General features: G+C 42.4%; 5 protein-coding genes across 9 annotated transcripts in view; 3 read left to right on the forward strand and 2 right to left on the reverse strand.

The window, feature by feature from the left end:
- The first annotated feature begins 26,271 nt into the window (after positions 1 to 26,271).
- Positions 26,272 to 28,478, forward strand: LOC115202209 (heart- and neural crest derivatives-expressed protein 2). Its single transcript, XM_029766188.1, has 2 exons — positions 26,272 to 27,395; positions 27,810 to 28,478. The coding sequence occupies exons 1-2, from the start codon at positions 26,859 to 26,861 to the stop codon at positions 27,906 to 27,908; spliced, it is 636 nt and encodes a 211-aa protein (XP_029622048.1). The 5' UTR covers positions 26,272 to 26,858; the 3' UTR covers positions 27,909 to 28,478.
- Positions 28,479 to 33,130: 4,652 nt separating this feature from the next.
- LOC115202210 (scrapie-responsive protein 1) lies at positions 33,131 to 64,200 on the forward strand. Of its 2 annotated transcripts, none has more exons than XM_029766190.1 (3): positions 33,131 to 33,344; positions 62,235 to 62,492; positions 63,188 to 64,200. In XM_029766190.1, the coding sequence occupies exons 2-3, from the start codon at positions 62,245 to 62,247 to the stop codon at positions 63,240 to 63,242; spliced, it is 303 nt and encodes a 100-aa protein (XP_029622050.1). In that variant the 5' UTR covers positions 33,131 to 33,344; positions 62,235 to 62,244; the 3' UTR covers positions 63,243 to 64,200. The 2 variants fall into 2 exon arrangements, with proteins under 2 accessions (XP_029622050.1, XP_029622049.1); XM_029766189.1 differs by lacking the exon at positions 33,131 to 33,344 and adding an exon at positions 55,569 to 55,850.
- A 4,560-nt stretch (positions 64,201 to 68,760) lies between these two features.
- On the forward strand, positions 68,761 to 71,463 carry LOC115202211 (high mobility group protein B2). Its single transcript, XM_029766191.1, has 5 exons — positions 68,761 to 68,876; positions 69,665 to 69,826; positions 69,999 to 70,150; positions 70,239 to 70,413; positions 70,527 to 71,463. The coding sequence occupies exons 2-5, from the start codon at positions 69,677 to 69,679 to the stop codon at positions 70,692 to 70,694; spliced, it is 645 nt and encodes a 214-aa protein (XP_029622051.1). The 5' UTR covers positions 68,761 to 68,876; positions 69,665 to 69,676; the 3' UTR covers positions 70,695 to 71,463.
- Positions 71,464 to 72,596: 1,133 nt separating this feature from the next.
- On the reverse strand, positions 72,597 to 103,929 carry LOC115202212 (N-acetylgalactosaminyltransferase 7). 2 transcript variants are annotated; one of them, XM_029766193.1, is made up of 12 exons: positions 103,604 to 103,929; positions 102,130 to 102,578; positions 86,607 to 86,773; positions 83,440 to 83,570; positions 83,145 to 83,224; positions 82,604 to 82,786; positions 81,273 to 81,390; positions 80,926 to 81,048; positions 80,175 to 80,393; positions 74,607 to 74,705; positions 74,389 to 74,517; positions 72,597 to 74,123 (listed from the first exon to the last, which is right to left on the reverse strand). In XM_029766193.1, the coding sequence occupies exons 1-12, from the start codon at positions 103,724 to 103,726 to the stop codon at positions 73,986 to 73,988; spliced, it is 1,959 nt and encodes a 652-aa protein (XP_029622053.1). In that variant the 5' UTR covers positions 103,727 to 103,929; the 3' UTR covers positions 72,597 to 73,985. The 2 variants fall into 2 exon arrangements, with proteins under 2 accessions (XP_029622053.1, XP_029622052.1); XM_029766192.1 differs by lacking the exon at positions 82,604 to 82,786 and adding an exon at positions 82,258 to 82,440 and having other exon boundaries at positions 103,604 to 103,928.
- A 9,931-nt stretch (positions 103,930 to 113,860) lies between these two features.
- The window catches only part of LOC115202213 (polypeptide N-acetylgalactosaminyltransferase-like 6), a 245,480-nt gene continuing 215,161 nt past the window's right edge, over positions 113,861 to 144,179 (reverse strand). For all 3 annotated transcript variants that reach the window (XM_029766197.1, XM_029766194.1, XM_029766196.1), the window contains exons 8-13: positions 142,349 to 142,466; positions 124,229 to 124,336; positions 123,753 to 123,974; positions 117,702 to 117,818; positions 116,170 to 116,319; positions 113,861 to 114,813 (exon numbers count right to left, since the gene is read on the reverse strand). In XM_029766197.1, coding sequence (XP_029622057.1) covers positions 114,640 to 114,813; positions 116,170 to 116,319; positions 117,702 to 117,818; positions 123,753 to 123,974; positions 124,229 to 124,336; positions 142,349 to 142,466 — 889 coding nt within the window. In that variant the 3' untranslated portion in view covers positions 113,861 to 114,639. The remainder of the gene's footprint in view (positions 114,814 to 116,169; positions 116,320 to 117,701; positions 117,819 to 123,752; positions 123,975 to 124,228; positions 124,337 to 142,348; positions 142,467 to 144,179) is intronic.

The raw sequence follows: 144,179 nt of genomic DNA on the forward strand, positions 1-144,179 counted from the left end.
CTCCTCTGTCACTCGACCTCTCATTCTCATTGAACTATACAGATCGCCCCCCATGGAGACTTAACTCATCTTTACTTTCAGACAATTCATTCTGCACCATTCTATCGAATGCAATTGATGTCTTTAATGAGACATATAAAACGAAATCTATCTCCCCATCTACACTTTGGGAAACACTTAAAGTTGTTCTTAAAGGCAAAATCATTTCCTATTCCTCTCTTCTCAATAAACAATGGAAAATTAAACAACAGCTGATTGACGCAATTCTGGAATTAGACCAAAAATACTCCGCCTCTCCGTCACCAGAACTTTACAAAGGAAGGCTGAGTCTTCAAACTCAGTACAATTTACTATCCACAGATAAGGCTGAGCAGCAGCTACTCCGCGCACACGCTTTTGTTTACGAACATGAAGAAAAGGCTGGTCGACTTCTAGCTCATCAACTCAAGTGCAAATCTGCCTCACAGATGATCCCTCAAATTCACACCTCGGGTGACTTAACAGTTAGTCCAACTGAAATCAATAACACCTGCAGAAAATTTGATTCAGATCTTTACATGTCAGAATCACCTGAAGACAGTTCAATTATGAATGATTTTCTTGACAATTTGGAAACTCCTACCATTAGTACAGAGAAGAGAGAGGAAATCGATCAACCTTTGCAGGTTGATCAATTAAGAGATTATTAATTAAATTACAGCAATGCAAAGTGGGAAATCCCCTGGCCCAGATGGCTACCCAATCGAATTCTACAATAAATGTTCTGCCAAATTGGCTCCCTTCCTGCTTGAAATGTTTGAAAATGCCCTGGACCAGGGTGTTTTACACCAAACCCTGACACAGGCATCGATCACACTTTTGCTAAAACCCGGCATAGATGCATCTGAGTGTGGCTCATACAGACCAATCTCACTTTTAAATGCTGATGTAAAAGTATTAGCAAAATTGCTTGCCTCTCGCATTGAATCCACTGTAACAGACATCATATCGACGGATTAGACAGGGTTTATTAAGGGCCGCCACTCCTTTTCTAATATTCAACATCTGCTTAATGCCATACACTCTCTTGCGCCTTCTGGCGTTCCTGAAGTGGTTCTCTCTTTAGATGCGGAGAAGGCATTTGACAGTGTAGAATGGGAATATTTATTCTCTGTACTGGGAAAAATTGGCTTTGGTGCAAACACAATTTCCTGGGTCTGACTGTTGTACTCATCACCCAAGGCATCAGTACTTACAAACAAACTTTGTTCACCGTATTTCCCATTATCAAGGGCCACACGCAGGGGATGTCCAATGTCACCTCTGTTATTTGCCCTGGTGATAGAACCCCTTTCTATTAAGCTAACGGCCACACCCTCAATACATGGTATCTACAGATGGGAACTGGAACACAAAGTTTCCTTGTATGCAGATTACTTGCTTTAATATATCTCAGACCCCGAAGCGTGTATCCCTGAGGTAATGGACGTACTGCATAGGTTTGGTGTGTTTTCTGGCTATAAATTGAATTTCTCAGAAAGTGAATGCTTTCCTATTAATGAATTAGCATTACAAATTCCACGGGATACTATTCCATTTCGTATGTCCAAGACTAGCTTGAAATATTTAGGGATCAATATCAATCGTACGTTGTCCTCCCTTCCTCCCTTTTCTCCCCTGATTAACAAACTTAATCATCAGAGATGGAGTATTCTCCATTATACTTTAGCTGGTAAAGTGAATCATATCAAGATTAATGTATTGCCCAGATTTCTGTACTTGTTCCAATGTCTCCCTCTTGTTTTACCAAAGTATTTTTTTCACTTCAGTGGATAAGCTTATATCTTTTTTTATGGGGAGGTGGGAATCCAAGAATGCGTAAAGCATTCCTCCAGAAAGATAGAAAACATGGAGGACTATCCCTTCCTAACTTTATGTATTATTACTGGGCAGCAAATAAACAAAAGATTGTTTACTGGCTTCACACACCAAAAACTGACTGGTGTCAAACAGAAGCCAACTCCTGTTTCTCCTCCTCTTTGTCAGCTTTAGTTATTTCCAATCTCCCTCTTTCTGCTTCGCGCTGCACATCCAATCCAATTGTTGTCAATACTTAAAAAATGTGGACTCAACTCCGTCATCATTTTAAATTCTGAGATTTCTCTATTAAAGGTCCTATATGTAATACTCACCTCTTCCTTCCATCCCAACTGGATTCAGCTTTCAGGTTGTGGCAGAGGAATGGCCTTACTAAGTTGAATGACCCTTATATAGATGACACCTCGCAATCAAACTTTATCTACCCCATTCAAGTTTATTTAGGTATTTCCAAATCCGCCAGTTTATCCGCATTCAAAGCCCAACCTTTCCAATTCTATCACCCGGATCCGATCTGGATGCCCTTTTGACAACTCCTTTTCAACTAAAATAGTTAGGCTATTACATTTTTGCTTGTATTGAAGTAACATTGTTGTATACTTTTGTTTTCTAATTTATAACTCAATGGCTTTTCCTTTCTTTGTAAATGTGTTTTGAGGAATTCTGGGGGAGGGGGAGTGGACAATAAGGGGGAAAATGTACTATGTCTTTACATGTAATCTTTCATTCACTGTGAATAAAAGTATTATGAAAAAAAATATTGCGCAGATGCGCGTAATGATTGTGACAGATGTGCGTAACGATGGACCGCCTGGTGCCCTCGAGCGCCAGACAGAGGGAGTGGGAGCAGGCGTGACACTTATAGGCTTTTTCAATGGAGGAAAGATCCAGTTTACATTAGGGACCCCCTGTACTTTGGTTAGGCAGGGATCTGGTTCTTGTAGTACTTTATCCTGTTCATTGTTTTCTTGTAGTTCTGTTATTAATATTGTTATTAGTACTGTTATTTGAGTGAATTCAGAAAAAGTGGGACACTTTTTGCATTTCTGTCTCTTGTAATCTCTTCAGACATCTATACAACATATTAGCCCAACACGTGATACATTTCTGAAATCCTCAGATGTTTCTTAGTCACACAAAATGAAATGTAATTGTCATTGGGTACAATTAGGACTATAATAATGGTGTCCCAGTTTATCTAATCTGCTGTCCCAATCTACCAAACGCAAACTGAAAATATGGTTTTGACTTAGTGAACACAAATGGGTGTCAAGCCTCCTGTCAACATAATATTAACATGGTTTTTTTTTGTGATTAGGAAACATCTTAAGGATTTCAAAAAATGTATTATGTGTTGGATTAATATGTTGGAGAGATGTCAAAAGAGGTTACAGAAGACGGAAATGCAAAAGTGTCCCACTTATTCCCTATACTAGAAGGAATGATGGTGACATATGATGGTGACATATTTTGGCATTTGCCCCTTAGCTATATAGCTAACAATAATGTGTTCAAGATGACACAGCGTCAGGTATGCAAAAACAAGCTTGATGGTTTTGTATGGTGCAACATACTTACAGATGTAGGATCTTAATTTGGTCATCCTGTTGCAGGAGAACTTTCCTGCAATGCATGGCATTTTAAACTTAATCTTTAAAAAGCCTTCTAAAGTTTGTAATTTCCACTTTTCGATTACACATTTAAGTTTCCCTTACGAAAAATGTATCAACCATTACAATTTATTTATTTTTATTTATTTCACCTTTATTTAACCAGATAGGCAAGTTGAGAACAAGTTCTCATTTACAATTGCGACCTGGCCAAGATAAAGCAAAGCAGTTCGACAACATACAACAACACAGAGTTACACATGGAGTAAACAACATACAGTCAATAATACAGTAGAAAAAAATAAGACTATATACAATGTGAGCAAATGATGTGAGATAAGGGAGGTAAAGGCAAAAAAATGCCATGGTGGCAAAGTAAATAAAGTATAGCAAGAAAAACACTGGAATGGTAGATTTGTAGTTTGAAGAAAGTTCAAAGTTCAAATCTAAATAATATGGTGCAAAGGAGCAAAATAAATAAAATAAATAAATACAGTAGGGGAAGAGGTAGTAGTTTGGGCTAAATTATAGATGGGCTATGTACAGGTGCAGTGATCTGTGAGCTGCTCTGACAGCTGGTGCTTAAAGCTAGTGAGGGAGATAAGTGTTTCCAGTTTCAGAGATTTTTGTAGTTCGTTCCAGTCATTGGCAGCAGAGAACTGGAAGGAGAGACGACCAAAGGAGGAGTTGGCTTTAGGGGTGACCAGAGAGATATACCTGCTGGAGCGCGTGCTACAGGTGGGTGCTGCTATGGTGACCAGTGAGCGGAGATAAAGGGGGACTTTACCTAGCAGGGTCTTGTAGATGACCTGGAGCCAATGTGTTTGGCGACGATTATGAAGTGAAGGCCAGCCAACGAGAGCATACAGGTCGCAGTGGTGGGTTGTATATGGGGCTTTGGTGACAAAACGGATGGCACTGTGAAAGACTGCATCCAGCTTGTTGAGTAGGGTATTGGAGGCTATTTTGTAAATGACATCGCCGAAGTCGAGGATTGGTAGGATGGTCAGTTTTACGAGGGTATGTTTGGCAGCATGAGTGAAGGATGCTTTGTTGCGAAATAGGAAGCCAATTCTAGATTTCACTTTGGATTGGAGATGATTGATGTGAGTCTGGAAGGAGAGTTTACAGTCTAACCAGACACCTAGGTATTTGTAGTTGTCCACAAATTCTAAGTTAGAACCGTCCAGAGAAGTTATGCTGGATGGGCGGGCAGGTGCAGGCAGCGATCGGTTGAAGAGCATGCATTTAGTTTTACTTGTGTTTAGGAGCAGTTGGAGACCACGGAAGGAGAGTTAAATGGCATTGAAGCTCGTCTGGAGGGTTGTTAACACAGTGTCCAAAGAAGGGCCAGAAGTATACAGAATGGTGTCGTCTGCGTAGAGGTGGATCAGAGATTCACCAGCAGCAAGAGCGACATCATTTATGTATACAGAGAAAAGAGTTGGCCCAAGAATTGAACCCTGTGGTACCCCCATAGAGACTGCCAGAAGTCCAGACAGTAGGCCCTCCGATTTGACACACTGAACTCTGTCAGAGAAGTAGTTGGTGAACCAGGCGACGCAATCGTTTGAGAAACCAAGGCTACTAAGTCTGCCGATGAGGATGTGGTGATTAACAGAGTCAAAAGCTTTGGCCAGGTCAATGAATACGGCAGCACAGTATTGTTTCTTATCGATGGCGGTTACGATGTCGTTTAGGACCTTGAGCGTGGCTGAGGTGCACCCATGACCAGCTCTGAAACCAGATTGCATAGCGGAGAGGGTGCGGTGGGATTCGAAATAGTCGGTAATCTGTTTGTTGACTTGGCTTTCGAAGACCTTAGAAAGGCAGGGTAGGATGGATATAGGTCTGTAGCAATTTGGGTCAAGAGTGTCACCTCCTTTGAAGAGGGGGATGACAGCAGCTGCTTTCCAATCTATGGGAATCTCAGACGACACGAAAGAGAGGTTGAACAGGCTAGTAATAGGGGTTGCAATAATTTCGGCAGATAATTTTAGAAAGAAAGGGTCCAGATTGTCAAGCCCAGCTGATTTGTAGGGGTCCAGATTTTGCAGCTCTTTCAGAACATCAGCTGAATGGATTTGGGAGAAGGAGAAATGGGGGAGGCTTGGGCGAGTAGCTGTGGGGGGTGCAGTGCTGTTGAATGCAGTAGGGGTAGTTAGGTGGAAAGCATGGCCAGCCGTAGAAAAATGCTTATTGAAATTCTCAATTATAGTGGGCTTATCGGTGGTGACAGAGTTTCCTATCCTCAGTGCAGTGGGCAGTTGGGAGGAGGTGTTCTTATTCTCCATGGACTTTACAATGTCCCAGAACTTTTTAGAGTTGGAGTTGCACGAAGCAAATTTCTGTTTGAAAAAGCTAGCCTTGGCGTTTCTAACTGCCTGTGTGTATTGGTTTCTAACTTCCCTAAAAAGTTGCATATCGCGGGGGCAGTTCGATGCTAATGCAGAACGCCACAGGATATTTTTGTGTTGGTTAAGGGCAGTCAGGTCTGGGGAGAACCAAGGGCTATATCTGTTCCTGGTTCTAAATTTCTTGAAAGGGGCATGCTTATTTAAGATGGAGAGGAAGGCATTTAAAAAAAATAACCAGGCATCCTCTACTGACGGGATGAGGTCAATATCCTTCCAGGATACCAGGGCCAGGTCGATTAGAAAGGCTTGCTCGTTGAAATGTTTCAGGGAGCGTTTGACAGTGATGAGTGGAGGTCGTTTGACCGCTGACCCATTACGGGTGCAGGCAATGAGGCAGTGATCGCTGAGATCTTGGTTGAAAACAGCAGAGGTGTAATTAGAGGGCACATTGGTTAGGATGATATCTATGAGGGTGCCAGTGTTTGCGGCTTTGGGGTTGTACCTGGTGGGTTCATTAATAATTTGTGTGAGATTGAGGGCATCAAGCTTGGATTGTAGAATGGCTGGGGTGTTAAGCATGTCCCAGTTTAGGTCGCCTAGTAGCACGAGCTCTGAAGATAGATGGGGGGGCAATCAGTTCACATATGGTGTCCAGAGCACAGCTAGGGGCCGAGGGGGGTCTATAGCAGGCGGCAACGGTGAGAGACTTGTTTTTGGAGAGGTGGATTTTTAAAAGTAGAAGTTCAAATTGTTTGGGTACAGACCTGGATAGCAGGACAGAACACTGCAGGCTATCTCTGCAGTAGATTGCTTCCCTTTGGTCGTTCTATCTTGTCTGAAAACGTTGTAGTTAGGGATGAAGATTTCACAGTTTTTAGTGGACTTCCTAAGCCAAGATTCAGACACAGCTAGGACATCCGGGTTGGCAGAGTGTGCTAAAGCAGTGAATAAAACAAACTTAGGGAGGAGGCTTCTAATGTTAACATGCATGAAACCAAGGCTATTACGGTTACAGAAGTCATCAAAAGAGAGCGCCTGGGGAGTAGGAGTGGAGCCAGGCACTGCAGGGCCTGGATTCACCTCTACATCCCCAGAGGAGCAGAGAAGAATAAGTATGAGGGTACGGCTAAAAGCTATAAGAATTGGTCGTCTGTGACGTCCAGAATAGAGAGAAAAAGGAGCAGGTTTCTGGGGGCGATAAAATAGCTTCAAGGTATAATGTACAGACCAAAGGTATGGTGGGATGTGAGTACAGAGGAGGTAAACAATACAATAACGTCCAGTAATTTATAATCCACATAATATTTCACATTTCCTGTTTCTGCAGGATTCCTTCCCTGCTGTAGCAAACTGGCTCAAATGAAGATGCTACATCTGTAATGACCGTAGCTAACCCACAATAGTCCTTCTCCATACGTACTAGTAGGACCTCTTATGGTAATAACATTTTGACATCACTCTATTTATTGTGTGTTTCTGAGTGTGGGAGAAAACGTGGCTAAATATTGCAAAACAATTGCAGTTAGAAGAACATAGGCGCGTTTGAAAAAAAAAAAAAAAAGCTTGGTTTATTTGTGTGGCAATAGGGTCAGTGAGGAGGCACTTTATCATTCCAATGTGTAACGATAAACAATGTAATTGTTTAACGAGAGATTTAAGCTGACGTATCCTTTATAATTCTTTGATTAGGTTATTTTGGTTAACCACCATCACTTTTGGAATATTGCCGGTCAGACCGTTTTTAAGTGGTTTGACTGCCATTAGTTCAGCCTAAAATAACTCAGTCTGCTTTTGTTTAATGGAACAATAAAAACACGTTTGTTTTCGTTTGAATCAACGAATGATTCTAACCCATAAAACTGCTTTTTAAGACGCGTTGCGTCAACTTCCTTCTTCTGTGATGACAACTCCAAAATAACTGTCCGTTTTGTTATCTTTCGAGTTCCAACATCCTGAGAACTTTTAATACTTTTCAGATGAGTTTCAAAACAAAATATATCTTAACTTTCCCCTCACAAATGATGAAGGTAACGCTTTGGATCTATTGTGCTATTCTATTGGAATAACTCGTGGAAAAGGGAATGAAGACATTTAGACATAAACACCACAAGTGTTAGGAATTTTGGACGATTCTGAAGACGAGTGGATCATAAAATAAACATCATACGCTTGTAGTTTTTGTAAACTGTGTCATAATATTAAATAGTTTCTCATAAATCATTAAGGAATGATGGATGTCTTGTTTCGTCTGTTTCTTTGTCGATCCCTTGGCTTTTGTGGGCCCTCAAATGCTATAGGAGCTTTTAAACAGCTCTGATGTCTGATATCTGATGACTGCGTTGTCTTTGTAAGTAAAGGTATTGGTTGGGAGCTTTCAGTGCAGGGCTTGAGTATTTGGATCGATGGGTTGACTACAATAGCCTACGCTGCAGTTTTCTGTAGTTTATGGTGGGTGTTTCCACTATCTTAACATAGTTTTATGTTGCACAGTTAAAATGGGAGTCTGCATCCAATCCATACAGATGTATCTGTTAACATACCTTCCCTACATTCCTTTCCGCATATGGAATCCACACCACAGGCCAAAGTATAGGCCAAAGTATATTCTTAAAGATCAGCGGTCTAAGGCATTGCGTCGCAGTGCTAGAGGCGTCACTACAGATCCGGGTTCGATCCCGGGCCGTGTCGCAGCTGGCCGCAACCGAGAGACCCATGAGGTGTCGTCCGGTTTAGGGGAGGGTTTGGCCGGCTGGGATGTCAGTCTCATCGCGCTCTAGCGACTCCTTGTGGCAGCCCGGGCGCACGCCTACTGACTTCGGTCGCCAGCTGTACAGTGTTTCCTCCGACACATTGGTGTGGCTGGCTCCCGGGTTGGGCGAGCAGTGTGTCAAGAATTATTGCGGCTTGGCGGGATGTGTTTCGGAGGATTCATGGCTCTCGACCTTCGCCTCTCCCGAGTCCATACGGGAGTTGCAGTGATGAGACAAGACTGAAACTACCAATTGGATATCATGATATTGAGGAGAAAAGGGGTAAAAGTACAAAAAAAGATATATAATAAATAAAGATATTACAATGGTTCATATTTCACCACCAATCCTTGCACAGAGCTGTTTAGCGATGAGGATTGGTGGACCTCTTGAATCGCTGGTGTCCTGGCAAGAGGAGGGCTTTACAGGAGTGAATATCAAATTCTAAAACAGCACACACACACACACACACACACACACACACGCGGACGTGCAAATGGGTGTGCAATCATTTCCCCAAACACACACACACACATTACATCAAATGTTGGAGTTGACAAGTCAGATTTGAAATAAAACACTTCTGATACTCCTCTACCAACACGTCACTAACACCTGAATCAAGTCAATGATGGTAGTTCCCACAGTCAGGTTCAACGGTTATCTACTGTATGTACAAGACATCTTATCCGTCTTCTCCTCTGACACGTTAGTTAGTTCTCGCATCACCCACACGCGTGACCTCTCATGGTTCTTCCTGACAGCTTGAAAAGTGCTGCTTTTAGGCAAGACTCCAGGACTTTGCGGGTTCAAAGGCCTGAGGAAAGAATGTTTAGAATTCGCCCAAATAATGTACTAATGGGGCGTTGTGTTGCTCCACACTCTCTGATTCATCTGTTCAAGTTACTACTCTTTCAACTGGCTTCTTTGTGATACTTGTTTCGATTCCACCATACATCATTCCAATTCTGCGTCCCCCATTAATAATCCTGAGGAAATTACGATATGATAAACCGGAATGGATTACTTTTTAATTCCCTCTGTTCTTTCTCAGATGTCAACATGAATACTCACACTTCCTCACTGCCACTTCCTCAGTGATGTTGTCTAGATGATGACTTGTACTGTACGTCGCCATTGTCCAGGGAGAGAGGACTGCTCCGTCGAAAGCCTTGTGGAAACTTTTCATCTTTAATACCATCCATCCATTGTTGGGGAGGGAGGGAGGAATGCTTAGGGAAGCACTCTTATGAGCTATGTGTTATTGATGCCGTGCCAAAGTGTATCCTGAGTACATTTACAATATATTTTTTCCGACCCCATCCCCTTGCCAAATTGCCTCTAAACGTAGAATCATTCATTAGGGGGTATGGAGGAGGTGAGGGGGAGCTTAGGGTGTCGGAGGAGCAATGCCTTTTTGAGTGTGATTTCTGTAGCGCGGTTCGCAGTGTGCGCGAAGGAACATTGTTTCATCCCTCATGGGGGTGTCACTCTCAACCTCTCATATAGACCCTTAGAGCAACACAGACACACTGTGTCCACACACCTACACACCTACACATCAACAGTGTCTTGGGAAGACCTGGAGCTTTGCCATGACTCACATTACCGTGAGGCGCTAGGCTAACTCCCTCCCAAGGCAACACTCATCGTGTTTCTGACAGATTCTGACTATTAAAGCATAGAAATAAAGTCCGGTGTGTAATTTGTTTCTTCCCAACATCACATGAAATGCCAATGGAAGTATATGGCAAATTTATAGTAAGAACACTAAAGCTGCCACAGGGTGCTTATACAAATGAAGGCCCAATCCATCATCTGAGGTGCACTAAAGGACTGCGTCCCAAATGGCAGCCTATTCCCTATTTAGTGCACTACTTTTGACCAGGGCCCATGGGAGTCTGTTCAAAAGCAGTGCACTATATAGGGAATAGGGTGCCATTTTGGACACACTCATAGAGAAGATTGCTGGGCATCAGACTGCTGCCTAATATAGAAAAGCTGTGTGTTATTCCCTTCAGGCTGACTTCAAATGGAAAGGGGACATCTCAGTTCAGTTCACATTAAATATTGCCGCTGAGAAATGATCTGGCGGCCGGCCAGCTTCTAAGAAGTGTTAACGTTGGCACTTCCACTGTGTACATTTCCAGTAAATTGTTTTAGTGTTTATTTGACGGGATATGTGCCGGAGGATTGATGGATGGGATATTCAGACATCTTCATCTTCCTCTCTCTCTTCCCCCCACCCGGCCCCATCTTACCTTTTTCAGTCATATTATTGACTCAGGGGAAAGAGGGACTTGTGTGTGTGTGTATGTGTGTGTGTCTGCCTGCGCGTGTGTGTGTGTGTTAATGCCGCACCACTTGAGGGGATGTGTGAGGCTTGGTTGTTCCCTGAATAGACCCCGTGTCATTAGGAACCAGACAGAGTGCCAAGAGCAGCTGAGGTGAGGGCAGCACTCTACCACTTTACTGACACACTCTGTCTCTCTCTCTGTCTCTCTCTCTCTCTCTGTCTCTCTCTCTGTCTCTCTCTCTCTCTGTCTCTCTCTGTCTCTCTCTGTGTCTCTCTCTGTCTCTGTCTCTCTGTCTCTCTGTCTCTCTCTGTCTCTCTGTCTCTCTCTGTCTCTCTCTCTCTCTCTCACTCTGTCTCTCTGTCTCTCTGTCTCTCTCTGTCTCTCTCTCTACACAGTGGCAGCTACTAGACCTGTGCACTAATCATTGTATGATACCAGACCTCAGACTACTGGCTTTTTCCCTATATGATTAATGATTATTGCAGATTTATGGTGCTTTGGTAAAACTTGCTGGATTTTCTCTTTTCCAGGACGGTAAACAAGCTACTGGCATGGTTTACAGTTTGAAGAAAGCGTATACAATGAGCAGAGAGAGTAGTAGTCTAGTAGCCAGGTTGTCCTGAGGGATTGACCTTAAAAACATGGTTTCCAGGTGAACAAGGTTTTTCTCAAACCTGAGGTGCTCTCTCCTCACACTCTGTCTTTTCATCACCAAGATTATGAGTCAAATGGGTTAACTAAACTGTGGTGACAAATCATGAGAGAACTAGGCTATACGGCACTTGTATTATCAGCTGCCATGTATGGCAGAGAATAGAACCTGGTCCCAACAGGTTGACTTTCTAAGACAGTAGTTGGCCTACGCTGACTATGACCTGCGATGGCTAGGCTGATTCTGCTACGACCCTCTCTTTCCTCTTTCTGTTGTCCACCTATTTACTGATGTTAACAGATGGAAAATATCGCCCTTTAAAGCAGCCAATTACCAGGGAAATACTTCACTCTCAGCCACGCACATAGAAGGCCATGGTAGATTGAATTTTCCCCTTCCAAAACATGAAGTAACAAATGGGCCATTGACGTACAACAGCTGCAACGCCACCTTTGTCTCAGATTGGATGTTATCTGTATCTATTTTTGTCGTACAGTTTGAAGTTTAATAAAGTTTTTCAATTAAATTACAATGTTTTACGCCGTGACACCTAGCGACACCTTTATCATTGATAGTAACATTATACAGTATTTAAGGTCAACATCCCAGCCATCAAGATTCCTCCCTCAAACAACAAAACAATTGGTGCTACAGCGATGGTTCCACTATTTATGACGAATTATACTACTGTTTATCCATTTAGCACTTAAGGGAAGAACTTTACAACATTTCAGCTCATCTTCCCCTTGACTTGTACAGACAAACACAACCCGGAGTAGCTAGCGTCTATGATTTTTACACTAGTGTCTGTGATCTCTGCAGACATCCCAACTTGTCTAGAAGCTAGTTTTACAAGGACGGTCTGTTTCTCCCTCAACTTCCCTAACCCCAAAGGGAGGTGGGTCTCTTCTTCCGTTCTCTCCCCCGTGCAGCCCTGAGGTTCTCACCACTGAGGAAGTCGTTTTTATGTATTGTTATCCTTTCGCTCAATCCCTCTAACACCGTTACATAACTTGGGCCGAGGTAATGTACACAATAATGGGGGAGACGGGTGTAAATCCATCAGGTGGTCGTAAATTCACGCCTGGCACGTTTGTTTGCACGGATTACACTGCTCTGGGCTGGGAGATAATGTCTGGATGGCTGGCACGTGCACATACACACACAGAACCACACAAACACACACACATAAACACACAGACGCACACATACACACACATTTAAACAGTTTATTCCATGGCCTGCAAACGCACCAGCCATGTCAGCCATTGAGCATGTTTGGAAGGCTCTGGATCGACGTGTACGACAGCGTGTTCCAGTTCCCGCCAATATCCAGCAGCTTCGCACAGCCATTGAGGGGTGGGACAACATTCCACAGGCCACAATCAACAGCCTGATCAACTCTATGCGAAGGAGATGGTTCGCGCTGCATGAGACAAATGGTGGTCACACCAGATACTGACTGGTTTTCTGATCCACGCCCCTACCTTTTTTTTAAGGTATCTGTGACAAACAGATAAATATCTGTATTCCCAGTCATGTAAAATTCATAGATTAGGGGCTAATGAATTTATTTAAATTGACAGATTTCCTTAAATTAACTGTAACTCAGTAAAATCTTTTAAATTGTTGTATGTTGCATTTATGTTTTGGTTCAGTGCATACACACACACACACACACACACGATATGCAGTGTTTTTTCACTGTGAGTTCACTCTTAATAAATTTCCTTGACCACAAACGTTTACACAATACACACATAATGGCCAAATAACAGGTTAGCAATGTCCATGGGATACCTGTGGTTTGACTAGTATCAAAGGTTTATCTCAGAGTAATTCCACTGTCTTGCTCTCAGCCCTCTGAGTAAAAGGCTGTGGTTGTGTGAACTCTGACTCACAGTGTTATTGGTCAAGGGTACACTCTTAGAAGAAAGGCTTCCAAAAGGGTTATTCGGCTATCCCCATAGGAGAACCCACTTTTTGGTTCCAGGTAGAGAAAAAGAGAGAGAGAGAGAGAGAGCGAGAGAGCGAGAAAGCAAGAAACTGTAGATTACTTTATCACTGACCTCAACCCAGAGTCTCTCAGAGCGTAACACCCATATCAGATCACAGCAAAATCACAGTCTACCTGAACAGAACAATACTCAATCATGAGGCATCAAAGCCAAAGGAACTCCATCATTATTAAGAAATGCTATAGATGGAAGGAAAGTAGTGTAGAAACCAACTAAAAAACTATTAGGCAACAACAAATTCAATGCCTTTTAGACAACGTCCTGGACAAAACATTTCACTGTAATAGTGAAGGTGTAAACTTGGCAGTAGAAAACCTAAACAGTATAAATGACCTTTCAGCTTCCCTATCAAATCAAAACATTTCAAGCAGACAACATAAGAAAATGAACAACAATGACAAATGGTTTGATGAAGAATGCAGAAACCTAAGAAAGAAATTGGGAAACCTGTCCAACCAACAACATAGAGACCCGGAAAACCTGAGTCTTCACTATGGTGAATCACTAAAACAATACAGAAATACGCTACGGAAAAAGAACGAACAGCATATCATAAATCAGCTCAATGTAATTGAAGAATCCATAGAATCTAACCACTTCTGGGAAAATTGGAAAACACTAAACAAACAACACCAAGAGTTATCTATCCAAACTGAGATCTTTTTGGTTCTATAACAAAGAACATACAGCAAAAACATATACATGATCAATTACAAATCTGAGGATCAGCTATTAAAGACTACCAGAACCCACTGGATTCTCCAATTACATTGAAAGAACTACAGGACAATGGTGTTGATGATATCCTAAATTAAATGATAAATATACAGACCACAAATTCCAATTGGCTATACTTAAACTCTTTAACATCATCCTCAGCTCTAGTATCTTCCCCAATATTTGGGACTAAGGACTGATCACCCCAATCCTCAAAAGTGGAGACAAATTTGACCCCAATAACTACCGTGGGATATGCGTCAACAGCAACCTTGGGAAAATCCTCTGCATTATCGTTAACACCAGACTTGTACATTTCCTCAGTGAAAACAATGTACTGAGCAAATGTCAAATTGTCTTTTTACCAAATTACCATACGACAGACCACGTATTGCACACCCTAATTGACAAACAAACAAACCAAACCAAAGGCAAAGTCTTCTCATGCTTTGTTGACTTCAAAAAAGCTTTGGACTCAATTTGGCATGAGGGTCTGCTATACAAATTGACGGAAAGTGGTGTTGGGGGAAAAACATACGACATTATAAAATCCATGTACACAAACATTTGTGTGGTTAAAATTGCCAAAAAACACACACATTTCTTTCAGTTTAAGCCCCACCCTCTTCAACATATATGTCAACAAATTTGCGAGGGCACTAGAACAGTCTGCAGCACCCGGCTTCACCCTACTAGAATCTGAAGTGAAATGTCTACTGTTCGCTGATGATCTGGTGTTTCTGTCCCAAATCAAGGAGGGACTACAGCAAGACCTAGATATTCTGCACAGATTCTGTCAGAACTGGGCCCTGACAGTAAATCTCAGTAAGACAAAAATAATGGTGTTCCAAAAAAGGTCCAGCTGACAGTACCACAAATACAAATTCCATCTAGACACCGTTGCCCTAGAGCCCACAACAAAACTATACATACCTCGACCTAAACATCAGTGCTCTTAGAGACAAGGCAAGAAGGGCCTTTTATGCCATCAAAAGGAACATACAATTTGACATACCAATTAGGATCTGGCTAAAAATACTTGAATCAGTTATAGAACCCATTGCCCTTTATGGTTGTGAGGTCTGGGGTCCGCTCACCAACCAAGAATTCACAAAATGGGACAAACACCAAATTGAGATTCTGCATGTAGAATTCTGCAAAAAGATCCTCTGCGTACCATGTAAAACACCAAATAATGCATGCAGAGCAGAATTAGGCCGATACCCACTAATTATCAAAATCCAGAAAAGGGCAGTTAAATTCTACTACCACCTAAAAGGAAGCGATTCCCAAACCTTCCATAACAAAGCCATCACCTACAGAGAGATGAACCTGGAGAAGAGCCCCCTAAGCAAGCTGGTCCTGGGGCTCTGTTCACAAACACAAACACACCCCACAGAGCCCCAGGACAGAAACACAATTAGACACAACCAAATCATGAGAAAACAAAAAGATAATTACTTGACACATTGGAAAGAATTAACAAAAAAAACTGAGCAAACTAGAATGTACACATTGGCAGAATACTTTACCACTGTGACCGACTGACCCAAAATTAAGGAAATCTTTGACTATGTACAGACTCAGTGAGCATAGCCTTGCTATTGAGAAATAGACCTGGCTCTCAAGAGAAGACAGGCTACGTGCACACTGGCCGCAAAATGAGGTGGAAACTGAGCTGCACTTCCTAACCTCCTGCCAAATGTATGACCATATTAGAGACACATATTTCCCTCAGATTACACAGCCCCACAAAGAATTTGAAAACAAATCCAATTTTGATAAACTCCCATATCTACTGGGTGAAATACCACAGTGTGCCATCACAGCAGCAAGATGTGTGACCTGTTGCCTCAAGAAAAGGGCAACCAGTGAAGAACAAACACCACTGTAAATACAACCCATATTTATGTTTATTTATATTCCCTTTTAATTTACTTAAACTATATGCACATCGTCACAACACTGTATATATACATAATATAACATTTGAAATGTCTTTATTCTTTTGGAACTTGTGTGAGTGTAATATTTACTGTTCACGTTTTATTGTTTATTTCACTTTTGTTTATCCATTTCACTTCCCATGCCAATAAAGCCAATAAAGAGAGAGAGAGAGAGATGTGGCAAACTTCAGCAATTCACACAGACAGTAGTGTGCAGTATGTAGGGATGATCAATGAGGTGATGGGGAGAACAGGTGCTGAGTGACAGGGGCTAAGGAAGTGATGATTACTACAGATAACTATTATGGATGAGAGAGAAGGGAGGACAGAGGAGAGGAGAAGGGAGTTGTCGAAGGAAAAGAGAGAGTTCCCAAACCAGGAGTTGTTTAATTGTATATCTTAGCAGGAGAGCGGGAGGGAGGGAGAGAGGGAGGGAGAACCGTTTTGGTTCCAGGCAGAACCCTTTTGAGTTCCATGTAGAACCCTTTGTGGAAAGGAACCAAAAGGGTTCTACCTGAAACCAAAAAGGGTTCTTCAAAGGGTTCTCCTATAGGGCTAGCCAAAGAACCATTTAGGTTTTAGATGGCACCTTTTTTTCTAAGCGTATAGGCTAGAAGAGGATAGGGGAGGTAATATGTCTTATGGGAGACCTGAGAGTAGCAGTCTGGGAGTGACTGTCTGGAGAGAGAGTGGGTCAGAGAGAGAGAGGGAGAGAAAAAGAGAGAGGGAGAAAGAGAGAGAGATGTTTAATTGTATATCTTAGCAGCAGAGAAGGGAGGAAGAGAGGAGAGGAGGAGGGTGTCTGTCTAGTCAGGTTAATGTGATGAAGCACACGCTGAGCATCTCCCCTCCCTAGGATCTCCAGAGCCTAATGGGCCTTGGCTACACTCTGGAGCCATGAAAACACCGGCCCTGTTCCATCCATCCATTCCTCCCTCCCTCCATTCCTCCATTCCACCCTCCCTCGGTGCGATCACGTTTAATATGAGGAGAAGGCTGCAGTAATTATGCATCAGATGCATTAAAAACACATCAATGAGCTGTGAAAGCCCATAATAACACACTAATGCCTGTTTGTTTTCATTCAGGGAAGAGAGAGAGAGAGAGAGGAGAGGAGGGGTTTGGAAAATATTAATTCTACACACAATGTTGGACTTTTCCGATCTCAAACCAGGACGACAAGCAGGCCCCAAGGAGGAAAATCCCAACCTGACAGATGCTTCACACACACCAGAAGTATCACACACACACACACACACACTAGTACCTACACAATGTGAATTCTCTGTGTAATATGTTCCATACATAGTGAAACAGGTTGGTATTTTAGTTGGAATAACATAAACAGTGCCAGATGAGGACACAGTGTAGTGAAACTGAAGGTAGTGGAAATCCTAATAATCCCACTGAGCCAGGTCACACTCGTACCGGATGAGAGGAGTGGACAGTGGACAATAACCAACAGGGATGGAGAGAGAGAGAGAGAGAGACTTGCTTTGGCAATGTTAACATATGTTTCCCATGCCAATAAAGCCCCTTGAATTGAATTGAATTGAATTGAGAGCGAGAGAGAGAGAGAGAGAGAGAGAGAGAGAGAGAGAGAGAGAGAGGGGGGGAGGGGAGAGAGGTAGAGAGGGAGGGGAAAGAGGGGAGAGAGGGAGGGGAAACTGAGTGTGTGTGTGTGTGTGTGTGTGTGTGTGTGTGTGTGTGTGTGTGTGTGTGTGTGTGTGTGTGTGTGTGTGTGTGTGTGTGTGTGTAGTGTGCATGAGTGGGTGGGTGATTAACAGGGTCTCAGCCAGTGACTTCTGAATTTAAAAAACCTAAAAACCGAATGGAAAACACAGAGGTCCAGCTTCGCTTGGCGTCAGTGGCATGTTGGGCCTTTAATGAGAGATTAATTGCAAACGAGGTCACCCTCCTAGTTGGTGCTTCCCATCAAGCATTTTTATTTATTTATTTATTTCACCTTTATTTAACCAGGTAGGCAAGTTGAGAACAAGTTCTCATTTACAATTGCGACCTGGCCAAGATAAAGCAAAGCAGTTCGACACATACAACAACACAGAGTTACACATGGATTAAAACAAACATACAGTCAATAATACAGTAGAAAAATAAGTCTATATACAATGTGAGCAAATGAGGTGAGATAAGGGAGGTAAAGGTAAAACAATGCCATGGTGGCAAAGTAAATACAATATAGCAAGTAAAACACTGGAATGGTAGATTTGTAGTAGAAGAAAGTGCAAAGTAGAAATAAACAATGGGGTGCAAAGGAGCAAAATAAATAAAATAAATAAATACAGTAGGGGAAGAGGTAGTTGTTTGGGCTAAATTATAGATGGGCTATGTACAGGTGCAGTGATCTGTGAGCTGCTCTGACAGCTGGTGCTTAAAGCTAGTGAGGGAGATAAGTGTTTCCAGTTTCAGAGATTTTTGTAGTTTGTTCCAGTTATTGGCAGCAGAGAACTGGAAGGAGAGACGGCCAAAGGAGGAATGGCTTTGGGGGTGACCAGAGTAATATATACCTGCTGGAGCGCGTGCTACAGGTAGGTGCTGCTATGGTGACCAGTGAGCGGAGATAAGGGGGGACTTTACCTAGCAGGGTATTGTAGATGACCTGGAGCCAGTGGGTTTGGCGACGATTATGAATGAAGGCCAGCCAACGAGAGCATACAGGTCGCAGTGGTACACTCTAATCCCGTAGCATTTCAATGAAAGTCAAACATTGAGTGAAATACGGAAATCGGTTAAATGATCTCAATGAATCTCAATGTTTGACACAACGTTTTGACTTCATTTAAATGTCATCATAAGTGCAAATCCATAACTCTGGTATTCATGTATGTAGGTACTGTCCAGTATAAATTCAGAATAAAAAGTGATTGTTTTAGGGAAAACGACTGCAGTCTATGACATGGCCAGCTAAACTAGCCTGGTCCCCGACCTCTTTGTACTGTCTTGCTAACTCCTATGGTCATTTTTGATACAACATTGATCATGGGAGTTGGCTATACAACACAAACAGGTCTGGGACCAGACTAAAGCTAAACAACCTTTCTTGTGTGTGAAATAGTATGGTACGTGAGAGAGAGAGAGCGAGAGAGAGCTCACCCCGCTTCCTTGCAACATTAGTTATGGTGAAGAAGATTGATAAGAGAGGAGATGGGGGGAACCACAACGTCAGATAGGACCAGATTTAGGTCATTGTTGGCTGTACAACATGTACATGGTGCTGATGAGTACAACTTAGCACAACCTTTTTCCTCACATGAGTCAATTTTTCCCACGCATACACACACACACACACACACACGGACGCGTGCACGCAAACACGCACACGCACACACAAACACACACACACACAGGAAGTGACTACTACAACAAAGGAAACAGGGGGTTATATTAGTATAATCAAGGCTCAACAACAAATAAAATCTACAAATAAATAGCATTTCATCCACAGTTGAACACATCCACACCTTATGTATCGATTCAAAGAAAAACGAAAAGATATTGACGAAGACTTTGAAGAGAAAGCCACCGTAGGGAAAACAGTGGTGCTGAAAGTAACTGGCCAGACGCCCCCACCAGTACAGTTAGAGTGGATGTACAAGAGGCTTCAGGTTGTTATGAGTCCAGACCAGTAATGGTACACTACTACAACACTACAAACATATGGTTCTGATTAGGACAGAACAGATTGGATTTGGAATGTCTTGCATAAACTGGTTAGTAGTATTGTGTTAGCCGGGAATCCTGAGTTATGAATCTCATTTGTCTCTCAAATGACCCCTGTGCTCGTGCAAAATGGCTGCTGTTACAGCCTGCTACCAGAAACTACAGAAGGTGAGCCTCCAGTGAGTCTGGTGTGTGTGTGTGTGTGTGTGTGTGTGTGTGTGTGTGTGTGTGTGTGTGTGTGTGTGTGTGTGTGTGTGTGTGTGTGTGTGTGTGTGTGTGTGTGTGTGTGTGTGTCAGAGGGAGACAGGAGGGGGTGAAATTGCTTTAGTGAGCAGTAATAGCACATCAACACAATAAGACAAACAGTGACTCACAGACAGTCTTAGTAAATTAGTCTTCCACAACAGTATAATGATTTTTTTTCCTTCATTTCATTTTGCTGGAGATTGATTATGGATATTGGACAAACAAAAACGAGAAACAAAGGGGGTTCTGGGTAATGGCCGTTAGCATGTGAACGTGAGCCGATAAGTTTCTACCTCGATCAGTTTGTGGGGATTACCATGTATGGGCTTGTTTGTCCGGACTTTGAAAGCAAAGAAGGATAATATCACTCATGTTGAATTTCCCCAATTCCCACACGTTGAATCTGTACTCTCCTTTTACCCTCTGTAGGGTTTCTGTAAGGTTTCTATCTCCGGCGCTTAGCGGTGGACAATGAGAAAACGCCTGGCCGCAAAGCACAGTAAGCACAGTGGATTAACTATGTGTTTGGTGTCACCGTGTCTCCCACACCTCGGGGTTACACAATGAGATAGACACCCAGAGGACGATAGGAGGGACAATGGGAGAGAGGAGGAGAGGGAGAGGGGGAAGGGGGGTGGAGGTTGGTGTGGGAGAGGTGAGGAGTACGGCTTTGAACCTGGCCCTTGGAGAGAGGGGGGGAGAGTGAGAGAAGAAAGGGGGTGGGTGATCAGAAGTGAGTGGTTATGGAAAGAAGAAGAGGAGGAAGAGGAGGAAGAGGAAGAGGAGGAAAAGAGTGGGAAAGTCTATCCAAACACTGGACAGGGAGTGTAGATAAGGGTTGAGATGGGTGGAAGAGGTGGAGAGGTACCGTAACACAACAGGCCCTGACTGAGGATCAGACAGTCCTGCCTTCTCTCTCCTCCATGGTTCTCCAGCAAGGTCTGGCCTGAGAGAGAGAGAGTAAGTTTATTTATTTTCCCTTGAGTACTTTAACTATTTGCACATAACATGACATTTGTAATGTCTTCATTATTTTGGAACTTTTGTGAGTGTAAATTTTTACTGTTCATTTGTATTGTTTATTTCACTTGTTTATTATCTAATTGACTTGCTTTGGTAATGTTAACATATATTTCCCATGCCAATAAAGCCCATAAATTAATATTAAGATTTAATTGAGAGAGAGAGAAAGAGACAGAGATAATCAGAGAGAGAGAGAGATAATCAGAGAGAGAGAGAAAATCAGAGAGACAAAGAGAGAGAGACAGAGGGAGACACAGAGAGAAACACACAGAGAGACACAGAGAGCGAGAGAGAGAGAGAGATCACCAGAGAGAGAGACATATGAGAAAGATATATGGTGGACTTCAGCAATTCACACAGACAGTAGTGTGCAGTATGTAGGGGTGATCAATGAGGTGATGGGGGAGAACAGGTGCTGAGTGACAGGGGCTAAGGAAGTGATGATTACTACAGATAACAATTATGGATGAGAGAGATACATGGAAAAGGGAGGAAGGGAGGACAGAGGAGAGAAGGGAGTTGTTGAAGGAAAAGAGAAAGTTCCCAAAACAGGTCTGACCCAATACAAGTAGTTCAACAGATATGTTTGACTTCAGTCATTGCTTATGATATTTCAACTTTTAAGGAAAAACTATGTATCATATTATGTGTACAAATGTGTGAACGAGATAGACGGATTTTGCTAAGTGTTTCATGGTAGGATCCTTTGGCTTATGGGTTGTGATCGAGTTGTGTTTTGAGTTTGACTTTGAGTTTATTGATCCTCACTCACAGATAAAACTGAGGAAATGCAGAATGAACATCATAAGAAAATGGCTAAACACTAACTTAAGTGGTTTCCAGTCACGCAATGCTACCCTAGCCATGTTCACCTCCTTGAGCTACCTGAGCAGCACTGGCCTCACTACTGACTGACTATAGCAGAGATAATGTGTTGGAGTGTGGGAGAATAGCTGCCTCTGCAGCTCTGTCTCACTATATGGATTCTACACATTCACAATATGGAGGAGAGAACTTATCGCATCCTATATACAATTTGCCATTATACATTACAAGGTGATTTTATAGATGTATTTGAGTGTTTATAGTCTTTAATCAATGTCTTTTTCAAATAAAATGTAGAACAAAAAAGAGGGATTCTATGAATGCCTATGTATGCCGTTTTGAAAGGGGTTAATTTCATTAACTTTTAGTTGAGTGGTTTGAATAAATAAAAAGGTTTTGATTTTTAGTCTTCTCAATATTATCACTGGTTCTCTGTTGAATGACTTGCTTGTTTTCCTTTGTTTTAAAATATGAATACATTAAAAGTTTATTCCTGCATTATATTGCATGTTGTCAAACGTTTGCCATGATGTGTGTGGTATTGAAAATCTTTCTAACGTTAATATTTCGACAACCACTTAACTATTATTTATGTTCTTATGTATAATTTATAATTGATTAGTAATTGCACAGTGAACACGATCCAGGCCCTGGGCATTATGAGGACAGGTAAACAATAGTTATATAACTTTGGCGTAACCAAAGATGTAAAAAAAGAAAAGACAAAACACGTATTTTAAATGGCCTAATTAATATATAATACATAGTTAATTAATTAATGTGCATTATGAAGAGGGCCTATAGTATGGCCTATAGTAAAAATACAATTCAATTTCATTTAGGTTAGCTAGCCTGCATGCGCTCAATGCCAGGGATCTCTGCATGGTCCCTCTGATGTTTCGCATCAAGCCTTTGGTTTCAATAAATGAACTTTCTCACTTCGTCCTCCTGTATATTAGACATGACAAGCATTCGCAATAACAAGCGCCAAGCATTTCAAAGCGTATTTATGGGATTTAAAAGTTGGTTCTACATTGCTGTAATTCATACGAGCAGGTGAGCTGTATTAAAATCTCGTAAAAGTCCCTTAAATCCAGCTTTTAGCCTGTTCTCTATCAGTCGACATATCGGATGATCTTAATGCTGAAATAAATTAAGTTTAGGCGGTTGTTACGCTTAGCTTCTTAGGCCTACCTGCATTAGGCTATAGCTCAGACCATTGCTGCAGTATGGGTCATGACGGAGAGAGAAAGGTGATGTGAGCTTGTTACTGGGGTCAACAACGATAACGACCAGCCCTGCTGTAAATCCAACCAACGGGACATTGCTAGATTGGGCAATTTTTGGAAATAGCCCAATGGTTCGCTAATGAGACCTCATGAGAGTTTGTATGGAGGGGAAATTGAGAAGTGCTCGCTTTTCAACCTATTTCACGTATTCTTAGGGCCTATAGGCCTATATATTGTGCATGTTGTAGGCCTATATGGGATTTTATACTAGTTGTAGGTCTTAAGTATTGTGGCCATCCAGGAATGCATTTTCGTCTGTTTGTATTTTGAGGTTGTTTTGGGATGTCAAGAAATTCTCACAAAAAATTTATATTTATTTTTCAAGGTTTATAGCCCATCCTACAAATAACTGACATATTGTATGAGTACAGGCTATCCGAATAACGTCTCAATATTTTCCTATAAAGGTTATGGGTTATTACCAAGACCTGTCTGATCTCTACATTTGTTTTGTTTGTTTTTACTGATTAATTTAGATTATCTTTGTAATGAAAATGGCTATATAAACTAAATATAGTATTATTACCATGATTAGGCAATACAGAACTATTATTCTTTTACGTCGTATTATTTTGAGATGTCTACATTTGTAGGGCTATTTCGCTTAATTGCATGGAAAAAGTGAGAGTTTTTGTTAATTGAATTTAATTGTCACGCAAATAGCACTCGCAATGACAATCCCCAATCGTCGGTTTAGTTTCCGCCGAATGTATATCACGTTCATCAAGCACTTCTCTCACGCTCAAATATTTGGCTCTGCATAACTTGTATTTATTTATACCAAATTCAGTTTCAGTTTCAAAGGAAATCAGAGAGGAGAGGAGGGGTTTGTAACAGGAGTCTGAACAAGTGACCTATAGGCTAATTATGTGTCATTAACTGGAGACTGGACGCATCTAAATGACTTAAAGAACTTCCATTCAGCCAGATGAATTACACTCCACCGCCCTACATACAACACTTAAACAAATATAAATCATGGCCCTTCTGCCTTCCTTTTTGAGTTTGGGATTTTTTTTTTCTTTTACACATTCTCTCTCCTTTTCTCTAGTCTGACACACATATCTAGGCTACACATATACACACACACACACGCACACGCACACGCGCACACGCACACACACACGTTCAACATGCGGTGTGTGGGCTGAATAAGATATGCCGAGGAATGTCCAAATAAAACAGCTCTTGTATGCCAACTCGTTTATTCTGACCCCCATATGGTCTGTAGGATTGTTCTACAGAATAAAATGGGTTTTACCTCGTAGCAAATGTAATGGTGTCTCTGTGCAATTTAGTCAGTTTCATTTACTAAGGCATCGTTAATGATGGAACACCCTTCTCCGAGTATCGAACCCTATCAAAAGACGCATTGTTCATTTTTAGGCCAATAGCCTAGACTACGTGTCAATTTCTTCTGAGTTACCATGCAATGATACACTTGGTCTTATGCCAATTGAGATTTTTCCATAAATAAATATGGGCGTGACCATCAACAACCTCGAGTCTAAATAAAGGTTCAAATCAGCCCTGAAACAAAATCAGTCGAGTATTTAAATGAATTGTTTACCTTATCAGCTATCTATGCGAAACAGGTCTACTTTGCTTTAAATTGCGTCATCGGCTGGATTCTCCCTGGTCATTGAAGCCTATCGGTTTATGTATCGGCCTATTCCAGTACTGGAGGAAGGTCCTATGAAGTGTAGGCCTAAGGTTAATCTCTCTATCATATTCACATTTGCACCAAAATAATGCTATAATGAAATAGGCATTATTTATTTGCAATGTAATGAAGAATTACAATTTAATTTCACATAGATATATAGTGTTTATGTGCTAATATAGCAAACGCAGCCAACATTCTCTAGCTAGTCAGTTGTTTCGACGGGTGAAATATATAATACAATAAAAACTAAATAAATATCAAAGCTGTGCATATCATAGAATAGTATGTTGTATTTAATATATATATATATATATATATATATATATATATATATATATATATATATATATATATATATATATATATATATATATATATATGATACATTGTGAGAATGGGCCAACATGATTCCATTACGTTTTGCCTCTCATTTTACTCTCAAAATTACTTTACGCATAGTTTGCTATCGAATTGATGGACGTTTAGCCAAATCGAGCAATAATGCATGTCAGTTAAAGCCAATATATGTCGAAAAAGGGTAGTATTTATTTCTACACAGATTAAATATGAAATTATTCTGTGTTTTGCTATTCGCGTCATTTTGTTGTTTATGTGACACAAAGTAGGATCATGCAATGGAGGTAATAATTGTTTTGCACGAGTAATATGGAATGTGACCGATAGGCCTATAATGCGCTTGGTTTATTGATAAGGTACTAGGCCTAGTTGAGACAGATAACATATAGGCTTTTAATATGAATATGAAAAAGTGTCAGATGTGAAAAGCATAGGCTACTGTGAATAATATTCCTGTTCAACGATATCGAATCGCCTTTCCCATGCGCGTACAATAAATGCATTGCTGCATTGATTACCGAAATAATCGACCCTAGTGACATATCCGACAAAATGATGTAGGCCTATTTCCTTGAAAGCTAACATCTACATCAAGACAAGACGAGTTTCATGAATAAACTAATCATGAATAAATTAATGAGTTTCATGAATAAACCTCAAATAGAAATACCTACCACTAATCATAGGCCTAGCATTCTTAAAAATAGCCTACAACAACAGCCCCTAACGTTGACATTTAAAGGCAAAAAAACGTCCATACCTCTCATTTTGTTGATGATTTTATAATTTCAATAGTCTAATTAGGCGGTGTATAGATTTTTCACAATCTTAATGTCATTAATAAAATACGTCGAGGCTGCCAATGCTTAAGAGGGGCCATTGAAATTTAGGAGCGCAAACACCCAGCAATGTAGGTTATGGCCCTCCTCCTCTAAGACGCGATTGGCTCAGAGTGGTCTTGACGACATATATTAACCCAAGTCGTTCTCAAGATGAAGCTGTGACATGGAGATCAAACGGATGAATTCTGGTTGTGTGCTCAACTGAAAGGCTGTGTATTGCGTGCAGTGCACACTATAGCAGCTGGGATTTAGAACTTTTTTGTTATCTGACGCCCTATTTCATGAATTTGGTCTGGAATCCATAAAGAGTTTGGAGGGGAAAAGCTCGACCCGAAGTGCTTGAGGACGCAGTTCATCAGGCGAAACATGCACTGTCTGTCTCCGTAATGGAAAAGAAGGAACTTTCTCACGTTGGGAATGGACAAATTGAGAAATACGTGTAAGTAGCTGACAACATTCTTCTATACTCCACACCATAGACCAGCAAAACAGAAAAAATAACGTCTAAAAACTCATGCACTGCTGAAGTTTCGTTTAGGTGTCAATATTGGACAAATATAAATAGCAGTGCTTTTCAAATGACCAACTAAACCAAGTTACTTTTTATGAGAATAGCCTATTTTCCTAAAATATTTTGGAGAACCTGACTATAATCGGAGAGCGCGAAACCGTATTCGTTTCGTGGTTCGTTAGTAGCACAGTTTTTGGTCTACTGCTGTGTCGCCATGAGTTTAGTTGGTGGATTCCCTCACCATCCGGTGATGCATCATGACGGCTACTCCTTCGCGGCAGCAGCAGCTGCGAGCCGCTGCCACGAAGAGAACCCCTACTTCCACGGTTGGCTGATAAGCCACCCGGAGATGTCTCCTCCAGACTACAGTATGGCGCCCTCGTACAGCCCCGACTACTCCACCGGGGGCCCGGCGTTAGACCACGCACACTACGGAGGTGGTATCCCCGGGGCTGGCGTCGCTGGGATCGGGATGGGACCTCGGCCGGTGAAACGGAGACCTACGGCAAACCGAAAGGAGAGGCGCAGGACTCAGAGCATCAACAGCGCCTTCTCGGAGCTCAGGGACTGCATTCCTAATGTTCCTGCGGATACTAAGCTGTCCAAAATAAAGACCCTCCGGCTGGCTACCAGTTATATCGCCTACCTCATGGACATTCTGGACAAGGACGAGCAGAACGGCGACGCAGAGGCCTTCAAAGCGGACTTCAAAAAGACAGAAGCAAAGGAGGAGAGGAGAAAGAAAGAAGTGGTAAGACAAATTCATAATTTCAGTTATGCATGCTTATGCAAACATGGAGTAGCCTCTTCCAAGGCTTGACATCAATGATCATACATTTGCTTATTATCTAGGTTTGTAGTAGCCTATGCTGTGAAACTCAATCGGCTACAACCTTAAGGCCTGTAATATCTTGACATACGCGACCATAATACTGGTTTTATGGAGACAAGGTTGCTAAATGATACCTGTTCTAAACTGGCGTTATAAAATACTGTAAATATATTATAATTTTCATAATAATTTAGTAATAACAACTTCAGGCCCCCACACCACAGTAGGCCGAATAACAGCCTTGAATGCCTGAGAGACGTGGTGATAAGTGGCATGAAAGTAGTATTTCTCGACAACAATAACATACATCTGATTTTCCCTTGTTTCCAACAGAATGACGTTTTGAAAAACACAGCGAGCAGCAATGACAAGAAAACCAAAGGAAGGACTGGTTGGCCGCAGCATGTCTGGGCTTTGGAACTCAAACAGTGAATATCCTTCTTCTCCTCTCAAAAAAAAAGACTTGAAATGATGAAAAAGTCTTCTTCTAGACTTTTATTTGTACTCTCGTTATTTAATGGAATATTTATGCGCAATTGCCGCTACGGAGAGTGGATATTTGAAGAAAAAAACATTCCATTTTTAAGAGGAGATACAACACCCTTTGGTAAGGGACTTTGTCATTGTCGGATGTTGTTGGTTGGATGTTTGTTGTTGTCCCAAGAGTAAACCAAACAGAAATATTGGACACTATGGTGTATGTGAAGTCGTTCTCAATCTATCCCTATCTTTCTATCTCCATCTATCTCTCTTTGGATATAAATATCAATGGTGTTTGGCTGATGTCGTGGTTGCAGTTCAAACAAATGTTTTATTTGAAAAAAAAGTCATGAAGTGTTATGTTGTCATTTTTGTGGTCGTATACAGTATTTGATAGTGTTTTAAACAACTGTTTAGTCCACTCAATTGCACTTCCGTCCAGAGACGTGGAATTTAAATATTTGAGATGTAAACAATGTAATTAATTCAATAAACCACTGTTTTTTTTTTAAACAAAGTCAACCACCTTGTTGCATAATTAAAGTGAAAATACGAGGCAGACTTTAAAAGGTTTATTCTATACCAAACTCATTCAATGTAAAATATCGCTTGCAAGGTATGACATATTCTTAAAAAAAACATTTGCGTCTTAATAGACAAGTAGCTCTTTCCCTCGAATAGAAAAAAAGTATTATATAGCTATGGTAAAAATGAAATCATGCATATTCTGTTTGATTATAGGTAGCCTAGGCCTCAATAATATTTCAAACTAAGGCCTATAGGCTTGCCTGGGCTCTCCCTTCCCGAGTCCTGTCAAACAGCACTCACACGATACATCCACAACAGCTCCTCAAGTAGAAACAGAAACATTCCCACGCGCAGGTGAAACGGTCTGTGTCGTGTTTGTAGCCTATTAGAACATGCGGGTTCTGACATAGGTGATCGTGTAGGAGATAAATATAGTCTAAGAAACAGCTTACAATGAAACTAAATATCTATCTGGGTGGACAGAACATTTATGTGTAGTGCGCCAGACGAATAATTACTTTGTGGTCTTTTCGGTCAGCAATAAGCTGCCATAAGGGTAAATGATATTGTTGTTTACATCAAACGTATGTTCATGGGGGCTATGACCAATTCAACAGAATCACCAAGGAAATGTATCCATGCTTCAACAACATGCAACACAGCTCATTGTTGTCATTTTCCTCCTTGATTATAGGCATCTTATTATTTATCATGACGAGTATTATGATGTATAATATTATTAGTCGGCTGTTGTTACAGACCGTTATTATCAGCCCTATCATTTAGCTGATTGCTATTACATGCTGATTCCTCATTAACAGCCCTGCTAGTGGTGTAATATTGGTACCTATAGGCTAGTATCGTTGTTGTTGTCATTCAATATCACCAGGAAGGAATAAACAAATAGACTAAGCACACTACTAGGCTGCACTATCTTGATTATAAGAATTGTAGGCCTAGTAATAGGCTAGTATAGTGGAATAATTACTCAACATTGAGACCACCGAGTTAACCACAACTGTTATATATTCAACATTAACAATGTGTATTATTTATTGCTGCTAGTGACTCCATTTTCCATGTTATAAAGTGATTCTCTATTTTAAATATTTTTCTAGTAACTGCGTAATAGCTATAAGTTACTATAATTTGATGGTCTAAGTAAAAAAAAAAAAAGCATTTCTTTAGGCTCCATGACCAACCCTTCTAAAGATGTAAACATAGTGGCAGAAATAGCATATATAGGCTTGAAATTCCATTGGTTAATTATGGCATTCCACTCCTCTCGCCCAAAACACAAGAGGACGAGACAGAGCGGAGCCGGGAAAAATGTGGATTTTGACGTTAAAAGCTGCTTGGTCCGAGGAAGGTAGATTGTCGAGGCTCGAGAGAGGGCCCAGCTATCGGATGTTCGTGTGATTGATAGCGTGCCTATCAAAATGCGGCGCTGAAGTGCCTTTTTAGGGTTGGGGGTTGAGGGCGGACGATGAAACCTGTAGCCTTTGCATAAAATCATTTTGGATATGACTAATATCCTACTTTTGATAGAAAAGAATAGCCTATTGTTCTATAAATAGGTTAGATAATTTTTTTTGAAATGCACGTCACTAATCAAACATTACAACGAAACCAAAAAAACATTACGTCTACAGCCTACTTCACTTATCAATGTGTGTCAGCTGCGCAATTATAGACTAGGCCTTCAACATAAAACGCCTGTAACATTTTGTATTTCACATGTCTATTTCACACTTTTGCCCACTGCATCACAGCATGGTAAATATTTACTAGAGAGTAGACTGGATTTAAACTGCCCTAAGAATAATCGTGACTTGTCCTTTGAATGCTTGGTTGGTGAGTAAACAGACCTCAAATAAGCTACAACAGGCCAAAGGATTCTTCACGGGAAGCTATGCAATTAAAGCGACATCTACAGCGACGTAAATCAGAAGAGGATTGGCCACGCCGAAGATTTACAGTCCATCCGATTGCATTAGATAATTGTAGCATGAAAATGGCTTGTTTCACGAGTCCGAAGTATGATCATTAGGAATAATTTGTTGTCTGTCCGTGTCAAGATGGCGTCCGAAATAGTATCAACTGGCTATCGTGATAAAGAGATGAGCTGAAACTGACCTGCTGCTGTATTATTTATAGAAGGATACAACTCATAGGCCAACTCATAGACCTATAGGCTACATACTTTGTTTTCAGCCGGTTGAGCTCACCATCCTCAAATCAGTGTAAATGCAGTAGGAAGCAATAGCCTGGTCCAATGTGCCAATCAAATGTGCTACGTTTTGATTAATCCTCTGCGCTATGCCAAAATAATATAGTTTGCAGGATGGCTGGTATGCCTAGGCCTACAATAGCAAAGCTTTTAATTTCCTTAATTGCACACTGCATACGATCAAAATGAGTGTGTATGGGCCAATACTGTTCTTTGTTCTCTTGTTTAATTCCCTCTAATAACGGCAGTGGACTGGACTTACAACATGATAGACTTCTCTAAGTGTGGAATAAGATTTTTCCCTAGTATTACAAACATCTGCGAACGATTACTTCATAAGACCCTCCTACCCAGTTTTTTTCCCCCTGCAGTCTCAACGAAGGCGGGTAGACACGTTGACGTCGGATCAGATGGTTCGAAGCTATCCTGCTGCAACACTGAACGTAATGACGCGGTGCGTTCCACTCGCAATCTGGAAAGAGGGTCAGTCTTAATTCATTTTTCTATCAAGCCCATATAGGAAAACTATGGCATCAATTAATTGACAAAGAAGTATGTCAGCATGTAGGGTTATACATGTGTTTGTATTTTAAGGAGAGACAGCCCTAGACTATTTCAATTCTGAAGATTTCTTTTTTACATTTACATTTACATTTAAGTCATTTAGCAGACGCTCTTATCTTTCTCAGAATTATAAAAGTGCAAAAGGTGCACTCAAAACAGACTGCACAAGTACTATATATTTGTATTTTATTTATTTAACCTTTATTTAACTAGGCAAGTCAGTTAAGAACAAATTCTTATTTACAATGACGGCCAACTATATGTAACCCACGTGAGTCCAAATCTTTCTATGATGAAGTCCTAGATCGCTTTCCTCTGTTCAGACGTTGCATGCATAAATCAGTGGTTGCGTGCCACATCATCGACTGACAGATTGCACTAACATATGATGTGGTTAGCTGATAGGTAAAATACCTATCCAGGCGTTGTAAGATCAGGCAGGCATCAGCAGCGCATGGGCAGAAGAACGAGCCCACTATCTACTGAGCTAATAGGCCTATGATTTGTCATGGTCCAGCACTTAAACAAAACCCTATGAAACGTTGCATCATTGTGAAAAAATATATATTCCAACAGTGCAACTTTTGATTAAAAATAAGATATGGCGCTGAAGTGGGGATATATTTAAATATAGCTGGGACAAAGATGTGATTACTGAGGGGATGGGGCACAATCAACGAATGATCTACAGGGCAAAGACCGAGTGACATATTCATGCGGACATGTTTGTTGTACACATAATGAGAGTTACTATGCATACAGCTAGAATTTGGCCACAATTAAAAAAAAAACATATGGCCACATCTTTATTGATCATTTAAAAAACACATTAAGACCAACAGAATATACTGAACAAATAAGTTGAATAATATGCCAGCACAACAATAAGAGCATTTTCCGATAATACAACCCACTGGGCACAGACATCAGTTTAACGTCTAGTTTTGATTTACATCTGTTTGAGTTGTTAGTTAACGTGAATTCAACGTGAAATCAACCAAAAAATGTCACCAGGTCATTTAGGTTAAAAGTTGGGTGAAAAAAAATACGAAAATCCCCGATGTGGATTACTTTTTTCATTTCCAATCAGTTTTCCACGGGATTCAACGTCATCAAATAGATTTTTTTTTGGTTGAAATTACAAATAACGTGGATTCAAACAGTTTTTGCCCAGTGGGGAGTTCGATGAAATCATGTTCATGTCTCAAGTTTAGTTCCATAAGACTGAGTGGCACGGGTTATCAGTGTTTTCAAAAGCATCAACTGGCACTACAAATTGACTTTCAACAATGCATCGCTGTTAAATAAATATATCAAATTTAGGCAAGATGAAGGATGCATGTCTAGGCTGCAAGTGAAAATATTACTAGGTCAAGAGAATGACTTTATTCACCATGATAATTCAACGAATGATGAGTAAAATCATGGCCTATATGCAACAACTAATGAACAAACAAACAAATATTTGTATCCTTCAGTGTGAAACAACATTGCAGAATGGTTGTTTTTGCTTCACTTTTTAGAGATCATGAAATCAGTTCTGAGTCCAGGAGCATCTCTGGACTTGTGTGACCAGAATATTCCGCGACGCTTATCTGTGTGCCATCTCCAACCATTGCGAATGGTACGTAAAATATATCCCCAAAAACAGACAACGGGCCTGACAACAATTGACCTTTATGCAAAACCTCTTATATGCCTACTTTTACGCGCAATGTTGTGCGGAAGATCAGGCCTGTGCCCTGTGTTGCTGTCAGTTGTGACAGTTCCCAGATGGGGCCTGCTACTGTATGTGAGATTGAGTTTCTCACAAAAAAAACTCCCTCTCCATCCAAACCGTCCTTAAAAACCTTCTCCAGGCACAGGTCGGTGCGCCGGCTCCCAGGACAGAGGCTATGTTGTCTTGTCGAAAAGCCCTGAGTGCTCGGCATGAAAGGAACCGCTCGGGGTCTCTGTATAACCGAGGCCATTATCAGGGGATGGGGAATCGACACGGGCTGTTGGAACACTGAGGGTATTTCTTCCTATTAGAGGTCGTGGATATAACGAACCTTATCTAATCCATGGTAAGTAGCCTAAACTACGCGGATGTCTTCATTTGTTTTGAATACATTTCAAGGGACACTTGAATTAATTGTGATATTTACCTTTTATTTTTGTTATAGAGGCTATTTCCTGTCTTGCCTACATGTGATGCACAGTTTTCAGTAACGGTGTTGATGGAAGTCAGTCAAAGTTGACTACGACGATGTAACTCCATAGTTATTGCATTGGCTACCATGTGGAGCGTTGTGCGCTTGTTTGCTCGTTGTAAGCCGCTCTGTTACCTTGTTATTATAATGCTAAGTAGGCTACACTGGAGTATCACTTTGACACGTTGTAACACTGTAATACTAATAGCCTAATAATAATCACCATCATAATAATAACCCGAATAATCAGAATAATAATAATAACAATGCATTGTCTTTATCATTATATGCGTGTTGATTATAATAAATATTCAAAAGACAAATCAGAAATGAATGGTTACTGAAATGCATGGAGTAACACAGGCCCATGTGTGTGTGCTAGCTATAGACTATATGTTGATGGTGCAGATTTTTCGACTTACACAAAATGAACAACGTTGGCATTCAATAGACTACTATAGACCTTTTTAACGTATTTTTGAGGCGGGGCGGAAGTGCACATAGAACGTGTCATTGTTTTGACAGTTGAAAAAGAGGGGTAATCTAAATGATGTGCAATGTAGGGTGGAAATATTACAAATGTGTGTTTTCACGTAGGTTCTCTTTATATATACGATATGCTACACCCATTGCTACATACACAATGTGTATTAGGCAAATGACTATCCTAAAATATCGTTCTGAAACACCCTGACTCACGCTGCATCGTCTATTCGCCTGTGGCGCGCGGCACTATGAGATCAAGTGAGAAGAGAGGAGGAGAGGCAGACCTCCCAAGTGGCTGGGGGCATGCGTGTCATTGTAGGGGACTCGGCTAACACTCCATTCATCCCGGCGAGCAGGAGGCGACTGTTCTGTTTTGTCGGTGATAAACATTTAAAACCGTTAATAGAGACCATAAATCCAGTTGGGAATGTTGCGCGCAAAAACATTGACCGGAAAATGGCTGCGTTTACACACACACACTGCAGACTACACTACCATGTACGCCTCGCGTCAACATCGTTATTCTGGCCTTGTGGATTGAACAAAATACACCTTCAAACAATACATAACCCTACCCGCGACCTTTTAACAATGTAGGTAGCGCTTATTATGGGTTTCACAATAGGCTACAGTGCAATATATTAGCCTACATTTAAACAAATATATAGGCTAGGTCTACTACTACGAATACGTTTCAGTGAGGGAACATATATATTTACATGGATTGAGAGAGTTTGACATTTAAATCTACCCAACCTCTCTGCTTGTAAAACTACTTATTCACGATTGACTGTTCACAGAGCATTTAGTAATGTAGGCCTATCATATCAAGATGTGTGTGTGTGTGTGTGTGTGTGTGTGTGTGGGTGTGTGTGTGTACCTGCGCTCAATGATGCATTTTAGAAAGGTTGCTTTGCGTAAAGTTTGTTAGGCTATGCTAAAGTTGATGTCATTTACGGGTAAAGTTGATGTCATTTAAAACAATGTGCTCGTGTTTGTCTTTCTTATAGGCTATGGCGTAATGCATTAGTGCTTCAACATTATCTGGAGTACTGTGTCTTTGTTTTAAAATGACTACATTTCAGACTTAGGTCTAATTCAATGTTCCCAGTCGGGTTTGTAAATAATTGGTGTCCAAATAATTAAGACTGGATACCGTCTATTAGCCATAATAGTTATGTTTTGTTAGCTAAACGCTGTGGATTGACACTGACTGACCTTGGCCAGATTCGAGACATTTTCTGCCATTTATTTAAGTGGAAGGCGCGTCGCCGCGGCATGATGAACCGCCGCGGTAGTAGTGTAATATTTCTTCACTGGGAAATAAACAGACCGGGGACATCCCAGACACGAGTTACGCACAGTAGTAACCTTCTAAACTAACCAATTAAAGAAAGGAATAGCCAGTGCCCGGATGCTGTTCGATAGGCCTAACCAAGGCAGCACTTGCGGCGGTGAATGTCTGGTCAATTTGGCTGGAATATAAATTCAGGCCCATATGGAATGGAAGGCGTATACAGCCTTCATCAAATCATAGTTGCTCATTTGCAAAAAGTACCCTAACTATAGGCTAACGGTTAAATATTATTCGTTCAGGTTAATGCGTTAATATTGGACAACATGATTTAACAAATCACTATATTCCAGGGTTTGTAGAATACTCTGCAAATCAGTGGCTTGATTTGCTTTATCGCGACATTGAATGCAGCATGGACGCATTATTATCCAAAATGTGGCTTTGAAGGCTACTTTGGAAGTACTTTAAAATCACAAAACAAATGTGTCATTTCGCTGTGACAACACACATCAACAATTGAATACCTAAAATGCTCATAGACCGAAATGCTCATAGTCCCAAGTTATTGAACTCTACATTTTATCATCCATAACAACCCTACAAATCAATGTCCATACATTTCACATCACTGTACTTCAAGAAACCGATACAAATCCAGCCTACAATAGAATGATATAGCCTACACCATTCACAATGTTAAACCCATTTTGAACACAAACCAATGAATAGCATAAGGTTGTAATGACGGTGCTTTAGGCACATCTTTGATAAAAGAGACGGGGACTCGTTCGTAGGACTATAGCCTACTAACTGTTCAGATTATTGCCACTTGATCCCAATATGGGAGTCTTTCAAGGAATTAAAATACAACAATAAACATGTCAAAGATGTTCTTCGGTTAATGTTTTATAGATATATTTCTAAAATGAGGACTAAAATGGAAAACGGAAATAAACATTGTTGACGCGTTTCATGCTTATTTGCATTTTTTTTATGTGACATTATAAGGCAGGCAGCATTTGTACCACTAGTATGATCCAGTTTTTAAAGTAAGCAGACAGAATGTATACGTCTAAACCTATCTGTAGCCAAAGGACTACGATTGCATTTGCAAAATCCTGTTAAATGACATGCAACATGCATGAGATAATACATCATATTGCAAATGCTTTTCAGGTCTATTTTTCTTCATTTTGGGTCCAGGGACTGAATTCCCTGGATTTTGGGTCCAGGGATTTTCTCTTGCTTGCTGTATGAGTGACGGCGAAGCAGCGGTCAAAAGACACCTAGATTATTAGGCTACCCCAAGAGGATATGATGTCATCCCTATTCGGACGAGGTTCATTGACTTCTTAAAGATGGTTCGATTACTCTTAGCAGTTATATCTTCCCGACGCAGCTGCAACAACGCAGATGTCGCTGCAGGGTTTCGCTAACAACAGAGAACAAATAATTCAAGTCCGTATTTGGCTGACAACCAATGCGCCTGGGGGTTAAAAATGAAAATGAACAAAAACCTGAACTCTTTCTGAGTAGCCTCGACAATTGATGGCAATCAATACAACTTATCATTTTGTAAACATGAATCGTGCAGCCATCACCATCGAATGCAGACAAAGGCCTCATCGGTTTGACCAGTTGAAAATATGATAGAGCGTATTATCGTACATCATACACTGTCCCTCTGTGACTAGTTCCCATGCATGGTATGTCAGTGCGTTTCTGACCGGGAGCGAGTTCAGCTATTTCCTTATCTGTCCGGTGGAAGTGGCCGGGATAACTAGGTCGAGATGACGGCATCACGCTGTGTAGGTCACAGCGTGTTTCCAGCCTGGGACGTAATAAATAAATATTTACACCCTGTGCCACCTTCCTCTGAAGATTAGGAAAGGGAATTCAGCAAAAAACGAAAGATGTCCCTTATCTTTCTCTCTAAGTGTTATGATCAGGGGCATAAAGTCTAAACATTGAATTCAAAATGCAGAATAGTTTCCTGACTGATAACATTTATTTTTAAGACCAAAAATCTGCATATCAATATAGGTTATTTTTTAGGGGCCCACATGACATTTTGCAATGCCAGACATTAAAATGTAAGGTCAATCAACTGATTCTGTTAAACGCCTAACAAAGATCTTTAAGCTTATATCAACAGAGGCCATGCTGTGTCCTCTTAAAGACATGGAAAATAAGATCTCTGTAATCTTACACCATTGTTCTGCGCCATATCTGACCTGAATGGCTACACGTCGGTGTTGTTACGCACCAGATTGTCTCCCAAAACATCAGCAATATTACATTGTTTTCATAAGACACAGCGTGGGACCATAGGCTGTGCCTCCCACGAATTCACGTGAGAAAGCGGGTGCACACGCACGCACACACACACACACACACACACACACACACACACACACACACACACACACACACACACACACACACACACACACACACACACACACACACACACACACACACACACACACACACACACACACACACACACACACACACACACACTTTCTCATTTTCTCTTTCTCTCTCTCCTGGATCATTAATGAGCATCAGGTCAGAGTGGAGCGGTGTTGTGATGGTGATGGTATAACCCCTGGATGGGTCCCTCCAGTCAGTCAGTCAGTTAGGGCCCTGTGAGGAGAAAAGAGGACGGTGCATCCGGGGCCAGGTTCCTCTGTCATCCATCATGGGCAGTAATGGAGAGTTTCTGGAGAAGTCTGTGTCTAGCCTGCGTTAAACCACAGCGATGCTAACCATCCACTTTCTACCCCCTCTCACGCCATCTCTCTCTCTCTTGCTCTCTCTCTCTCACCCTCACCCTCCCTCCCTGTCCCCACATGTGTTACTAAGCTTTCCGAAAGGGTTCACCGCATTCCCCCTATCTGGTGCAGAGACGGGGGACCCATATGCAATCTGCCATATTGAACGGGCACTAAGTTGGATCTATGAGTACCCTTTATTTTCTGTGCAGGTCAGTCCAGATCCAGTGAGAAACCAAAAAAACGACTTTCGAGGTGAGGGTACACGAACAGGCTAATGATTAATGAGCATGCGGCCCAATGAATAATTCCTTGTTTTAATTAGGCTGATGACGACGTCACTGTGTTATTTTGACTCTCTCAGAGTCCCAGAGTACTCCCATCAGCTATCACAAGCACATAGGGACCTGTCATACATCAGACAGGAAGATAATGGCCCTTTTCCCCACTGATTCATCCACCGCCATCAGAAAGTATTCATACCCCTTGACTTATTCCACATTTTGTTGTGTTACATCCTGAATTCAAAATTGATTACATTTATGTTTTGTCTCACCCATCTACACACAATACCCCATAATGACAAAGTTAAAACATGTTTACATATTTTTTGGCAAATTTATTGAAAATTAAATGCAGAAATATCTCATTTACATAAGTATTCACACCTCTGAGTCAATACATGTTAGAATCACCTTTGGCAGCGATTACAGCTGTGAGTCTTTCTGGGTACGTCTCTAAGAGCTTTGCACACCCGGATTGTACAATATTTGCCCATTATTCTTTTCAAAATTCTTTAAGCTCTGTCAAATTGGTTGATCATTGCTAGACAACCATTTTCAAGTCTTAAGTTTAAGTCAATACTGTAACTCGGCCACTCAGGAACATTCATTGTCTTCTTGGTAAGCAACTCCAGTGTAGATTTGGCCTTGTGTTTTAGGCTATTGTCCTGCTGAAACGTGCATTCATCTCCCAGTGTCTGGTGGAAAGCAGACTGATCCAGGTTTTCCTCTAGGATTTTACCTGTGCTTAGCTCCATTCTGTTTCTTTTTATCCTGAAAAACTCCCCAGTCCAGAATGATTACAAGCATACTCATATCATGATGCAGCCACCACTATGCTTGAAAATATGGGGAGTGGTACTCAGTAATGTGTTGTGTTGGATTTGCCCCAAACTGTAATGGCTACCGTAGAGAGGGGACCAAAGCGCAGCGTGTTGAGTGCTCATGATGATAATTTATTATAACTCAAAATACTGAAGCAAAATAACAAATAGAAAAACCGACAACGCACAGTTCTGTCAGGTACAGAGACTAAAAAGAAAACAACTACCCACAAAAACCAGGTGGGAAAAGGCTGCCTAAGTATGGCTCCCAATCAGAGACAACGATAGACAGCTGCCTCTGATTGGAAACTATAGCCGACCAAAACATAGAAATAAAATACACAGAATGCCCACCCCATATATCACACCCCGACCTAACTAAACAGAGAAAAACAGCTCTCTGAGGTCAGGGCGTGACAGTACCCCCCCCCCAAAGGTGCAGACTCCCGGCTGCAAACCTGAACCTATAAGGGAGGGTCCGGTTGGGCATCTACACTTGGCGGCGACTCTGGTTCGGGGCGTAGCCCACACACCGCCCGCTGATCCCCCGCTTCTGTGTTGCCGGAGGAACCAGACCGTGGATCATCGCCGGAGGCTCTGAAACACCGACCGCCGCTGAAGACTCTGGGCTGCAGGCCACCGCTGAAGACTCTGGGCTGCAGACCACCGCTGAAGACTCTGGGCTGCAGACCTCTGCTGAAGACTCGGGGCTGCAGACTGTCGCTGAAGACTCTGGGCTGCAGGCCGGATCATCTCTACGGCTCCGGGCCATGGATCATCCCTACAGGCTTCTTGCCATGGATTATCCCTACAGGCTCCGGGCCATGGATTATCACTGGAGGCTTCGTGCCATGGATCATCCCTACAGTCTCCGGGCCATGGATCATCACTGGAGGCTTCGTGCCATGGATCATCCCTTCAGGCTCCGGGCCATAGATCATCACTGGAGGTTCTGGGCTGCAGGCCGCCACTGGAGGCTCTGGGCTGCAGGCTGCCGCTGGAGGCTCTGGGCTGCAGGCCGCCGCTGGAGGCTCTGGGCTGCAGGCCGCCGCTGGAGGCTCTGGGCTGCAGGCCGCCGCTGGAGGCTCTGGGCTGCAGGCCGCCGCTGGAGACTCTGGGCTGCAGGCCGCCGCTGAAGACTCTGGGCTGCAGACCGTCTCAGGAGGTTCCGGGCTGCAGGCCCTCAGGAGGTTCCGTACTAGGGAGCGTCTCAGGAGGTTCCATACTAGGGAGCTTCTCCAACCTGCTTCCATGGCAGGGTCTTGTCCCCTGCCATTACCTCCTCCCAGGTCCAGGACGTCCTCCACTCTCTCTTCTCCCTAGCCCAGGATCCCTGCTCCTCCTGGGCACGCTGCTTGGTCCGTTGGTGGTGGGTTGGCAGTTCTGTAACGGCTGTCGTAGAGAGGGGACCAAAGCGCAGCGTGTTGAGTGCTCATGATGATAATTTATAACTCAAAATACTGAAGCAAAATAACAAATAGAAAAACCGACAATGCACAGTTCTGTCAGGTACAGAGACTAAACAGAAAACAACTACCCACAAAAACCAGGTGGGAAAAGGCTGCCTAAGTATGGCTCCCAATCAGAGACAACGATAGACAGCTGCCTCTGATTGGAAACTATACCCGGCCAAAACATAGAAATAAAATACATAGAATGCCCACCCCATATCACACTCCGATCTAACTAAACAGAGAAAAATGGCTCTCTCAGGTCAGGGCATGACACAAACAAACACTTTTTATTCCTTCTTTTCACTCTGTCATTTAGCTAAGTATTGTGGAGTAACTACAATGTTGTTGATCCGTCCTCAGATTTCTCCTATCACAGCCATTAAACTCTGTAACTGTTTTAAAGTTACCATTGGCATCGTGGTGAAATCTCTGAACGGTTTCATTCCTCTCCGGCAACTGAGTTAGGAACCATGCTCAGAGGGATATTCAATGTCTGCTTTTTTACCCATCTACCAATAGGTGCCCTTCTTTGCGAAGCATTAAAAAACCTCCCTGGTCTTTGTGGCTGAATCTGTGTTTGAAATTCACTGCTTGACTGAGGGACCTTACAATTACAGTGCCTTCAGAAAGTATTCACACCCCTTGACTTTTTCAGCCTGAATTTAAAATGTATCAAATTTGTGTCACTGGCCTACACACAATACCCCATAACTTCAATGTGGAATTATGTTTCAATAATTTTTTACTAATTCATTAAAAATTAAAAGACAAAATGTCTTGAGTCAATACGTATTCAACCCCTTTGTTATGGCAAGCCTAAATACGTTTATTGGACTAAAAAAGTCACATAATAAGTCACATGGACTCACTCTGTGTGCAACAACAGTGTATAACATGATTTTTGAATGACTACCTCATTTCTGTACCTCACACATACAATTTTCTGTAAGGTCCCTCAGTCGAGCAGTGAATTTCAAACACAGATTCATTTACAACATTGTAGGTCCTCCATAATACTAACCTAATTGACAGAGTGAAAAGAAGGAAGCCTGTACAGAACAAAAATATTCCAAAACATGCAAAGCAATTCACTTATTGTCCTGAATACAAAGTGTTATGTCTGAGGCAAATCCAATACAACACTTTACTGAGGACCACTCTCCATATTGTCAAGCATAGTGGTGGCTTCATCATGTCATGGGTATGCTTGTAATCATTAAGAACTGGGAAGTTTTACAGGATGAAAAAGAAACGGAATGGAGCTAAGCACAGGCAAAATCCAAGAGGAAAACCTGGTTCAGTCTGCTTTCAAGCAAACACCGGGAGACAAATTCACCTTTCAGCAGGACAATAGCCTAAAACATAAGGCCAAATATACACTGGAGTTGCTTGCCAAATGATATTGAATGTTCCTGAGTGGCCTATTTACTTAAATCGGCTTGAAAATCTATGGCAAGACTTGAAAATGTCTGTCTTGAAATTATCAACAACCAACTTGACAGAGCTTGAAGAATTAAAAAGTAATAATGTGCAAATATTGTACAATCCAGGTGTGCAAAGCTCTTAGAGACTTGCCCAGAAAGACTCAGCTGTAATCACTGACAAAGGTGATTCTAACATGTATTGACTCAGAGGTGTGAATACCTACATGAGATATTTCTGTGTTCCATTTTGCAAAACATTTCTAAAAACATGTTTTCACTTTGTCATTGTGGGGTATTGTGCACAGATGGGTGAGAGAAAAAAATATTTAACCCATTTTCAATTCAGGCTGTAAGACAACAAAATGAGGAATAAGTCAAGGGGTATGAATACTTCCTCAAGGCACTATATCTGTATGTGTGGGGTACAGAGATGAGGAAGTCATTCAAAAATCATGTTAAACGCTATTATTGCACACAGAGTGAGACCATGTGACTTATTATGTGACTTGTTTAGCAAATGTTTATTCCTGAACTTATTTAGGCTTGCCAAATACATTTCAGATTTTACATTTTACAAAACATCATTACACTTTGACATTATGGGATATCGTTTGTAGGTCAGTGACAAAAAAATCTAAATGTAATCAATTTTAAATTCAGGCTCTAACACAACAAAATGTGGAAAAAGTCAAGTGGTGTGAATACTTTCTGAAGGCACTGTCTAACCTATAACCCCGACCGTAATCCCCCAGCTACCAGGCATTTGACGCCAGTGCAGTAGTGAAGTCCAAACCACACAGGTTAAGCCTGTATAATGCCTCACATTAGATATTGTTCTCTTTTTACTCAGATCAAAGGAGGGCTGTGAAAGTTCTCTATGGCTCAGCCAATCACTGGTCTCATGAGTATCAGGTTTCTCTTTCATCAAATCACAGAGCTGGAAAATCCACTCGGGTCTCTCGGGCTGGCCAATGACACAGAGGCTGCTGCCAAGCTGGCCAACGGGACAGAGGCAATTTTTTTGTGAGTATGTTTCCCAGAGCCAGCTGCCTCAGCACCAGACTACACTTACTTTCCCTTATGATACATGAGATAATCATCTGGTGTAGTACTGCACTTCAGCTTTGCTTGGCCACAGTGCTGTTCAAACATGTGTGGAAACCCAGCAGAGTAGGTGTCTATTTTAACTTGTCTAGTTAATTAATGATCTCAAAGTTTGAAGAGATGGAGAACTTGAGGAATTGTTCCAAAATGCTGGGCTGCAACAAGATCTCACGGTTTAACCAATTTTGACTTCAGATTCTGACGTTAATCCACATGTATCCAAATGTTAAATATTGAAGTGGCTCCAAACATCAAATTTCGAAGTTAAGTGTTAAGGTTTGGGATAGGGTTAAAACAAAAGTGTGTGTCTTCCACTGGGATTGAACACGCTACCTTCGGATCCAGAGTCATGGGATTACCTCTACTAGTCTTGATGGTAATAGCGCTCACAGTTGCCCCTAGTGGCTGTGTTTGAAGGCATTTCCCAACATCCTCAAGACATGGACAGACGTCCAATTTCGAAGTCAATCTTGAGCGATCTAGCTGTCCAATGACGTGGCCCTGGTCCTTTCTAAGTAGTCTTTCTGTCCATGTTGTCATTTGATTTATAAGTGCTACTGATGAATTTCATTTCCACATTTCCTCTCATTTGAAACAAGTTAAGATGTTATGGTCTGTGCATGCCGTGGTTGTTCATCGATAGATTTCCTGGCAGTTGGCTTCCTTGAAATTAGGCCCATGCTATAGTACCCTAGCGTGCTGCTTGACACAAAAAGTGATTCTTTCTAAATTGAATAAAGTACAAGTTGAACTGCTAATAATATGGATAATGCCATGTAATTATACAATTTATTACAATATTTATAAAGTTGAAAGGAGATACTGTATTATGCATTGACATGATTAATACAGGTATTTGTATTACATGCCCAGATTGCAACAATAGGCCTACCATTTTAACAAATAGAAAATGCAAATGTTTTTATATACATGAATAATAGATGAATAGATACATAATTGAATGAATAAACGAGCTTAGCTACATGTTTGGTGCATCCTCACTTAAATTGAGCGGATCTTTCGCTAGAAATGATCAAACTTGAGTGTGTTTCAAGGCATAATTTATTAGCCTGAATTCTCTCATTTCGATGAGGCAATAGTTCACGTAGGACTAAATCTATAGGCTAATCAACAATATGGAAATTATGGGCTTAAAAAACATTTCATTTTGGAATCATTGTGAGTATCGGTAGCGCACTTTTGTTGATAGGCAATAGGCCGTATGGTTAGGCCTATATATTATTTCTAATTAGATCTAATATCCTCCATGAAATGAACCATAGGTATATTATGAATTAGGTTGACAATGGTTATGGTTTTATGTTTTTATTTGGGGACAGGGATGTAGACTAATCATTTTTGGAGACAAAGTTACAACTTTTAAATCAAACATCTTCGCTTGAAAAGACGATTTCATATTTTGTTTTAACATATATATAATTGAGTTTAAGATATGGACTATAGTCTACTATAATATGACGGACAACAGCAATTCGCAACATTTCTAATTTCGATAGCTAACTCCTACATGCAACTCACCACTTCTTTCCAAAATGTTTCATTTTAAGCGCGCATGGACTACGTAGCGTATTGATTTAATGAGTGGGTGGCAGATTGATCTGCAACGGAGTGGCCCCTTGTTTATTGGTCGTCTTGTCCGTAGGGCTGAGAACCTGAAGTCTCTCCCGGGTGGGCCAAATTCCAGGTGCCCTTACACTTCCACAACACCCCACTGCTTTCATTACTTGCTGCAGAATGGTTTTGATCATGTTTGCAGCTAACATAAACCCTGACCACACACCTTTGGCGCCCTTTGGGTAAAAAGAAGGGGCATTTTTAGCTGCCCGGAGAGGGAGAGGGGGGTAGAACACCAAGAAGTTGACCGGTGGTCGCTATCGCCTCAGATTGTCAGACATGAACATAACAGATTGTATTGTGTCTGCCTGCCACGTCGTATTTCATAATTCGATATCCAAATGTCATACCGAAAATATATAAAATGAGTATCCCCCTTGTGTAACAAGTTCTTAGGCGATTTAGTCTCCCGAGCTCATGAAGTCATGAAGCTCCCCACAATTAGTGCCAATTTTACACTTATGTGTAGTTGATGCATTATGCACTGGTCACACATAGGCTATAATAGGTTGCACTGGACTAATCAAAAAATTGCACAGAAAGTAAAGGAAAGGGGGATACTTAGTCAGTTGTACAAATGAATGCATTCAACTGAAATGTGTCTGCCGCATTTAACCCAACTCCTCTGAAAGTACAGAACGGTTCATCAGGTTACCCCATGCAGGACATTGCTAAAATACAGGTGACGTTAACTACCACAATAAAGGAAACACCATCATAAAGTATCACAATAGCCAGAACAGCTTCAATCGTTTTTATGCTCATCAAACCATTCAGTGACCATTCGTTTCTTGTGGATGGGGGCATTGCCATCCAATGGGGACATAGACGTGGTAGCCAAAATAAAAGGCACCTTGTTTTGGTGCAGTGACATGAAGTCATAAACATACTAGACCTCCACCCCCCCACTCCCACACACCCACACTCCCACACACCCACACCAGGTCTACTACTACTTCATCCCATAGACCAGTCAGTGCTCAACCCCCACACAGACACATCTAACCCTATCCCACCCCCATCCCCTCCCAGACAGCTGATAACCAGTGTTTTAAGATTCCTGACAATTTATCAGCAGCACTGGCCTGGTTACTGGCCAGCTCTCTTTCTCTCTCTGGCTCTCAGTTCTGAGTGCATTTAAAAGGGAGAGTTAGAGGGGAGTCTGCATGTGAAAAAACGAATGTTGGGGCGACTTGTTTTAAAAGATGAAACACTCATCTGTTGCGGGTAACTGCTCTACCACCATTTTTGATTTGATGTGTCTGCTCTGCTAGAACCCCCTCTCCCGTCTGACATCTGCCTTCTAGCTACACTTCCTTTTCACAAATCAATAACACAAAAATACATTATATGGTGTTCTATAGAGCTGGTATTACACACACCCATGCACGCATGCACTCTCTCTCTCTACCCCCCATGTTAGCTACAGTAGCCTTTGCTCTCACATCCAAATACACTCACAGCCTCATAATGAGAGGAAGTATACAGCTAAGCCCTGCTTGTAAAGGGAATCTCCTCTCTTCTGACTGTTGCAGCCATGAAGCCTCTTGCCAGACCACCAGCAACAGGTTCTTGGGTTACACCAGTAGATTACACTATCACTGGAGCTAGGGGCTCCATGTCAGCTCTGCTCAAATGGGACGGGACTATACCTGGGTTCACATATATGACAAATCTTTCAATACTTAGATCGTTTGCTTAAGCCTTTACTTTGAGAGCCAGGTGGGCTGGGTTTGCACTTTTGGGGCTTTTCTATTGGTTTTGTTGCAACAGGCAAGCTCAATAAATCACAGCTAGTTTTTTGGGATGATTTCAAATAGTATTTGAACCGATACGTTTGCGATACTCTCCCTCCCTTCAGCAGTCCTATTATAGCAGCTGTAATAAACAGGAGATGGTTTTTATGACATTGACTCCAACGTGCTGGTCCTGGGAAGACAACTTTAGATCGCCATGTCGAATAGCACCTCCTCTATTTCAACTAAGTGTACTCCTACTGTCTGTTGTGTTCGTTTTAACGTGTTTCTGAGTGGTAAATTGACCATTGAGAGAGAGCGGACTGCTCATATATTGGTCTCATATGTACTTTGGGTGTTGATATCCACATAAATCAACCAACACACACGATACACACCCAGCCGGGTGTCATATAGCGTCAACAAAGATTTGCTAGGACTTTCAAGTACACCCAAATCCTACAGCTGTGTTTGGCTACAGTTGTAAATGAAATTACTGCTCTATGAAATTTAAGAGCAATGAGTCCACTCCTGTGTTTGCTGTCACTATGGAAACCAGAGTGCCCCTGTCATAATTCATAACTCTACATTGCCATAGATTGCTGATGTATAAACTAGTTTACATACGCAATGCAACATGTAGGAAATCATCATAATCAACTGCATTTTCCGTCAATTATGTTTTGTGTAAATTAAAATGTATTGATTCTGTATTTATTTATACAATGATTTTACTCTGAAATGTAGAAGCAACATTCAAAATGATGGTCTATAGAAAAAATAAACCACACTATGTTGAGCTTTTTCAATATAATTTACACGGTTTTCCTGGCGTTGGCTGCTCAAAACTCAATAAAAGAGATCGGAACAAAAATGAAACAAAAGTCAGGAAAAGAGATGACATTTTCCAAGAAAACCACAACGACGCAACTGTCAAAGTCCTTAGAATTTAGGATTACAGTGGAACACAAATCAAATTCACTACAGCCTCTGGGAAAACTCTCTCTTTCTCTGTTACTGTTCAAGACCTCTATTTCCTCTGCTTATTTCAACTGTAAGGAAATGTGAACGGTCTCATTTCAAGGGCAGGCTCACTTGATGGAACTTGTAATATAAGTCAATGTGATATGCGACTGCTTAGGCCCTGAATAACATAAAACATATTTAGAAACCGAGGGTGAAATCTTGGAGACGTGCATATACAGGCTGTGACCCTTGATAACAGACAAGCCTGCAGTAAAAGTTACATTGATGCCTATAGAAAATGTAATATAAGTTGCAGCCATATTGTCTGACTCCACAGGACACACCTGTGGATAGGGGAAATTATTCTTATTGGAATAACATTTACTTAACCACAGACCTGGGGTGTAATTTCATTCTCCACAAAGTGCTGTGGAGTTTTTCTGATTTTTTTTATGCAGGATGAGGTATACGCAAATGTAGCTAAATACTGACCTCTTGTGGTTAAGAAATGGCTTCAATAAACACAAGCCTACTGACAAAGACGGATCTATTGGAGTTTCTGGCACTGGCAGTACAATTATTATCTTGTCATTTTTGATGGATTACATTGTATAGCACTTTTCCCAGGGTCTGAATGTATTTTTCAAAACCTATCAATAAATCAAATTTTCCATAGACAAAAACAACAATGGTCTTGCATTTCTCATTTTCTCCTCTCGCCCTCTACACTACAGCCAACCAACCAACCAGTCAGAAGAGAAACAGTCAAACTGAAGACTATGGAACCATGGAGATGGCTGCAAGACCAGCATATCACCATTCTGTCCTTAATAATCAACTCTATTATGTAGGCTACATATTGTTTGAGAAATACATTTGTGAGTTAAAGGGACAATCTGCTGTTGAAACAATTACAAAGTGGACACCCCACCTCTGTTTTAGTAAAAAAGCTGAGAGAAGGGCCTGGAGAAATGTAACCACTCTAAAATGCATAGATAGCGCAATGGATGCAAGGACTGACCACCCAAGATATCAAAATAGTTTTAAGCATGTTTTGTAGCTAAATATGTGTATACCAATACAATTTGATTTGGTTTGTTTGTTTACAGTTGTAAACAAGCTTATATTTGGGTTGTGATGGGGTACGTCAGTTGAACTAAGCTTATGAGGCATTTATAAATTATATTCTTCAAGAATCAATGGGCAATGGGTATTCGCACACCCCTTGACTTTTTAAACATTTTGTTGTGCCTTCAGAAAGTATTCACACCCCTTGACTTTTTAAACACTTTGTTGTGCCTTCAGAAAGTATTCATACCCCTTGACTTTTTAAACACTTTGTTGTGCCTTCAGAAAGTATTCATACCCCTTGACTTTTTAAATACTTTGTTGTGCCTTCAGAAAGTATTCACACACCCCTTGACTTTTTAAACATTTTGTTGTGCCTTCAGAAAGTATTCATACCCCTTGACTTTTTAAATACTTTGTTGTGCCTTCAGAAAGTATTCACACACCCCTTGACTTTTTAAACATTTTGTTGTGCCTTCAGAAAGTATTCATACCCCTTGACTTTTTACACATTTTGTTGTGTTACAAAGTGGGATTCAAATTCAAAATGAATTGCATTTTTTTGTCAACGACCTACACAAAATACTGTAACATTTGTTTAAAAAATGTATGGCAAATACAACTCTAATTTATCTTGATTAGCTAAGTATTCAACCCCCTGAGTCAATACATGTTATCATCACCTTTGACAGCTGTGTGCAATAATAATAACATGATGCAGCCACCACCATGCTTGAAAATATGAAGAGCGGTACTCAGTGATGTGTTGTTTTGGATTTGCCCCAAACATACAGTAATGCTTTGTATTCAGGACATAAAGTAACATTTCTTTGCCACATTTTTTTCCAGCAATATTACTTTAGTGTCTTATTGCAAACAGGATGCATGTTTTGGAATATTTTTATCATGTACAGGCTTCCTTCTTTCACTGTCCTTTAGCATTTAGGTTAGTATTGTGGAGTAACTACAATGTTGTTGATCCATTTCTCCTATCACAGCCATTAAACTCTGTAACTGTTTTAAAGTCACCATTGGCCTCATGGTGAAATCCTTGAGCGGTTTCTTTCCTTTCCGGCAACTGTGTTAGGAATGACGCCTGAATCTTTGTAGTGACTGGGTGTATTGATACACCATCTAAAGTGTAATTCATAACTGCCCAATGTTCAAAGGGATATTCAATGTCTGCTTATTTTTTTTACCCATCTACCAATAAGTGCCCTTCTTTGCAAACCATTGGAAAACCTCTCTAGTCTTTGTGGTTGAATCTGTGCTTAACATTTACTGCTCGACTAAGGGGCCTTACAGATAATTGTATGTGTGGGGTACAGAGATGAGGTAGTCATTTAAAAGTCATGTTAAAAACTATTATTGCACACAGAGTGAGTCCATGCAACTTATTGTGTGACTTGTTAAGCAAAGTTTAACTCCTGAACTAATTTAGGCTTGTCATAACAAAAGGGTTGAACACTTATTGACTCAAGACATTTCAGCTTTTCCTTTTTAATTAATTTGTAAACATTTCTAAAAACATAACCACTTTGAGATTATGGTGAATTGTGCGTACATCAGTGACAAAAAAATCTCAATTTAATCCATTTTAAATTCAGGGGGTGTGAATACTTTCTGAAGGCACTGTATCATTCATTTATAAATCCACAAATGGATGTACAGGTGTAGGATCTCGATTTGAGCCAGTTTGCTACAGCATGAAAATAATCCTGCAGCAACAGGAAATGTGAATTATGTGGATTATAATTAACAGACATTTTTGTTGGGGTTGATAGATTTTTCTTAGGGCAAATCAAGTCTGATATTTCTAAGTGGAAATGACTAACTTTAGAAGCCGTTTTAAATATCAAGTTTAAAGTATCCTGCTGTGCATGAATATGCTCACAACAAAATAATAATCAAATTAAGATCCTACATCTGTAGCAACTGCAGATTACCCCTAAACGTATAATGCATAATCATGCATAACGAATAATTATAGAAGGTAACAACATAATAAAGGCATTCAACTTTTACTTATCGAATATGACAAACTGTGAAGGCGCTATTGTGAAAATGTACCATAAGATGGTGCTATATCACTAACAATCACTTGAAGAGTACCAGTAGCTTCAATCAATACCATTTACACTGAACAAAAATATAAATGCAACATGTAAAGTCCTGGTCCCATGTTTCATGAGCTGAAATTAAAAATCTCTGAAATTTTCCATATGCCCAATAAGCTTATTTCTCTCAAATGTTTCTTAGCCAGGGCCACCTGCTGGGGAGCCAGGCCCAGCCAATCAGAATTAGTTTTTACCCACAAAAGGGCTTTATTACAGACATAAATACCCCCCCCCCCCCCCCCCCCCCCCCAGCAGGGCAAGAAGACAGATGTGGAGGTCTTGGCCTGGCGTGGTTATAAGTGGTCTGCAGCTGTGAGGCCGGTTGGAAGTACTGCCAAATTCTTTAAAATGACGTTGGCGGCAGCTTATGGTAGAGAAATTAACATTCAACTCTCTGGCAACAGCTCTGGTGGACATTCCTGCAGTCAGCATGCCAATTGCACACTCCCTCAAAACTTGAGACATCTGTGTCATTGTGTTGTGTGACAAAACTGCACATTTTAAAGTGGCCTTATTGTCCCCAGCACAAGGTGCACCTGTGTAATGACCATGCTGTTTAATCAGCTTCTTGGTATGCTATACCTGTCAGGTGGATGGATTATCTTGGCAAATGAGAAATGCTTACTAACAGGGATGTAAACAAATTTGTGCACACAATTTGAGAGAAATAAGCTTTTTGTGCAGATGGATAACTTCTGGGATCATTTATTTCAGCTCATAAAACATGGGACCAACACTTTACATGTTGCGTTTTATATTTTTTTTCACTATATATATATATATATTTTTTAAAGTACTTTCTTACCTCTTGCTTCTTCATGAGGGTTGAGGACTAAACTGAGCATGTGCAGTGAGTCACATGATTCTAGCTTGTTCCTGATTGGAGATATTGAGTTTTACAACTCAGTGATGCCAACTTAGCAATTGTTGCTAGATTTAGCAACTTTTCAGACTACCCTGGCAACTTCTTTTTCAAACAGCACCTAGCAACAAATTTAGCTACTTTTAAAAATGTATTTGGAACTTTTAGCAACTTTTGAAAAGTGCTCAAACGCTAAAATGCACGCATTTCCCCTCTAAATGACACAAAAACGATTTTCTCTGTCACACACTCAGTCACAACACACGTGCTTGGCTGCAAAAGTGCATTGTGAGTGAAGTCAGCAGCAGGCGCTCAGCTCGTGCACAGGCAGCAGCAGGCCAGCAGCAATTTCAGCAAATTGCAAATCATTGTTGGCTGACTGCAGCAGCAGCAGTAGTATGCGTTCGACGAGACAAACCCAATGAACATAGTTGGTCACGAATGTTTGATCTTGAACAGAACTTACAACATCAATTAACATGTCTCAATCAAAATTGTACAGTCAGAAGTACAGAAAAGAGTGGGAGACTGTACCTGAATTTAAAGGGTGGCTGAAGCCAGTAATTGGGGATGATTGTCGGGCATACTGTACGTACTGCAAATCAGATATGCTTGCAAAAATGTATCACATCAAAAAACATTGTGCTACAGCGAAGCATATAAATAAATCAAAACCGTACAACCCCACAACGCGGTCTACATTACCACAGTTGGTTAAGAAAGTGGATAACTGCAAAAGCGCAGAAGCTACTATGGCAATGGCCATTGCGGAGCATTGTTCGCTGCTAGCATGCAACCATTTAGGTATGGCTTGCAAAGCTGCCTTTTCAGATTCTGTGGCAGCAACAAACTTCCAAATGCACCGCACCAAGTGCACAGAAATGATTAGGGGAATACTGGCTCCTTATTTTCTCAAAAGGGTAACATCAGATGTGGGGGATGAGAAGTTCAGTCTCCTTTTGGATGAGTCCATTGATGTCAGTGTCTCGAAATACCTGGGTGTGGTGATTCGGTATTTCAGTGCTAAAAAAATAACCGTCGTGTCCACATTTCTCGGGCTGGTTGAATTGGAGCGGGGCGATGCCAGATCAATTGCAAAGGCGGTAGTTGAGTTTCTTGAGAAGTGTAACCTTAAAAAAGAGAATCTTCAGGGTATTGGCACTGATAATGCGTCCGTGATGACTGGGGTGCAAAATGGGGTGCACAAGATTTTAAAGGAAACATGTGCATTGCCCAATTTGGTACTCATCCGCTGTGTGTGCCATTCTTTACAATTGGCTGACAGTGCAGCATCCAAAGAAACCATCCCTAGGAGTGTTGAGTACTTAATCAGGGAAACATACAACTGGTTTTCCATTCCCCCAAAACGGCGAGAGGCGTACAAAGAAGTGTATGCCACCATCAATTGTGGCCAGAAACCCCTGCAGATCACCAAAGTGTGTGCCACACGTTGGCTATCGATTGAGCCTGCGGGAACTCGTATTTTGAGCCAGTGGGAAGAACTGAAACTCCACTTTGAGGTGACCAAGGCCAGTGAGCGTTGATACATGGCGGATGTGCTCCACGCCGTGTACATGGGCAAGACCAACTATGTCTACCTGACATTCTTGAAATCACTGTCTGACGTACAAGTTGCAGTGAAGTCATTTGGGGGAGAGCAAACAGATCCTGTCAAGCTTTTGGACAATCTGGCACACCACTTAACATCAATTTGCAGCAGAGTAGTCAATCCTATGGCAAAAATTGATGTCCTAAGGACGCCATTGATGGACATCTCAGTCCATCACCATACCTTGGGTACCTTTTCGAGAGCACGGTGTACCAACTCAGTCTTGCGCCAGAGGACGAAAAGGTCATTCAGAGACAGTGCATCAACTACATTGTTGCTTTAAGCAAGACCTTGTTCAGTTGTTAAGGAAACGCTAAAGCACAATAAAGGCACCACTGAAATGATCAAAGTAGCTGAGCTACTGGGGTATAAGCCCCAAACAATCGATAAAATTGTTTCCCAATGGAGAAACATCCATCTGTTTAGGGGGGACTCAACTGAAAATACGGTCGAGTTTTGGAGTGAAGTGAATGACTACACGGACTCTTCCGAGTCAAATCCATTTGAAGAACTGTGCAAAGCTGCACTCGCTGCCCTCTCCTTGCCACACTCAAATGCGGAGGTTGAACGGCTGTTCAGCCAAATGAGTGTAGTCAAGTCAAAGTTAAGAAATAGAATGTCACTGCACACTCTCAACTCCATACTCCTGGTGCAGTATGGACTGAAGCTGGCTGGTGATACCTGTGAAGTTCTGCAGCAGTTTGGCACCACAGCAGCATACAGCTTTAAGGCCGCTCCATTCTCTTCTGCTGGTTCCAGCTACGTGACAATGCAGTTGGACAGTGAAGATGAAGAGGATTTCCTTGCTAATCTATGATTCATCATATTTACAGTATGTATGCAAGGAGTGGACTTTCTGGAACTGGCGGAGACACACAGCTGATGGTGACAGTGTGCACTGCAGTGTCAACGAGAACAGTGGCAATATCTGGAGGAAACCATTAAGCAGCTAGCCAGCCAAGCAGCACAACAACCTGGAGAGAGCTGGAGAGAGATGCCTAGCGCACACATCATTATTTGGGTTAAGTTACTTGTTCAATAAGATAGCATATATACCTTGTTATTAGCTTGTACCTATAATTGTTGATCAGTTAGGTAGCATGTTAACTAACTACCGATACACTGCTTCAAACTATAATTGTTCAGAATGTGTAGGTTTACTAGTTAAAAATAAAATAAATAAAATGTAATTGTTCAATAATGTGTAATGTGTAAATGTTCAATAATTCAATGTGTTGTGTTTAAAAATAAAAATATCTGATCATATAAAATGTGTTGTGTTTATATTACTTTTACTAATAAAAATATGTGATAATAAACAAACAAATCTAAACTAACAAATGTCAAATCATATTTTTCGCCGAGAAGGCCAGTCAATTTGAGTAACGTTATTGTGTATTCTACGTAATGACGCAGTTTTACGTTATTATGTAATGGCGTCATCACGCAATGGCGTCATCACGCAATGACATCACAATGTAATTTAGCTACTTTTTGCAACAAATCGACCTGCCCCTAGCATCTTCCCCTGAAAATTAGTTAGCAACACTGTTACAACTATCCTGTGTTACAACCCTCCCTGTTCTCTATTGAGCTACTATAGGCCATTCAAAATATACAATTTGTCTTAATAAACTATTCTTAACATCAACCCATCTGATCCTCCAATGAAATAAGGCCCATCCATAGAAGAGCATGAAACACCCAACCGCAAAATGCCATCTTTTATTGAGTATGATATACATTCAGAGCCCCGAAAGGCCATTTCTCAGTTTTCAGTGGCTGTATAACACAAAGTAAATACCGCTTGATTTGTTTAAAGTGGAAACTGCAATGGATAAAACTGTGCTGCCGTACAATAAGAAGCAATTGATTTAACACACTAAGTAGATTATTACATTTGGCTGTGACGGTTGCTTTCACAGCCAACCAGCTCTATCAGCAGTCAGTGGAGCTCCTCTGGGTGTCAACAAGGGAAGGAGCCAAGTCAAGCCAAAGGTTACAGCTATAGAGAAACGTTCATTTCCCATCCAACTGGTTCATTTACTGCATGCATCACTTGCGTTTCATTATACCCAGACAGACACTCCATTTAAACGGTACGAGAATCCACCACATCTGATTGCAACACTCACAGCAATTCAGATGCTTTAGAGAGTTTCAGTGAAAGGCAACATTCAGAATCAGGCATTAATTCATTCGCTCTTGGATGGCTTTCTATTGAAATGCAAAATGGCTGATATACAACCAATTAAAATAAAATAAAAACACATTGAAAACACATATACTAAAAATGTAGCCTACTACTTCAAGGCTGGTAAATTGGTATTATACGTTATCCTGGATGTGAACAAACGCTGTTTGTCCGCTAGACTGTAAAACCATGATTCAGACCCAGTTCATGTACTTTTCCACAGCATATATGAACTAAATCTATCTGAGACTGAGAGGTTTGGATCACTCCCCAAATGCTGGCCTCCTCTCTTAGCCCTCTACCGTACTTGCCTGTAAGCATGGCGTTATTTTCGTGTTTGTGCAGAGTGAGGATTTAATCAATGCCCTTGGTTATTTCTCTCTCCCCTCTCCCCCCTCTCAGGAGAGAGGGGAGAGATGGTCATACTCTTAGCATGGGGTAGAGTAGGGATAAAGACTCCTCTGTTTTCTGTTTTATACTTACTAAATGTACCCAATGAAAACGGGTCAGAAGCTACTGCCGTTCCTGAGGAGAGCACTAAATAAGGTAGGGGCTAATTTAATCAGCAGATAATGTTATGTAATTGGAAATATAATAATGATGGGGAGTTATACGTAAATTAACACGAGTTATAACTCGTGGTGAATGATAAATTATTATAATTCGATGATAAAAAATAATCATTAGTTTTCGATTTCGGGTTTCGATTATTTGGGTTGAATGCTGTTACAACACATAATAAAACAATTAATAAAAGTACCATGATGGTAGTGACTGCCCATTACTGCTTATCACTTATTAACCATAATGTATTCACATTACTTTAATAACATATTTCAGTTGTTGTGTATATTTCATTTGTTTTATTTTATGATTGTATTATTTCATTCCAAGTCGTCATCTCATCCCTATAGAGCTGCTGAATATTCTGTCTGACAAAATCACTAATTTGTATCGCTTCAGAGTAAATAAGGCATACGTCTATGACTGAATAGGAACTATCAATCACTTAGATCAATGTTTTTCAGGTAGCGATACCCTGTCAAGCATCAGCTGCTCTCTAAATCCCCTCACGATCGCGCATTCTTCTGCCACTTACCGTAGCACAAGTAGATGCGCAGTGGATTATGGTCCTTGTAGTTAATTACTACAATTTATGCTCTGAAATATGTAGGATATTGTCCTGTTGGAAACTACAACTCCCTACGACATCACACAGTTCAGCCTGGATCTGACTTATCTCTCGAGAAACTGCAATTTGTGCATTGACCTCACAGAAAAAAACGAACGAAACGGAATTCAAATAATTGAACCAAAATGTCGGTTAATTGCTCAGCACTAGTTATAACTGCAATGTACAGAAGTGAAGTTTATAAGACTGCAATCATTGTACCGTGGAAATCTTTGCAATAATTGGGTTATGGTAATATAATTTAAATGCAAATAATATTGAATCTATTTAAAGCACAATGTTTAATTATTTAGTGGCATAAGTGACATAGCAAATAGGCTGTATATATCCACCCATTTTTGAAATAACAGATTAATGCAATATTTATGCCAGTATCAATATTGTTGCAAATTGAAAAATGTTATAGAGGATGTCCAACTTATGCTAGGATCAAATTCTACAATCAACAACATCCTAACACTATATGAATCAGGGTCATACTTAAAGTGTCTTCAGAAATTTTTTACATCCCTTGACTTTTTCACATTTTGTTGAGTTATGCCCTGTCAAAGTGGACTTATATATTTTTTATTTTACAAATTAATACAGTATTTAAAGTTGAAATGACTTCAGTCAAAAACTATTCAACCCCTTTGTTATGGATAACCTAAATAAGTTCAGGAGTAAGAATGTGCTTAACAAGTCACATAATAAGTTGCATGGACTCACTCAGTGTACAATAATAGTGTTTAGCAGGATTTTTGAATGACTACCTCATCTATGTAACCCATACATACAATTATCTGTAAGGTCCCTCAGTTGAGCAGATAATTTGAAACACAGATTCATCCACAAAGACCAGGAGGTTTTCCAATGCCTCGCAAAGAAGGGCACCTATTGGTAGATGGGTAAAAAAAATAAGCAGATATTGAATATCCATTTGAGCATGGTGAAGTTATTAATTACACTTTCGATAGTGTATCAATACAGTCCCTAAAAAGATACAGGTGTCCTTCCTAAGTTAGGAAACCACTCAGGGACATCACCATTAAGACAGTTACAGGGTTTAATGGCTGTATAGGAGAAGACTGAGGATGGATCAACAACATTGTAATTACTCTACAATACTAACCTAATTGACAGAGTGAAAAGAAGAAAGCTTGTACAGAATAAAATATTCCAAAACATGCATCCTGTTTGCAACAACACACTAAAGTAATACTGCAAAAAAAAAATGGCAAAGCAATTAACTTTTTGTCCTGAATACAAAGTGTTATGTTTGGGGCAAATCCAATACAACACATTACTGTGTACCACTCTCTATATTTTCAAGCATAGTGGTGGCTAATAAGTTACAAACAACGCAAATAAACTAACAAATGTCCAACCAGGTGGGAAAAAACTCTGGACCACCTTAACTCGACATAGAGACCCATACAAAGCTCTCCCTCACCCTCATTTGGCAAATCTGACCATAATTCTATCCTCCTGATTCCTGCTTACAAGCAAAAATGAAAGCAGGATGCACCAGTGACTAGATCAATAAAAAAGTGGTCAGATGATGCAGATGCTAAGCTACAGGACTGTTGTTCTAGCACAGACTGGAATATGTTCCGGGATTCCTCCGATGGCATTGAGGAATACACCACATCAGCCATTGGCTTCATCAATAAGTGTATCGATGACGTCGTCCTCACAGAGACCGTACGTACATACCCCAACCAGAAGCCATGGATTACAGGCAACATCAACACTAAGCTAAAGGCTAGAGCTGCCGCTTTCAAGGAGCGTGACTCTAACCCAGAAGCTTATAAGAAATCCCGCCATGCCCTCCGATGAACCATCAAACAGGCAAAGCGTCAATACAGGGCTAAGATCGAATCGTATTACACCGGCTCTGACGCTCGTCGGATGTGGCAAGGCTTGCAAACCATTACAGACTACAAAGGGAAGCTCAGCCGAGAGCTGCCCAGTGACACGAGCCTACCAGACAAGATAAACTACTTCTACGCTTGCTTCGAGGCAAATTACACTGAAACATGCATGAGAGCACCAGCTGTTCCGGAAGACTGTGTGATCACGCTCTCCGCAGCCGATGTGAGTAAGACCTTTAAACAGGTCAACATTCACGAGGCCGCAGGGACAGACGGATTACCAGGACATGTATTGTGAGCATGTGCTGACCAACTGGCAAGTGTCTTCACTGACAGTTTCAACTGCTCCCTGTCCGAGTCTGTAATACTAATATGTTTTAAGCAGACCACCACAGTGCCTGTGCCCAAGGACACTAAGGTAACCTGCCTAAATGACTACCGACCCGCACGTCTGTAGCCATGAAGTGCTTTGAAAGGCTGGTCATGGCTCACATCAACACCATTATCCCAGAAATTAGACCCACTCTAATTTGCATACCGCCCCAACAGATCCACAGATGATGCAATCTCTATTGCACTCCACACTGCCCTTTCCCACCTGGACAAAAGGAACACCTATGTGAGAATGCTATTCATTGACTACAGCTCAGCGTTCAACACCCTAGTGCCCTCAAAGCTCATCAATAAGCTAAGAACCCTGGGACTAAACACTTCCCTTTGCAACTGAATCCTGGACTACCTGACGGGCCGCCCCCAGGAGGTAACGGTAGGTAACAACACATCCACCACGCTGATCCTCAACACAGGGGCCCCTCAGGGGTGCGTGCTCAGTCCCCTCCTGTACTCCCTGTTCACTCATGACTGCATGGCCAGGCACGACTCCAACACCATCATTAAGTTTGCTGATGACACAACAGTGGTAGGCCTGATCACCGACAACGACAAGACAGCCTATAGGGATGAGGTCAGAGGCCAAGCTTCCTGCCATCCAGGAACTCTATACCAGACATTGTCAGAGGAAGGCCCTAAAAATTGTCAAAGACTCCAGCCACCCTAGTCATAGACTTTTCTCTCTGGTACTGCACGGCAATCGATACCGGAGCGCCAAGTCTAGGTCCAATAGGCTTCTAAACAGCTTCTACCCCAAGCCATAAGACTCCTGAACATCTAATCAAATGGCTACCCAGGCTATTTGCATTGCATCTATACATAGTCACTTTAATTACTCTACCTACATGTACATATTACATCAACTAACTAACCGGTGCCCCTGCACATTGCCTCCGTCCCGGTACCACCCCCCCCCCCTCACTATTGTTATTTTACTGCTGCTTTTTAATTATTTCTTACTTTTATTTCTTATTCTAATCTGTATTTTTTTAACTGCATTTGTTTTGATCATGTTATGGGTATGCTTGTAATAGTAATAGTTAAGAACTGGGGGGGTTTCAGGATAAAAAGAAACGGAATGGAGCTAGAGGAAAACCTGGTTCAGTCTGCTTTTCACCAGACACTGGGAGATTAATTCACTTTTCAGCAGGACAATAACCTAAAAAACAAGGCCAAATCTACACCAGAGTTGCTTACAAAGAAGGCGGGGTCTCAATTTACTGTTGAGAGTTAGAATAGTACAATTGGTGCATTTTCGAAATTTGGTTGTGCATCAGCAGTTTTCCTCTTCTTATATGTCACTCACTGACAGTCACTCAATTAGTCCATATCAGTTAACATTTTGAATATTGGTAAATTAGTCTAGTTAGTCTAGCCAGATATATGAACTTTTAGTAATCATGGCTGAATTACGTGCCCAGGGGGCCCCCATTGATTTTATTATTCACACTCACTCAGATATCATATCTCTTAAATGTAACTAAATGTAATCTAAAATGTAATCTACGTAATCCCCAAAACGAATTATTTATCATGAGAGGGCCATAAGTAATCCTGCATACTCCAAGAAAAGTTAAAATCTTACCTTTCTGATAAAAAATAGTTATAAATTGCTGAGGTGTAGTCACTTTTGAGGACACAAGCTCAAGTACACAAGTAAAAATATGATTCTTAATTTGTATGTATTTCCTATTCAACAAAACTGTATGAATAACGCTTGAAATATAGTATAATGAAATTAGAAAACGAATAACTATAAGATTTCACCTTCCTTATAACTGTAAAAATCCATATTTGTATGTCTAGTGTTAGATAAAATGTGCAGGTTTCTCTTGATCAAAACGTCTGCCCCCACCGCTGTGAATGTCACACAAGAGAGCTCTAGCTTGGCTTCCTGAACTCGCCTTTCATCTTACTATTGTCTGTCTAGGACAAACAAAACGTTTTTTTTGTTTAAAAACTATTAATCTTTTTAGATTACTGTGATAAAGTTGGTTATAAATCGATATCTGAATGTGCTCGAGCGACGAAACCACTCTATCCTGTTGCGCTACGATGTCAGGATTTTAAGGCATGTGCTTTGTCAGCGGCTGTGATGTATGGTTTAGACAGGACTTGATGGACAGTCGGAAGAGCGAATGAAATGGTAGAAGGGACATCCCAGCTTCAAGTGGTGTCAGATTTCACATCTTAAACAAAGATTATGGATATACTGACAAGACACATGTCTCGCTGTCCTAACAATGGAAGTCGTTGTCCACAAAGCGGCACAGTGTGCTGTCTAGACCCCGCCTATTCTTTCTTTGGATTGGTGGATACATCTCATTATTGTAATCTCTTTTGAAAAATTCGATGAGGGTTGTTGACGTCAACTGCCTGTATTCAATGGAGACGCTACACTACTGGCCTCATACAATGAATATGCATAGCCATCTCGAGACAACGCCCATATAAAGTGTTTTTTCTCAAAATTGCCGGGATGTCACGTGCCCTACTTATATCAGTACACTCGTAACAATTTAAGCATTAGGAAACTATTATTGGATGAAATAAACCTACCGTAGCAAATAAGCCATACATTTTTTGGTTGACCAAATTCAACACTCTCTCATTGACTTCCATACAAAAACTCTTTGCTTGGTGGACGAAACAACGAAAAAACGCCACCTACTGAAAGGAGACATCTTTCCGCCGAGTTGGGCATCTCTATTCCTCTTCCTCTCTGTCCTAAATCACACAGGCGGAAGAGATACACAAATGAGTCGTTATGAACCCGCGTTACCGCTCGATGCAAGCCATTTCGATCTATGGTGTCCACAGATCGATTTTATAAGCGAAAGTGTCGGTCGGAACCGGTACCAGAACCACGCAGGTCCTCTATACGTGGGACTTTATATCTTTGACATGGCATAAGTCATGGCAAAATGTATTCAATGCAGGAAATTAGCTTTTAAACTGCAAACATTTCTCCACAGCCCATAGCAAAATGTGTAGAATTGCAGGACATTGCAATAAAAAGTTCTGTAAAGCAAACATATTTGTTTGCGTTTTGTTAATAAATAAATATTCTAACAGATCCCTCTGTACATATTGAAGTTTTTCATCTCGGTGCTGAGTTAATGTGAGTTAATGTGTAGCGGCAAATTGTAGAACTAATAAGCTACGTGTTTTGTTGATCAACTGAGGTAAATTAAGCTGCAGCAACCAATGTGATAATGGCTGGTACATTTTTGTCTGTATTTGCTCTTCTCCAAATAGCATTTTAGATTTGTTTTATTTGATAGAAATGCAATAAATAAACTTTAACTTTCAAAAAATGTCCCTCCACCCCCTCTGGACCTCGCTAAAACTCAGACCCTGCCTATGGCCCTAATGGGAATATCTTTTTTGTGGGTTGGATTTGTAGTTAATGTTAAAATGTATTTATATATTAATGACTGGGGTGACTTTGGAGACATTCTAACCATTATATACATTATGTCGTCCTATTTACAGCTTGATCAAAATGAAGCCACTACTCATTGCGGCTATTCTCTTGGTTGGACTATTGGCAATGGGCAGCCAGGCCATTCCATCAAACCGCTGGTCCTGCTACAAGAAAGTCTTGAAGGGCAGGGACTGTCGCAATGTTGGCATCTCCAACGGAGTTGCGAACATGCGACCCATCGATTCCCTGCAGAACCATTTCTGGGAGGGGAACAAATGCGACATGGTGTGCTACTGTAACTTCAGTGAGCTCCTCTGCTGCCCAAGGTACTGTACAGCAATTCCATTCTCTGCCGGTAGGCGGCGCCCATGTTCAGCACACATATACAGTCTATGTTAATACAGTTCTGGAACAGTGGACGGCTCTGTGGTGCTGTTATGTCCACTGGAGGCCGAATGGAGGCCGGCGGGCAGTTAGGCGCCAATTATAGTTGGGAACGAATTGGATCCAGTCACAGGCTGCCCAGTGAACACTGCCTACATTGTGATTATCATAAGCCACCTATTAATACAGTCAGGCACGTGTGCCTGCTGCCGTGCAGTGAGCTGTGATGTGGAGTTGACTTTTGTTTCACTGGTCAGTTAAAAGGTCATTCGTGCTGTTTTTACGTCATGGCCTTTGCTCATGTAATGCAAATACGCTATGGCTAGGCCTATGCATTTTGGCTCTGTTTTTAGTCAGCTGTTGACTACAGTGAATTGTTTTTCCTTGAAAGAGGCACTATATGCCTGGAAATCAAACAGATACATGGAGCTTATCAGTTTACAATCACAGTTTATCAGTTTATCAATTGAAAATAATGCCATTCTTGACTAGATGCTTCCTTCATTAACTAGGCCATTCTCTCCTGAACAACATGGTCCATCCACTAGAAAGTCATGGACAGTTTACCATAGTCTTGGATTCCAGGCTAATAGGGCGAAATACTAAACACATGTTTTTATTTTTTATGCTGTTCCAGGGATGTCTTCTTTGGACCCAAAATCTCCTTTATAATTCCATGCAAAACCATCTGAGCCATCAGTCGTTTGAATGGACAGTGAACACGGACGGTGCAATCTTCTGAATTGAAACAAGAGTAAAGAGTGAATGGGGCCAAGGGGGATGGGCCCATCCAATCCGGACTACAGAATCACATGCATTTCATTCTTCACTTGGAGACAGCTACAACAACGACAAGTTCAAAAGGCTGGAGCTAAAACAAAAGCACAAGCTTTGAAGCTGAAAAAAAAGAGACCCACCTTTCACAATACTTGGGCCTACAAATTAAATGCATTATATTCAGTCTCAAATACAGCACCAAGTATATTTATTATCTGTGAAGACAATTCAATAAATGCAGCCCGTGTCCCTCCTTTGCCAAGGCTACAGTTCAACACTTGTATATCTGACTTGGCAGACCCTTCATTTGGCATTTGCAATGATGTGACACTCCCCATTATCTACACTCACACGTAAACAGATCTCACTATTTGGCAATAGTCGTAGTACAGTAATACCACGAGTGTGCCCTTATATTGAGTTATTGCACATCAAAAAATATGATTCAATAGTTAATAGTATGCCATTCTTGAGAGACATTGCATTTTATATTCAAGGCTATTAAATGTCGTAAATGTCAGCAGGATCATAAAATGTGATGTTGTGATGAGCTTATGAAGCATGATTTTACATGGATAAAACAAGTAGGCTGTACAACTGCATTGTAAATGTCTTTGCGAAAGGATTATAGTATTGTGTGTGTTACTAGGTCTAACTAACTGTAAGTCGCTCTGGATCAGAGCGTCTGCTAAATGACTCAAATGTAAATGGAAAATGTAATTAACATAGCACTACAGATCACCTAGACTGGTGGAGCTGTTTTAACAAGTTGTTCTACTGCTCCATGACATCTCCCTGTACTTATCCAATGATTTTATATCAATTACAACACTGTATGTGAGAATATTAATAAACAGATCGGTTTGAGTGTTATTTTGCCTGCAGACCTTACTTGTTGTATTATGAAACCACCTTTGTAGCTATATTTCCTTTGTGAGCTTGTTATGTTTCAGTTTGTTGTTGATAAACTTGCTTTTGTCAGTCAGTTACAAAACATCACTGATTAATATTGTTGTAATTAGAAGAGATTGTTCTACTGCTCTATGTAAACAAACTGAATTAAGGCTCTTGAGTGGGTAACATTTATTCACAGATTCACTGTTATTCTCCTATTCTATACAGTCACTGATAATAGATTCCAGTAATAGGCCCACAGTGAAGGATGTCAAATCGCACAAATGCATCTCACCATTATATATATATATATATATATATATATATATATATATATATATATATATATATATATATATATATATATATATATATATATATATAATATATATTTTTTTACCTTTATTTAACTGGGCAAGTCAATTAAGAACAAATTCTTATTTACAATGACGGTCTACACCGGCCAAACCTGGACGATGCTGGTCCTATGGAACTCCCAATCACGGCCGGTTGTGATACAGCCTGGAATCGAACCAGGGTGTCTGTAGTGACACCTCAAGCACTGAGATGCAGTGCCTTAGACCGCTGCGCCACTCGGTAGCCAAAAGTATTTCAGTACTTCAGTCCTCAGTTCAAAGTCAACACACATAAACCACCCATAAACTGCTATCCTGTTTTTCCCCTATGTCTATAATCATATACAAGTTGAGACAAATCAATCCACTGTTTGCAATGTAACTCGTGCGAAAAAAGTCAGTACTGAGGATGGTAATTGGAGAGGAATCGAGCCTGCACTCTCCTGCCACCTTTAATACCTATGTTTGACACCCTGTGGATAAAGTCATCTGCTTCCCACAATGAGGATCCAGCATGAATAGGATCTCGGGTCCAGTGAGTATGTGAAAGGGTGTTTTGTCAGTTGGGCCTATTGGTAAACAACTGGGGGGCTTACAGTTTTATGCTAATGCTGATTGTCTTGTCAGCTCCTTTTGCTTGTGAGGCTATGTGCTTTTACTATGGGGCTGGGTAAGAACGGCTGTGTTGGTGAGGCTAGAAAGGAAACCTTGAGCATCTACTTTACATCTTTTGTCTTGTGGCCTTATCTTTCATTTGATATCTAACCATTTGGTATGCTATTTGTCCACATTTACTATAGGTTAGCCACAACTTCATCTGTGCCAATTATTTTTTACAGTGCTTAATTGTGACTTTCCAATTTGCCCAGCTACTGGTGTAGGACTCTGGGGTGGTAGGTAGCCTATCGGTTAAGAGTGTTGTGCCAGTAACCGAAAGGTCACTGGTTTGAATCCCTGTGCCGACTAGATTAAAAATCTAGCTGTACCCTTGAGCAAGGCACTTAACCCTAATTGCGCCAAGGTTGCTGTCAATAATGGCTTATCCTTGGCTGTGACCCCATGCTCCAAGGTTGACTCGGGGGGAGTGGGATATACAAAAAGCTAATTTCCAATGTACACGTGTATAATACACACTTGTACATGTGTGAAATAGGACAAACGTAAGGACCAACCTAATTATAATTAATATTAGTCACTTGTTGGCAAGCGTAAACAAGGTCCTACTATGTCATAACATAAGCATACTACTGTACTATTTTGGTGCTATGGAATGAGAATAAAAAACTTTACTGTACTGGGAGATCCTTGGACCTTCTAGGAATCTTCCTCTCCAAGTGCAGCTGCTATGGCGGCATTCAACATAGTGGCAACATGGACGTTCAGCCTCATTGACACTTGAGCAGCTGAGGCCTGCAGGAGAAAAGACACTCACAATAAATCTTGACATACAACCCCAACAACACTATACTTTTTTCTCCTCCTGACACACTTAAACCGGTTTGAGCTGAACTGCTCCAGTTCCGCTGAGACCCTGGCTGTGAGAATGCAAAACAGAACAGGAGGCATGAAGCAGGGTTGTGACTTGATGGAGTACAGCTACGACCGGAAGTTACTTTTCAAAAGCATAACCGGTTTGGAGAGCATTATAGCTGACTCTAACCTTTTTTCAAATCTTTACTAAATCCCCTAACCTGCTACCTTAATTCTCCTGAGCTGCTGCATAAATTCTCCTAACCTGCTACAAAAAATGTACTTCAGGTTGTAACTGTATAGGCTACCACCTAGTTTCTACCATGAAGCAGCCTGACTGAGAGAACAACAGTGAAGATGGCTGAAAATTGCTAATGCTAGCAACAAAGTAGGCCCTATTCATTTTTCAAGAGAAGTGCCATAGGTTTCTTTTAGGCTTACACTCTTACAAAAAGAGTTCCAAAAGGGTCCGTCGGCTGTCCCCATAGGAGAACCCTTTCTGGTTCCAGGTAGAACCCCTTTTGGTTCAAGGTAGAACTATTTTGGGTTCTATGTAGAACCCTCTGTGTAAAGGGTTCTACATGGGACTCAAAAGGGATCTAACTGCAACCAAAAAGGATTCTTCAAAGGGTTCTCCTATGGGGACAGCCGAAGAACCCGTTTAGGTTCTAGATAGCACTTTTTTTCTAAGAGTGTAGAGCAAGCAGAAGTTTTCCATAAATGATTTAGACATTGGACTACTACTTTAACGTAGTAAATCTAGAAAGCTGACCACAACAATAGACTACCAAGCTCGAGCTCGCCACACACCTGGACTAATTAGTTATAAAATGGGTACATTTATTACTGATGCATCAAAATAGCTCAGGTATGTTGCCTAGTAGGTCTATCTGAAATTGCAGCTAAGGACAATGGGACAGTAGATAGCAAACACACATTGATGCTGCGATAATGTACATCAATTTGTGAGAATAAACATACTTGTCTGTAGTATTAATTGCTGCACTGATTGATTAGGGGAAAATTATCATGCTGGCTGCAACCTGGTCTCAGAGCAAAACGTATTATTCTGTACCCTCTATTTGGTATGATATGTTTACCTCCGTATGGTATGTATTAATTTGTGGATGTCCATCACCCATTTTGGATGATGTGTTACGTGTTACAATTCATATTATATTTAACAAATGCAAACGTACAATATGTTACGAATTTGTGAAATAAATATGTGAAACATACAATATGTTATGAATTAGCAAAGCATATGATATGCTATGAATTCTAGCTAGGTGGCAAGGTGGCTAATGTTAGCTAGTTGGCTGACGTTAGCTAGGCTAGGGGTTAGGGTTACGTTTAGGAGTTAGGTTAAAGGGTTAAAGTTATGGTTAGCTAAAAGGGTTAAGGTTAGGTTTAGGAGAAGGGTTAGCTAACATGCTAAGTAGTTGCAAAGTAGCTAAAAAGTAGTACATAGTTGAAAACTTGCTAATTAGCTAAAATGCTGAAGTTATCCATGATGAGATTCGAACTCACAACCTTTGGGTTGCTAGACTTTCGCATTATACCCTACCCGTTTTTGCCTTAAGCAAAAATGTGTCTTATGTAAGTATACCAAAAGTAACATATACTAATTTGAGTAACCCGGATTTACGTATACTATGTTACGTCTAGTATATGAGACCAGGCTGCAACAATAGGCTAGGTTATAGGCTTAACTAGGCTATATAAAGCTACTACTAGGCCAATATTGCAACGATATCTTGATTTAAGACTGTTTGAAAACAAAAGCTTCAGTCGCGTGGCGTGGCTTTACATTGCTACAATGTCTGCGGCTCGGTAGTACAACACAAAGCGTGGGCGCACACTGGGGTCGCATCCGCACGCAGCTGACAGCTGTTTCCCTGCTGGCCTTTGTGCTCTTCTACGGTTATGGTGGAGCTTGCTGTTACATTTCTGACTGGCTAGATGGACACTTGCACATGGAAACATTTGAGCATTTAGAAGAGCTCAGGCAGAACGTATCAATGGCTGTGTGGGGTCTTTCTGTAGTAACGTTGTAACACTGTCTGAAATATTGAAAACGTTTTACACCTTTACATGAATACATACATGTTATTTGCATTGCATATTGAAATCTAGCTCAAATGTCTGCGCATGTTGTTGCTCAAATCTGATTGGCTTAATTTTGGTGTAAATTTTAGTTTAATGTCATGATCATTCACCTTGATTACTGGCATCTGTTATCTCGCAGCTCAAACATTTTATTGTGTTTTTATTTTCATCAATAACTGTTCATTTCTATTGTTTCCTAAATTATCTGATGGGCTAGAAATGGCAACGGATCCTGTTAATATGATCCTTGAGACGTCACTACCACCCCCATTGCAGTTAACATTTTAAATAGTTACGGTAGGTTAATAGTTAAGGTTAGGTAAGGTTAAAGTAAGGGTTAGGGTAGGGACGGCCCAATGATCTTGGATAGCACTGACCCAGTGGGAACGGGCATTCAACACACAACCCCCTTCAAAGCGTTTAGGCTTTTGGCGCCGTCTATTTTAAATCCCCACTCCGGCCAATCACATGAGTTTGCCATTGATCCGCCACAGACAACCATGATAGTCTCAAAATATAGACATTCAGCCAATCCAAACAGCGTTCATGCCCTGGGTCCCAGATTCAAATTGAAATGCGTAATTTCAGCCAACCGTATATGACAAGCGGGAGGAGCTCTAAAAAACATTTAATCAAGTTTGTGCGAACTGTCTCCCACTCACAAAACAGTGCGAAGGACTTTACATTGGCACTCATTGTACTTGTGTGGCTGGATAATAGGTGAGTAAGGGAACTTCTACGCCTATCAGTTCTTTCGTGATTTTCTACATGTAAAGTTTGTTTTTGGAATGCTTTTGAACTTAAGGCAAAACCTCTCAAATGCTTACTGAAGAATATATGTGGTTAACTATTTTACTCAACTAAGCCAGCGAAGTTGGGAAGCGCGCGCTGTGATGCAGTTGCTATTTAGCTAGCTAACTTGATGCCCTAACACATTTAAGAATGTATTGTTCTGGTCGTAGACAAGAATGTTCAGTATGATAAGGAACATTTTAAATGTTTTCCGTGCAGAAATTACTTTTTGGGTACTTCTTTCAGACATAACATGCTAACATCGTGCTAGGTAGTTGGCGATGTTGCACGATGCATTCCATACTTGCTGCCATTGACTGAGCTAGCCTAGCTAGCGTCGTTACTAGACTAACTTCGATCAGCCTTGCAGAAATGGTTTAGGTAGCCTTTCGGGGTTTATTTATGCCTAACGGGTATAATTCGGATTACCCAATTTATCAATGTTTAAATGGTTTGATCCTACTTATTGCATTTGTTGGGAGACTTGGTTTAGGCGGGAAACAAAATGGAGGGACGCTTATTGTCCTAGCCGTATAGCCACAATGAAGCAGGAACTCAATCGGATTAGCGCGGTTTCGCGTCCTTGGGCTGTCCGTGGAGTGGTTTGTGGCTTGTTTACTCGCTGGTACCATCCGAATACATACCTTTTAGCTATTTATATATTTTGAGATTGTATTACATTTTTTGCTTAATATTTTTTTTTCTTCCTTTTTCAGAATATAGCAGCCATGCCGGGTAAAGATCCTAATAAGCCGAAGGGAAAGACTTCTTCCTATGCGTTCTTCGTTGCGACGTGCCGGGAAGAACACAAGAAAAAACACCCAGGAACTTCAGTGAACTTTTCCGAGTTCTCAAAGAAATGCTCAGAGAGGTGGAGGGTAAGTTCTGACTGAGCGGCCGCCATGTAAAAGTTGTTTTTTTCCGGGGGCAGGGGGCGGGGCAAAGCGTGCCTACGAAATAGTTAGCAAATCAATGTATCAAATGGTGGGGATTTGGCGCAACATGGCTGCTGCAATGAGTGGTGTGACTAATGCAGTTTCTCTTTTCCAGACCATGTCTGCAAAAGAGAAGGTGAAGTTTGAGGACATGGCCAAGGGTGACAAAGTCCGTTATGACAAGGACATGAAGGGTTATGTGCCCCCCAAGGGATCCAAGGCAGCAGGAAAGAGAAAGAAGGACCCCAATGCCCCCAAGAGGCCACCGTAAGTACTCCACCTATACAACTGTATCGATTTCTGTAGTGTTCAGATTTTGGAACTAAATGTGTTCTCAACATTCTATCCCCAATAGTTCTGCATTTTTCGTGTTCTGTGCTGAACACCGTGGAAGAATCAAGGCTGATAACCCAGGCATGGGCATTGGTGACATCGCCAAGCAGCTGGGTCTGCTGTGGGGCAAGCAGACTCCCAAAGACAAGCTGCCACATGAAGCAAAGGCCGCCAAGCTGAAGGAGAAGTATGAGAAGGTAAGGTCCACTCCAGAACCACTTTAACTATCACTTATGACCGACTAGAACTGTTGTCGGAGACTCGTCATGAAAATCAAGTCCATTTTTGTTAACTGAATTGTTTGTTGTAGGATGTTGCTGCCTACAAGGCTAAGGGAGGCGCAGGTGCAACTGCTAAGAGTGGCCCTGGCAGGCCAGCTGTTGGCAAGAAGGCAGCGCCCATGGATGATGACGATGATGATGATGACGAAGAGGAGGATGATGACGAGGAAGAGGATGATGACGAGGATGACGACTAAACTGCCTGGAAACTTGAGCTGGAGTATTTGCAAAACAATGTGAACCTTACAATGTAACATTTATAGCATTTTGGATTTTTCAGAACATGTACAGTGATGTGCAATGGCTGCAATAATGCATACAGGGGTCATATTGTGCTGTCTTGTAAATTAACAGCTCTTATTCTCAAAGCACTGCTTGTTTTGTCTTTGGATGGTGGCATGTTCTTTTCCGCCCTATATTGATATCGTTTCCACTGCCGTTTTTAAGAAATACAAGAAAATGTGTAGACGTTTGCGACCCATTTTTAACGTGGAGTTTCAGTGTAGAATGATTTCTTTTTATAATAAAATTTTGTTTTGTATATTATGATTAACTTCCTTGCCTTGTTGATGACAAGTTAGATTAGGGATGTGATTAGACAACTAGTCCAATTCAGAAGTCCCCCCCCCCCCCTTCTCCACACCCCACTAACTGGTCTTTCAGATCTGATCATTTAAAAGCCCACTTGGTAGGAAAAAAATTCTGAATTGGCTGTGTAAAAGCAGCCAAATGTACTCCATGTTGGTTAGCTACTAGTTTCAAGGTAGTGACCTATTAAATTGCACTAAAACTTCAATGATATAGCAATTCATGAAGTATACTAAATAAATGAAACATGTTGGGTTTCATGAGCTGAAATAAAAGCTCATTTTGTGTATTTCTACCACCTAGTTAAGGATTATTTTTCCTTTGCCAAGATAATCCATCCACCTGTCATGTGGCATATTAAGCCAATTAAACAATACATTAAAGGCCGCTCAAATGTGCAGTTTGTCAACACAATGCCACATCTCAAGTTGGAGTGCAGTTGGGCATTCCTGCTGTCAGCATACCGAGTCTAGCAACCCCTCAATGTTCACTTCTCTACCATAAGCCACCAAGTCCAGCTCTATACTGTGGGAAAGGGGTTTGATGTCATATGGGCAGGCATAAGCTACAGACAATGAAATGCATTTTATCAATGGTAATTTGAATGCACAGATACTGTGATAAGGTCCATTGTCTTGTATCATACTGAAACATGGCAAGGATCTGTACACAATGCCAGTAAGCTGAAAATGTCCCAGTTCTTCCATGGCCTGCATACTCACCAACATTCCGATCTCTATGCAACGGAGATGTCGCTCTGAATGAGGCAAATGGTCACACCAGATTCTGACCAACCAATGTATATCTGTATTCCCAGTCATGTGAAATCCATAGATTAGGACCATTTATTTCAACTGACTGATTTCCTTGTGAAATTGTTACATTTATATTTTCAGTATGAACTCATGTTTTACCTTTAACTAGGCAGGTCAGTTAAGAACAAATTCTTATTTTCAATGACGGCCTAGGAACAGTGGGTTAACTGCCTTATTCAGGGGCAGAACGACAGATTTTTACCATGTCAGCTCAGGGATTCGATCTTGCAACCTTTTGGTTACAAGTCCAACGCTCTAACCACTAGGCTACCTACTGCCCAATCATACTAGCGCGCTGTAAAGTTGACTTTCACCTTTGGTTGTAGACCTTGTGGTTACCAGCTAACAAGTCAATAGGGCACAGATGGTCTGAGGGAAATGCATGTCTCAAATCCACTGCAGTTGGAGTGGTTGACATATGGCCAGACAGGGTTGAGGCATTTTCTTTTGGATAGATAAACATGGTCTCATTTTGTATGTTATCTGGGGGAGGGGTGAGGACCCCAAAATCTGGGGGATTTAGCCATAGACATTGGATTTAGTGTAATCAGACTTGAACACAAGGTTGAAGGTTCAAAAGGTGCATGAATACAATAGGCCTATCGCAACATAGCTGCAATTGAGCATAATAAAAAAAGAGCTGGAGAAATATACATTTCCCTATAAAATTGTAATTTCAAGGAAAAGGGGCAAAAGTCATTAGTAAAAAGGTTCAATTTATTGCCATGAGTACAGTTCGAGCCAATATTTTCTTATAAGTTAGATATGTACACCTTCATCCAAGGCTCACTGCATAGCTCTCTTTTAGAAATAAACCTATTTACATTATAAAAATGCATACATATCACATCATACCCCAAAGAAAACACATTTTTAAAATTTTGCTTTGAACAAAATGGTGTCTGATTCTGGTTGCTTTGTAGTCATCATTCAACAACATTTACATACCAAGCTGGACATATATAAAAACAATAAAAACACAAACCCTTTCTTTATATAGCCATTTGAAATTCACCAGTTAGAGCTAACATGTTAAATTCAAGCTTTTGGAATTTCACTGTGCCTAAGACCAACATCATTGAAGTAGTAAGTCCTTTCAAAACATCCAGTGTTCATGAGTGGACTTATCCATCTAGCCTGGTCCAAGATCTGTTTGTGCTTTCTTGCCAATTAAACACCTATGGGTCATTGTACAAACAGATCTGAGACCAGGTTATAATCCATTGCAGTTTTCAAAAACAGGATTCTTAAAAACCTAGCTAGTGGGCAGTTTATGACACGACTACTAGAAGTGGTTTTGAATTGTTGAATGTTCAATTCTGCACATCGATTAATGAATCCGCCACCAATGTTTTTTTAAAGTTAGAAAAATTCTCCGACCCCTGAGTAATAGCCCAAAGACCCCAATAAGATGTAAAGATCGAGAGAAGAGCAAGAACGTGTAAACATCTACAACTGAAAAAAGGTCCATTATCCAAGTGTGTGTACGGAGAAGTATCTTCCGTGGGACATGGTTGAGAGAGAGCACAGTATCCCCTATATAGTGCACTGCTTTTGACCAGGGCCCTCCAGTAGGGGTGTAATTTCAGCTAAGCCTACACAATTTAAAAACTCTAAAAAGATATTTGGAGACAGCGAAAACAAGCAAAATTGACTCCAGCTATTATTACCTTAGTTGTAGCTTCATTCCCCAGTCAATAAGGGACTTAACTTTCTACAAACATGTCATACAGCAATTAGCTGCTAAGCACTAGCTCTGCACCGGGATTAAAAACGCACTGTTTTAAGACAAAAACTGCCTCAGCTCAATGTGCTCTAGCCGCTTAAACTGCATTTGCCATTTAATGGGGATTGGAATGACTTCAGTAGCCCATTTTAAAATAGTTGGTGTATGTTGACTGCCATACACAATTGACGCCCCTGCCCATAGGGCTCTGGAAGTAGTGCACTATATAGGGAAATAGTGTGCCATTTCAGACGTACACAACCTCTCAATGCAGCAGACAGTTGAAGTGCAGCGTTCGATGCCCTATCCTGTTGAGTGAGTTCCAGTAGGAGTAAAGTACCCTCTGTGGGGCCGTAGCTTTAAACCGCTACAATATTGTTCATCTCCCACTTTTGTGTGCTTTTGCTGGTGTCACAGTCTGCGATGAAGACCTTGTGGAGGACGTCTGACCGGTCCAGGCACCTCCCCGTGGGGACGTGGGTGAACCTGTGGAGGTCCTGGGAGGGAAACGAAACAGTGAGTTCACTTAAACTACATATACCCTCACACATACATGCTAATACGCTATGTTCAGCAGTACCATCTCAAGCTGTAGCGTGATAGGGAAAACTCATAATACTGTATTGGTAACAAGGGTGAATTCTCTTTCCAACTGTTTACATCTTATGAAGCAATCATATATTGAAACAATGGCACCAATCTAAGGAGGTTCTTATCTCAGGATTACACACTTTGTATATGAAGTTAGATGCAGCTGCATACCTTGAAGTATCTCCACTCTGTGTTCTCGTTCATGTTACAGTGTGTAACGATAACCGCCGACCCGTCTGGTCCTTTCGTCAAGCACTGGTCATACTGCATGAGCTGGTTGGCTTCATTTATCCTGAAAAGCTACAAGAGGTGTTTTATCAGTAAATGAGGAATAATGTTTAGGAATAAGTCAAGTCTATAATCCCAAATGACACAAAGGGTTTTCTGACCTGGTTCCCACCCATTCTGTGACAGGGTCCAATCTCCACGTTGCCTCCATTGGTGTGGCCCATACTGTCAATGCAGTAGCTGGTCTCATATCCACGGACCTGGAACAAAGCAATAATGTTCACTATACATTCCAAATGCACACAAAAGTATGTGGACACCTCTTCAAATGAGTGGATTTGACTCAGCCACACCTGATGCTGACAGGTGTATAAAAAAAAAAAAAAAAATTAAATTAAAACATTCGCCAAATATTGCCAGTAGAATGGCCTTCTGAAGAGCTCAGTGACTTTCAACATGGCACCGTCATAGGATGCCACCTTTCCAACAAGTCAGTTAGTAAAATTTCTGCCCTGCTAGAGCTTCTCCAGTCAATATTAAGTACTTTTATATATTTTGATTTTTTGTTGTACTTAAAACACCTTTTTCTCCCCAATTTCGTGATATCCAAATTGGTCGTTACAGTCTTGTCCCATTGCTACAACTCCCCTACGGGCTCGGTAGAGGCGAAGGTCGAGAGCCATGCGTCCTCCGAAACAAGACCCAGCCAAGCCACACTGCTTCTTGACAAACCGCTTAACCCGGAAGCCAGCCGCACCAACGTGTTGGAGGAAACACTGTCCAGCTGGCGATCAGAGTCAGCTTGCAGGCACCCGGCCCGCCACAAGGATTCGTTAGAGCACGATGGGACAAGTAAACAGCCCATCTATGTACAGGTGCAGTGATCTGTGAGCTGCTCTGACAGCTGGTGCTTAAAGCTAGTGAGGGAGATATGAGTCTCCAGCTTCAGTGATTTTTGCAGTTCGTTCCAGTCATTGGCAGCAGATAACTGGAAGGAAAGACAACCAAAGGAGGAATTGGCTTTGGGGGTGACCAGTGAGATGGAGCTTGTGCTACAAGTGGGTGCTGCTATGGTGACCAGTGAGCTGAGATAAGGCGGGGCTTTACCGAGCAGAGACTTGTAGATAACCTGTAGCCGGTGGGTTTGGCGACGAGTATGAAGCGAGGGCCAACCGACGAGAGCGTACAGGTTGCAATGGTGGGTAGTGTATGGGGCTTTGGTGACAAAACGGATGGCACTGTGATAGACTGCATCCAGTTTGTTGAGTAGAGTGTTGGAGGCTATTTTATACATGACATCACCGAAGTTCAGGATTGGTAGGATGGTCAGTTTTACGAGGGTATGTTTGGCAGCATGAGTGAAGGCCTTGGCCAGGTCGATGAATAAGGCTGCACAGTAATGTCTCTTATCGATGGCGGTTATGATGTCGTTTAGGACCTTGAGCATGGCTGAGGTGCACCCATGACCAGCTCTGAAACCAGATTGCATAGCGGAGAAGGTACGGTGGGATTCAAAATGGTTGGTAATCTGTTTGTTATCTTGGCTTTCGAAGACCTTAGAAAGGCAGGATAGGATAGATATAGGTCTGTAGCAGTTTGGGTCTAGAGTGTCACCCCCTTTGAAGAGGGGGATGACCGCGGCAGCTTTCCAATCTTTGGGAATCTCAGACGATACGAAAGAGAGGTAGCAACAATTTCGGCAGATAATTTTAGAAAGAGAGGGTCCAGATTGTCTAGCCCGGCTGATTTGTATGGGTCCAGATTTTTCAGCTCTTTCAGAACATCAACCATCTGGATTTGGGTGAAGGAGAAATGGTGGGGGCATTGGCAGGTTGCTGTGGAGGGTGCCGGGCAGTTGACCGGGGTAGGGGTAGCCAGGTGGAAAGTATGGCCAGCCGTAAAGAAATGCTTATTGAAATTCTCAATTATAGTGGATTTAATCGGCGGTAACAGTGTTTCCTAGCATCAAAGCAGTGGGCAGCTGGGAGGAGGTGCTCTTATTCTCCATGGACTTTACTGTGTCCCAGAACTTTGAGTTAGTACTACAGGATGCACATTTCTGTTTGAAAAAGCTAGCCTTAGCTTTTCTAACTGCATGTATATATTTGTTCCTAACTTCCCTGAAAAGTTGCATATCACGGGGGCTATTCGATGCTAATGCAGAACGCCACAGGATGTTTTTGTGCTGGTCAAGGGCAGACAGGTCTGGAGTGAACCAAGGACTATATCTATTCCTAGTTCTACATTTTTTGAGCGGGGCATGCTTATTTAAGATGGTGAGGAAGGCACTTTTAAAGATTAGCCAGGCATCCTCTACTGACGGGATGAGGTCAATGTCATTCCAGGATACCCCGGCCAGGTCGATTAGAAAGGCCTGCTCGCAGAAGTGTTTTAGGGAGCGTTTGACAGTGATGAGGGGTGGTCGTTTGGTCACAGACCCATTACGGATGCAGGCAATGAGTCAGTGATCGCTGAGATCTTGATTGAAAACAGAGGTGTATTTGGAGGGCGAGTTAGGATGACATCTATGAGGGTGCCCGTGTTTACAGATTCGGGGTTGTACCTGGTAGGTTCATTGATAATTTGTGTGAGATTGAGGGCATCAAGCTTAGATTGTAGGATGGCCGGGGTGTTAAGCATGTCCCAGTTTAGGTCGCCTGGTAGCACGAGCTCGGAAGATAGATGGGGGGGGCAATCAATTCACATATGGTATCGAGGGCACAGCTGGGGGCAGAGGGAGGTCTATAGCAAGCGGCAACAGTGAGAGACTTGTTTCTGGAAAGATGAATTTTTAGAAGCAGAAGCTCGAATTGTTTGGGTACAGACTTGGATAGTAATACAGAACTCTGCAGGCTATCTTTGCAGTAGATTGCAACACCGCCCCCTTTGGCAGTTCTATCTATCTTGGCGGAAAATGTTATAGTTAGCGATGGAGATTGCAGGGTTTTTGGTGGTTTTCCTAAGCCAGGATTCAGACACGGCTAAGACATCCGGGTTGGCAGAGTGTGCTAAAGCAGTGAGTAAAACAAACTTAGGGAGTAGGCTTCTAATGTTAACATGCATGAAACCAAGGCTTTTACGGTTACAGAAGTCAACAAATGAGAGCACCTGGGGAGTGGAGCTCGGCACTGCAGGACCTGGATTAACCTCCACATCACCAGAGGAGAAGTAGGATAAGGGTACGGCTAAAGGCTATAAGAACTGGCCGCCTAGCACATTCGGAACAGAGTAAAAGGAGCAGGTTTCTGGGCACAATAGCATCGATTCAAGGCATAGTGTACAGACAAAGGTAAGGTAGGATGTAAGTACATTGGAGGTAAACCTACGCATTGAGTAATGATGAGAGAGATAGTCTCTAGAGATGTTTAAACCAGGTGATGTCATTGCATATGTAGGAGGTGGAACAACATGGTTGGTTAACTTCTCTAGGGTAGGGGGCAGTATTTTGACGTCCGGACGAAAGGCGTGCCCGTAGTAAGCTGCCTGCTACTCAGGCTCAGAAGGTAGGATATGCATATTATTAGTCAATTTGGATAGAAAACACTGAAGTTTCTAAAACTGTTTGAATGATGTCTGTGAGTATAACAGAACTCTTATGGCAGGCAAAAACCTGAGAAAGAATCCAACCAGGAAATGTGTAAATCTGAGGTTTGTAGTTTTTCAAGTGATTGCCTATACAGTATACAGTGACTTAGGGCTCATTTTGCACTTCCTCAGGCTTCCACGTGATATTACTGAAGATTTATGATAAAAACATCCTAAAGATTGATGCTATACATCGTTTGAGATGTTTCTACGAACGTAAATATAACTTTTTTTGACTTTTCGTAGTGACATTTTGCGCACGCTTCCTGCATTTGGAGTAGTGGACTAAACGCGCAAACAAAAATGAGGTATTTGGACATAAAGATTAACTTTATCGAACATTTATTCTGGAACTGGGATTCCTGGGAGTGCATTCCGATGAAGATCAAAGGTAAGTGAATATTTATAATGTAATTTTGTCATTCCTGTTGACTCTAAAATGGCGGGTATTTGTATGGCTTGTTTTGATATCTGAGCGCTGTACTCAGATTGCAAAATTTGCTTTTGCCGTAAAGCTTTTTTGAAATCTGACACAGCGTTTGCATTAAGGAGAAGTGTATCTATAATTCTTTGAATAACTGTTGAATATTTTATCAACGTTTATGATGAGTATTTCTGTAAATTGATGTGCTCATTCACCGGAAATTTTGGGAGGCAAAACATTTCTGAACATTACACGCCAATGTAAAAAACAAAATTGGGTTTTTGGATATAAATATGAACTTTATCGAGCACAACATACATGTATTGTGTAACATGAAGTCCTATGAGTGCCATCTGATGAAGATCAAAGGTTAGTGATTCATTTTAGCTGTATTTCTGGTTTTTGTGACGCCTCTCCTTGCTTGGAAAATGGCTGTGTGGTTTTTCCTTGTCAAGGTGATGTCCTAACGTTATGATTTTGCCTTAAAGCCTTTTTGAAATTGGACAATGTGGTTGGATTAACGAGAAGTGTATCTTTAAATGGGATATAATAGTTGTATGTTTGAGAAATTTGAATTATGAGATTTGTTGTTGTTTTGAATTTGCCGCCCTACTATTTCACTGGCTGTTGAATAGTGTGTCCCACATACCCCAGAGGTTAAGGCATATTGAGCAGGGCTAGAGGCTCTACAGTGAAATAAGACAGTAATCACTAACCAGGACAGTAATTGACGAGGCATATTGATATTAGAGAGAGGCATGCGTAGCCAAGTGAACATATGGTTCCAGTGAGTGGTTGGGCTGACTGGGGACACGGCGATTCAGACAGTTAGCAGGCCGATGCTAACAAGCTAACAGTTAGCAGGCCGGGGCTAAACAAGCTAGCAGTTAGCAGACCGGGGCTAAACAAGCTAGCAGTTAGCAGACCGGGGCTAAACAAGCTAGCAGTTAGCAGACTGGGTTAGCAAGCAAGCAGTTGGCACACCGGGGCTAGCAGTTAGCAGACCGGGGCAAGCAAGCTAGCAGTTAGCAGACAGGTGCTAGCAAGTTAGCCTTTGGGGGAACGTCACGATGGGGGTGTCTGTTTTTGCCTCTTCGTGCGGTGACGTCGATAGACCAGTCTTGGAATTAGTAGGGTTCCAAGTAGCTCTAGGTAGCTAGTAGGCCGCGGTTAGCAGAATGGGCCTTCTGCGGACGTCGCGCCCGAGGGGCCTGTTATGCTGTGGTTTGAGTCACGTTGTTCGAACTGGCGAGAGCTTTCCGAGCTAAAGGTTAGCTGATGACCGCTAGCAGTGGTTTGCTGACTGATAGCTGGTAAGCTGGCTAGCTTCAGTTGAGGGATTCCAGATCTGAAGTAAATATAAATACTTTACAAAAAAAAAACAGATCCACGCCACATTGGGTGAGGCGGGTTGCAGAAGAGTATTTAGAAGTTGAGGTTTAGGAAAATATTTTAAAAAGATATGTGAAGAAAAAGATGTAAAAATATATATACAAGGGACACGACAGGACAAAGAAAGACGTCTGACTGCTACGCCATCTTCGATTATGTACCCTTAGGAGTCCACATACGTTTGGTCATGTAGCGGACAGTAACACACTACTCCTCAACAGATGTATATGTTGATATTTTAATGAAGTAAGACTGCAATTCAGCTTTTAGCTACTATCGTGTAGCATGAATAAACTAAAAACAAAATATGGACAATATTTTTGCCTACCTCTCCCCACTCCACGTTTTTGGGGGGCAGTGGGTAGTTCATGGGGATGTCATAGGCAATTTCTTCCATGAACCACTTGAAGCTCTTGCAGCGGTGCTCCTCTCTGAACTTCTTGAGCTGGCTGATGTCCCCGTAGGCCAGGGTGAGGGTCTCCGGCCGGCTTGCATAGAAGTAGTCCTTATAGTCGTCCCACCAAACCTCCACCACACGCACATAGTTCTGGAGCAGGGAGGATCAGAATAAAACACCAATTATTAGTTCCCATGAAGGACAACACCTCTTGAAGGACATCAGTCAGTCAATCCATATGCTACTTCTTTAATCTTTTCCATAAGATTGCTGATGTTTTATGATACAATACAGATGACCGATACATATGATATCCATATAATTAATCCACTACTGACCATTTGATAAACGGCTGTAGGCCTACATGAACTGTCCTTAGCACAACATATCATTCAATCTAGTCACCCTTGTAGACATTTGAAACTGGCTGAACCATAGTTTACGAGGATGAATCCAAGTAAATAAGCAGATGGTGCCAGGTCAGCTCAAAGGAGCCAAGAAAAGCTGCCAGGGATTTGCCAGAGTGGGCTAGCCTGGTCCCAGATCTGTTTGTGTTGTCCTGCCAAATCTTACAGTCATTGTGACAATCACCATAGGAGTTGGAAAGAGATTGAACGCAGATCTGGGAACAGGCTAAGAGGGGCAGCCTGGGTGCTAAGTTTGACAGATGTGGCACACTGACCTTAAGTGTGGGCGAGGAGCCAACGTGAGCAGGGGGTGGGTTGCCCTGCCAGCCCTGTAGGCGGTAGATATGGCCCACGCGGGAGCACGGCACGAAGAGCAGCTGGCCACCACACTGCCAGATCTGGGATCAGATCAGGACAATAGAACATGCTGGAGTTACACAGATGGTACATACAAAGCTGAAAATACAATAGTTGAAATTCACAGCAAATAAATAACAGCTACTAATCATTATGCATGATTAGTAACAGTATCAATACAGGACCAAACAATAGCCCAAGTATTTTATTATGATGTGAAATCTTTCATAGATGATTGAGAGCTTTAGGTGGTCTTAGTGTTTACCTTATAGGATATCTCAAAGTTCTCCCCTCCCCAGATCTGCAGTCCTGGGTCATAGAGGCCCAGCTCAAAGAAGAAGTCCCTCTCAATGGCAAACAGCCCCCCAGCCATGGCAGGAGACCTAAGAAAGGCCCAAAACTACATTACCCACAATCCACAGGAGTCTCATCCAGAGAGCTAAAATGTAGTAGGGAAGAAGGTGGATACATGATGAAATAGGGAGAAACATAAGCATTATGAAAAAAAAGAGTGAACAAGAACATTGACCCAAAGAGTGCTCCCAAACATTCCTTCCTGTCAAATGACCAAATATCATGCTAGCCATCGAAGATGAAACATTACTGACTTATCTTCTAAAACAATAGAATAACGTGGTAGAATACATGATAGGATACCGAGTTGTGGAGAAGACAGAAGAGATTATTGGTGAGGAAATCACACCAAGAAAAACGGAGAATTAGAATGCAGGACATTAGTGAGAGATTTCAAAGAGTTTAATTTCAAAGACTTAAGCGATGATTTCTAAGGCACAAGCAGTGGCATCTGTCAAAATTCCTTCCAGGTATCAGAGACTGCTAGCATTCAGTGTTCGGACAAATTGATACTTTTAATTGGTCCAGGCCATAGGCGTTTCCTCAAGAGCATGAACTTTGGCACTAGAGCAAGTTAGAGAAATTAATAAACCACATTGAGTGCTACAGTTGGTAATTAATGGGTATTACATAGCTTTCTGATTATTGTTACATCTACAGACCACTATATGAGGTAGCACTTGTGTTTCATAGTTAAAGTACTGCGATCACTAGCAGGTCAGCATACAGTTATACACTATAGAGAAGTGCCAAGCAGTAGTATGAGCAAGCCAAGGCCAAGCAAATAGTACTGTACATGCAGACAGCATATTGTATACTCTAGTGCATCATTTGTGCCTCAGTTAGGGGTTGATGTTGCAAGCAGGGTAGATTTTTTTTTAGTGCCGATAAATTACCGATAGGGCTCAGTTTTAGTTAATCTCTTCTCCTTCTCCCTGCTACCGAGGGGCACACGCTTCCAGAGCATGCTCCAGTCCCATGCTCCGCGGGCAAAGCCATCCTCGTCTCCTCCCCCTTGTGGGTCAATTCGGAATGTCTGGCCTTCTATGGAGTCTATGAGAGGGACCGTGCACACCGTTCTGGGTAGGGACAGCCGGTGGGGAGATGGAGGGAGGGTTTCATGCATCACACACACACACACACACACACACACACACACACACACACACACAGGGGGGAAACAAACAATACATCTGGGTTTTAGATGGGCATGCAAGGCATGGATGGCAGCAGGATGTTTACCGATAAGGCTCGGTCTTATGCTTTCGCTTAGCCTTCTCCCTGCTGGAGAGAGGCACTCTCTTCCACAGCAGGCTCCAGTCCCAGGCTCCCCGGGCCAGCCCGTCCTCATCACCACCTTGCTGGGGCTCTATGGTATAATCACTGCCGTCTATATAATCTATCAGAGGTACAGTGCATACCGTTCTGGAAACAGGCAATGAGAATACACACAATGTTACAGTGGGGCAGACCACTGCACTAAATGGATATTAATTACTGATCAATATTTAGCATAGATAAACAGTTTTGTATATTCAGCACGGATGGATACGCCCATCTATACATTTTCAATACAATCATCTGCACATGAATTAGGTTGTATATACATCAATGTATATCACTAGTTATGCTGTGACATAATACAGAGATGTTTCTGGTAGAGGATTCATGACCTGCACCATTCATTGATGGATGGGTCAGAATATTTTTCATTACTACAGTAGAACAAGTCATCATATATGAAGTAGAAATATTCAAAATCACAGCCGCAGACCGCTCATACCTGTCCTTGGATATGGGGGCCACCAGAGGAGCGTACCAGTTGGCAGCGACTTCACAGTGAGCGTCTAAATAGATAAGAACCTACAGACGACAGGACACACACAGCAGCCAAACACGTCAGACATTGGAGAGAACAGTTGCTTGACAGTAGAGTTGTTACCATTCCATATCTTTCCATCTATATGGATGTCAATCTATATTAGTAGCTCCAGATCAATCCATTCATTCATTCCCCCTTTCCCTTTGTCTCATCCACACACAGTAAGTGTAGAGGTGATGGAGTAGCTGTAACCTACCTGTCCCAGGGTGGCTACATGGGCTCCTATACTCCTAGCCTGGATGAGGCCCTCTCGCTTCTCATTGCGGTGCAATTTGACCAGGCCGTTCCACTGCTTAATGTACTCTTCTAGTCTCTCCTTCAGGTGCACTGGAGACGGACAGTGAGATTAAACCTACTTTTATTTGTCACGTACACAGTTTACCAGGAGTTACAAAAGGTGCAGTGAAACGCTTGGGTGCTAGGCCCCAGAACATTGCAGTACAATAAATCAGACTCAAATCAATAACAAGTAATAGAAGAGGTAGTATTCCCAGTAATAGCCTGATATGTACACAATAGGATATCCTACAGTATTAGATCATTATTGTGCTATGAAAAGTATGACTGTATTTACAAATATAAAGTGGGTAGTGACTTGGTCGCGCAGATTATATACTACAATCACTAGAAGCTTATAGCCCAGACACACCGGTAGGATTATCAAACGTTTACCGGCCGACAGTACTTAGCACCTCTGAACAGTGTCGGCAGTCAATCTCCTGTTCACACAGCAAAGACCTTGAAGTCGTCAGCCTTGTTAAAATACTCCAAACCAGAAGGTGGCAGAAGCGCTGTTTGACACTGCAATTTGACACTGCCAAGTTTATGGTCTAGATTCCAATGTTAGCTAGTTAGCTGTGCTAATGTTGTAATTTTGCAGAAAGCCCTTCTTGATACTAGCCAGAGCTAGATTACTACCTAGCAAGACGACGAAGAAACAGTTCAATTCATTCTCCATAATGCTATACAGCTAGTACCAGCCCATGGCCAAAAGTTTAACTAGCTAGCTAACGTTAGCATATTCGCTAGATGATGCAATATCGCTAGCTAGCTCTGTTTCGTTAGCTAGCTAATGGCAGCATATTTGCAAGCTAGTGCAACATACACCTGTTGCTGACAGGTGTATAAAATTGAGCATAAAGCCATGCAATCTCCACAGACAAAATGTTGGCAGTAGAACTGGCCTTACTGAAGAGCTCAGTGACTTTCAACGTGGCATAATCATAGGATGTCACCTTTCCAACAAGTCAGTTCATCAAATTTCTGCCACGCTAGAGCTGTCCTGGTCAACTGTAGGTGCTGTTATTGTGAAGTGGAGCAACAGCAGCTCAGCCGCGAAGTGGTAGGCCACACAAGCTCACAGAACGGGACCGCAGAGTGCTGAAGTGAGTAAAAATCGTCTGTCTTCGGTTGCAACACTCACTACTGAGTTCCAAACAGAAATGGTTTGTCGAGATCGTTGTGGAAGAACTTGACTAGCCTGCACAGAGCCCTGACCTCAACCCCATCGAACACCTTTGGGATGAATTGGAATGCTGACTGCAAGCCAGGCCTAATTACCCAAAAGTGCACATCCTAACTAATGCTCATGGCTGAATTTGAGGCAAGTCCCCGCGTCAATGTTTCAAGTGGAATGCCTTCCCAGAAGAGTGGAGGCTGTTATTGCAGCAATGTGGGGGGACCAACTCCATATCAATGCTCATGTTTTTGGAATGAGACGTTCGACAAGCAGGTGTCCATATACTTTTGGTAATGTAGTGTAGCTAGCTAAGGACACTGCAGCTAACACAGGCAGCGGTTTCATGGAAACTAATCCATTGTGATTTCCTTATGTCAATATTTGCTCCAGTGATTAGCTAGCTTGCAGGAAATACTTTGTGTTGTGTGCTTGGAGTCTGTGCACTTAGCTAGCTAACATCCCATAGCCTACATTGCATATGAAGTGTGACTGGCTCATAACATTTAACTGTGGCTGTACGGAGAAAACGCCCTCTTCCCATCTTTGTTGTCACTCCTGTCGGCTCTCCCACGTGGGGGTTTGTGCTCTCTGATTGGCTCAAAGTCAAGTAGTTGGCCACTGACGAGAATTGCAATTCTACAAGTAAAAACGGCAGGTTCGTTGCTACCGGGGACGGCACGCAGCAGGTACCGCTTTTGTTGTAGTAAGAAAAAGGCACGGCCTACCACTGTGATAAGTACCTATCAGCAGCAAGACGGTTTTATGCTTTAGCTATACAGAAATATTTCTGTATCGACCCTAGAATGCTATTTTATAAACCATAACCTTGAGTTTAATTCCATAACATCAGAAGTGCAACGACGATGAGCCCCTGGCATCGCTATATATTGCTTGCGGTCTGTGAGTTAGTCACAACCTTTATAATTACTTGTGTAATGTTTAGCTGTGGCTGCCTGCTGTAGAACTAAACGTGCAACAACTGATGTGAAACCTGAGCAATAGTGTGGCATCTTTATCCTTCATAACCCTGTTTCCAATGGCCAGACTACAGCTTGATTGGCAATGAAGTGCTTGTGATAGCATGCAGATGGGTTAGGATACTGTAACAGGCTTTGGTAATAGCCATCAGTGGCAGGCTGCATGCTTAATGAGATGAATTCTCTGAGCTCTTGATGTTCTCAGGAAGTCAGTACCCATTACGTATCTTTTGGTGTTGTGGTGCCCCCGCTTCAGGGGAATTACTCAGCCAGCTTTTCACAATGGTGGACTAGGCTCTCACAGTTATACTGAATAGTGTTCCATTGCTTGGGCAGGGCCTCACAATGCAAGACTAAGGGAGACACTGGGGGCGAAAGGCTGTTCCACTCCAATGCTTTTCATAGCCAGTGATAATTTAGCATGACAATGGCAAAGTGTTGTTGCAGAGCGCTGATTCAATTGCTGGGCGTTTTACTTGGTAATTGGAGTGGGGGTCCCCTGCTTACAGCCAACTGTAGTTATCTACTAGCCTAGCTGAAACAAAGCAGGGTGCTTTTAACCTTAAACCAAGAATAGACATGTTATGCACTAAGGCTTGTATCTGAGGAAATGTACAAGTGCAGCAGTGAAGCGCTGGTACACTGCAGCAGAGCAATGGCATGAAGCCTTCTAGTCTAACCTGATTGGCTAATTCAAAATGGAACAAATATTTCCATGCAAGTCCTTTAGCAGACACTCTTATCCAGAGCGACTTAGTGCATTGATCTTAAGGTAGCTAGGTGGGACAACCACATATCACAGTAGGTACATCAATAATGTAGCTGTCAGCAAAGTCAGAGCTAGTAAGGGGGCGAGCGTTTGTACCAATATTGTCTTTTGAACTATGTAATTTTGCAGAAATTACATTGTACTCAAACCAATGCTACCTTTGTTGCTGAAGTCGTCGATCATGACGATCTCGGCCAGGTATCGTCTGGGCGTTCTCTTGATGACGCTGTGGACCGTCCTCATCAGGGTGGACCAGCCCTCGTTGTGAAACACGATGATGACACTGGACGTCAACAGGTTGTCGTCGTAGTGCCAGTACTTACACCTACAGTAGGAGGAGGGGAAGAATTAAAATGGCTATAGGCATACATACTGTACATGTAGTGGATAACAGGGAATATTTATATAGATTAGGCTATGTTCAGAAGCTGGAAAGTAACATATTTTGACCAAGTTTGTATAGCATTTCATACATTTAGAAAATACTGCTTTGGAGTGATATAGGACTGTACAAAAACAAAAATTTCAAAAGAGGCCAAAAGGCCCAACAGATTCCACAATGCAATCTGAAGACATCAGAATAGACACAGCCCTGGCTAGCTTAGCTTCACCAGCAATTGCTGCTAGCTAGATCCATTCCAACACATGATAGCCCTAAGCTCAGCTGCCTAGCCCTTTCTCCTTTGTGTCTACCCCGAGCTCTGCTAGGCCTCTGTCACAACCCCCAATCCCCTCCCCCCCTCCTCCTCCACAGGCAGACCATCTGTGAGGCAGGAAGGCAGCCCTGCTTTGTGTGGTTTCCTCTGGCAGAGTGCACTGTGTGTGTGTGTGTCTCCTGGACTCCACTTCCTCATTCTCAGCGTACTCACTCACTATAAGTCTCTGCTGCTCTTCTACTGCAAAAACAACAGCACTCACTACCTCCCATTGCCACATGCCATGCCTACATATAGGCTTCAAGCCAGCCAATTGCCCTACAACTAGCCATCCAACTGCCCTGTTAATACAGCTGAGTGTGTGTGTGAGAGAGAGGCCGGGCCAGACACTGGTGTGGCATACTGAGGGTCTATTTTTAGCCTTGGTTTGAGCCCTTGGCGCTAGCAAAGTAATCTTTGCTAGCGCCAAGGGTTGTCCTTTCGGGTTGTCCTTTCGGGTTGTCCTTTCGGGGACAACCCGAAAGGAAAAGACGGAGCGTCGAGGCGTCTGAGGTCACTTGACCCAAGAACTTTGAGCGTTATCAGTGATATGCGGAATTCAGGACAGAGTGAGCAGTAAGAGGTTGGTCAGGTCTGGGCTGAACTGAAAACAGTTTGCAGCACAGCAGATCGAGAGTATCTGGGAGGGGTTGTTAAGGCTTAGAGACTGAACTGAGAACAGTTTATAGAGCATCTCTGGGAGGTTTAATTTGTGGTGAATCACACAGGTCTGCCTACCGGTACTTCCTGTTTAGGATGATTCTAACATTTGGCATATAAAATGTTCTCTTTCTAAGAAACGCCTGGCTGGTTTGTGTGCATTGTGACGCGTGTATGTTTTGGATGTGTTTTGCATTGCAAATGTTAATCCTTGTGTTAGTGTGTGTGTTGCTCCCATTGCATCTCCCCTGCGGTAACATAAAGAACGGCTCGTTCTGGCCTGTCCTTCTGGTTCTCACCCACCAAAACTCAGATAAACACCTCAGATTACAGTCCTGTTTGACCAAACCTTTAATATAACCTGAGAGCTCACAGCTCCATTAAGGGAAAGTGTCTTTCAGCCTCCCCAGGCCTGAAAACAGATAAAGATCCTCAGGCACCTCCTCACGTCACTCACTTTTACAGCCAGGGCAGTTTTGGACTGCCACTTTATTATTATGACCTGCACAAAAATGCTTCAACAGTAAATAAAGGCTAGGAAAGGCCAAAAGGGGGAGGCACTAAAGACAGACGGGTAGCGTCTCAAATGGCAAATGATACACTACTTTTAAAACAGGACCCATAGGGCTCTGGTCAAAATATTTGTGCACTCTATAGGGAATAGGGTGCCACTTAAGAAGCCTCCCTGGAGAGGCTTATAGAAAGTTGAGAAAGAAAAGATTAGAGGGGATCTTCTACTGAACTGGGATTCAGTGCTCTTACCATCCCCAACCCATCTCCGTGTTTAACAGTGTAACTAATGGCTTATCCTTCAGCTACAGTATGCTGGCTTGTGTTTTGAGTTGAGGCGTCCATGAGTTAGAAGTGCAGGGGAGGAAAGCATTAGTCATATCAGCTTCTTGTAAACACTGTGCAATAGTCTACACATGGGGTAAGCTCTATGGCTGTATTCAAATCTACTGCATTTGAGAACAATTTTGAAGTTGCTGCACTTCATTTCATGAATATTCACTAGGCCTATGGGTAATTTGCTCTGTGTGGAGTGTTTTCTGGGAAAAAAAGTCCAACAGGGATCCATTGCAGAACAGCGGTTAGCCTACATGAGTTTCCACAAAAGCCTCACTCATTCCCATCTGAAACGACACAAATAGAAACATATCCAGTGATGGTCTTGGACCTGATGTTAATTAACTCAAGGGAGCGGGCACAGTTGAATGGCTTGGGTTGCTGTGTGAGAGAGAGAAGGTCTGTTCCAAAGACTTTAGTTCTCAGCATGACAACAACTCACTACTCTTGGTAAAAGGTCATGAATGTCTCCACATTGCATTACAATCGCAAAACTTCCATACGGATTTTGCAAGCATTTCGCCAACTCATCTCGTGGACAGACGACGTGAACATAAATTATGCAAAATTTAGCTAAGATTATTAGCCAACATATCAGTCAGGATGCAGACTGGAGGCTTGAAAAGTGATCGTTGTGTGTGGAAACATCCATCACGCATCTATAAAGACAACAGTTCTCTCTATGCTGAGCTCTACGGAGGGGAAGACAAAAGCAACACTAATGAATAACACCGGTGCCTTAACGCACAGTCTGAAGGTTACTTGTCGCACTTGGGGCTTCATGTGAGTTTCAGTACGTGTGTGTGCGCCTGACAAATAGATCTAAAACAAGTGTATGCTCGTGTGTGTAGAGGGAAAGAGGGTCCTGTGCTGAGCGAAGGTCAGCCATCTTCCTGCCTATAAAACCTATAAAGCAGCCTTGAAGTGAAGCGCCTCGCAGAAATCTTAAACGGAGACTGTTTCACCACATTTCTGCTGACAGGATCCCTCCAGGCTAGGCAGCTCTAACTCAGTCACCCTCCCAGAGAAACACTAATATATGACAGATAGCTACTAACCTACCCCTCAACCACACACACACAAACATGAAGCCTGGAACACGTAGGCCACGGCCAAGTCACATGTAAAGTACCACACGCATATGCTCTGTCAACAGAAAAATTATGAAAATCACAGCACTAAAAACTATTAAGTGTTTAAAGTCGTGATTTAAGGAGGAGGCTAAGGGTGTAACAGCAATGTTTTCATAAGGCTTACACAAATTCTAGAAGTGAATAACTTAACAGTATTGTACTGCTAGTGTCATGTGTGGATATTGGATACATTCAGATTTTGCAGAAACACGATATGAACTGTTCAGCATGGAAAAGACTGAACGCTTACCCGGTTGACTATTTATACCAGGCTGACAACTAGTCCTGTCTGTAGACCTACGGCCGTGTCTCGGGACTAGTCTAATTGATACAGGCTCACGCTTCATCAGAGAGTCGTTTTTGTTTACTCACACAGCACCTGGAGGAGGGCAGCTGAGCCAGAGCTGTGGTGAAAATACTGAACATCCTTGGCTTCTTCCCACCGTGTTATGGGACTGGGGCCAAGCATGCACAGATAAGCAACACAACTCAGCCCCTCTGCAGAGAGTTGAGAATGTCCAACTTTATCTGCCATGAAAATCAAAAAAGAGTTCCTGCCACTGAATTGCAGTCTTACCCAATGTCCTGAACGGGGTTCAATTAAGAGTAATGGACAAGGCTGCTCAATAGTGACTGCAGTGGGCCATCTTGTGTCCAAAACCAGAACTACAGATCCTGTGTTGAGACATTCACATCCTGATTGCACAACTAATCCACCTCAGCCACATGGGTTTTCTGTAATCAAACACAGATTAAGCTAAATAAATATTGACAAATGATCGTGAACATCTATTAAAAGGGTAATAATGTTCAAATTGACCAAAGAACTTTCTATTCCAGATAAATATTTTCCAATGTTTGGTAATTACTTTGCAAAATATATGCGGCAAAGCCGCTCTACACCATTTACATTTTTATGTAACCTTTACTTAACTAGGCAAATCAGTTAAGAACAAATTCTTATTTACAATGACGACCTACACCAGCCAAACCTGGACGATGCTGGGCCAGTTGTGCCCCGCCCTATAGGACTCCCAATCACGGCCGGTTGTGATACAGCCTGGATTCGACCCAGGCTGTAGTGACGCCTCTAAGCACTGAGATGCAGTGCCTTAGACCGCTGCGCCACTCGGGAGCCCCCCTAATGGTGTGAGTTACACCTTTGCCTAAATCTGCTGTGCACTGATCCACAGAAGGGCATGAATAGCAGTGTGTCAATCAGGACCGTCTTTGTACAGAGCAGCTCAAGCCACAGCAAGTGATGCACTTTGTCAGTAACTGGTTAGTCCACATGAGTTCTATTTTCCTAACACGGTGCAGTTCACATGGCTGTCAGCAACCTCAAACTGACGGAATAATGTACAGCTGCCCATATATCATGGAACGGTTTACATATGTAGACCAACTAGGCAATGCAGTCTAGACATGCAGTCTAATATCAACAGTTAGGTCTGGGGCAGTGATGTAGTGGTTAAAGTGCGTGAATGCCATTTCACAAATAGAAAGTTGCGAAAGAGACATTCACCCTCCACTACATCCCTGGTCTGGGTGCAGCAACAGTCTCACACCTACTACAGTTAATGTAATTAGTCGACAGTATGTTGTACTACATTCCTAGGAAGCACCAAACCAAAAAGAGGGCCCAGCCCAGCCACAAATCACTCCTGTTCTTTAGCATCCATTATCTCCCATACTGACTAGGCTATAGTAAAGTCCACGTGGATGTCAGCACCCCAGCCACATAACCTAAAGCCTGTACTGTAGCGTCCAACCTGTCCTGTCTCATGCTGACTGTTCAAATGTGTCCTTTGTGTTCCCACTGGGCCCCGCGGCCAGATGAAAGGCTGGAGAAATACACCTTTGCCTGTTTGTTCTCCACACAGTATTAGTCCATTGTGAGTTGATCAGTGACAGTGTGTGTGGCCCAATGTGTGCACACAGACAAAACGATGAGGTGACACCACTCATTCCTATGTGAAGACTCAATAGCGCATAGAAGCCAATTGAAATCTGTTAAGATGGCGTCTCATGGAGACATAACCTGAAACGTTTGAGCTACTCCAGGAAGTGACATTGCGCCCTCTCATCGAGTAACTCAAGTTGAAGACCGACCGGGGTACTGCAGGCTGCCATTAGCAATTATATGACCCTTATACTTCTGTGTGCGATTAAAATAAATAAAATGTTTCAAGGACATACATTTGGTGTATTAGAAGCAATTACTAGTACCATGGTCTTCCAAAAATGTTTTTACACAAAGATGGCAATTTGTCCACATTCACATATTGGGGAATCCTGTTTTCTGCTAACAAATGCCTCCCGTACCACTGTTGCCTTGAACTTCCATGGCTTCAATGAGAGAGGGCAGTCATTCTCCCCTGGTTTGGCCATATATAATTGGAAAATTAAAGATCATATTTAGTTAATAAGAGTGATTAACACAATGTTTAGCATATTTCTGTAACACACATTTCCAGTGCTCTAGCTGTGACAGTCAAAGTGGGGGTTGGTCACTAGACTTGTTATGGATTATGCTCATATCGGTTGATAGTGATTGACGCCAGACTGGGAGGTACAAGGACACACTGACTATTCACGGTTGTATTGATGACCTTCTGTGGACACCGATTCTGTAGCAGCTGACAAAGCCGCTGCCTTGGTTTTGAACTGCAAGCCTCTCAGGCTGGTGTTTCCAGAACATTTGGTGCCATCTGATTAGAAAAAAAAAAAAAAAAAAAGGGCCTGTCTCCAAGAGGCCAGTTAGACATTCTCTACTTTGTTCTGGAGGCGTCTCCGTTACAACTTGACTTGCGATTAACTTGACCTACGACTGCTCCTTTTTGTTCAGCTAGATATTCCAATTATACCAAACTTCACTCAGTACCTAAAATGTACTGCTACACAAACAACTCTACAGAACACTGTAATCAGCTAGTGTACAGTAATAAAACCTACGTAACAGTCTTATCAAGAACCAGACCACTGGCAACATGTCCCTATCCCAATAATATAGGCTATCAGTCACGCATCTCCAGTAATGAAAAGAATCTGTAGCTGCACTCTACTTCCAGGGTTAGGAGGACAAGGTGATCCGATACGTTCGTTTATACACTGAATCCAAAACAACTCCATGCAAATGAAATCCAAAAGGTTTCCCCTCAGCTTGAGAACCTTGGGTTGACCTAGCCATGGGACAGCCTAGCCTCCATTCCTCATTTGTTCTGCTATGACTGTTCTCTAATCTGCTCTGATATAAACTAAAGCCATAATGCAGGTCAATTGGATTTATGTTGTTGCGTGTGTTTTGGCTGGCTGGACTGCTCTTCTGTATATACGCTGATGTTCTATGGTAGGGCTCCCACTGGCAGAGGTCTCAGACTGCCCCTCATGTTATTACATCGTCACCTGACCTTAAAGAGTTCCATCAATCCATACTAACCAGTGTTGTTACAGGGATTCCCATCACTTCGTATAGCATTGGTAAAACCATGATCTACTCTGGACAAAAATATTATAAAAAATAAGTCATAGTTCATAAAGGAAATCAGTTAATTGAAAAATTATGCCCTAAACTACAGATTTCACAACTGGAAATACAGATATGCATCTGTTGGTCACAGATCAATTTAAAAAGTAGGGGTGTGGATCAGAAAACGAATCAGTGTCTGGTGTGAACACGATTTTGCCTCATGCACGACATCTTCACATAGAGTTGATTAGGCTGCTGATCGCGGCCTGTGGAATGTTGTCCCACCCCTCAATGGCTGTGTGAAGTTTCTGGATATTAGCGGGAACTGCAACACACTGTCGTACACGTCGATCCAGAGCATCTCGAACATGCTCAATGGGTGACGTGTTAGGTGAGTATGCAGACATTTTCAGCTTTAAGGAATTGTGTACAAATCCTTGCGACATGGGGCTGTGCATTATCATGCTGAAACATGATGGTGCGGATGAATGGCACGACAATGGGCCTCAGGATCTTGTCACAGTATCGCTGTGCATTCAAATTGCCATCTATAAAATGCAGTTGTGTTTGATGTCCGTAGCTTATGTCTACCCATAACATAACCCCACCATGGGGCACGCTGTTCACAACGTTGACAAAAATCAGCAAACCGCTCTCCCACACGATGCCATACACTGTCTGCCATCTGCCTGGTACAGTAGAAACCAGGATTAATCTGTGAAGAGTACACTTCTCCAGCGTGCCAGTGGCCATTGAAGGTGAGCATTTTGCCACTAGTCGGTTACGATGCCGAACTGCAGTCAGGTCAAAACCCGGATGAGGACAACAGGCACGCAGATGAGCTTCCCTGAGGCGGTTTCTGACAGTTTGTACAGAAATTCTTTGGTTGTACAAACCCACAGTTTCATCTGTCCGGGTGACTGGTCTCAGATGATACCACAGGTGAAGAAGCCGGATATGGAGGTCCTGGGCTGGTGTGGTTACACGAGGTCTGCGGTTGTGAGGCTGATTGGACGTACTGCCAAATTCTAAAAAAAAAAACATTGGAGGCGGCTTATGGTAGAGAAATCAACATTTAATTCTCTGGCAACAGCTCTGGTGGACATTCCTGCAGTCAGCATTCCAATTGCACGCTCCCACAAAACCTGGAGACATCTGTGGCATTGTGTTGTGTGACAAAACTGCACATTTTAGAGTGGCCTTTTATTGTCGCCAGCACAAGTGTAATGATCATGCGGTTTAAAAATCAGCTTCTTGATATGCCACACCAGTCAGGTGGATGGATTATCTTAGCAAAGGAGAAATGCACACTAAGAGGGATGTAAACAAATTTGTGCACAACATTTTAGAGAAATAAGCTTTTTGCGCATATGGGAAATTTCTGGGATTCTTTTTCAGCTGAACATTTTAAATGTTGCGCTTATATTTTTGTTCAGTATACATAGGCCTAGTGTGACAGAGCTGGAAAGAAATTAGAGGGCATTTTACAGATATTGATAATTACACTAAAGTAGAGAAATGTGAAGTTTGAAATTAAATAATGCCCGCTAATAGGATAAGTCACTTGAAAAAGCTATAATGACTCATTACATTACTTTTGTTTAATGAGCTACTTTACAATATTGCTTTGTGTGGAAAGTAACGCATTACTACTATACTACTTTGCATTACTTTCAGAAATATATTTTTTTTTTAATCACCATTTGTTTGATAGTCATAGGGAGTAAGGCGAGCGCTCTACCAAAGATGAGCTGCTGCTCCTACCTACAGTGCCTTCGGAAAGTATTCAGACCCCTTCACTTTTTCCACATTGTTACATTACAGCCTTATTCTAAAATGGATTAAATAATGTTTCCTCAATCTTCACACAATACCCCATAATGACAAAGCAAAAAAACAGGTTTAAAAACAGGTTTTGCAAATATATATATATATATATATATATATATATATATATATATAAAAAGAAATACCTTATTTACATAAGTACGCTTTGCTAGGAGACTCGAAATTGAGCTCAGGTGCATCCTGTTTCCATTGATCATGCTTGAGATATTTTTACAACTTGATTAGAGTCCACCTTTGGTAAATTCAAATGATTGGACATGATTTGGAAAGGCACACACACACACACCTGTCTAGATAAGATCCAAGGAATTGTCCTTAGAGCTCTCTTTTGAACAGCTACAGCTGCGTACCCCCTCTAGCACCAAGGTCAGCGCACTCTCACATGTTTTTTGCCATCATTGTAAGCCTGCCACACACACACACACACACACACACTATACGATACATTTATTAAACATAAGGAGTGTGAGTTTGTAACAACCCAGCTCGTGGGAAGTGACAAAGAGCTCTTACAGGACCAGGGCACAAATAATAATAACTCTTTATTTAGCCATCTTACATATAAAAGCGTATTTGTTCATCAAAAATGGTGAATAACTCGCCACAGGTTAATGGTTGAAAGGATGCACATAACTCTGCAATGTTGAGTTGTATTGGAGAGAGTCCGTCTTAAAATCATTTAACACACAGTCTGTGCCTGTAATTAGTTTTCATGCTAGTGAGGGCCGAGAATATACTCTCACATAGGTACGTGGTTGCAAAGGGCATCAGTGTGTTAACAGCGCGATTTGCTAAGGCAGGATACTCTGAGCGCAGCCCAATCCAGAAATCTGGCAGTTGCTTTGATTAAATTCAATTTTTCACAGAACCGCTTGTTGCAATTTAGATGAGGCGCTATTGTTCAGATATCAGTAAGTGGACTGGAGGCAGGGCATGAAAGGGATAACAAATCCAGTTGTGTCGTCCGTTTCGGGAAAGTACCTGAGTAATTGCGCACCCAACTCACTCAGGTGCTTCGCTATATCACATTTGACATTGTCCGTAAGCTTGAGTTAATTTGCCCACAAAAGAAAATCATACAATGATGGAAAGACCTGTGTGTTGTCCTTGTTAATGCAGACAGAAGAGCTCCAACTTTTTAATCATAGCCTCAATTTTGTCCCGCACGGTGAATATAATTGGGGAGAGTCCCTGTAATCCCAGATTCAGATCATTCAGGCGAGAAAAAAACATCACCCAGATAGGCCAGTCGTGTGAGAAACTCGTCATCACGCAAACAGTCAAGACAAGTGAAAATTAATGGTCAGTAAAAAACTAAGCTCGTCTCTCAATTTAAAAAAATAAATTAAAAAAAAAGTCAATACTTTGCCCCTTGATAACCAGCGCACTTCTGTACGTTGTAAAAGCGTTACATGATCGCTGCCCATATCATTGCATAATGCAGAAAATACACGAGTCAAGGGGCCTTGCTTTAACCAAGATGTCAGGCATTTCCATTGGCAGCAAGAGCCCCTCAGTGGATGCTGCAGTATACCCAAGTGGCGTCGGAAGCAACTGCTTGCACGCACGTTACCACTCCACTGTCTGTCATGGCTTTTGCGCCATCAGTACAGATACCAACACATCTTGACCACCAAAGTCCATTTGATGTCACAAAGCTGTCCAGCACTTTAAAAATATCCTCTCCCGTTATCCTGGTTTCCAGAAGAGGATGTCTTCCTTAAATTGACCCCCCATAAACGTAACGGACATATACCAGGAGCTGTGCCAGGCCCGCCACTTCTATTGACTCATCCAGCTGTAACGTATAGATTTCACTGGCTTGCATGGGAAGCAGTAATTGTTTCAAAAACATATCCTGCCATGTCACTGTTGCATAATGAAAGTGTTGTTTGATGAAGGCATTGTCTGTATAGTTTTGGCCTTGTCCCAGCCATATCAGCAGTAGCAGGAAGAATGAAGTCCGCCACAATAGTATGGGGCTTGCCTGTCCTAGCCACTCGCTAGCTCACCACATAAGACACTTTCAGTCCATTCTTATTAATGGTATCTGTTGCTTTTATACATGTCTTACTACTCAGAAGTAGTCTTAATTCTTGCTCAAAAAACTTGTGGTTTATTTTTCAAATTGGCACGTTTCGTTTCTAAATGTCTGCACAAGAGTGAAGGTTTCATCGAGTTGTGAGACAGTGTGTTATGCGCAAAAGTACTGTGGCTGAGGAAAGGCACTACTCCCAATATAAGTGAACCCCAAATCAATGTAGTTCTCATCATATTTGTGCCTCTTCGATGGGCCAACGTCCCTCTGTTGTTCAGTGCTTTCCCGGGTAAGGGGGCAGTAGCTCTTCGGTTGCATCAGATTCACAGCTGTCAGTGTCCATGCTAGCTGGGCTAACAACAAATGTAGAATTACTGATGCTAGCATTGGATGTGCTCGTGGAAGCAGAACAACTTGTGTCGTCGACAGGTGCAGGTATAGTACTGCTGGTAGTAGCAGTACTACCAGCAGCCCTCTCTACAATTCTACGGACAGCAGCTGTCATGACATTTCTCCAAACAGCCTCTCAGCTCGCATAAGAACTAACTGAGGAAACAAGTCGAGATCGGATCATGGAAACACGTCCGGTAGAGATATGATTCTGAAAGTAACGCAGGCATTGTTTGATAAATTAAACTAAATATATTACCCAAATTGAAAATGTGTTACTTCACTCCGTTACTCATAAAAATCAGTCTGATTACATATAAAAGTAACAGGTTAACGCATTACCCCAACACGGGTGATTGCTAAAACTGGACAATTGATAGCTACAGCATTCAAAGTAGTAGTTCATGGAAATGTAAAAAAGTATGTTATACATTTATCGTTCAACTCATCGTTTTAGTGATAATTCAGTCAATTTATTGTGATATGGATTTTTGTCCATGTCACCAAGCAACTTCCATATATTTTCCCCTCAATCTTCATAGACGGGTTGGTTGTTTAGCAACAAAACCGACATGTGCGCAACTAAAATGGGGCAAAACAGCCTGGGTTGGCTTAGATTGGAGACTAAATGGTCAACCATGTTTATTGAAAACAAATACATTTGCACAATGACCTAACTTATAGCAAACATATATCCCTGACTTTCATGTGCACAAACCTATAGCTTTGTTCTACCAACATTTTTCTGCATAACTTCCTATTCTCTTCAACAGCAGAAATGACAAACATACAGTAAGAATAATATATATATATATATATATATATATATATATATCTGCTCATGTAAATTCCCAATTCAGCCTGCATAGATGTTGCACATTACATACAAAAACAGACAAGTGCAGAGAGCCTTGCTATTGGGAGGCGCCGCCGTAGGCAGACCTGGCTCAAGAAGACATGCTGTGCGCACACTGCCCACAAAATGGAGGTGGAAACTGTGCTGCACTTCCTACCATCCTGCCAAATGTATGTCCATAGACTATTTCCCCTCAGATTACACAGACCCACAAAGAATTAGAAAACAAATCAAAATTTTGATAAACTCCCATTTGTATTGGGTGAAATACCAGTGTGCCATCACAGCAGCAAGATTTGTGACCTGTTGCCACAAGAAAAGGGCAACCAGTGAACAAACACCATTGTAAATACAACCCATATTTGTTTATTTATTTTCCCTTTTGTACATTGTAACACTGTACATAGCCATAATGTAACATTTGAAATGTATATTCTTGAAACTTTTGTAAGTGTATTGTTAACTGTTATCCAGTTCACTTGCTTTGGCAATGCCAATAATGCCCTTTGAATTGAGAGCGCAAAGCACAATCACAAGACGGTGCCGCAAAGTAGGCTATTGGCAAAGTAGTATGGGTTACACACCTCCATCACAGTCACATCATTGTTATCAACGTTCCACAGACGCACCAGCCACATTGAGGTCTAAAAGTAGAACGGGAGCTAATGACTGTATTGCCCAGAGATGTAGTAGATTCAAGTCCCTTGTGCTCAGGTCCGGGGCCCAGTGCTCAAGTCGGGTCACTGGGTCCACATGAACTCAAAATAAATGATTTACCCAGTCAGATAAAGCATAGTGGCAAGTAGTCAAGTTGTTTGCTATCCATTTTTCTTTCTGTGCCACCAAAATGTTAGCATATAGGCTACTGGTAATGCTAACAGGGCCACGTTCAGCTGAAAAACATTAACATTGTAGATTGAATTGCAATGCATCAAATCAAATTTAATTTATCACATGCACTGAATAAAACTGGTGTAGACATAACCGTAAAATACTAGCTTACGAACCATTCCCAACGATGCAGAGTTTAAAAAAAGAATAGTAACTAACAAGGAATAAAATACACAAGAATAGAGCTATATACACAGGGAGTACCAGGTCAATGTAATAAGAGGTATTAGACATAGATATGTACACACAAAAGGCAGTAGTGTATGCCTATCCTGAGGGTAGGCATCAGGATAGATAAGAGTCTAATAAAAAAACAGTAGCAGCAGCAAATGAGTGTAAGTTTGTGTTGTGTCGGTGTGAGAATGACAGTGTGAGATGGTTTGGGTACCATTAATTGACTATTTAGTAGTCTGGCTATTTAGCAGTCTTATGTCTTAGGGGTAGAAGAGGTCTCGGAGCCTGTTGGTCCAAGAGACAATGCCCTGATACGGTTTGCCGGACAGTAGCAGAGTGAACGGTCTATGGCTTGGGTGGCTGGAGTCTTTGGGAATTTTTCGGGCCTTCCTCTGACACCGCCTGATATATACACTGACCAAAAATATTAATGCAACATGTAAAGTACTAGTCCCATGTTTCATGAGCTGAAATAAAATATCCCAGAAATGTTCCGTGCGCACAAAAAGCCTCACCACCTGGGGCCGATACGTCAGGAAGTACAGCATCCAGTTGCAGAGGGAGGGGCTAGTCCCCGGTTGGGAGGGCTGAGCGAGACTACAAATTCAAAGATGGCCTACTCTTCTAGAGCCTACTCAAGGGACAGAAAAAACACACCTAGACTGTTTTATTATTAAACTCAATGCTGTTTTTTGGGCTTGTGTTTCTCAACCAGGCAAAGGGTAGCTACTAAAAAAGCAGGTTAGCGAAGGTGAAGCGATCAGTCCAAAAACTCTTTCCCAGTCCACTAAGTGGTCAGAGAATTCTCGATTTAGTCAAGTGAAATACATTTTTTTGTGTCAGTTATAGTCTCGTCAATTGCCACTGAAAAATTGTTGTTTGACAAATATTTCAGTCACCATTTGCTGCCAAAATTAACACTAGTAGAAACAAACCTTACTGCGAGCCATCAGACCACGCGTATAATTTGTGATGTATAATAGGCTTACCTCGTCCTAAATTGAGTAGCAAATTTCAGACAATGCGTCTTACAGTGTATAACTCAATCAAGGTGTTGCATAGAAAGTCAGCATTCTTCCAAGCATCATTCTTAGCTCAGGCAGTAGGAAGCTCTCTCATCCATTTATATGCAGATGATACGGTCTTATACGCAGCTGGCCCATCCCTGGATTTTGTGTTAAATGATCTACAACAAAGCTTTCTCAGTGTCCAACAAGCTTTCTCTACCCTTAACCATGTTCTGAACACATCCAAAACAAAGGTCATGTGGTTTGGTAAATAAGAATTTGTTCTTAACTGACTTGCCTAATTAAATAAAGGTTAAATAAAATAAATAAAAATCTTACCATTATTAGAAGAATGATGCTACATTTCCACATTCTACCCACAGACTTTACTTGACAAAAACATTTAATGGAACACCTAGGCCTATAGCCTAATTGGTGTGTAAATGTAAGCATGTGTAACTCTTCTCAAAATAAAATGTCAATATGACGCAAACACTACGAACAGAATAGAGAAGCCACGCCTCGGACCTCAAGGTGTGAGTTTGTGACACACAATATTTACAGTTTGATAATGGACCAACTGAATAGTTTGACTACCAAAGAATTGCTTTACTATTGGACTGGTGGTAGGCCTTTGTTCTGTTAACATTGCACCACCAACCTTTAAAAGCTGGACCCACACCCTTGTCATTACCAGCCCTTCTGGTATAGAACTGTGCTTGCGACACCAGAATAGCGGGTTAGATTCCAATGTATGCACGCATGACAAAGTTGCTTTGGATAAAAGTGTCTGCTAAATGACATGTACCGGGATTGACATAAAGGGTTGCCCCATTGACTAGGGCAAGTGAACTCTGAACAGTGACGCAAGTTGAGCCTCCTCTTAGGTTGCCATACTGAGCAGGTGTAACAAAACAAAAAAAACTGTAAAAATAATTCCAATAGCCTAACTGATCTTTCTGGTTCCTCCCCCCATTGTTTAAGTGAAAGACAGACCATTTATGGCATTTATGGCAGTCCGGCAAGTTGAGCCTGCTCTGATAATTATTTTTTTCTGATAACTAAAATTCTTTATATTCTATCAGGTCTTTGATTCCTCCCCTGTGTCGGTAAAGGGCAGCTAGTATGGCATTTGTGTGTAAATAGTTAATTCACATTTTCAGGCAAGTGATCATAATCATCAGGCAAAAAATTAAAAATAAGATTATTTAAGACTCTTGACTTGCCTGATGGGCAAGTGCCTTTCAGACCTTAATCTCAAGCCATGGATACATTATGATCTTTAAAAAAAATATACATTTGTAAAAGGAACGATGAAGTAACATTCAACTGGAACACCCAGTGAGACATATTTAGAAGAGAAAAACATTAAGTTGATGACAGTTCCTTAACACACGTTCCATTCCGATAGGCCTAGCTACATCCTTAATAGGGACAACTACTAGTCTATACAACCCAGTACCACCAATCCATACAGTAGCCATCTACCTGGGCTCTAAGGCCTACTACTGTAATTACGCTTTATGGTGAATGTCACAGATTCCTTCTTCAATCCAATTCAACTGCCATAACACACAAACCATTCCAATAGGCCTAGGTCTAAAAAACATGTATACTATAACCCAGCACCTTGTCTATCTGCCTGGATTGGGCCTTGGTCTTAATACTACTTACTCTTCATGGCGAATGTCGCTGATGGTCCTGTCTAGGGAGATCATGTCGCTGGCCACCATGTTGAAGCCAAATTCCTTAATGCTGGCCTGGGAGGCATCATGGTACTCCGCTCCCAGGACGAACGGCTTCGCCCCCTCCCCAGGCCCATCCTGCACCCCGTGGGGCTCCGGCTCCTTGAGCTCAAAGTTCCCCAGGGTCCCCTTCCTTAGGACGGGTGCCGAGTAGACATTGGTGTGGGGCTTGAAGGTGACATACTGTTTCTGGATGACATTCTGCTGGTTCTGAGCACCTCCGGCTGGTTTGCCAAGAACCAGCTTGTCGTCTCCTCTGTTCTTCTGTCGGATGGAGTCCAGGTCCACCTCGACCCCTTCCACGTGGGGCCAGGGGACCACGGGTTTGAACTGGTCAGCAATGTCATTCTTTGGCAAGAGGTTAGGGGCATCTCCCTCCTACATAGAATCAGAAAGAGGTTAGCTAGGCCTATTGTTTTTCCAAGGCCTAAAATGGAGGGTGTGATAGATTATCAAGCAAATTTAGCTGACAGCGGTAGCTACTAGCTTTTACAAGGCATAAAAGGGTTAAAAAGATGATGATGCTCTTAATCTAGGTTTGCAGGATCAGCAAAGGTCTTAATCAGCCAATTGAGCTGTCAAGTAGGGCAAACTAGTCCCCCAGCAATTAGCTTAAAGTCGAATTCCTTCACTGGCCACATTACGGTATGCACATGCGTTTATGTCATGAGGTTCACAGTAAACGTCGCTAGGAACATTGCATAGTTAACCAAGAAATTACACGGCATTGCTCGTTTTAACACAGTATCACTTATTCGACAAAGGCAATTACAGCTTCGGTGCGAGTCTTGACAGGTGTGAGTTTAGCTTCAGGGATGCATTAACGTAGATGGCTAGCTTTCCAGGCATTCGTTTTGCCAGCTGGCTACGTGTCATTTCAACACAACGTTTTTACAAGCTTGGAGGTGTCTTTTCATACAATGATAGCCATTGTCGAATTCGTGAGCAACAGGAAACAATTTGAACGAGAGACCGCTAGCAGGCTAAAGCCTTCCGGGTATATTTGATATTGTCGTCAAAGCATTTAAATATGACCTAACGCAAGCGGACATTCAGGAATGAGTGGGGTTCAATGCAGGAACGCTAGCTAGCTAGCGTTAGCTGGCTGATTAACGTTAGATACCAAAATGTATAAGCAAATGGTAGTTAGCAACACTGTCAAAGTCCCAATGACAATTTTACACTCTTAACGTTACAGTACCTAGCTAAAATAGACCCAAACGCTAACAATCTCCATGACAACGACTCAGACTTGCTTGCTAGCTGACTTTAGCAACATGGTTAGGTAACGTTAGCCAGAATTACATGCCAAAAATGTTATAGAATGCATAGCTACAACAAAACACATGAAACATAATGATAACGTTAGACCAATAGAAAGCTGGTTGTAATTGAAAACTTACCCGTTTAGCAAAGGGATTTTCGTCGTGCTCTTTCGGCGAAAGGGAAGACCAAAGCACCACAAGCCCTAAGAATGTGGCAATAACTATTGCACTACGGAGAATAAATCCAACTCTTAACCTCATTTTGAAAATAAGACCATCTACGAGGTGCTAGCTAACCTCGTCACTTCGTGGCACCCCAAAGCCAGTTCGAATCCCAAATTGAGCCAACCGTGCGCCTCTCCTGATTGAATCCCTCTCGTCTGCATGTAACATTATCTGCGCTCGAGCGTCTGTCACACCTACTGCGAGCAAAAGTTGTAATATAAGCAGTGGCGACCCGTCATTCAGGGCAGGTGGGGCTCTTTTGAGCTTCACATTTTTGTTGTTGTTGTGGGGGCGTTCCTGTTTTGCATGTTATTTGGCATTAATACGTGTCACATATAAGTTTGCAAACAATGTAAAAAAAAATAATATATATATATCATTGAGCTAATAAAGCAGCATACAAACATGGTCTCTTTTTTGTTTTGTTTACTAAGGCAGCTCCAAAATGCAGGTGTTTCAGCCTGGCTCAGTGCTTTCTGTGGTGGTGGGGCAAGCCAGCAGAAAATATGGAGGTTTGCTCCGTGATTTGCTCAGTGTTCTGTCACTCATGGGGACACTACGTCACCGCCAAGTCTAAGGGTAGAGCAAGAAAATTGAAGCTCCTTGGGTGCTGCCACAGAGTTACATTAGAAGTGCCCATCCAAGAAGTCTGAAGGTCACTGGCCACAGATACAATTACGTCAAATCACATATCTACAGTATCTTTGATTGGACTGATCATGTCAACATCATACTTTCAAAATCTTAGCTAGAAGTCATCATCATGAATCAAGTCGACAATCTACTGGCAAATCCTGTTTGTCATAAGAAGATAAATAATTAAGAGAAAATATAGGTAAAACGTATCGGTGCTTATCGGCCATTGGACATGAACATTACACAACAAGATGGAAATCGCAAATTCAACAATGAGTGGTTTGGAAGGAATCAGTTGCTAACTGCAAGCATTGCAAAGCAATCATTAGCCTGCTTTTCAGTGGAGTGGCTGTGTGGTCCCAAGTCTAAGATTAAGGGTCTATTTTCCTAGTTTAAAATGATAAACATTCAACATTGGCCATGCTGTCAATGAAGCTTGATTTGTGCCGTGCATAAAACAACTTAACTCGGAACTGCAAAATCTGACTTTAGTGAGTTCAAGACAACTGGGAATTCGGGGAAAAATGAGCTACGACTGGGAAAATATGTTTAGAACTTTCATCCAACTCGGAATTGTACATTCGGAACTCGGGCTTCTTTCTAGAGCTATGACTTGAAGATCACTGACGTCATCATGATTCTACCTTTTTTCCCTCAGAGTTTCCAGTTGTCTTGAAAGCACCATAAATCCAGAGAATGCCAGACTTGGATGACAAAGTTTGATGACAAAATTTGCCCACGAAAGACCGACGCGCCACCCTCCTGTTCAAGTGAGCACAGCACAACAAGGTGAGTCCAAAAATGTCTTGTATGCTGCTGAATAAACTATGTAATATGCCAGGAAGATATGTATACTGTAGCTAAGAAAGTAATACTAAGTGTTGTGTAGTAAGCTGTTAGTAGCCCATGTGCCTCACCTTAATCATTTAATCTATTTTCTTCTCTTAATTTCACCTACTGATCTGACTTGGTGGTGAACATGCAGTCTATAACCTGTTTTTGAGAAATGTAATCATTGAATATTGTAAGAGCTTTCATTGACTGCTTATATTCCCCCTTTATTTAGCCTACAGTTCTGACTTGGTGTACAGGGAGAACACTGTAAGAACGGCCCATGTTCTGAATTCTGTTGCTAAACAAATAGTTATATTGACTACGTCCGCCCTAGCTCACTCATTAATGTCTTAATCGAAATTACGGATGGCCTCTTATCCGCTTGTCGTCCCCTTATGCCATAGTTTGTACATCTCAATTGTCAGTAGAAACCACATTAGTTTAAGCAAGTCAGTCATATCAGCTATGTTTTTTTAAAAGGCAGTAAATGAGGCTGAATGAACTGTTTCGCTGCCAGCCAAGGCTCCGCTGATAGACAGGTGTAGCAGTGGTAAGATGTTGGGACTGCTGTTGGGACTCTGCTGTTGGGATAGCTTTATGTAGGCCCTAACAGTTTGTCACCGTTATAGTGCAATTCATGTATTTTTTTGTGTTGTGTTGGGTAGTGGCTTTGCTGGCATGCATCCCACTTTTTTTTTTTTTGCCCCACCAAGATTCACATGCTAAAATCACCACTGAATGTAAGGCATGCCTATAATTTCTAGAACGATGCAATCTTATAGAAATTGGAACGCAGGTTGAAAAGGTAGACGGACACACGGATGTGGAGCAATCAAAACCAGGAAGCCGCAGGCTTGTTTGATTAGCAGATTGTATTTGCATAACTATAAAACATTGCCACACTTCGGTAGGCTATTACCACAGATGCAAGTCTTTGCTATTACAGATAGGTCCTTTGAGATCCAGGATCCTGGGACGTCCCAACGCTTACGTCACCCCATTGAAGATAACATTTCAATGGTTAAGTTCAGGGTTCGGATTGTTTGGTAAGGGTTGTGGTTATGGTTTAAGGTAGGCACGTCCCAGGAATTGCACTAGCCATTACAGATTGTTCCATCATGCACGGAACCAACCAGGGGTAACATAACTGAACATGTTGTGAATGCCAACCTCACTGATATGTCACCTAGCTTACCGTCACCATGTTTTTAACAGTGCTGCCTTTTGAAAAAGTTTTTTTGGAAGCTCTGGGGCCACAAGAATTGTGTATTTCAGTCATATACTGCAAGTGATTTTCCATTTTACGCAGAAAATAACATGCATTAATTTGAGATGTGAAACATTTCAAAAGCATACTGTAGGCCTCTGCTGCTTAAATATCCTGGAGGTGTCAAACTTTGTTGACTCAAGTCTGTTCCAGAGATAGAGATAGGTGGAAGCTGCTGAGGGCAGAATGGCTCATAATAATGGCTGGAACAGAGCAAATGGAATGGCATCAATGGGCTCCCGAGTGGCACTGTGGTCTATGGCACTGTATCTCAGTGCTAGAGGCGTCACTACAGACCCTGGTTTGATCCTGTGTTTGATTGGGAGTCCCATAGTGTGGCGCACAATTGACCCTGCGTCGTCCGGGTTAGGGTTTGGCCGGGGTAGGCCGTCATTGTAAATAAGAATTTGTTCTTACCTGACTTGCCTATTTAAATACTTACTCTTTTTTTTATCAAAACACATGGAAACCATTGATTTATTTGATACCATACCACTAATTCTGCTCCAGCCATTACCACAAGCCCGTCCTCCCCAATTAAGGTGCCACCAACCTCCTTTGATAGAGATATACACATACACAACTGACTGGTTCTGACCCACGCCCCTATTTTTTTTTTAAGGAATCTGACCAAGAGATGCATATCTGTATTCCAAGTCATGTGAAATCCATAGATTAGGCTAACAAATGTACTTGAATTGAATTATTTCCTTATATGTAACTCAGTTTATATAACTGTAAATCATTGAATGTTGAGTTTATATTTTTGTTTAGTATACAATACTCTTACATACTGTCACATCTGCTCCTGCAACGCCCTCTACTGCTCATCCTGCGTCTCCTTGACCTGCCGCCACTCCCCCAGTACTCTCTCCCCCTCCCTCTCTCTCTCTGTGTGTGTGTGTGTGATTGTGTGGGCGGAGACAGGGGTGCTGGAGTCAGAGCAGATCACCACCAGCTGCAATCTGTTCCATAATCAAGACCTCTACAAATACTCAGCCCTGCCAGATTGTAATCTCTGCTCAGTCCGTCTTCGCTTCTAGCCGTTTGTTACTATTAGAGCCTGTTTTCCTGTTATGCCTGTTTTCCATGCCTGATGCTGTATTTCTCTCTGCTACAGTTCCGCCCGCTCTGACTCTGGTCCCTGTCTCCAGTTCCACGTCTCGTCATCCAGCAACTCTGTCCTGGATTCCCCTTCGGACCTGCTTACCCTGTCCCAACCACTCTCGCTCCAGCCTCAGCCTCCTCACCTGGTTTCCTGCAACCCACCCGTGCTTCCCCCTGTGTTTCAATAAATACCTTGGTTACTTCATCCCAATCTCCTCGTCTGGGTCTGCTCTTGGGTTCCACTCCGCGTAACACATATGGCATGAGAGGATGCTAAATGTTAAAAATCTTTTTTATTCTACTGCCATGTACCCCTGTTCGTATTCTTATCTTTTATTATTCTTGTTGCTGCGTTGTCGAGGAAGGACCCTGGAATTAAGCATTTTGTTGGACGATGTAAACCATGAGTATCCCGTACGTACAACTTAAAACTAGAGGGGATTGAAATTATATTAATACGTTACATTTATTGAAAATGTGCATTTGAAAATACTTTACTGATTGTATTATTAATACCAACCATGGGATATGCCCTTTCTGGCAATGTTTGCAACACTTAATAGCAATAACCTATATCAGAGATGGGCAACTGATTGGGGTGGGGACCACAAAAAATGGAACTCATGGGGCGCAGTGCCTCGTGGGTCTGCGGCCTCCCTCATGACAGCAAAGTAAATTTAAAGTTTATTTTCTGCTATTCTGCACATTTTGATATGGAGCATAGAGAAAATGTTTGGTGTTTTAAAGCAAGTTTGTAATTCTACACATTTTCCCATAGGGTGGAGGAAAATGTTTGTGGTTTTTAATATAACTGATGATCAACGGGCCCCACCCCGGTCGGTAATTCGGCCGTGCTTACTACAAGGTTAGATAGCTGTCCGCTAGACTGACATACCAATCTAAAAACGTTGACAGTTGAGTGACGACTGAGGCACAACCACATTTTGAAATTACACCTTGTGCATTCTATTATTCTAACTCTCAACAAAAGGGAGGCCATGAGTTGCCCACCCCTGCTCTATATTAACATAATGTGTGTTGCAGACAGCGTTGAGGTGACTTCTTGACATTCCACATCAGCCTCCTACAAAGAAGCAAAACTTGTTTCATAAGATAAAGTGGGATAGTGACGTGAGGCATGATTTGAGAGACTGTAGAATAACTGCTCATTTACAGAGTATCTTATTGCTTTCTTACTTTTGGCAAGGTCTCCGTATCAAGAGCAATCTATGTATTATCTAAATTATAGCCTATGTTTTTATATCAGTTTTGGAGCAAAATAGTAGAATGACTAGAGAGAAGATGCAGTGGTGAATACATGGACACAGCTGACCTCTCATGTCCAATTATGGTAACTACAGAACAAATGACTAAAGCTGACTGATTGAATTAAAAACAATTATGAATACCTTCAATAGATTAGATTCATAAAAAAAGAATTAAGACCCAAGTTAAAGGTGAGTAAATGGAACTTGATTCCATTTGATGCATTTTTCTCTTTACTCGTATTCTGACCTTGAACTAATGCTGCATTCGTAACCAACTCGGAATTGGGAATTTACCACATACGACTGGGAAAAATACACTTGAATGCCAACTGGTAATTAATTACTAGTGGGAAACTCGTCTATCATTCTGCGTTCCCACTTCTCCCACATGCTGACCTCTGACATCACCTACTAAGTCTGACAGCAACACTGACTGGCAGACGTACTGCAAATTGAGAAATCATAGACTAAACTGATTCAAAATAAGAAGAAACTATACTATGACACAAAGATAAATGATATAAAGAATGATAGCACATTAAATGAAATTTTGGACAAAAAGGCAAACTCAGCTCCATCATTCATTGAATCAGTTGGCTCATTCATCACAAAACCGACTGCTATTGCCAACTACTTTAATGATTTTTTTCATTGGCAAGATTAGAAAACATAGGCATGACATACCAGCAACAAACGCTGACACTACACATCCAAGTATAATTGACCAAATTATGAAAGACAAGGATTGTAATTGGTTATTCTGTAAAGTGAGTGTGGAAAAGGTGAAAATTGTTTTGTTGTCTATCAACAATGACAAACCACCGAGGTCTGACAACTTGGATGGAAAATTACTGAGTATAACAGTGGACAATATTGCCACTCCTATTTGCCATATCTTAAATTTAAGCCTACTAGAAAGTGTGTGCCCTCAGGCCTGGAGGGAAGCAAAAGTCATTCCGCTACCAAAGAATAGTAAAGCCCCCTTTACTGGCTCAAATAGCCGACTAATCAGCCTGTTACCAACCCCTAGTAAACTTTTTGAAAAAATGGTGTTTGACCAGATACAATGCTATTTTACAGTAAACAAATTGATAAACTTTCAGCACGTTTATAGGGAAGGACACAGACTATGGGAGGTGCACAGTACTACATAGGAAGCAAACTATAAAGCATATAAAAAAAGTATAATTAGATTAACTCATTAGTCATGTCCAGTGGTGACCCGTCATTCAGGGCAGGGGGGGCTAGACCCCACCTGTTTTGAGCCCCAAATTTTTAGCAACCCCCAAAAATGTAAATGAACCCTTGCTGGGAGATTTGGAGAGACCTGTTCAGTCAGTCACTCGATAATATATTAATACTCTCGCAATCCGTTGATTCTATTAAATTAGATAGATTAAAATTGCATGTTAAACATAACAGCATAGTTGAAAGATATATGGCGTGTAGAAATCCGAAGAGGGTGGCCAGCAGAGATAGGTGGGATGGGCTGAGGGATATCAAGGGTTGGAATATAGAACTGGAGATGAGTGGGAGTAAAGTTACTGATTGAGGCGTGGGGACTTCTAATATATCATTTTTAAAAAGCATATCAGCATGACAGGCATTTCCACCCCTTTCCTACAGTGAAGTATAAAATGCTGTGACCTTATGCATAATTGCAATTGTATGGCCTTCTAACTTGCAGTGATGAAACTTGGAGACGCAAGCCAAATGGATAGGCTACTGCAGCTTGGCGCATTTGATGACGCGGAAAAGCTTTGCCTAACAACAGTCGTGTCAAATGAACCTTTGGGAAAGGGGATACCTATTCAGTTGTACAACTGAAATGTGTCTTCCACATTTAACCCAACTCCTCCGAATCAGAGAGGCGCCCAGGGGGCTGGCTTAATCCACATCATCGGCACCCAGGGATCAGTAGGTTAACTGCCTTGCTCAGGGGCAGAATGACAGATTTTAACACCTTGTCAGCTCGGGGATTCGATCCACCAACCATTCGGTTGGTTGCTGGCCAAATGCTCTAACCACTAGGCTACCTGCTGGCACTCTCAAATATTTTAATAGTATGCCCCGACGATTTTGTCTGTTTCTTACTATTTCTATCATGTTAAATATTAGTCACTATCAGCATTGACTGTCAGAAATAGCCACACATATTTAACTGCCAATGTATCATTGTTTTGTTTACCTTAATTTGTCTGTAAAGGCTGTCAAGTCCGTGTGGTTGTTGCTGAGGATCACTAGTTATAGCTGATCATATTTAATGTAATAAAAATTATTAACATGTAGGCTGATTAAATCATTATGGAGTACAGACCAAGCTGTAAGTTTGTAACAGTTTGAACCATCATCACACAATTCCATTCAAGTGCAGGCAATAGGCTAGGGTATACTATTTGTCACGTCCTGACCAGCAGAGGGAGCAATTGTATTAGTTTTGGTCAGGACGTGGCAGGGTTTTTGTGTGTGTTAAGTGTTGTGTTGGTGATTGGACTCCCAATTGAAGGCAGGTGTGTTGAGTTGCCTTTGACTGGGAGTCCTATATAGTAGTGTGTGTTTTTCTTTGGGGTTGTGGGTAGTTGTTTTTGCACTGCGTTTGATAGCCTGCAAAACTGTTCTTGTCGTGAGTATCATTTATTGTTTTTTCACTGTGGATGCTCTGCGTGTTTTTTCATTAAAGAATATGATACCCGCTGCGCCTTGGTCTTCTCTCCACTACGACACATGTGACACGATTGTACACTATTCTCCCTATTATTCTTTCTACACTAATCTTCCACCATTACCTTGGGTTAATGAACTGAATGTGGCAAATTTCAGAATGAATGAAACCGCTGAATGAATGAAACCCTATTTTCAATGAACCTTTAGTATTCATGAAAACATCCCTAAACATACATATGGTAAAACAACAGTGTTTTGAAATCTATGCATGGGTTCTCAAACTGAGATAAATATGCATGATTTGATGGCTATCTTTCATTGATCTCCATTCTGAAAGCATTCTCCATAAGGCAACATTCTAATATTGTGCAGATCAAAATCAAATGAAAAGTACACAGCATTTAAAGGACACCCGCAGAGGAAGTTTCCTCCACTAGTTCGATGTGATTTCCTGTCCTAGAGATAAACATCAACAAATGGGGCACTGACAACTTCGCCACAGATGGAAACCACTGGACTATCTTTGACTTTGCCATCTATTGTTATCTCCAAAGTTTTGACATTGTCCGTAAATTGCGGCTACGAATCAGCCATATAAATAGTTGAAGAATAAGATGAAGATCCGGAAATATTTTTCTATATTGAACAAAAATATAAACGCAACATGCAACAATTTCAAAGATTTTTCTGAGTTACAGTTCCTAGAAGGAAATCCCTCAATTTAAATAAATTCATTAGGCCCTAACCTATGGATTTCACATGACTGGGTCGCAGCCATGAGTGGGTTTCGGAGGGCATAGCCCCATCCACTTGGGAGCCAGGTCCACCCAGAAGATCCAGCAGGGCAAGAAGACAGATGTGGAGGTCTTGGGCTGGCGTGGTTACAAGTGGTCTGCAGCTGTGAGGCCAGTTGGATGTACTGCCAAATAGTCTAAAACAACGTTGGAGGTGGCTTATGTGGAGAAATTAACATTCAATTCTCTGGCAACAGCTCTGGTGGACATCCCTGCAGTCAGCATGCCAATTGCATGCTCCCTCAAAACTTGAGACATCTGTGGCATTGTGTTGTGTGGAAAAATGGCACATTTCAGAGTGGCCTTTTCTTGTCTCCAGCACAAGGTGCACATGTGTAATGATCATGCTGTTTAATCAGCTTCTTGATATGTGGTAGAGCAAAGCCAAGTCAGACGGTGCTCATGGTTCTCACAAGGGAAGTGAAGTGATAGGCTACATGTAACTATAAATTCCTTGAATAAACATTTTGCGGGTGCCTTTTCATTATCTGGATAGACACTTGTGGTTTCTAGCTAATGTTACACCAATCAAAGCAGTAGAGCATGTATTGAAGCAAAACTTTATAGTGGACAAAATCATTCATCTTGGGGCAACGGGGGGAGTGGGTTTGTAAAACGTATGACGCAATTATATTTGTATGATTTTGTATGACGCAATTTGTATGACGCAATTTGTATGGCGCAATTATACCATTTATAATATATATATTTTAATACAGACTGGAATTTTAAAAAAAATCTGTGAAAATGTACAAATTATCCAATGGATTATGATAATTTTCTAGTAAGAAAAGGAGGTGCAAAAAAAACATTTCATTTGTTCCTATTTTAATTTGCTCCATGGCTCAGACGGCCAAGTGGAACAAAGGCTGTCATCTCAGTGGCGAAGAGGAATAACATTGCAGCTGTTTCTGATTAATAAACAATGCCATGCTGGTGGGTGGTAACATTCAAATAAAACCCAGCACTGAAACGAAACGTAGGCTGAAAATAATCTGAATGTCATATCATAAGAAAAGACTGCATTCACATGGATTTGCACAAAGTGGGCAGGTTGGATGTGTCACTTCAAGCCCAAATATATCATACTTTGACTAAAACGATGACGTATTGAATTAAATCGTTGGGCAACACCATGGGTAAGCTCTGGCCATCATCTTTCAGCTCGAAAAAGTGGATTTCTACTGGTGTGGGCGAATAGAGGGATTGATTAAGATGAACAAACAGAACAACTCCCTGATCAAATTGGTTGGCCACCCAGTGGGTGTGTTTTCTGGAATTTTATCAAATGTATACATTTGGGAGCCACACCCGCAAACCTTGTTACGCACGTGCATAGGGTAAGTCTGAATAGCACATACTAAGAAGTGCTTAAATCAAAACGTGTAAAAAAGGCATACATTTCCTAAGGCTGAATCGTCCCATTAGTGCACATGTAGATGAGTTATGAAACCTCTTCAAAAGAGGGCACACAAATCATCACTTTTGAATGAGCACCCACATGCATAATCATAAGTCCATGGGCATCTTCTTGGCTGCTATCTACATGTAATATCATTGTGAGATGTGTCATCATATAAATGCTCACACACACCATACAATTGTAATAATTAATGTATTTTTTTCACATTTTATTCATGTTTACTACATCATTTTCATTGGCTGAACTTCACAACTTCAAATCGTACAATCACGGGGACCAGAAATCTGAAAAACCCATTCAAGTATACACTTAATAAATTATTGTTCTTAAAAAAAAGACAAAATAAATTAATACTAAATAAATACTAATAAAATAATAATGGAAAATAAATAGCCTTACAAAAATGAGCAAATAATTTCATGAGCCTCCGATATAGTACAAATCCACCATGCGATCTTGAGAGAGTGACAGTTGGAACATTCCTTTTTCAACCTGATACAAACAAATCCAGTCTACTAGACCTGCTGTGTTTGACCTTTGACCCATAGAGGACCTAGAGGACAGTGTTCTGGAGGTTTCTGTGTCCTCGACCAGCAAGGTGCCCCTGTGTGGCGGGTTAGCTTGGGTCTAGTTTAGTCTGGTTGGTTCTCTGAGAATAGGCGACCTTGAATGTCCCATCAGCCCATTGGGCAGAACCAGGCAGAATCCCAGAATCTCTTTCAGCCAGGAAGGAGTCTTTATCCTCCATTTTGGATCTGATCCCATCGGGCAGAGGATCCATCAGACAGAACAGAAACGTAGCCCCCCCACCCCCTTCTCTTCCACTTTGTAGCCCCCACGTTGATGAGCTGGGGGGTCTGGGAGACAGGACCGCTAGCTAACTGGCTGGCTGCTTGCTGCTACAATGCACACATTTGTTTTTTGTTTTTTTTGTCGTGGGGTTTGGCGCCTGGTTCCTAGGAGCTGGCAGCCGCAGCTTTGTTGAATTTGTCCAGGACGGTGGCGTTGACTCTCTGGAACAGCCACTGCTGCGTCTCCGACCCAGGGTCGCATATATTCATGAAAATCCTCTTATCACCGGGACTGCAGTCCATGCAACCGCTGCTCACCAGGTGGTACAGCAATTTATCCTGTATGTGTTGGCCCAGAGAGAGAGAGAGAGAGCGTGCGAGAGAGACAAAGAGCGCGAAAGAAAAAGCACGAGGTAGAGAGAGAGAGAGAGCAGGAGGCAGAGAGAGAGAAGAAAGGGAGGGAAAGAAGGATTGAGATAAATTATTAAAATAAAGTAGAGACAGGTAAACCTGTCTCCGGCAGGCAGGCTGCTGTTTAATCCTGCTCTCTCATCTCCCACTCCCTTCAAACAGATTACAGACGGAGAGCAGAGCAACTGGCTGTAACACTGTTTTTCCTCCCTCCATTCTAATCTGAGTTTACTTCATTTCATGGAGAGAGGGGTCTGAATTTGGGAGTTAAACTAGGCTGAGAAATATGAGTTCCACACACAATAGTTTTTAAATCCAGAGTTCCAACAGACCATTACATTACTTTTCTGAATGTATATTCTTTGGGTTCATCCTCCCTCGCATGACAGAAAGGGAAAAGTAACAAATTCAGCTGCAAAAGAAAGAAGAATTGAAGGAAGTACGAATCGTTGAAAACTGACAACACAAAATAAAAATACGCCCCTGGCTTCCAATAAAATATTATCTATGGTGATCGCAAACTCTTAAATATAGCCAGTGACGGATTCAAACTGAAAAAGGATTCTCTGGGGAGGGATAAAGTTGTGGAGAAAGATGAGGAGGTGGAGAACGCCTCAGAGGTACTTGGCAGTAATTTTGTTCTTGTATCATGCGTCCGCCTTCCTGATTTTACAATGTTCACACAGCCTCAAGGCCACCGTGCACTGTGCAAGCCCAACTCAGCCCTTTAATAAGCGGCTATTGCATCTGTGTAGCCTGAGTTCAAGACCTGACTGTGTTGTCTTGCCACAGTAATGGAGGTGGCAAACAGATCTGGGTCTCACGCTAGCATCTGTGCACCTCTGAACCTCATTGAGTCATTCTAGGCAGAACCTTAAGAGAGATGGGACTGTAATGACATTCTGATTTTGCGCTGAGCAAACATTCATCTCTCCTCCCTAAACGATGTGGAGGAAATAGGAGCGGTGCTACGATAAAATAAGTCCTCTATTACTTTCCTCTACCTGGAACGCAGCAGTAAAAACGCAGTGTACATCTTTTCTATCTGATGACTTTGATATTGTGTACTGTCCTGTGGCTGTGGTAGTAATTTGAATGATGAGGTGTTTGATGTGGTGTTATAACAGTAATCATACGGTATGTAAGTTACCAGGCTTTCTGTTGATTATTGATTATTTATTGATCATTTACGTTCCACATGGAATATAAAGCCAAAACAGAAGTAAAGTAAGTACCATACAGATACAATATAATCGTGTTCTATTTAATTCTGTTTAAAGTTACCTTCCTATAGCTCCAGTGCTGGTTGCCCTTCATGCCGTGGCAGTCGTACAGTGTGACAGGGGAACTCTGGGAGATGGAGTCAAAGCAGAACTTCCTGGTGTGGAGAGGATCCCCTGGCCTGATGTCCTCTCTCCAGCCAAATGTAAATATCTGAGTACAAACAAGTACACAGGCACAACATGGTATCCAAGTTCCGTTATGAGATTCACAGTATGACTACCCTAAATGTCATTTTAGAGGCGGATGAACATGAGGACAAGAATGCGGTGATGATCTGTTCAGATTTAACAGTAAACAGCAGGAACATTAGTTGCATATGAAGCAATCGCCGGCTACAGTACCCTAAAGTTGTTTTGTATTAAAGGAAAATGCCACCCAAACATGATCTTTTGGTATTTGTTTCATTAGTCCATTGTTGATATACTACTAATATGTTTTTCATGTCAGCAATCAAGTTTTCAACATATATAACTTTCAAAATACAGAAGTAATGCCAGTATGATGCAAAATTATAATAAAAGCATCATACCAGCTGTATTGCTGTATTTTGAAAGTTGTATATCTTGATTGCTGACAGGCAAAAACATTTTGGGACTATATCAACAATGGACTAATGAAACAAATACCAAAATATCATTTTTGGGTGGAATTTTCCTTTTAGTGTAGTTCTGTGTATTTCGTATGTTATGGTTCTTTGCGAGACTAAGTGTTGTGATGGCTGTTTTGCAGACAACACATGTTGCGACTAATCTTTAATCAAACGATTGAAATGATCATCTTTAATCAAAGGATTTGCAGGGTACCTTCCCAAAAAGGTATTTCTTGCAAGGGGCAATATGCAGTTCAAACAATAACATTTGCAAGTTATATTCCTTAAGTATCAATGGGTACATATAATTCATTTAAAAGTCACAAAATGGATGTAGCAATTGCAGATTGCCGCTTTAATGGGGCTCCCTGCCTAAATAAAGGTTAAATAAATAAAACATAGCAGTATATACTGCACCCTGCTATTAAGTATAATATAGTATAGACAACACTGTACCATACAGTATAGTATAGACTACACCCTACTATACAGTATAATATAGTACAGACTACACCATACTATACAGTATAGACTACACCTTACTATACAGTATTATATGGTATAGTCTACTCCCTACTATACAGTATAATATAGTATAGACTATACCCCGCTACACAGTATAATATAGTATAGAATACACCCTACTATACAGTATAATATAATATAGATTATAACCTACTATACAGTATAATATCGTATAGAATACACCCTACTATACAGTATAATGTAGTATAGACTACACCTACACCCTACTATACAGTATAATGTAGTATAGACTACACCTACACCCTACTATACAGTATAATGTAGTATAGACTACACCTACACCCTACTATACAGTATAATGTAGTATAGACTACACCTACACCCTACTATACAGTATAATGTAGTATAGACTACACCTACACCCTACTATACAGTACACGGCTCCGGTTGTACCTACCTGTTCGTGTGCCCAGGTGCGTTCAGCCCCCTCCTTCAGACAGGCGTCCAGTCGCAGCTCTGTCCCTGTGGGGCCGTGTTTGGAGTCTATACACAGACCTGATGCAGCGTTACGAATCTACAAGGACACAAAGAGAAAGAGGGCTCAGTTAAAACCAAACACACACACACTTTGAAGCCTCCCAAAAACAGTGAAAGGGAGGCCTCGGTGAAGACTTGCACGCATGCACACCCGCACCCACACCCACACACACACACACACACACACACAAACACACACACACAAACACCATGCAATATAGATCTATAGATGTGGAGACCACAGGATGAGATACTCCGGCTTCTCTCTAATGCTCAACGCTCTGATCACAGGACTCCAGTGTATAGTGAGTGGAATCCATGGCAACCTTCCAAACACACTGTACACAGTAACTTAGTACAAGCAGCCAACTATCTATACACAGTATGTGGTTTTAAGTAACAGCGTATGATCTGACATGGTATCAAAGCTCTCACAGTTTGCTGACAAGATCTACTCTCACCAGTGACTGTAAGAGATAAGCTAATTCGTTCCTGGAGCATCTTCCTCCCTCTAAGCCGGAGTTAATAGGCACCCCCTACTGTGAAAACTTTCTAAGTTTCAGAGTTACTTGGCTCTCATACACATTTGATTGACTGTGTCATTTGCCTAATTCTCTTTATAGCATTCGGCTGAGCTTGGCTCGTGTCACAGTATGGCTCAATAATGCATGAATCCAGTAACACTGCATCTAAAGTAATCTGGTCTCTGTCTGTCTCTGTGGCCCTCACTAACACATTCAGAGGAGAGAGAAAGGCGAGGGCAGAGGAGAGGAGAGAGGACAAAGGAGGAGAGAGGGGGAGAGTGAGTTAGAGTGTGTGAGAGATAGATAGAGAGAGAGCGAGAGGAATGGTTGGAGAGAGGAGGTCCTACAGGGTCAGAGTGAGACACTGTATTTGACAGGAAGGAGACCAGGGATGGAATACTCAGAGGTGTTTGTAAGTCGCTCTGGATAAGAGCGTCTGCTAAATGACTTAAATGTAAATGTAATGTAAATGTGTTTTGCACAGGGTTGACTCTCTTATAAATGTTGTTACCCCTGCTCGCCACTAGATGGGGCCAAAGACATTAGCTAGGGCTGTAGCAAATAATGGTGATTGTTTGACTGTTAGTGTGGAGAATGTCTGACAACAACATTATGGTTGGCTCAAAAAATGTTGATTATAAAAATGTCTACCAAGTCAATGTCAGCTCTCATCAATGTTGTGCATGTTTTTCTAATAACAGAGTACAGATTACGGATTTTATTTGGGTCAGGATAACCTAGGTTTCTTTTGTGGAGCAACAAAAACTAAACTAACGGAATGACAGATAAATTCTCTACAAAATGGCGACACATTTCTTGCCTCAGTGCTTTCTGCCTCTTTGGTTGCTCCTGCATCTAAACGAGAGAGGCTCTCCCCTTTTCCCATCATGAAGGAGTGAAATATTCAAGACAAGTGATTTCACCTTTCCTCTTGAACAACAACAGAAACATCCATTAGGTTCAGGTCAGATGTGACCAATTTTCTACAGGCAGCCCCATCGCTGCAAGGTCACATCGTCACCCACGCATACTTCTACTCTGAGATAAGATTACTTATATTCTCTAGGATGCAGCCAATGAGAAAAGACAGGGAAACGCTGTTTTCCTCACGTAGACCTGATTCAATCGGACACTACTCCAAAAGTCTGATACATACCAATAATACAAATCTTTGTTGCAAAGTTCTACAGTATTTTACATGGCAAACAATAATAAGAGTTTAGTCCTTTAAATGCTACAAACAAACTTGGCACTTTTGTGCCTACCAGGCACCCGTGGAGCAGCATTATCGTGTAATAAAGAAAAAAGTTTTGCCAGAAGTGCAGTTGGAAATGCAAAATAATACCCACCTGCATTGCAATTTTGAAACTTCAAATAATCAAACTCCCTCAGCCTGCCGCCCACATCGACAAAGTACATTTAACCACAGGGTCATTAGGAGTATACTGCTGATCGCTCTGAAAGACCAATAATGGTCTGCGAATTGTACTGCATAACGGGCCTTTACTCTCCACTTTTCCAAAGCCTCATCTGTCTAAAATGGGCCCAGGAGCAAAACACAGTGCTTATCCCTGATGCCATGCCTATCAACATGCCAGCGCTGATCTAGAGACACAGTTAGAGCCGAATCAAAAGGCCTGATGATTGCATCACTTGAAGTGATTTAGACCTATTGAAGGAGCCGTGGTGTGGAGTTGTGGGGAGGGAGGCAGATTGGATGGTGGGGAGGGGGTCAGATCGACAGCCCCCTATTTACCCAGTCTGCACAGCTCCAAGGCCGAGGTGTCGAGAAGGCTGATCCCCTGATCGTCATCTTCCAGAGATGTAGAGGAAGTTTAATCTGAGCTCTCTCTCCTCTATGTCTATCTCACAATCTCACTCTCTCTTTGTCCCTCTTATCTTATCCCCTTCTCTCTCTCTCTCTCTCTCTGTCGGTCTCCCCCCTCTCTCTTCTCTCTCCCTCTCCTCCCTTGCAATCTGGGCTTGAATACCCAATGAGAGATCTTTATAGTTCCATAGATCAGGTGGGGTGACAGCGGGGTGACAGGCAGGGGGAGAGCCAGAGAAGAGTTGGCACATGAAGCTGTCAGCCTGACGATAAAATTACTATCATCCTCACCCGGGGGAGGAAAGAGGAGATATTTACCTACTGTGCAAACATTTTCTCATCAAGAGATACACCGCTTCACTTGTTATTTACTATCCATTTTCACCTCTGGCTAATACGGAAGGGGTGGTTAATCAGCGGGGATGGTAATAAGTGGACTTGTGTTGTGTGTGTGTGTGTGCTTGTACAATTTGTGCTAATGGCCTTGTAGACTTGAACAGCGGAGAGTGGGAAAGGTGGGTCACCGCTGAGACGGCCTTCCATTCTACCTATTATCATTAGTACCTTGACCCAGGGGCCAGGGCGTCAGAAAAACATAGAAAGTGAGATTTTCTATAAGAAGGCAGAGCGAGGAATCCAATTATATGTAATGCAAAATGAATTTCATTTTCCATATTAACGTACAACGTGTTCGCCGTGAGGTTTCTGAAATGTTTCAGTGGCTTGAGAGGAGGATGTGGTTCCTTCCGGCACATAGGATGAATTAATTAGTGAATGATGTATTCCAGGTCCATCTAACCATCTATCAGTGATGATTAAAACTACTCCTGCACCCAACCTCCCTATGGAAAAAAACTGGTTGGGAAACAATCTCCATGAATACCTGATTCTTAGCCTGGAGTCCCCACTATTTACAGTTGAAGTAGGAAGTTTACATACACTTAGGTTGGAGTCATTAAATCTTGTTTTTCAACCACTCCACACATTTCTTGTTAACAAACTATAGCTTTGGCAAGTCGGTAAGGATATCTACTTTGAGCATGACACGAGTAATTTTTCCAACAATTGTTTACAGACAGATTATTTCACTTATATTTCACTGTATCACAATTCCAGTGGGCCAGAAGTTTACATACACTAAGTTGACTGTGCCTTTAAACAGCTTGGAAAATTCCAGAAAATTATGTCATGGCTTTAGAAGCTTCTGATAGACTAATTGACATCCTTTGAGTCAATTGGAGGTGTACCTATGGATGTATTTCAAGGTCTACCTTCAAACTCAGTGCCTCTTTGCTTGACATTATACCACTCAGGAAGGAGACACGTTCTGTCTCCTAGAGATGAACGTACTTTGGTGCGAAAATTTCAAATCAATCCCAGAACAACAGCAAAGGACCCTGTGAAGATGCTGGAGGAAACAGGTACAAAAGTATCTATATCCACAATACAACGAGTCCTATATCGACATAACCTGAAAGGCCACTCAGCAAGGAAGAAGCCACTGCTCCAAAACCGGCATAAAAAAGCCAGACTACAGTTTGCAACTGCACATGGGGACAAAGATTGTACTTTTTGGAGAAATGTCCTCTGGTCTGATGAAACAAAAAGAGAACTGTTTGGCCATTATGACCATCGTTATGTGTTCTTAGCCTGGGTCCTGTGTGGCTCAGTTGGTAGAGCATGGTATTTGCAATGCCAGGGTTGTGGGTTTGATTCCCACGGGGGACCAGTACGGAGAAAAAATGTATGTAATGTATGCATTCACTACTGTAAGTTGCTCTGGATAAGAGCGTCTGCTAAATGACTAAAATGTAAATGTAATGTATGGAGGAAAAAGGGGGAGGCTTGCAAGCTGAAGAACATCATCCCAACCGTGAAGCACGGGGGTGGCATCATCATGTTGTGGGGGTGCTTTGCTGCAGGAGGGACTGGTGCACTTCACAAAATAGATGGCATCATGAGGATGGAAAATTATGTGGATATATTGAAGCAACATCTCAAGACATCAGTCAGGAAGTTAAAGCTTGGTTGCAAATGGGTCTTTCAAATGGACAATGACCCCAAGCATACTTCCAAAGTTGTGGCAAAATGGCTTAAGGACAACAAAGTCAAGGTATTTTAGTGGCCATCACAAAGCCCTGACCTCAATCCCATAGAAAAATTGTGGGCAGAACTGAAAAAGCGTGTGCGAGCGAGGAGGCCTACACACCTGACTCAGTTACACCAGCTCTGTCAGGAGGAATGGGCCAAAATTCACCCAACTTATTGTGGGAAGAGACAATGCTACCAAATACTAATTGAGTGTATGTAAACTTCTGACCCACTGGGAATGTGATGAAAGAAATAAAAGCTGAAATAAATCATTCTCTCTACTATAATTCTGACATTTCACATTCTTAAAATAAAGTGGTGATCCTAAATGACCTAAGACAGGGAATTTTTACTGAGATTAAATGTCAGGAATTGTGAAAAAACGGGAGTTTAAATGTATTTGGCTAAGGTGTACGTAAACTTCCGACTTCAACTGTAAATGGTGAACGGAGCATACGAGTGTGGATTCCAGGCAACCTGATTCCAGCTCCTGCATTTATGGGTATGATTGCCTGAGGCTAGATCCCATCCTCACAGAGCACAGATAGAGTGAGATTGTGTGTGTGCCAGAGCACAGATAGAGTGAGATTGTGTGTGTGTGTGTGCCAGAGAACAGATAGAGTGAGATAGTAATAAAATGCCAAGGCCATCTCCAGCCCCATCCCTTCACAAGTAACACAGAGAGGCATTATATATATCTCAGAATACGATGCAGCAAACTGCATGTCATGTTTATGTTCAATGTAAAGTAAAATCTGCTACTTATGGTTTCTGGGGGTAGTGAAGCAGGCAGTCCAGCTGTGTCCGTTTTGTGACACTGTCTACTCTAAAACATTTCATTAGCAGGCTGCTGGCTGCCTGTCCCATATGAGAAATGCATTACGTTTCAGCGAGCACCAGACATTCATAAATCAATGAACATGGAAGCGTCCCAAATGGTACCCTATTCCCTATATAGTGCACTATTTTGGGCCATGATCAAAAGCAATGCACTATAAAGGGAATAGGGTGCCATTTGGGATACAGATCTGGTAGAATAATAGCCTTCCGTGACACACCTGTGGAGGCATTCAGGGACTGTCTCTTAGCTGATGTATTGGTGTCTGGAAATAGATTCATTCATTACAATACCAGCTAAAAATACGCAAGAAACCAAATCAGCCTGTGGATACTGCTCAGACTTAGCTGTTATTGGTGGCATGTAAGACAGTAGGTTTATGTAGGCCTAAGTATTGTGAGAAGTCCTATTATTTGTATCAATGCCTCAGTAAGTGACCTCGAAAACATGACCTGACATTTCATTTTGGATTCTAAGGTAATCACATATGGTTTTATATGCCTTTGTATGCTTTTCTGTTCGTGTGTGTGTGTACCGGCTCTTGCGAGTGTGTTCATTCGTTCTGTAGGTGCATTTGCTCTGTCTGTGTGCGTACGTGCTCTTGTGTGTGTGTGTGTGTGTGTGTGTGTGTGTGTGTGTGTGTGTGTGTGTGTGTGTGTAGTGGTTCTATGTGTTTTCCTAACTTCCTACCTCTCCCCAGGCGGCAGGCAGCGGCTCCACAGCGGGGTAGTACTTGGCCAGATCCCAGGCCACAGCGTTCATGTACCACTTGAAGTCTTTACACTTGAGGTGTCTTCTCAGCTCCTTCTGGGCCGTCAGGTCCCCGGTGGACAGGTGGCGGTACTCTGGACGACGCTGGTAGATGAACTCTGTGTACTCATCCATCCATGTCTCAGCCACCCTCTTCAGGTTCTGAGATAAGGGAGAGAGACAGTGAGGGAGAGATGGGGTAAGGCGATGGACTGTCTGTGAGTTTAGCTTATCACAGGTCACAGTGCGCCGAGTTAGTCAGACCTCATGTTACATCAGATAGATAGCTGGACCTACATCCTTAGTTTGACTATCAGCCATGTGCCAATTAATTAATAGACAACCAGTCAAAATGTCTGCATGTTAGCTATAACCAGTTGATGGAAGCAGTGTATTGACTGGTCAGTCTAACTTACTCTGGCTAGGCTTGTTCCAGACGGCACTTTGTAGGGGACGTATTTCCTGTAGATATGTCCTACTCGGGAGCATGGTACGTCGTACATACTGCCCCCACACATCCATACCTGAATGGAGATGGAACACAAATAATACCTCAGTACATTACTTCAAAAGCTTTCTGTCAGCCTGCTAGCTATGTGTTCTAAGCAAGGCCGCAAAACCTTTGTAACTCAACCAACCGTGTTTTGTAAGTAGGGTTGCAACATTTCGGCAACATTTAATATATTTTCTGGTTCTCCAGAATACCTGATTGGATGATTCTGGATTTCCTGCTTATTCCCTCCTGATTCTGGGATTTCGGGAGAAATCAGAGAATTTATTGAAAGTTCCCGGAATTTTGCAGCCCTAGTTGTAAGCACTGAAGTAAAGAAAGAAAAGAAATAAGCACACTTTGTTTTTCCTATTGTTCCAGAAAGGAATCACAGGTATCTTTCAATTTCAAAGCCCTGAGTTATTGTGGACTGAGTTCAGAGTGAGGATATTGTTGTTGAAATGGTTGTGTAGATGGGTTTGTGTTCTGTTTGTTGCAAGACACTAATACAGACAACTTATTGTTCCTCTGTCCACACTTGAAGTGGATTCCCACTTTGTCTGCTTGGCAGGGCCACATTATAAGCCTCTTTGAGCGGAGGGACTGAAAGGAATCCTATTTCCAGAGCACTCCGCTCGATACCCCTCTTTTCCTGCATCAAAGGAAGAGCTAGAAAGAAGAGGAAGGAAGAGGGCAGGTGTCAGTAGTGCTACTCTGAACCCCTTCAGTCTGCTATCCTCTCCCTTACTCTCTCCCTTGCTCTCTCTTCCTCCCTATGCCTCTCTTTATCTCTTCATGTCCCTCCATTCTTTCTCATTCCTCTCCCCTCTTTCCCTCCCTCTCTCTCCCCTCCTTCTTTCAAACTTGGCAGCTTGATTAGAATTAGAGTGGTCATGCTGACTGTTTGGAAAGGATCCTGGGACATTTCACCTCTCCTCCGCGTCTCCTCCTCTCTCCCGCTGTGTGTGTGAGCGCTCCACCTCTCTCCCTGCTCTGCCATATCAAAACGAAGCAGGGTGCTTTCCTGTGGCGCCTCAGGTTAATGGTCAAGCTGGCTTTACAGGCTTCATTGACATGTGGAGAGATTCCTCCAGTCTTCAGAAAATGGCCTCCTCAGAGGACAAGTGTAGATGTTCATTAACCTCTCATATCAGCAGAAATATGAGGGGTTTATGAATGACTCCCATGCGTTCATGAGAAACAATTTCTTTCAGCGTACAACTCACAGGACGAGGTAAAATTCCTCGAGATGCTTTGATGATATCTGTTCAATGTGAGATACAACCAGTGTCAATAGATTGTCAGTCTAACAGCTATCATATGTAGGCTAACTGTCAGACATCCATACTCTGTGACAGTAGAGGAGAGTGGGGTAAGTTGAGCCAAAGGGGTCAGTTGAGCCACCCTTGTTTTTAGGAAACCATACACATAATGTATAATTTGACCAAATATTTATGAAGAGGTCATCATTTCATGGAGTCTATGAAGGAAGAAGCCACATGGAAAAAGTGGTAAGCAAGTTTGGTCAAAAAAGTCAAAGTCATTTATTGTGTTAGAGGTTTCATGATTTATTAACCAAAGTAGATCATCTTAAGAGTGTTCTATACATCAGTTTGGGTCTCTATAAGCTTCAATGTGAGGTCCTAAACCTAGCATGAAAGTGCACCCTTGTAGCTGTGTGGGGTAATAAAGTCTAAAGTCTAAATGTTTGTCTTGGGGTAAGTTGAGCCAATGGCAAGTTGAGAAAATTGTTTTCTTCCCAAGTGTAATGCAATGCATTTATGGTGGGATATGAGGTTACAACAGCCCTGGCCTATGTTAATTTTAAAAAGTACAAAGTGTTTGTTTGGTGTTAAGCCTGTGTTAAAAGATTCTTCAAAATATATGTAGATATCTTTGCTAGAAATAATACTATATTTAATTAACAGAGTGATGCTGAATGTACAAAAATTCTCTCCTAATACCCTGACTACGCCGCTCACGTTGGGTGCGCTCGCGTTGCAAAATAAATGTAGGAATCTATGTTATTCAATTATTGCACTCACACTGCTCGCGCGCGTCAATGAGCGTCTGCGTTGCCAAGGGCTAAAATAGAAGTCCTTTCTATTTCTGATGCAGATCACGCTGCAAGTCCTGCACCTCCCATCCTCATTGGTTTATAGAAGCAGGTACCCACATGCCATCTCCTCATTGGTTATACCCACATGAGTGATTGAAAGACGAACTGTTGCCGGTTGTCGTGGTAATACTATGAAAGTTTAGATGCCAATCACCATATAAGTTCAAAGATGAAAAAGCCTGGAAGGAGGAGAGATGACTAGAAATGATTTGGTTGACCGTTTTATATGTGGATTAATTGTCAGAGTAGAGGACCCTGTGCATTTCAGGTGAAATAACAACGTAATGTTTATATCCCAGGACAAATTTCCTAGCAGCAGCAAGCTAGCTAAATAGGACAAATTAGCTAGCAAGTGCAAGCTAACTAGCTAAATTGCCATAAATATTAATTTTTTTCGACCTGTCCCCAAATTAATGTCATTGGTTCAGAGTTATTTTAACCTGCGTGTCGTGATCGCGTTTGGTGTTGGGGGTGACAAAATACATTTATCGCACGATGACGCACGCGCGCAGACGGTTTGGGTTCCGTGTTACCCCACTCTCCCCTAAGTAACTGGACCAGACAACTCTGAATCAGAGCTTTTAACATTTAGACAGATGGGGGCGCCACTGTGTAATATTTACACTTTTGCTTCATTTGTGTGCTTATTGTACACATGTGAATTCTCAATACAAAATAACACCAACGACTCAAAAAACACACAGATTAACACAAATGTCTGAATCCCCCCCTCCCACCTCTGTAAGAAGACTCATTGCAATTTTGCTTGGGAACTATTTTTATCGTTGCCATGGTTTCCAGTCAAGGAAGAAAGGGCTGCATTCCAATTACAAAGTGCACTCACTGACAGAACGAGAGCGAGAGAGAGAGAAAGCGAGAGAGAGAGAGTATACTGAGACCCGGATGGATGGCAGGTATGTCAGGCACGATAAACACAATATTCCCTCACATCCATATACCGTGTTCTCCTCCGGAAATCAAAATGGAATAACCTCTGAGCCGCAAACAAGCCAAACATCACTGGCTGTAATTAGTTTGGGAAGGAGGCTAAAGCCTGAACTACTCCTTGTAACCCACTAACACACACACAATGCACACAAGGTTGCAGACACATTGGCACACACACGCACACACAAACATTATTTTGGAATGCTGGGTTCTGAGGAGTGCATTGTACTGGAGAAGGTAGGGGAAACAAAACACTGGAGAACAGAGCGAGAGAAATTCTTCTGAGTGAAAGTCGTTCCAGTTTAATAAAGTTGTCTGGGAGCAGATTGACCTGTCTGGAGACTGAGGCAGGGGTATGGTGGGACAGGATGGAAAAGAATGGACGAAATAAACACATTGTTATGGGTCCATGACTGTCTAGACTCTGATATAATTGCAAGGTTGGTAGACTTTAGTGTGTTTTAAATCATCTGTAATTTTTAAGGTATGTATTGTTGTGCTTAGATGAATGACGCAACTTTATATGTATTTTAAATATGTCCAATAAAATTAATTCAAGGTAAGGTGGGACACAGTCACTGGATGAAAAGGGTGGAAGAGCCACATTGCTATGTGATCATGATTGTATCATATTAACTATTAGTAAATATAATATATATTGTATCATATCCTATCATATTGAATAAAAGATTAGTGGCATTTATATGTCATGTTACACACAGTGCAGACAAGGACTAAATAGAAGCACCTCTGCATAGATAGAAGTGGATAGAGTCAGTATGTTATATCTGGAGTATTTCTCCTGTCTTATCCGGTGTCCTGTGTGAATTTAAGTATGCTCTCTCTAATTCTTTCTTTCTTTCTCTCTCGGAGGACCTGAGCCCTAGGACCATGCCTCAGGACTACCTGGCATGATGACTCCTTGTTGTCCCCAGTTCACCTGGCCGTGCTGCTGCTCCAGTTTCAACTGTTCTGCCTGTGGCTATGGAACCCTGACCTGTTCACTGTGATTACTATTATTTGACCATGCTGGTCATTTATGAACATTTGAACATCTTGGCCATGTTCTGTTATAATCTCCACCCGGCACAGCCAGAAGAGGACTTAAGCATTCAGGCCAAAGAGTTCAAACTTGGTTTCATCAGACCAGAGAATCTTGTTTTTCATGGTCTGAGTCCTTTAGGTCCATTTTGGCAAACTCCAAGCGGGCTGTCATGTGCCTTTTACTGAGGAGTGGCTTCCGGGTGGCCACTACCATAAAGGCCTGATTGGTGGAGTGCTGCAGAGATGGTTGTCCTTCTGGAAGGTTCTCCCATCTCCACAGAGGAACTCTGGAGCTCATTCAGAGTGACCATCAGGTTATTGGTAAGGCCCTTCTCCCACGATTGCTCAGTTTGGCCTGGCGGCCAGCTCTAGGAAGAGTCTTGGAGGTTCCAAACTTCAACCATTTAAGAATGATGGAGGTCACTGTGTTTTTGGGGACCTTCAATGCTGCAGACATTTTTTGGTACCCTTCCCCAGACCTGTGACACAATCCTGTCTCGGAGCGCTACGGACAATTCCTTCGACCTCATGGCTTGTTTTTGCTCTGACATGCACTGTCAACTATAGGACCTTATATAGACAGTTGTGTGCCTTTCCAAATCATGTCCAATCAATTGAATTTACCCCAGGTGGGCTCCAATCCAGCGTTAGAAACATCTCAAGGATTATCAATGGAAACAGGATGCACCTGAGCTCAATTTCAAGATTCATAGCAAAGAGTCTGAATACTTATGTAAATAAGGTTTTTCTGTTTAAACATTTTAATACACTTGAAAGTATTTCTAAAAACCAGTTTTCACTTTGTCATTATAGGGTATTGTGTGTAGATTGATGAGATTTTGTGTTTATTTAATCCATTTTAGAATAAGGCTGTAAAGTAACAAAATGTGGAAAAAGTCAAGGGGTCTGAATGCACTGTGTGTGATTGTGTCTACATGTAATCAAGTTATGAAATGATTGCTATTTTCAAATAAATCTATGTTGGGGCTGAGTTGTAGTCAAATTATTATAATTATGTTAGGAGAGCCCCTTTGAGAGCCCCTTGGATGAGTGAAGAAAAAAATCAATTAAAGAGAAATTGCAGAAAGGCAGAGCGGAAGTGGAGAAAGTCAAAGTTGCAGGTCCATTATGATATTCTGAGAGAGCAACTTGGCATATACTGTACAGTAACAGTCAAAAGTTTGGACACACTCATTCAAGGGTTTTTCTTTATTTTTCCTATTTTCTACATTGTAGAATACTAGTGAAGACATCACAACTATGAAATAACACATGGAATCATTTAGTAAACAAAAAAGTGTTAAACAAATCAAAATACATTTTATATTTGAGATTCTTCAAAGTAGCTACCCTTTGCCTTGATGACAGCTTTGCACACTCTTGGCATTCTCTCAACAAGCTTCACGAGGTAGTCACCTGGAATGCATTTCAATTAACAGGTGTGCCTTGTTCAAAGTTAATTTGTGGAATTTCTTTCCTTCTTAATGCGTTTGAGACAATCAGTTGTGTTGTGACAAGGTAGCGGGGTATACAAAAGATAGCCTTATTTGGTAAAAAACCAAGCCCATATTATTGCAAGAAATAGCTGAAATAAGCAAAGGGAAACGACAGTCCATCATTACTTTAAGACATAAAGGCCAGTCAATCTGGGAAAATGTCAAGAACTTTGAGTGCAGTTGCAAAAACCATCAAGCACTATGATGAAACTGGCACAGGAAAGGAAGACCCAGAGTTACCTCTGCTGCAGAGGATAAGTTCATTAGAGTTACCAGCCTCAGAAATTGCAGCCCAAATAAATGCTTCACAGAGTTCAAGTAACAGACATATCTCAACATCAACTGTTCAGAGGAGACTGCGTCAATCAGGCCTTCATGGTCGAATTGCTGCAAAGAAACCACTACTAAAGGACACCCATAAGAAGAAGAGTGTCACGACTACTGCCGAGGGTGGTTCCTCTCCCTGTTCGGGTGGCGCTCGGCGGTCATCGTCACCGGCCTACTAGCTGCCATCGATCCCCTTTTCGTTTTTCTGTTAGTTATGTCTTTATTAGTTGCACCTGTGTTCATTTAGGTAATTAGTGGTGTTATTTAAGCCCGCCTCTCCACTTGTTCTGTGTGCGGGCTTGTTACGTGTTTTCACTGTGTTTGTGTAGTGTATCGTGTTGTTGGACTTTGGGTTTTTGTTACGCCCTGTTGTTTTGGGCATATTTCTCTTTTGTGGTAGTTATTAAATATATATTGTACCAAACATTTTTCTGCCTCATGCGCCTGACTCCACACCCACTGGCTTGAGGGGGCTAGACACCCTTTTCTCATCTGGACTGACCACCAGAACCTGGAGTATATCCGGGCAGCCCGGAGACTGAATCCGCGTCAGGCACGGTGGGCCATGTTTTTCACCCGATTTCAGTTCAGGATTTCATATAGACCAGGCTCCATGAACACCAAGGCTGACGCGCTGTCCCGCCTCTTTGACACTGAGGATAGACCCATCGATACTACTCCCATCCTTCCAGCTTCTAAGCTGGTAGCACCAGTGGTATGGGAGGTGGACGCAGACATTGAGCGGGCATTACAGATGGAGCCTGCGCCTTCTAATTGTCCTACAGGTCGTAAGTACATTCCGCTTGGTGTCCGTGATCAATTGATTCGATGGGCTCATATGCTACCCTCGTCTGGTCATCTTGGGGTGGCGAGGACAGTGCAAGGCCTTAGGGGGAGGTACTGGTGGCCCACCTTGGCTAAGGACGTGAGGTTTTATGTCTCTTCCTGTTCGGTGTGCGCCCAGAGCAAGGCTCCTAGGCACCTTCCTAGAGGGAAGTTACAACCCCTCCCCGTTCCACAAAGGCCGTGGTCTCACCTGTCGGTGGACTTTCTTACCGATCTTCCCCCGTCTCAGGGGAATACCACGGTTCTGGTAGTTGTGGATCGGTTTTCTAAGTCCTGCCCTCTCCTCCCGTTGCCTGGTCTCCCTACGGCCCTACACACTGCGGAGGCTCTATTCACCCATGTCTTCCGGCATTACGGGGTGCCGGAGGACATCGTCTCTGATCGAGGTCCCCAGTTCACATCCCGTGTATGGAGGGCGTTTATGGAGCGTCTGGGGGTCTCGGTCAGCTTGACCTCCGGTTATCACCCCGAGAGCAATGGGCAGGTGGAGAGAGTGAACCAGGAGGTGGGTAGGTTTCTGCGGTCGTACTGCCAGGACCGGCCAGGTGAGTGGTCGAGGTACTTACCATGGGCTGAGTTGGCGCAAAACTCACTCCGCCACTCATCCACTAACATATCACCTTTCCAGTGTGTGTTAGGCTACCAGCCGGTCCTGGCACCATGGCATCAGAGTCAGACCGAGGCTCCTGCGGTGGAGGATTGGGTGCAGCGCTCCAAGGACACTTGGAGGGCTGTCGAGGAATCCCTGAGGCAAGCCGGAAGACGGCAGAAGATGAGCACTGACCGCCACCGCAGTGAGGCCCCCATATTCGCACCGGGAGACAGGGTCTGGCTCTCGACCCGAAACCTGCCCCTCCGCTTGCCCTGCCGGAAGCTGGGTTCGCAGCGTGTAGGGCCCTTCAAAGTCCTGAGGAGAATAAACGAGGTGTGTTATAGATTAAAACTCCCTTCTTATTATTGTATTAACCCCTCGTTTCATGTGTCTCTCCTGAGGCCGGTGGTAGCTGGTCCCCTTCAAGAAGGTGAGGTGCCGGAGGTCCCTCCTCCCCCTCTAGGCATCGAGGGGTCCCCGGCGTATGCAGTACGCACCATTCTGGACTCAAGACGACTAGTGGGGGGCCTACAGTACCTAGTGGACTGGGAGGGGTACAGTCCGGAGGAGAGGTGCTGGGTACCGGTGGGGGACATACTGGATCCATCACTGTTAGAGGATTTCCATCGCCTCATCCTCCGGGTCGACCCCGAGGCCCGGAGGACTGGTACTGTATAACAAGGCGTCGGGGGTACTGTCACGACTACTGCCGAGGGTGGTTCCTCTCCCTATTCGGGTGGCGCTCGGCGGTCATCGTCACCAGCCTACTAGCTGCCATCGATCCCCTTTTCGTTTTTCTGTTAGTTATGTCTTTATTAGTTGCACCTGTGTTCATTTAGGTAATTAGTGGTGTTATTTAAGCCCGCCTCTCCACCTGTTCTGTGTGCGGGCTTGTTACGTGTTTTCACTGTGTTTGTGTAGTGTATCGTGTTGTTGGACTTTGGGTTTTTGTTACGCCCTGTTGTTTTGGGCATATTTCTCTTTTGTGGTACTTATTAAATATATATTGTACCAAACATTTTTCTGCCTCCTGCGCCTGACTCCACACCCACAACGTCCAAGCGTTACAAAGAGACTTGCTTGGGCCAAGAAACACGAGAAATGGACATTAGACTGGTGGAAATCTGTCCTTTGGTCTGAGTCCAAATTTAAGATTTTTGGTTCCAAACACTGTGTCTTTGTGAGACGCAGAGTAGGTGAATGGATGATCTTTGCATGTGTGGTTCCCACTGTGAAGCATGGAGGAGGAGGTGTCATGGTATGGGGGTCTCCTTCAAGACTGTTGGAAAAGCATTCTTCATGAAGCTGGTTTAGAGAATGCCAAGAGTGTGCAAAGCTGTCATCAAGGCAATGGGTGGCTACTTTGAAGAATCAAAAATAATTTAGATTTGTTTAACACTTTTTTGGTTACTACATAATTCCATGTGTGTTATTTCATAGTTTTGATGTCTCCACTATTATTTTACAATGTAGAAATGTTTTTAAATAAAGTAAAACCCTCGAACGAGTATGTGTGTCCAAACTTTTGACTGGTACTGTATAACAAGGCAATTAGAAATACCAGACGGGCTCATTTTTCTAACGTGATCACTTATAATCAGAATAATTTGAGAGTGCTCTGCTCGACACCCTTGACGGCGTGATACATCCTACACCCGTGGACCTACAGTATGTGAACTTTCCTATACATCTAAATGTGAGGAGTTTGCAGCATATTTCAGAGATAAGATAACAAACATTAGGCTGGGTATCAGTCAAGCAAGACCTGATGAGAAGTTTGATGATATGTGCCCTCGCCTACCACACAAAGGGACTATGGATTCCCCCCCCCCCTGTTTGACATAGACATGCTCAGTAAAGTGATATCACAACTTAAATCTCCTACCTGCCTTCTCGGTCCTATCCCCACCACCTTCTTAAAAACAGTTTTTAATTGCATATGTGAAGAAGTGCAAGCTATTGTTAATCACTGACTATTCACAGGCACTTTCCCAACTGCACTAAAAAGTAATCTAGAAAAGTAATCTAGATTCTTCAACTCTTAGCCATTTTCGGGCAATCTCCAACCTTCCATTCTTAAGCAAAACTCTGGAGCAATTGGTTTTCAAACAAAAAAATATTTTTTTTAAGTGCCAACTGTATTTAAAAAAAATTCCAATCTGTTTTTCGTGCCCATCACAGCACAAAGACAGCCTTACTTAAAGTGGTAATGTAACGATCGTCGTGCAGGAAGGAAGAAGTGGACCAAGGCGCAGCTGGGAGCGAACACATGTTATTTATTACAGACTGAAATAACACGGTCAAAACAGAGAATAAACGTATCGTTACTGCTCCAACAAAAAGAGACAACACCCCACAAACATCGTGGGGGAAAAGGAACTTAAATGTGATTCCCCAATCAGAGGCAACTAGCGACAGCTGTCTCTGATTGGGAATCGACAGAACCCAACATAGAAATAAGCCCCAAAGCAAGGCTATACCAAAAACATAGAAAATAAACTATAGAAATGCCACACCCTGACCAAAATAGAAGAGTTCACCTGGTCAGGGCGTGACAGTACCCCCCCTCCAACGGTGCGTACTCCCGGCGAACCAACCTAAAGTCTATTAGGGGGGGGGACCGGGTGGGCGCCTCACCCTCGGTGGAGGCTCTGGCCCCGGGCGTGTTTCTCCCCCTGCCTCCACCCTAGCCCTACCCCTCTGGCCCGGACTGGACCACGGTGGAGCGGCATGCTCAGGCTCCGGAGCGGAGCCGCCGACCGGAACAGGACTGGTCACCGGTGGACCGGACACAGGCCGTGCCGGACTGTGGACACGCACCGTGGGCCTGGTGCGGGGAACAGGGACGGGCCGGACAGGACCGGGGACACGCACCACCAACCTGGTGCGGGGAGCAGGGATGGGCCGGACTGGATTGGGGACACGCACCAGCAACCTGGTGCGGGTAGCAGGGACGGGCCGGACTGGACTAGGGACACGCACCCCCGGCTTGGTGCGGGGAGCAGGGATGGGCCGGACAGGACTGGGGACACGCACCACTGGCTTGGTGCGGGGAGCAGGGATGGGCCGGACAGGACTGTGGACACGCACCACTAACTTGGTGCGGGGAGCAGGGATGGGCCGGACAGGACTGGGGACACGCACCACTAACCTGGTGCGAGGAGCAGGGACGGGCCGGACTGGGGACACGCACCACTGGCTTGGTGCGGGGAGCAGGGATGGGCCGGACAGGACTGGGGACACGCACCACTGGCTTGGTGCGGGGAGCAGGGATGGGCCGGACTGGACTGGGGACACGCACCACTGGCTTGGTGCGGGGAGCAGGGATGGGCCGGACAGGACTGGGGACACGCACCACTGGCTTGGTGCGGGGAGCAGGGATGGGCCGGACTGGACTGTGGACACGCACCACATTCGCCCGGCAAGGGCGAGGTGCTGGCACAGGACGTGCTGGACCGTGACGGCACACCGGCGACACAGTGCGCATAAGCGGCGCCGGATATCCTGGACCGTGGAGGCGCACTGGAGGTCTGGAGTGCACAGCTGACATCACCCGTTCTGGCTCAACGCCCACCTTAGCCTGGCAAGTGTGGAGCGCTGGCACAGAACGCACTGGGCTGTGCAGCCGTACCGGAGACACAGTGCGCGTCCTCGGCGCAGGATACATCGGACCGAGAAGGGGCACCGGAAGCCAGGAGCGCTGAGCCGGCACAACACGTACTCGCTGAACACTCCCCCTAGCCCGGCAAATGTGGGGCGCTGGCACAGAGAGCACTGGGCTGTGCAGGCGCACTGGCGATACCGTGCGCACCTCTGCCACCCAAGGCTCTTCCTCCACGCTGTCCCTACGCAGGTCCTCCAGGACCTGCCACATCTCTGCCTCCTCCTTCGCCGTTATCCCCCAAGAGAGCAGTGATCTGGGCTCTTCCTCTGCCCTTCCGGACCACCCCATTAGCCCCCCCAAAACATTTTCTTGGGGGTGTCTTCCGGGCCTCCTCGACCGCCGCCTGCGACTTCTTTCACCGGCTGGCATCACCTCCTCGACCTGGGAATTCTTCCGCCAGGGTCCTTTCCCCGACATGATCTCCTCCCAGGTCCAGAACTCCTTCCCCTCGCGAGCCCATCTCTCGCGCTCCTTATCCTCCCGCTGCTTGGTCCTGGTTTGGTGGGGTGTTCTGTAACGATCGTCGTGCAGGAAGGAAGAAGTGGACCAAGGCGCAGCTGGGAGCGAACACATGTTATTTATTACAGACTGAAATAACACGGTCAAAACAGAGAATAAACGTATCGTTACTGCTCCAACAAAAAGAGACAACACCCCACAAACATCGTGGGGGAAAAGGAACTTAAATGTGATTCCCCAATCAGAGGCAACTAGCGACAGCTGTCTCTGATTGGGAATCGACAGAACCCAACATAGAAATAAGCCCCAAAGCAAGGCTATACCAAAAACATAGAAAATAAACTATAGAAATGCCACACCCTGACCAAAATAGAAGAGTTCACCTGGTCAGGGCGTGACAGGTAAATGATCTTAGAGCCAACACAGATGCCAAACAGCTCTCTGTCCTTGTACTCTAAGTGCTGCACTCGACACGGTTGACCATGATGTCCTTCTGAAAAGACTAGAAAGGTGGGTTGGCCTCTCTGCTCCAGTTCTAAATTGGTTTAGGACCTATTTAACTGGTCGAGAGTCAAAATAGGCGCTGTGGCGTTCACGAGGTTCGATTTTGGGTCTGGTACTGTTCAGTTTATAAAGTACATGTTACCCCTTGGCAGCGTTATCAGAAAGCACAGCATTGATTTTAACTGCTACACAGACGATACACAACTTTAAATTTCTGTGTCACAAGAGGATTTTAACTTCACAGATACATTATTAGACTGTATTAGTGATTTAAATACTTGGATGGCTCACAACTTCCTACAGCTAAATCAAGACAAGACCGAGGTACTGGAGAAAGATTTTTTCTTTAAACGAATCGGACGCAAAGGATTTACTTCAGACACCGGACAAGGCCCAAATCCCTGTCATTCGCATAAAGAAGAGACAGAGATATTGGGGACGTAGGTCGGGGGGCCTTGTAAGGATTCGACGGCAAGTGGGTAATCCGCCTCTACCATCAGTCCTATTAGCCAACGTGCAATCATTGGATAATAAACTGGATGAGCTGTGATCAAGACTATACTACCAACGGAACATTAAAAACTGTAATATCTTATGTTTAATCGAGTAGTGGGCTGAACAACGACATGGGTAACATACAGCTGGCTGAGTTTTCCGTGCATTGGCTAGATAGAGCAGCTGCCTTTAGTAAGACAAGGGTTGGCAGTCTGTGTCTATCTGTCAGTAACAGCTGGTGTACGAAATCTAATATTAAGGAAGTCTTGAGGTTTTGCTCGCCTTAGGTAGAGTATCATGATAAGCTGTAGACCACAATATTTACCGAGAGAGTTTATCTATATTTTTCGTAGCTGTCTATTTACCACGACAAACCGATGCTGGAACTGAGACCGCACTCAACGAGCTGTATAAGGCCATAAGCAAACAAGAAAATGCTTATCCAGAGGCGGTGCTCCTAGTGTCCGGGTACTTTAATGCAGGGAAACTTAAATCCATTTTACCTAATTTCTACCAGCATGTTACATGTGCAACCAGATGAAATAAAACTCTAGACCACCTTTACTCCATACACAGAGATGCGTACAAAGCTCTCCCTCAGCCCCCATTTGGCAAATCTGACCATAATTCTATCCTTCTGAGTCCTGCTTACAAGCAAAAACTAAAGCAGGAAGTACTCGCCTTAGGTAGAGTATCTCATGATAAGCTGTAGACCACAATATTTACCGAGAGAGTTTATCTATATTTTTCGTAGCTGTCTATTTACCACGACAAACCGATGCTGGCACTAAGACCGCACTCAACGAGCTGTATAAGGCCATAAGCAAACAAGAAAATGCTCATCCAGAGGTGGTGCTCCTACTGGCTGGGTACTTTAATGCAGGGAAACTTAAATCCATTTTACCTCATTTCTACCAGCATGTTACATGTGCAACCAGATGAAATAAAACTCTAGACCACCTTTACTCCACACACAGAGATGCATACAAAGCTCTCCCTCAGCCTCCATTTGGCAAATCTGACCATAACTCTATCCTTCTGAGTCCTGCTTACAAGCAAAAACTAAAGCAGGAAGTACCAGTGACTTGCTCAATACGGAAGTGGTCAGATGACACAGATGCTAAGCTACAGGACTGTTTTGCTACAACAGACTGGAATATGTTACGGGATTCTTACGATGGCATTGAGGAGTACACCACATCAGTCACTGGCTTCATCAATAAATGTATTGATGACGTCGTCCCCACAGTGACCGTACGTACATATCCCAACCAGAAGCCATGGATTACAGGCAACATCCACACTGAGCTAAAGGGTAGAGCTGCCGCTTTCAAGGAGCGGGACACTAACCCGGACGCTTATAAGAAAACCCGCTATGCCCTTCGACAAACCATCAAACAGGGAAAGCAGCAATACAGGACTAAGATTGTGTCACGCCCTTATCTGTTTCACCTGTCTTTGTGATTGTCTCCGCCCACCTCCAGGTGTCACCTGTTTTCCCTATTAGTCCCCAGTGTATTTATGCCTGTGTTTCCTGTCTCTCTGTGCCAGTTCGTCTGGTATTTCCAAGTTAACCAGCATTTTTCCTAGCTCCTATTTTTCAGTCTCTGTTTTTTCCTAGCCCTCCTGGTTTTTGACCCTTGCCTGTCCTGACGCCGAATCCCCCTGCCTGACCACTCTGCCTGTTCTGACCTCGAGCCTGCCAATCCCCTTGTACTGTTTGGACTTGGACCTGATCATTGAACCCCTGCCTGTCCTGACCTCTAGCCTGCCTATCGCCTGGTCCTGTTTGGACTCTGGCCTGGTTTATGAACTCTCGCCTGTCCCTGACCTGCCTTTTGCCTACTCCTTTTGTTATAATAAATATCGGAGCTCAACCATCTGCCTCCTGTGTCTGCATTTGGGTCTCGCCTTGTGCCCTTATAGATTGAATTGTACTACACCGGCTCCGACGCTCGCCGAATGTGGCAGCGCTTGCAAACTATTACGGACTACAAAGAGAAGCACAGCCGCGAGCTGCCCAGTGACACAAGCCTACTAGATGAGCTAAATTACTTCTATGCTCACTTAGAGGCAAGCAACACTGAAGCATGTATGAGAGCAGCAGCTGTTCTGGACAACTGTGTGATCACGCTCTCCATAGCCGATGTGAGTAAGACCTTTAAACAGGTCAAAAATCACAAGGCCGCAGGGCCAGACGGATTACCAGGATGTGTACTTCGAGCATGTGCTGACCAACTGGAATGTGTCTTCACTGACATTTTCAATCTATTCCTGACCGAGTCTGTAATACCAACATGTTTCAAGCAGACCACCATAGTCCCTGTGGCCAAGACCACCAAGGTAACCTGCCTAAATGACTACCGACCGGTAGCACTCATGTCTGTATCCATGAAGTGCTTTGAAAGGCTGGTCATGGATCACATCAACACCATCATTCCAGAAACCCTAGACCCACTCCAATTTGTATACCGCCCCAACAGATCCACAGATGACGCAATCTCTATTGCACTCCACACTAACGTTTCCCACCTGGACAAAAGGAACACCTACGTGTGGAAGGACCACCAGAGGGCAGGCTGGGCTCACGGATAGTAGCCCAGCCAGGCATGTGAGTCAAGGGGACCTGAGGCAATTGCTGACGGTACTAATGACCTATTCTCTCTTCCCTACAAAAGAGAGGAGGGAACAAGCAGAGAGCTGGGGGGGGAAACTATCTCTGGAGGATGGCCACCAAGAGAGGGGAGCTATCCATGAAGAACCATTTAGATGGTGACAAACCCGTGATTTTTGTTGTAGTTTAAAGATAATCGTATCGTGTTCCTGTTTCATCTGGAGAAGAAGAAGATGTATGTTTTTCCTTGGGATATTTTCACTGATTATGTTGGAGTGTTTGTATTGACCAAAATCCCTCAATAGAGAACTGTGTTCAATCAAGAAAACCTACTCCTGACTCGTTTATTCCACCTTTCCGCTTTAGAGTGACGCCACATTAAATGGTCCGCTCACATTGGTGGAGAATGCGGGGATTAGGTGGATGAGTGACACAAGGATAAGTGAGTAAATTCTTCCAGTAGACACAAAGGAACCATTCAAGAACGATGGACAACGCCCTACTACAACAGTTGATCACGGCACAGCAGACAACCATAGAACTCCTGCAACAACAGCTGAGCCGGCGAGAAGAACCTAGAGTTAAGCCAAGAGCGGCTGCTCACGCCATCTTACCTCGTCTCTCCAAGGAGGATGATATCGAGGCCTTCCTCTTGACCTTCGAAAGGACGGCCACCTTGGAAGAGTGGCCGCCCACAGAATGGGCGAGCACATTAGCCCCTCTTTTGACCGGGGTGTCCCAGGAAGCCTATTTTGACCTGGATTCCCGCGAAGCTGCGGACTATGGGCGACTAAAAACCTATATCCTGACCCGGTAAGAGCTGACTGCCAGAGATAGAGCCGTAAAGTTCCATCAATGGACCTATACGGCTGACCAACCCGTCCGTGCCCAGATCTTCGCTCTAATACGACTGACGAAACAGTGGCTGGAACCCGGAAAGGGAGTAGGACATGTAATAGAGACCCTCATAGTGGACAAGATATTGAGGGAATTAATTAATTAATTAACCAGTGACTTAAAGGGTCGTGGGGCAAGCCAACCCGTTGTCAGCCGACAACATAGCCCAGGTGGTGGAAACATACCGATCTACAGGGGAGTTGTTAAAAGGTGACAAGGAGGAACGGAAGGATTCTGCAAATCCCGTACCACGACTCACCTCGGCGCGTCGGCCACCGAAACGTCCAAACCCCATCCGGAGGTGGGAGAAGACATCCCCCACACAGCAGGGTCGGTGTTATAAATGTCCGTCTCCAGACAATTATGCCCCACAATGTCCTAGCAAGGACGAGTCCATGGTCATGGAGTCATCGCTACCCATCCCCACGCATCCCGGTTCGAGAGGGCAGGATCAACACTGTTGGTTAGCAGAAATAGGCCCCAGAGATTCCGGTTCGACTAGAAGGACAAGATGTGGTAGCCATTCTCGACTCGGGAAGTATGGTTACGTTAGTAGAGGAGCGGATGGTGCTACCAGACACTGCTACCAGACAAAGTAGCTGTGTCCTGTATCCATGGAGACACCCACTATTACCCCACCGTGAATCTGTCTATTCTCACCCCGAAAGGAAGGTGTACAGTCAGGGCAGGGAAAGTACCCCAGCTGAAGGTGCTGTTATTGATCGGGAGAGAATGTTCCCTATATAAAGAGCTTCGGCAGATGACGTTATGCACGGGAAGAAGGGGGACAGGAAAGAAGAAAAAAAACAAATCCAAGCCCGAGGTAGTAGTCCTACAAGGAGACGTAGCCTCGACCTCGTCCTCGGGAGCATATTCCAGGAAACTACCGATGAAGACACCTGCGAAGGGTTATACACGACGCAGGAAGGAAGGAGCAACCAGGAATTACTAATGGTGCCTAGACCATACAGGGATACAGTCCTACAGTTAGCCCATTCCCACGTCCTAGGAGGACACCTGGCACGGTGACTCATGAACAGCTAATCAAATGGCTACCCGGACTATCTGCATGCCCCCCCCATTTTTACACTGCTGTAACTCCCTGTTAATTATCTATGCATAGTCACTTTACCTCTACCTACATGTATATATTACCTCAATTACCTCAAATAACCTGTGCACCCGCACATTGACTCTGTACTGGTACCCCCTGTATATAGCCTCGCTACTGTAATTTTATTGTTGCTCTTTAATTATTTATTATTTTTCTATTTTCTTGTAAATACTTTCTTAACACTTATTTTTCTTAAAACGGCATTGTTGGTTAAGGGCTTGTAAGTAAGCATTTCACTGTAGGGTCTACACCTGTTGTATTCAGCGCATGTGGCGAGTACAATTGGATTTGATTTGATTTACTAATTGTTGGAGCCAAAGCACAGAGAGAGAATCTGTCCGAAGATTTTAATTCACGGGCAATAAAGATAAAACACCAGGTGAAACACCCAGATGTTATTTTAGATTCTGAACTCAATTTATTATGCCCCCAGCCTCTGGAATAGCCTGCCAGAGAACCTGAGAGGGGCTAAAACTGCTTTAGCTTTGCTTTTCCTTAGGGTGATTTTTAGTCATTTTATTTTTATTATTTTGTTTTTTATCCTCTTGTTTTTTTGTGTAGTAAATATTTAAGTTATTTGAATTGTTTTTATTCCGTTTTTTTTCCTGTGAAGCACATTGTGTTACATTTCATGTCTGAAATGTGCTGTATAAATAAAACTTGATTTGATTTGATTAAGCCACCCGACCATCCGCTCCGACAAAAATTGGCCTGTGGCTGAATCTAGTTGCCTAACCCTGGTGTATACTGAAAGACGAACTTAGCCCTCATGAGTATGACTAGCAACCTTAAGACTCCTTAAGACTTCCAGTTTCCCTACAGTGCTGTATTGAGATGCTCGAATGATAAGACTTGTTCCAGTCTTGAGAACATTGGTAAGACAAATGTATGATTGGGAAACGCTATCTTCTATACATTTTTGCTCACCTTGAACGATATCTCGTACTGCTCTCCGCCCCATATTTCCAATCCAGTGTCGTAGCCACCCAGCTCCCAGAACCACTGACGGTTGACGGCAAAGAGACCTCCAGCCATCACTGGAGACCTGTAGGAGAGACAGGGAAAGAATCCATGTCTTTAGCTTGTCGGTAAAGTTATTTTCTAAATCTTCTGATCAGCACAAAACAATGTGGCGGTGTCCAGTTCTTTTTGTGTTATAATGTGAGCATCTACTGCTACAGCTGTAGCTCTTAAGAGAGATAGACAGATAGAGAAACTGTACAAGAGAAACAGTGAGAGACAAAGAAATAATACAAGTGTTAGTTACCATGTTCAGATTTATTACATTAAAATAGTGCATAACATCCATATATTGAAAGGTGACATTTGGTGTAATTCCAAGCATCCTAAATCCAGAGAAAGTAATCTACACTTGCAGTGTTTGTGGTATCAGACAGACAACGGGTGTGAGTAATTCTTTATTCTTTAACAAAAATATAAAGTAACATACCTAATCCCTTGAGCGGAGAAAAATATGACCTATGTAAAGTACATATATTGAAAGGTGGCATTTGAGCATCATAATCCAGAGACAATCATATTGCAGTCTTAGTGGAAGCATACAGAGAGAAATTATGTGGCCCTCACATGACCCACATCTCTCTGTCGCCCCTGGATACGTAAATACACACCTTCTAAAACACCATCATACATATAGTAAAAACATGCACTCAGACACGCAGGCAGTCTCAAAGACATATTGAGTCTTTACCCATAAATCCCCTGGCTTGCAATAATAAAGGATGTTCCGTTCAGGCTTATCTCAGTCAAATCTTTCGTCCAACCACGGCAAAGAAATACCAGTCTCTCGCGGTATGCTGACACCGACCCTCGCGCAATCGATAAACTTCACAAAGAGCTCAAGCAGTCAAAAATCCCCATGATTGACACTTGACATGGCTATTTGCCTGACATTTCACATTTCCCACTGCAGAATCTACAGAAAAATCTAAGCAGACAAGGGATTGGTGCACAGTACGCAGCATCTACTCCAAGGAGAAGCAACTTCCTTCCTATCAACAACAAACTGCTTCTACTAATAGTATTCTAATCCTTTCTCCCTGCCTATTTCCATTCTCCCTCCTTGCTCATTGTACTGCCCCAAACCTGTACTCATTGTTATTTCACACTCCCTTTCAGCAGGGCTTAAGCTCGGGGAGTGGATTTTGTTGGACCCTGACTTTGGCATGTTTGAATGTTTTTCCTTGTAGTTCTTCTTCGACGCACGGTGGAGAATCAGAGTAATCCTCCGGGTAATGGGAAGAGCTCCTTTCCTGCGTTTGAGTCATTCCTCGGTAGCGACGAGGACGAGGCGACAATCTTCTAATAAAGCGTGGGGGGATGAATTACTGTGATGTAAGTAGAGGAGGCCAAAAAAGGAAAACACCACAGCACTTTGAATTACTGAGAGGGCGAAAAGAGCGGCGGTGTCTTGATGCGAGGCTTGGATGGATGCGGTACGGCAGTGTGGAGGATAGGTCTGGCGTTTGAGCTGGGGAGCCGTTGAACTAGGGGTGTTTTGTAACCAAAATGCTCCGAATAAACAGCACCATGGCGCAAAGCCACAACACGACAGCAAGCTTGACTCATTAAATCTCTTCACACCTCCTGATTCACAGAGAAAGCGTCGCATTATTTGGGCATCTTAGTCAACAAAAAAAGAGTTTTAAGCCAAGAAAGTTTTAAGCAGTAAAATCCAAAATAGCAAAGGAGTTGTGGGAGGGATTGGATTTGGTGTCTTAAGGTTAGGCCTCCACAG

This window comes from Salmo trutta, chromosome 11 (assembly GCF_901001165.1).
Source record: "Salmo trutta chromosome 11, fSalTru1.1, whole genome shotgun sequence".
Taxonomy (NCBI): domain Eukaryota; kingdom Metazoa; phylum Chordata; class Actinopteri; order Salmoniformes; family Salmonidae; genus Salmo; species Salmo trutta.

Bases quoted from the DNA above. Each gene is read 5' to 3' on its own strand.
- LOC115202209 (XM_029766188.1), top strand. From the start codon at position 26,859: ATGAGTTTAGTTGGTGGATTCCCTCACCATCCGGTGATGCATCATGAC. The intron at 27,396-27,809 runs GTAAGACAAATT...TGTTTCCAACAG, and splicing joins AGAGGAGAAAGAAAGAAGTG to AATGACGTTTTGAAAAACAC.
- LOC115202210 (XM_029766190.1), top strand. From the start codon at position 62,245: ATGAAGCCACTACTCATTGCGGCTATTCTCTTGGTTGGACTATTGGCA. The intron at 62,493-63,187 runs GTACTGTACAGC...ATGCTGTTCCAG, and splicing joins GAGCTCCTCTGCTGCCCAAG to GGATGTCTTCTTTGGACCCA.
- LOC115202211 (XM_029766191.1), top strand. From the start codon at position 69,677: ATGCCGGGTAAAGATCCTAATAAGCCGAAGGGAAAGACTTCTTCCTAT. The intron at 70,151-70,238 runs GTAAGTACTCCA...TATCCCCAATAG, and splicing joins AATGCCCCCAAGAGGCCACC to TTCTGCATTTTTCGTGTTCT. The intron at 70,414-70,526 runs GTAAGGTCCACT...TGTTTGTTGTAG, and splicing joins TGAAGGAGAAGTATGAGAAG to GATGTTGCTGCCTACAAGGC.
- LOC115202212 (XM_029766193.1), bottom strand. From the start codon at position 103,726: ATGAGGTTAAGAGTTGGATTTATTCTCCGTAGTGCAATAGTTATTGCC. The intron at 86,774-102,129 runs GTAAGTAGTATT...CTCCTACTGTAG, and splicing joins AGCGACATTCGCCATGAAGA to GTGTAAGTACTGGCACTACG. The intron at 83,225-83,439 runs GTAGGTTACAGC...TGTCGTCTGTAG, and splicing joins ATGTAGCCACCCTGGGACAG to GTTCTTATCTATTTAGACGC.